The sequence below is a fragment of the Leuciscus leuciscus genome (assembly GCF_965113295.1).
Source record: "Leuciscus leuciscus genome assembly, chromosome: 3".
Lineage (NCBI taxonomy): Eukaryota > Metazoa > Chordata > Actinopteri > Cypriniformes > Leuciscidae > Leuciscus > Leuciscus leuciscus.
The window spans coordinates 43,014,706-43,155,909 of NC_138727.1; the positions used below are offsets into that span (position 1 = coordinate 43,014,706).

At 41.0% G+C, this 141,204-nt stretch overlaps 1 protein-coding gene across 3 annotated transcripts; it reads left to right on the forward strand.

Annotated features, from left to right (window-relative positions):
• Nucleotides 1–986: 986 nt before the first annotated feature.
• On the forward strand, nucleotides 987–81,800 carry gpm6ab (glycoprotein M6Ab). 3 transcript variants are annotated; one of them, XM_082163271.1, is made up of 7 exons: nucleotides 987–1,093; nucleotides 73,400–73,592; nucleotides 74,747–74,903; nucleotides 75,253–75,406; nucleotides 76,442–76,518; nucleotides 77,217–77,282; nucleotides 79,661–81,800. In XM_082163271.1, the coding sequence occupies exons 1-7, from the start codon at nucleotides 1,090–1,092 to the stop codon at nucleotides 79,811–79,813; spliced, it is 804 nt and encodes a 267-aa protein (XP_082019397.1). In that variant the 5' UTR covers nucleotides 987–1,089; the 3' UTR covers nucleotides 79,814–81,800. The 3 variants fall into 3 exon arrangements, with proteins under 3 accessions (XP_082019397.1, XP_082019398.1, XP_082019396.1); XM_082163272.1 differs by lacking the exon at nucleotides 987–1,093 and adding an exon at nucleotides 37,615–38,083 and having other exon boundaries at nucleotides 79,117–79,804; XM_082163270.1 differs by lacking the exon at nucleotides 987–1,093 and adding an exon at nucleotides 37,616–38,083.
• The last annotated feature ends 59,404 nt before the right edge of the window (nucleotides 81,801–141,204 follow it).

A 141,204-nucleotide genomic window follows, 5' to 3' on the forward strand; every position in this document is an offset into this window, starting at 1 on the left:
TTATATAGCCTATGCTTGTGACTGCGTATAAAAGGCGTATCATGTACTGCTAAAAAAGACAATAAAGAGTCCATTCAGTTATTCAAATTCAGAGTGCAACTCCTGTAATCTACCAGCAGAGGGAACTGCTAACCTTGTTCATATCATTTTGTGAGCCATACACATCACAGAAGGTGTGTTCGGAGCCGGAGTAAATACGATGCAATAAAAAAGAAGCGGATATTGTCGAATTAAACACACATACCACTGTATGTAGGCTAAGGCTTATAGGACACCGGCTTCCCACGGGCATGGAAAAACCGGAATTATAACCTGGAAAAATAATGAATTCAGCAATATCATGAAAATAGCGGGGTTTTTTGTTCAAGGTATGCTCAGCTTTAGGCCTGTATATTTAATCGATAAGAAAATGTCGTTACCACGACAAAATGATCCTGTTGCGATAGCAATCAATATAGCATGGCCAAAAAAAAAAAAAAAAAAAAAAAAAAACGCCAAACCGTTGCACTTGACTAGGCCTATCTAGACTAGCCTACAGTTAGTCGTGATGCCTGTGATGGCTGAATGGTTGACTACATGTTGCGGGAAGGAAAAATAAATATGGAACTTTAAATTGTTAAATAATTACAGAATTAATAATAGCCTATACACTTTCATAAAATGTGAGTTTGTTTATTTATTTATTTATTTAGTATTGTATACCATAGGCCTACAACAATAAAGCAGTACAATCAAATTTATTGTAACTTATTATAGGCTACATTATAATTGATTAGTTTATATCAATATATATTTATATAAATATGAGACTCGAGCAATCTCAGTTGTAAAATAGGCTAATAATATAGGCTATTTAAAATCTATTTAGGAATTATTATTTATTTATTTATGTATTGCTTTAAGGCCTTGCTAAAATGTATTTTATGTTCATGAAATGTATCAAACAATATGCCATTGATTGATAAGTTTCCCCGTCCGTTTGTGATCGTGACGTCACCGCATTAATATACGGACGAACGCGCTACCAGCTTCTAGTGTCAAACTCTTGAACTGGACTTTTCCAGCGGTGTCGAGCTCTTAGTCTTAAACATGGGTAAGTCATTGCTTTGTCGTTTTAACGGAGATCGAGAAGGCGACTTCAAAAAGTTGCTGAGGAGAACTCGGTGTGTGAAGTGCAAGTAGCCTACCACAACTCAGTAGGGGGAATGACAGAATGTTAAGGTTTAGCTAAGTTTGTTTCTATTGCATGTAAACATATTGTCATCCTGTCACAGCCGCTATGTGATACAACTGTTTTTATTCAACAAGTTTCTATTTACTAAGAAAAAGAGCTGAGACTGTTTCATTCACAAAGCAAGCTTAAATATACTAAAGTAATTGCTTACTGAAACATTGCAATATTTGTAATAATACTTATTTGCATATTGTTTCGAATCTGTATGACTCTTTATCACAAAAAATGACAGCCTCAGTCACTGTACACTTTCGTGCATATTTTCTTATTACATTGAAAGTGAATGGTGACTGCCATTCTGTAACATTTCTTCTTGTGCTCATTAGAAAACGTCATACATGGGATTTATTTCTTTTAAGAAGAGGAAACAGATGAGGCATATGCACTTTATTAATCATAGTAATTTATACAATCACATTAAAATATATTCCTTTTTCAGTCTGCTATGGTATATGCATTGTATGTGGTATAAGCAAACATGCCTTTCTCTATTGATACCGATTTAAGTAGGCTGGCAGGTTTCCTATAAGCTCATAATCAGATAATGGTGATTTTACTGTACCTGGTGCAGACATCTGTGCCTTTTAATGTCGTTCAGACATTGAGTTTGTAGCAACATATTACAAACTACTTCCAAATGGTCGACAGACTATAGTGTTCTCAACTTTTTATCAGTGAACAGACACAAATTGACCTAAACAAGATGTTTCCATAAATTCCTTTATTATTATTATTATTATTATTATCAAAGCTATGCAAACATGACAGAGGAAGAGACTTATTATTGTCAGGAAAGCTCTTCAAAAATACAGGAAACATCACAAAACAAGTGAAAATAGATGTGCAGAAAGTTTCCTCACTAATCAAATACAAGTACTACTACTGACCAACTGCTACAGAATCAATCACAGCTCCTTTAACACTTTTAGACCTGCTTCATTGCACAAATTGAATAGGCTAGAATTTTTTTCTAGGCACAAAACATTTTGTTCTTATTATGTGTGTGTTAGATCTGGGTCTTGACATTTGAAAAGCACTGCTGTTTTGGGGCTTTCACTTCATGCTCTGTTTACCGGTTATAGTTGGAATATGAAAAATGACAACACTCGTTTGTGCTGAAAAAAGCTCTCATTCATGGTGCTTGCTGATGGCCTGTCCCCTCTGTGTTCTCTCTAATATATGCATGGAGTCACATGAGGGATAAATAGCCACATTATGTCTCTCTGTTAGCCGCCTCCAAACATTCTCTTCTTGTGTGGGGGGCCTTTGATAATCCTGACAAGCGCCTCTGTTTTAGTGAGACTGCCCTCCCCTCCCACCACCCTGTTCTCACTCTCCTTTCACTGGTTGTCGGTCAGTCTAATGAGCAGAACATGGGTTTGGGTTTATGGGGTTCAGGGACTTAAAGCTGGAATGCTGTCTCCTAGGCTGCACCCATGTCCTGTTACAGATGTCCAGTTGAAAGGTCAGCCAGTGACTTTGGCGTGTGTATGTGTTTTTGTGTGAGGGTACAAGTGCAACGTGTGCCACTGCCACACCGACATCTTTTAAAATGAGGCAGTAGCAGAAACCAAGAGTCTGTATTTTTGCCCATGTGGTGATGAAGAGGAAGCTCAATATGTTTGTGAACGTATATCGTCTTCACGACGCAGCTGTTCCATTACTGTTTTGAATCACTGAAACAGTGCAGTGCTGGTAGGGGGGAAAATATTATTAAAAAAAATACTTCATTCATACAATTTATATACAATAACACATACATCTTTTGTATTTATTTTCAATTTTTATTTTTTTTACATTTTTGATTATTACTGACATCTTATGAAAATATGCATTATTTATGAATGAAACAAAAATCTTAAGTTTGTCTCATTCTTTTGATATTATTTCTTTGAGAAAAATACCAAAATCGCTTTACTGCTTGTACTTGGAAATAATTATTAAGATATATTTAAGGTGTAACGATAATATATTGTTTCTTTTTACTTGGTAATACCAAATTATGTTAAATTCGTTTTTTTCTTTAAAATGGTATTTAAGTTTTTCAAAACCAAATCAACATTAATACAAAAATACATGAGTATGTTTAAATATGAAAGAATGTTTTAAACTAGATTTTAATTAAACTATTTATTTTAGACACTCATATGTGCATTGACCCAATTAAAAGGAGCAAAGTTTTGCAGAAAACTAACAGAAATTGCTAATTTATGTGCATATTTTAACTTATTTGAATACATTCACTCAGCTGGTGAACTTTGTTCATCTTCGGAACACAAATGAAGATCTTTTTGATGAAATCTGAGAGTTTTCTGTACCTCCATTGACAGATACGCAACTGACACTTTGACGCTTCAAAAAGTTCATAAAGAGATCATAAAACTCATCACACAAAAAAAAAGTATATGAATTGAGCGGTTTAGTCCAAATTTTTCGTAGAGACTTGATCGCTTTATATGATGAACAGATTTAATTTAGGCTTTTGCTCGCATATAAACCTTGATCAGCGAACATAAACAGAAGCTCAACCGAACCTGCTTGACACATGAGAACAAACCTCATTGGTCCTTGCGGAAGCTCAAACGTGCTGCTTATCACGAGAATGAACCTCATTGGTTCTTGTGATGTTCAAACGTGCATGGGTTAGTTCACCCCAACATTTAAATTATGTCACCCTCATGTTGTTCCAAACTCATAAGGCTTTCATTCATCTTCGGAACACAAAACACAGATTTCTGTCCCTCCACACATTTGACACTTCAAAAGGCTCATTAAAGGGTTAGTTCACCCAAAAATGAAAATTCTGTCAGTAATTACTCACCCTCATGTTGTTCCAACCGCGTAAGATCTTCGTTCATCTTCGGAACACAAATTAAGATATTTTTGATGAAATCTGAGAGCTGATCACTCCTCCATAGACTGCTAGGTGGCCCAAACTTGCTGGCCCAGAAAAGTTATTAAAGAGATCGTTAATATAGTCCAAGTGACTACAGTGGCTCAATCTTAAGTATATCAAGCGACTAGAATGTCTTTTTGTGCGCAAAAACAAACAAAAATAACGACTTTATTCCACTATTCATTTCCTTCTCTCTGGGCCTCGTAGTGTTTTTGCGCAGCTCGTCTGTGTTACACGTCACCACGTAGGCTCACTATTGGCCGACGCTGGTCATGTGTGTGACGCGCAGCGCAAAAACACTACGTGAACCAACTAGTGGCCCAGAGAGAAGGAAATGAATAGTGGAATAAAGTCGTTATTTTTGTTTGTTTTTGCACACAAAAAGTATTCTCGTCGCTTGATATACTTAAGATTGAGCCACTGTAGTCACTTGGACTATATTAACAATCTCTTTAATAACTTTTCTGGGCCAGCAAGTTTGGGCCACCTAGCAGTCTATGGAGAAGTGATCAGCTCTCAGATTTCATCAAAAATATCTTAATTTGTGTTCCGAAGATGAACGAAGGTCTTACGCGGTTGGAACAACATGAGGGTGAGTAATTACTGACATAATTTTCATTTTTGGGTGAACTAACCCTTTAATGAGCCTTTTGAAGTGTCAAATGTGTGGAGGGACAGAAATCTGTGTTTTGTGTTCCGAAGATGAATGAAAGCCTTATGAGTTTGGAACAACATGAGGGTGACATAATTTAAATGTTGGGGTGAACTAACCCTTTAAAGATCCGTTCACACCAAGAACCATAACAAAAAAGTAAAAAAAAAAAAAAATTATAACTACAATGACATAGAGGAACAGTGTCATTAGATACAGAGCACTTTTTCAGCTAAATGTTAAAACAGTGAGAGCAAAATTAATCTTCCTTTAAAATGTGCTGTGAGAATGTAACTGCAGAAGTGTGCATTAAACATAATATTACTGTTCTAATATAGTTACGATAATATATAGTAGTTATCATTGTTATCTTTTTTGTTGTTAGTGTGAAAGGGCCTTAAGGCATGGAAAATCCATTGTTCCCTAATGGAAGAAGTGTCTGTGTGGATATGGTTGCCCTTTCTTCCACTATTTCCTGTATGGAATGACAAAGTGAGAATTTCAAAAACAGACAATATATCCTCAAAGCTGGCCAAATCTGCGAAAACTGGCTTGTATCCTACAAACCTGTATTTTCCTTTCTTTGTCCTCTTCTGAGACATGCAGTTTAATATTTTCCAAAGGAAAAATAAACAGTCTTCACTCTTCAGAAGAGATGGGAGTTCAGTTAGGTTTGAACCACCCTCACATTTCCCTGTTTTCATTCCCCCTTCTGAGACTGAGGTTTTGATTTATTCTGGTTGAAAACAAATCTGCTGGCTCATGCAATCACAGCAGTGGATCTTGAGGCTGTGAGTGATTTCTGTAGTGCAGTAAGAACCTTCCCTCTTGAAATCCACCCACAGGTAGTTTAAGAGGAAGCTCTGGAATTTCTGTGTCCCTGAGCAGCATTTAAACACCATGATCCCAGACCAGAATATAGCAAAATTGGGGAATGTGTTTGATACAATTGTATTAAATAGACAAGTGACTATAAGCTCAGACTTGCACATTAATGTAGTGTCCTAATAGCCATAGATCTTCTAAAACCATGCTCTTAAAAAGCATCACCTCTGAGGAGAACATAAGACAAAAATACATACATTTATTGATTAAACCCTGAGGGAAACTGTAGGGAACTTAAGTCATTTTAAGAACTTTAGACACTTACGCAACTCTAAACCTGTAAAATAATAGTAGACATATCATGGTCTGCAGTGGATTCCCACAGTCTGTCAGTCTAGTGATGCAAGCCTTTAGTGGAAACTAGACCCTGGAGCAGTATCATATGCTAATGGGAAATACAGACATCTGTGCTGGGATCGCATAAGTCTTTTGCTCAGTAGTATTACTGTTAGTCTACTTACTGGTTTTAGTGTATGGCCAAAATTAATCAAATTTCAATGAGATGAAGATTGTTTTAAAGGAAACTCCATGCCAAAATGCACAGTGTAGTCGGTTGTATGGTTTTCTTTTATTGTATCCTGTTGTTCCATGTACCTTCTAGTTTTGGTATTTCTGATCTTAAAGGCTTTGGGTGTAGCCAAGTCCACTGTATTGTGACCAGGGCTCTATTAAATCCCCTGTGGAATCCAAGCAATGTGACGCAACCGACTTGACCTTTCAGTACAATAGCTACTGTAGCAACGCTCAGGGTCAGTTAAGTAACAAACACAATGGCAAATGTCGAAATAAAAGCTTCACATCTTGGGTCAGTGTTTAAACCAGTCCACAGATGAACAGTTATTTCAGTTTAGTTTATGTTTGGGTCATATGTGCTTTTGAATTTCATTCTATCTACATACAGTATATAATCTACATTTCATTCTTTATCTCCACGTACTACATAGGGTAACAGAGCTAAAGGCGCAATGGGGTAAAAGGCACATTTTATTTAATATCCTTTAAACCACTAGATGGCACAATAACTTGCCACAGCACTTTCCAAAACATCCGCTTTTAAAGATGCAGGTGGAATTTTGGCTGATCCTTGACACAATCCCGGGCAGCAGTGCAACGTTGATTCTGTGCTTATTAGATCAAATATTTGATGTTTTTTTTAAATGTTGCAGATTTATGTAGCAAATGAGAATCGCTAAAATTATTGAATATATATATATATATATATATATATATATATATATATATACAGTATTATGTTTTGTTCTAGGTAATTAAAGCAACAGTTTTTTAATAATGGAAGAATATGTAAAAGTATGGTATTTGGGATAAAAGGTGCCCCTGCTGTTGGGGTGAAAGGCACAATAATTAACATGATAACAAACAGCTGGCTGACTTTTCCAGTTGTATATACTGTATAGAAAAAATGTATTACAAAAAGGCAATGTCTTTTGTTCATTTTTAGACAAGCTTGATTTATCAATTTAACTGTGACAGTCGACTTGAAAACAAGTAACACATTATTTTTCTCATTTAAATCTAATTTCAATTCTATTGGCCAGGTGACATAGGGATACATTTTATATATATATTCTTTTTTTTTTTTCTGCAGTCATACACTATGGGGTGAAAAGCATTTTTCTGTGTGCCTTTAGCCCTGTTGTACCCTATCATTTTCTACATTGAATGCTTTAAAGGGGTTGTTCACTAAAAAATTTGAATTCTGTCAATATTTACTGGCTCTCTTGTTTGTCATAGCCTATATGCTGTATTTTTTTCAAGGGAATGCAAAAGGAGAATTTAAAGAATCTTCAAAAGATAAAAAAGAAATAAAAAAAGAAATGCAATCTACATGACTACATTGACATATATGCACATAAAACTATCATATCGGTTCAGTAAACATAGAATATAATACAGTCAGTCATATATCAAATGGACTACTTTAATGGTTCCTTTAGTGTGTTTTTCTCAAATTTTTGGTAAAGATTCGTAATTGCTGACTTTGTGAATTAGAATGTCTGACTTACTGTGTTTTTTTTAGGACACACACACACACACACACACACACACACACACACACACACACACACACACACACACACACACACACACACACACACACACACACACACACACACACACACACACACACACACACACACACACACACACACACACACACTTTTCTGCTGTCTTAGCTCTAATAGACTTGCCTGTCTCAAGGTGTGTAGGTAGAATTCAGAACAAGCTAGGTTTATAGCATTTTGTCAAACTCCTTTTCTATTTGACAAGCCTTGTCAGCGAGTTACCATGAATTACAGTCTTTGCCCTTTCTTTCTGCCAGACAAAAATAGTATGTCTTTATTTATTTAAAATGTCATATATTACTACTTTTCAGCTTGCATTATATGTGATTGTTCACATTCACTCTGTGCACTATATAGGGAGTTGTATCACACAGCGTTAGAGAGTTTCTTTGTAGCTTCTTAATGGGATGATATCACACTAATATCTCTTAATATGTAGTTCAATCTGTTGCTTATGTTAAAGCAGAGGGGAGTCATAAGCACAGGCATGCTAATTATCTGTCTTTTCTGTTCCCAATATCTTGTGTTGATGCATATGATTCACTTGATTGCATTTGGAAAGGGATTATTTCCCCTGAGAACCGTGAATGTGGCATCTTGCAAGCAGGAGGAGGATAGATAAACAAAACATGTCTTAGTACAGAATTTTTCTGCATGTCACTTGTTGCAGTGTCTTATCCAAATACCAAACTGACCTTAGAACAAGACATAACTTGTGGAATAAAATAAATAAGTTATAAATAACATAAGTTGGTGGACCAAATATTGTGGTAGAGAATGGGGATTTTTAGTTTGAGAAACATTGACTTAGAGCAGTCAGAGGGGCAAAACAACTAAATAGTTTGTATTTTAATTCACCTCCTAAATAGTTTTTTGTTGTTGTTGTTTGTTTGTTGTCTTTGTCTTAAAAACCTGGATGTATGATGAGGCCTAATTTTAAAAGTGTGATTTCTAGATTTGGAAAATAATAAAGTCATATAATATTTTGTTTATAATGAATAGTTATGGCAATCTCTAAAAAAAAATGATTGGGTAGAAATTGTGATAAAATATTTCAAAAAAATTCTCTGTATCCAGTAAATAGTGAAAAAAAGTCATGGGGCCTTCGAAAATAGTTGTCGACAAAGAGGGGCCTTGGAGTAAAAAAAGTTGAGACCCAAGTTGCTTAGATGATACATTGGCAATCAGATGCTGTAAATAACATTTGTGCTCTGTTCTGTAAGAATCATTTTGACCCATACACTATGAAAGAAGGTGATTTTTAAACATTCAGCTATGTCAGCATTTTCTTAACCATTCATAACAATTGATGTGAAATATGAGTGCAAGTGCATTTTCATGTACTCATTGCGCTGTCAGTGAAGCATTATAGTCTTTTGACTGAGAGAAGCCATAGTTTATGTTGACATTATGAGAGTGCATGCGTGATTTATACATGACATGCCTTTTTGCAAAACATCACTCCGGTTGTTCAGATCGATGCAGTGTCAGCTGTAGATAACAACATGGTAAACATCAGAAACAAAATGGGATAATTTACTATCATCTCTAGGTAACTGGCTGATCTGGTCAAACATGATAAGTGAGAGAGAGCTGGAGGGGGCTAGCATCTTTTTGTTTACCCATTCCTATTTTTCCCCTTTACAGCTTACCTAGGACTGTATGGTTTGAACAAAATCCTAACGGTATGAGTAGGTTTACAACAGGGTCATGGTATACATCATGATAGTTATTTTTAGGGTAAAATTAACATTTACTTCTGCTTAAGTCAATACTTAGCTACTTAAATAATATACTTTTTTTCATTGAATGAAATGAAAGGTAATTGATCTTATTTGATTTTCTCTTTTTATTTTCAACATCAATATTTTGCTTGGCATAACTAGAGAAAAATGTAAGAATAATTTAAGTCATATTGTGGCCCCCTTGGAAGTTTTTAGGGCTCCTGGATGAGAACTGTTTTATATTAATGCAGATTCTTTATTTATTCTGTATTGTGAAAAGCGCTATATAAATAAACTTGACTTGACTTGACTATTTGCATTGCTGCTTGGCACCATAAACAACACAATGTTGCTTCATGTTGAACCTAAAACCATTAATTAATAACAAGTTCTTGACTTGTTTGGGAAATGTGATCTGAATTTTGCATTACTGTTTTTTCAGTGTTCTCAGGTGTTAATAGTGTAAAGTTGTCCTGGATAATAGCACAAATATATTTGTCTTGGTATAAACGGCATAGCACAATCTATACTGGTTGGCACAGTCTTGCCATGGTATGCAATCTGTGCATGATGCCGCCCAAAGCCCACCTATTCTTTATATAATTCATTTGTGCTGTGGTGGTATTTGGCAGTTTAATAAAATATAAATATAAATTTGAGAGAGTGTGTGATGCTAGGGCTAGAACATGTCATCACTCGGGCTGTTTATCATATTCTACATTGATTTTTATGTATACTAACAGCTAAAAAATGTGGGGTGGAATCAGATGCTCCATTGTTTGCATGCATTCTCTCTCTCTCTCTCTCTCTCTCTCTCTCTCTCTCTCTCTCTCTCTCTCTCTCTCTCTCTCTCTCTCTCTCTCTCTCTCTCTCTCTCTCTCTCTCTCAAGTGCAGATCTGTGAAGCAGTCTGTTGCCATGGTTACAGGCTAAAACTGGAGCAAGTGATAAGCAAGTGATACGCTAAGGCTAATTTATAGTGTTTAAAACATTTACATTTACAGGGGTTGGACAATGAAACTGAAACACTGGCCAATATAGTGTAGCAATAGCACAACTGGACATAAGAAATTGGAATCCACACAACATAATGGGAGACATATTGGGAGTTCACTAGAGGACAAATTGTTGGTGTGCATCTCACTGGCTCATCTGTGACCAGGACACCAAGTCTTTGTAGTGTTCCAAGAGCTATGGGTATCCAGGGTAATGTCGGCATACCACCACAAACCACATCCAACAGGAGTAAATATCGACGCTAGAAGAAACTGTCTGAAAGGGATGTCCGAGTACTACCCAGATTGTATCCAAAAACATAAAACCATAGCTGCCCAAATCACTGCAGAATTAAATGTGCACCTTGACTCTCTTGTTTCCACCAAAACTGTTCATCGGGAGCTCCACAGAGTCAATATTAATGGTCAGGCTGCTATAGCCAAACCTTTGGTCACTCGTGCCAATGACAAATGTCGGTTTCAACATCAGAAAACGTTTTCCTCCACCAGCGTCACATAGTGACCTGGCCACTGTTCAGGAAGAGGAATGGCTCAAAATCCCTCTGGCCACTGAAGGACTTCTGTGAGGCTGTATTGGCTGCAAGAGGAAGCCATACACCATACTAATAAATTATCGTGGTCTAAAACCAGGTGTTTCAGTTTTATTGTCCAACCGCTGTACATTTACATTTAATCATTTAGCAGACACTTTTATCCAAAGTGACTTACAAATGAGGAGAATAATATAGAAGCAGTTTTACTAACAAAAGAGCAACAAGTGATGTGACAAGTCCCAGTTAGTCTAACACATTACACAAAGTTTTTAAAAAGTATATATATATGTATATGTATATGTATATGTATATGTATATATATATATATATATATATGTATATATGTATATGTACTACTAATTCTGCTAATTCATAGTAGAAGCTACTAATTCACTCATTCAGTATAGTGGACTCCAATTTATTGACTATATGGGGAAGGAATGAATGAAAATTGGAGCTTTGTGGTTTCAGGGATGACATGATGATACGGTTAATCTACGTTCACAACTGTCTGTTTTTCATGTTTAATATATTTGTATATTTGCGTTCACAGTCTTATTACAATCTCCATGTACCTCCAGCTAGAACTAATCTAGGTAAAACAGCTTTTAAATACGCTGCAACTTCAGAATGGAACTCTCTTCAAATGAAATTGAGGCTAAATCATTTGGTGTCTTTCAGCAATTTCAAAACACATACAAATATTTAGTGTTTTGCAAACGCTTCTAAGGCTGTACTTTTAATGATATCTTATTGTGTGTTGTATTGTTGTTTTTTATACTGTATGTGTATTTGTATAACTGCTGCCTATATTGGCCAGTACACTATACTGTAAAATAGATATTAATCTCAGTGAGGTTCTCTCCTGGTTAAATAAAGGCAAAAAATTAATAAATATATATATAAATATATATATATATATATATATATATATATATATATTTTTTTATATATATATTTATATATATGTGTGTGTGTATATATGTATATATACAGTATATATGCCCAAAACAGCTGTCAACAAGAATAAATTAAACTGTCACCATGATATCAAAATTGATCATATATATATTTTTTTTAATCTCACCTTACCCTCCAAACAACATCTGTTCTCATGTCATGACATATGTCTCAGCAGAGGTTAGGACTAAATATCCTCCACAACTGACAGCCAAAGCAACGCCCAACTTCCTACAATTTAGTAAATTCCCATGGACAAAAAGAAATCCCACCATAATTTTAATTTTTTTTCTCCTTCCAGGATCACAATAGTGAAGAAAAGACTATTGCAACTTCCGTTTAATGACATCTTCAATGTACAATTTTTCTCAGTGTACAATGTTAATCATTTTAATTTCATGTATCTTTATAATTAGTCTATAATAGTTCACTATACTTCAGTACAAATTGTATTTGTTAATTACCTTAATTCTTATAATCAAAAAAGTGAGCTTTTTTTGTTGCAAACTCATGGATATGATGTGTAAACATTCACTTTATGCAAACACTTACTTATATGTACACCCAGTATTCAGGTCAGGGTGTGGTGCTTAGTGGAAGAAGCTCTCAGGTGATTTTTACAGTTTGTAGAAACTCCATTATTCAGGTAACAGTCTGGTTCCCTCTTGTCCAAGGTCAAAATCTCAATCATAATTACTCAAGACTTAATTTACTTTCCCTGTATTATAGACTTACATAGAGAATCATAAGCTGTCATAGGCAATATCACCTGGTGTGTCTCTGGGATTTTTACTGTGACATTAGACTGCAATGTTCATTCTCACAAAAAGCAGTCAGAGGTTTTGTACATAACCTGTAAGAATCACTGGCATCATATGTATATGCTGTGTATGCTGTCTTTCCCATAGAAATGATATTTCACATGTAGGGAAAGTCTCACACTGGACTCTCATTAACCTCTGCCAAAATCACCTCATTTGGTGATTTGTAATCAAGACAGACGTACATACAGTGGTAATCGAAATTATTCAACCCCCATTGCAAATCAGGTTTATTGGCAAAATTTCAGCTTTCAGCTGTTTGCTTAAAATCAAACAAACGTAACTGAAATAGCTCAACACAATATATGTTTCAAGTGGTTTCCCCAAATTCAACTGAAAATGCAACTTTTAATGACTTCTGCTGTCTCAATATTATTCAACCCCCTGAATAGAATCCCTCACAACAGCACAAATCTGCAAAAGAGGTGTTGTCTCAAGTACACCTGATGAAACTAATCAAGAGCTTCATTAATTGCACCAAGTGTTTGAACACTAAAACACATGAAATATCTGAACTGGCAAGGTTTGTTGAGTGTCACGTTTGACTGCATGTTCAGACTGATCTCATGAAATGGCGTATGTATGACACGCCAATTCGATTTCCATTTTTGGCGTGCTATCAACACGCATAATCGCTTTTCAGCGTGTTTATCAACGCCGTTGACTTAACGTTACATTACTTAGTCTGTATATATAGATATGACCTACCCCAACTCCCTAAAAGTCCCTAAACCTACCCGTCACTGGGGTTAATCTTCCCACACCTAAACATACCCATTTTATGGACAATATTAAAATGATAAAACGTAATGGACAGATATGTAGGAAAATGGCATTTTTATGAACAATATGGCATTAAAAGATAGTTTGAGCCACGAATCCTACCCCTAAACCTAACCATAACCATTTCTTAAAACTACCTAGGCAACAATTATAAAGAAAAACAACAGACAGGCGAGTATAATCACAATAATTTATTTATGGTTCCTATAGAACCATAATTATACTAACCTTACAACACAACATCGATTCACAAAATACACCAATTTTATTTGCTTGATGTAATCCAAACCTTCAGAATCCATTATTATTTGCAAGAAAAAGATCCAAACTCAGCCCTTTATCCAGTAATCGTCATCTTGACCGTAAACGTCAAACCCCGCGCTTGTTATGAATTCAAATTCAAAAATTGCGCCCTCAAGAAGCGACAGGTTACTATGGTTACGGCAGTAATATCAAACGCTCATTGGCTCTCGTCTCGCCTGCTTCGTCACAGATTGCGTCATGCACATTCACATTTGAAATGAAGTGCGCAGACTGCGCACTGCCGCGCAGCCCTCAGAGCGAACCGAACCGAAGACGGATTAACGTTTTCATGGATTTGAATTAATAACTTAAATTCTGCTCTGTCTGTTACCTCATACAAAACCACTGCCAGAGAGGACTGCGACACATCGTCACGTGAACAACTTTTGGTACCGATTTTGACATTTTCTCATTAAATAAATTATTGTGATTATACTTGTCTGTCTGTTGTTTTTCTTTATAATTGTAGCCTATAGTTTTAAGAAATGGTTATGATTAGATTTAGGGCTAGGATTATCAAACGTCCGGGGATAATGGTACGTGTAAGATTCACGTCTGAGGCTGTTAAACTGTGACATCTACACGTTTTCCAAAGGGGACCAACATGATTATTTCACGTACATTTTGCTCCGTTTCGCTCGGACATTTAACGGCGTAGACATACACGCGGAAGATGACGGTTCGTTTCGGCGTGAACATACACGCGGATAGCTCAAAATGCGTATAGATAATAGGGCTGTCAAAATTGCTCAAAAATGACGTTCGAATATTCCCTCTAAAAAACACACGAATATTCGAACTATTCGAACATCTGGTTGCGCATTTGGTCAATGCGCAACCAGTTATTGACGTATTCGCATTACGTCAATAACAGGACAAATTAATACAAAGAGACATACATACATTTGTATAGGTAGTTAATTTAAGTTTAAACATATTTGACAATGTATTACCAACACAAAACCAAGTAAATAAACTAATGGCCAAGACCGCAGACCTCAGTCTCGCTCACTCGCAGGCACTCTCTCTCTCTCTCTCGCGCGCCCTCGCGCTCACGCTCTCTCTGCTCATAACGGTTTAAATGAACAACAATAAGCACATGTTGAGTGCTGATCAAGAGTTTTGTGCAAGCAATTTAAGGTCGCGACTCTTGTCCCAAATATAGCAGTCTTCATTCAGTGATTGAAACAAATTTATTAACATTAAAAGTTTTACAGTATAGAACCGACATTGAACGATCCGAGCGAGCTGTGCTGTGGTAAACATGGAACATTTCTGTTTAACGTTAAATAAAATGAGGCACACAATTCCGAGAAATGTGACAACAAAGAACTTTTACCCTGAGCCTGAGGTTCATAAAAAATAAAGCGCTATTAAAAAAGAAAAAGGCTACTTACATTATTGGTGCTTGTATTAAAAAAAGGAAAAACTGACTGCAATTTATTCCATTGTCTTTTAGTGCACTGTCAACTTTCGTTGGCTAGACAGTGCGACTCGTGTGACCTGTCCCTCAGGCAGCGCGCGCGCCCACTCGCAGAGCAGACAGCCGCGCCTCTGCTTCCGCGGGCGAGTTTTTCCATATTCGAAATTCACATTCGAATATTAATTTTAACGTTCGAATTTCTGTTTTTTAAAACTATTCGAATATATATTCGAATTTAGAATATTCGTTGACAGCCCTAATAGATAACTATGTTTACGCAAAGTCATGATGTCATGTTGGCATGTTAGAAATGCAATAGGAAAAGTCAATAAAATGACTGCAAAAGACCTGCAGCAGGACTTGGTAGCAACAGGCAATGAGGTTTCAGCTTGCACAGTAAGGCGCGTAGCCTACTAAATGCATGCGGTTTCATGTTTCATGCATGCGGAACTCCAAGACGTATATCTGACCCAAAAGCACAAGAAAAGTGGCTAAGGCTTGGTTGCAGAAGAAGTCCTGGAAGATTCTACAGTGGCCATCACAGTCACCTGACTTGAACCCCATACAAAGTCTCTTGTGGGATTTGAAGAAGACGGTTGCAGCACACAAACCCAAGAATATTACTGAACTGGAGGCCATTGCTCATGAGGAATGGGCTGAGATTACTTAGAAACACTGCCAGAAGCTGGTGGCTGGTTATACATCTCGTTTCAGGTGATTTGCAATGGGGGTTGAACATTTTTTATAACAACCGTAGTCTGAGCCGTTAGTAGTGGAATTATTACTATGGACATCATTATAGCTTATAGCTGCTACCACAGAAACCGAAAATTCTCGGGCCAGCAGCATGTGTCCAAATTTCAATCTTAGCCGTTATATTTCATCAGAAACGATCTGAAAACGCCTCGGTTACGACTGTAACCTCGGTTCCCTGAAGAGGGAACGAGCGTTGCGTCGAAACTGACGCTATGGGGAACGCTTTGCGTGATGACGTCTTGAAGCACATGTAAAATCAGTCCAATGGTGTGGCGGAACGTCAGAGGCGGGTGACGTCGCGTACCAGGAAGCTATAAAAGCCGGCCCGAAACAGAAAACGAAAGCTTCGTAGAGTCTGAAGTCGTGCTGACAGGCATGAAGGAGATATGGCAAGGCGACGCAACGCTCGTTCCCTCTTCAGGGAACCGAGGTTACAGTCGTAACCGAGGCGTTCCCTTTCAAGGGAACTCGCGTTGCGTCGAAACTGACGCTATGGGGAACGTCAACGCCACCATAGCTACAAATGTCTGTCCTGTGTGTAATCAAGTGAGCAGCACTAGGAAGACAAAACCTGAGACCCTGGAGTAGAGTCTAGGTCTAAAGAGTAGAACCTGACGAAGGTGTGCGGTGAGGACCAGCCTGCCGCATCACAAACGTCCTGCAAAGATACTCCTGATATAAGGGCCTTAGAGGCCGCCATACTCCTAGTAGAGTGCGACCGGACAGCCAAAGGAGAAGGCTGCCCAGCCGCCTCATAAGCAAGTGAGATAGCCTCAACCACCCACTTGCTCATCCTTTGCTTAGACACTGGACCTCCCTTGTTAGCATACAAACAATTGATCGCTTTTTCGCCACAGGGCAGCTCTGTGGACATATGCGTCTAACAGGGCAAAGCAAATTATTCGCCTCCTGGGGCCTCATTTATAAAACTTTGCGTAGGATTTGCGTCAGAAGTGGCGTACGGATGAAACATAGGACGTGCGTACGCACAGAAATATTCGGATTTATAAAACCGTGCGCACGCACATCCTACGCAGTTTTCCCTTAATAAATCACAATCAATTCTAAATGTAGCGCAGCTTTTGCGGCTTCATGTCACGCCCGTAGATGCCCATAAATAGTCCGTGAAACGCCCACAAGTTAATATTCATTGATTGCGAAATCATGGCAAACACAAAGAGGAAATAAAAAAAAAACGTAACTTCACTCAATGTGAAGTAGAAGTTATCGTTGGCGAGGTGGAAAAGAGGAGTAAAATGTTGTTTGGAGGGCACAGTGTGGGCATAAGGCACTTGAGTGGCAAAAGGTTGCAGACGGCGTAAATGCTGCAGCCTCACAACCTCGACCGTGGCCGAAATAAAGAAGAAATGGTCGGACATCAAAGTTGAGGCAAAAAAGCGTCTAGTGCATCGCCAGAGTTGAGGCATACGTCATACGTTATTTTATCAAAAATAAAACAAACTAAAGGCATATGCATGAATACCATGATTCCGTAGCTGATGAAGAAATGTTTTACTATGAAAACAACTTTCCCCAGTGGACAATTAATACATCTATCTATTTATCTATCTATATATCTCCCTAATTATCTATCTATCTATCTATCTAATTGCATCTATCTGCTCCGCCAGATGGACACATTGACGAGAATATCAGTTTTGTACATTATTTCGTTCTGTTTACTATATTATTTATGAGGATGAATTGCACAACATGCCAATATTATTGCAGAACATATTTCACTTTTCTTTTTGCAAATATGTGTTAATTAGCATTTCTGTTATAATTTTCGTTTGATTTTGTTTGTTTTACACTTTGATCGATCAAACGGGTGTTCGTGTAGGCTGTTAATTGTAAGACTTGCTTTGTAAAGTCTTCATGTTATTTATGAGAGGCAGTATTGTCATTTTTTTTACACAACGGTCTAAAGTTTCACACACTTTCACACACTTTCACGTGTTTCTTCCGTCTGCCGACGGTGTCGCCATTTCTCATTTCACCCGTTTTTGTGCGTACGCCTGGGTCAGAGCTTGCGTGAAGGACCGCACATTTTCCCGTCAAGTTTGCTTTTTATAAATACCAATTATTGCGTAGAGAGCAGCGTACGCCTTCTTTTGTGCGTACGCAACGTTTATAAATGAGGCCCCTGGTCCGTATTTTGAAAAGGAGGAGGACAGAAGGCCTGCAGAACAATAGGTCTAGCCACATTAGTGGGGACCTTGGGGATATAGCCCGGTCTAGGATGAAGAAAAACTTTGACCATACCCGGAGCAAACTCCAAGCATGACGGAGCAACCGACAACGCTTGGAGATCCCCTATTCTCTTTAGAGAAGAAATGGCTAGAAGGAACAGAGCTTTCAAAGTCAAGAATTTCTCAGGAACCTCCTCAATAGGCTCAAAGGGGGCCAGGGAAAGGCCTTGCAGCGCAATGGACAAATCCCAAGGTGGCACCCTAGAGCGAACTGCAGGTCTCAGCCTCCAAGTGCCACGAAGGAAACGAGATACCAGAGGGTCTTTCCCCACAGACATTCCACCCAAAGGAATGTGGTAAGCACCTATAGCCGCCACATAAACCTTTAAAGTGGACGGGGTCAGACCTGCAGTGAACCGGTCCTGCAGGAACTCCAGAACTGTACCAATTGGGCAGTTGACTGGATCCAACCGACGGTCACTACACCAAGAAGTGAACACTCTCCACTTCAGGGCATAAAGTTTCCTCGTGGAGGGAGCTCTGGACTGTAGAATGGTCTCAACAACCTCAGTTGAGAGACCTGACTCTATGAGCTGGGCCCCCTCAGAGGCCAAGCCCACAGGTTCCACAGTTCTGGTCGGGGGTGAAAAATCGAGCCCCCTGCTTGGGACAGAAGGTCCCTCCTGACAGGAAGCTCCAGAGGATGCCCGTCGAGGAGGGACACAAGATCGGGAAACCATACTCTGCCCGGCCAGCGCGGGGCTATAAGAAGCAGGCAAACCCGGTCCCTGCGAACTCTCTCCAGAACTCCCGGGAGCAGAGCAACTGGGGGAAAGGCGTACAGACGTAGCCTCGGCCACGTCTGTACCATAGCATCCAGTCCCAGAGGAGCTGGATGCGTGAGGGAGAACCAAAGTGGACAGTGAGACGTCTCTCGAGACGCAAACAGATCCACTTGTGCTTGGCCAAACTCCCTCCATATCAGCTCCACCACCTCGGGGTGGAGCCTCCATTCCCCGGGCCTCGGCCCCTGTCTCGACAGAGTGTCTGCTCCTATATTCTGGACCCCGGGGATGTAGGCTGCCCTGAGTGACAGCAACTTCCCCTGGGATCACAAGAGGATATGGCGTGCCAGATTGGATAATGGGCGCGAGCGCAAACCCCCTTGGTGGTTGATATAGGCGACTACCGACGTGTTGTCCGTATGCACTAACACATGGTGTCCCCTGAGATCTGTGATAAAGCTCCTTAGAGCCCGGAAGACAGCTAACATCTCTAGGCGATTGATATGCCAGGAACGATGATGGTCTTCCCACAGACCTTGAGATGAGTGACCCTCTAGGATCGCTCCCCAACCCGTGAGGGAAGCATCCGTCGTTAGCAGTTTGCGACGACAAGGAGCTCCCAGCACTGGGCCCTGGGACAGGAAACAAGGTTTCTTCCACATAACCAAGGCACGTAGGCATCGCCGCGTGACCTTGATTGTGCGAAATGGGTTGCCCCTCGGGGAAAACCCTCTGGTCCTGAGCCACCACTGCAGGGGCCTCATGTGCAGTAGTCCAAAAGGTATCACGTTGGAAGCTGCTGCCATGAGACCCAACAGTCTCTGGAACTGTTTGACAGTGAGTAGCTGGCCTAGCTTTACACTTTTCACAGCTGCAAGGATGGAATCTACACGTGGCAGTGACAGGCGCGCCTGCATCGACACTGAATCCCAAACCACGCCTAAAAAAGTGGTCCTCTGAAGTGGAGAAAGCACACTCTTCTTGGCGTTCAGCCGTAACCCCAGCTCTTTCATATGGGCGAGGACGACATCTCGATGCCGAATCGCCTCCTGATGCGACTGAGCTAAAATCAACCAATCGTCGATGTAGTTCAATATGCGAATACCCTGAAGGCGCAAGGGCGCCAGAGCTGCATCCACGCATTTGGTGAAAGTGCGGGGTGATAAAGCCAGGCCGAATGGAAGAACTCGATATTGGTATGCTTTGCCCCCGAAAGCAAACCTCAGGAACTTCCAATGACACGGACGGATGGAAATATGGAAATATGCGTCCTTGAGGTCTATCGTGACAAACCAGTCCTCGGACCTGATCTGTGGCACGATTTGTCTCAATGTTAACATTTTGAACTTGAGCTGCATGACTGACTCGTTCAGAACTCGAAGATCTAAAATGGGACGCAATCCCCCGTCCTTCTTCGGAACTATGAAGTACCGGCTGTAAAACCCGGTTTCCCCGTTGGAGGGAGGTACATATTCTATGGCCCCTTTCTCTAACAGAGTGTTTACTTCCTGTTCCATAACCAGAACCTGCTCGGGGCCCACCACTGTGGGCAGGACCCCCATAAACCGAGGTGGGCGTTTCTTGAATTGTATCTGATACCCTTTTTCCACGGTCTGCAGGACCCAACGAGAAACATTTGACAGTAGCTTCCACGCTGTCAAAGATTCTACTAGAGGTACCAGCCTCTCGAGACTGGTTTCTGGATTTTGTTGCTGTTGAGTAGTCGGTTCGTCGCCCTGTAACGGCGCACCGGCAGGGAACAACTGAACAGACTGCTCTAACACCCTCCTCAGAGGGGGCGGGCATCCCGAGGCCACTACGTTTCCGGGTGGTCCTTGAGATATGTGCTCGCCGGAGACCGCTGCGCCCTGAAACACCGGAGGTGGCAGGGTGGCAGAACAGTCCCCTGAGGGCACCGAAGAGAGACGGGCACCGTAAAAAGAGGTGTTGACCGCTCTGCTTCGGGGGGGACTACCCTCATTTGTCCTGAGCCCACGGACATCAGGACTTTTTCCCAGCAGCCTTCTTGGCGGTAATAACGGTCCGCAGATCCGCTTTACCCCTCGAAGACTGCTGGGTTTGAGAGCGCCCTCCGTGTCCCCGAGATTTTTGTGGGGGAGCACGGGAGGAAACGCTCTGTTTCTGAGTGGCACGGTGCTCAGCGCTCTTTTTAGATGTGTGAGGCTGCTCCCGCTCAGCAGCCTCGATGAAAGAACGGCGGGGGAGTAGTTTCTGAAGTGCAGCTGCCTGTTTTGAAGCTTCTTGTGATTTAGCTACAGCACTATTAACTGCATCTCCAAACAACCCTTTAGTGGAAACCGGTGCATCCAAAAGAACATGTTTCTCTTTGTCCTTTATATTCAAGTCAAGTCAAGTCAAGTTTATTTGTATAGCGCTTTTCACAATACAGATTGTATCAAAGCAGCTTCACAGTATTAAATTTAAATAATACAACAAAGTTTGTTTCAAGAGGAATTTATTGATTGATAAAATTAAATTAAATATCCCCAAAATATCCCCAACTGAGCAAGCCAAAGGCAACAGTGGCAAGGAACCGAAAAACTCCATCAAGTGACCAAATGGTGTCCTAAAACTCCATCAGGTGACCTAATGGAGAAAAAAAACCTTGGGAGAACCCAGGCTCAGTCGGGGGCCAGTTCTCCTCTGGCATTTATGAGCTAGAGGCCGGATTGTAGTTTGAACTATGGGATTATATGAATGCCTGGCTGAAGAGATGCGACTTTAATCTAGTTTTAAACTGGGAGAGCGAGTCTGAGCAACGAACAGTATCAGGAAGACTATTCCAGAGTTTTGGAGCCAAATGTGAAAATGCTCTCCCTCCTTTGGTGGTTCTGAATATCCTAGGTATGACCAAAAGCCTTGAATTTAGTGATCTTAAAGAGCGCGATGGATTATAGGGCGATAGAAGATCTGTTAAATAGACTGGAGCTAAGCCGTTTAGGGCTTTATAAGTCAGTAGCAATACCTTGTAATTAATACGGAACTTTATAGGTAACCAATGCAGTGATGATAAAATCGGTGTTATATGATCATATTTTCTTGATCTCGTAAGAACTCTAGCGGCGGCATTTTGGACTAACTGTAGCTTGTTTATTGAGGATGCAGGACAACCAGCTAATAAGGCATTACAGTAATCCAGTCTCGAGGTCATGAATGCATGAACTAACTTTTCTGCATCAGAAACTGATAGCATATTACGTAGCTTAGCAATGTTTCTAAGGTGGAAAAAGGCTGTTTTTGTAACATATGAAATATGATTTTCAAAAGACAGGTTGCAATCGAGTATAACACCCAGGTCTTTTACTGTAGCGGATAAAGTAACAGGACATCCTATGATGTTAAAGTTGTATTGTGCGAGGTTTTGTGGGCGGTTTTTTTAACCGATAAGTATTACCTCTGTCTTGTCTGGATTTAATAAAAGAAAATTACGCGTCATCCAATCTTTTATATCTTTAACACACTCTGTCAATTTGGAAAATTTTGCGTTTTCATCCGGCCTTGATGAAATATATATTTGAGTGTCATCAGCATAACAATGGAAACTAATTCCATGTTTCCTTATAATATTTCCAAGTGGCATCATATATATTGAAAATAACAGAGGGCCTAACACAGATCCCTGCGGCACTCCATAGTTTACTGGAGTTATGATCGATTTTTCTCCATTTAAATAGACAAAATGGTAGCGGTCAGATAGGTATGATTTGAACCAGCTTAGTGCTTGTCCTTGAACACCAGTATAATTTTGTAGTCGATCTAAGAGTATTGTGTGATCTATAGTATCGAACGCAGCACTAAGATCAAGTAAAACTAGTATTGAGATACAGCCTTGGTCAGAAGCTAAAAGTAAATCATTTGTGATTTTAACGAGCGCAGTTTCAGTGCTATGATGCGGTCTGAATCCAGACTGAAACTTTTCATAGATATCATTTTGTTGCAAGAAAGATCCCAGTTGAGCGGACACCACTTTTTCTAATATTTTAGACATAAATGGAAGATTTGAAATGGGTCTATAATTTGCTAGATTATTATATCACTAAGATTGAGCCACAGATGCCTCTCAGTGGCCACCAGGGCTGCCATAGAGTGGCCGATGGATTTAGCCGTCTCCTTGGTGGCCCTGAGAGACAAATCTGTGGCTCTACGTAGTTCAGACACCGTATCAGAACTAATACCCCCGCCCTCCTCAGAATCACCCAATAATTCAGCCTGGTATGCTTGCATTAGAGACATTGTGTGCAAACACGCTGCAGCTTGGCCGGCGGCGGCATAAGCTTTATGAACCAGGGAAGATGTAAATTTTACTGGCTTGGATGGAAGTGCAGGAGCCTTCAGAGAAGATGCCGTTGCTGGAGAGAGATAGCTCGCGAGCGTCTCTTCCACCTTCGGCATCTCCCCATAACCATGCTCTTTATAATTGTGAATGGTGGAATAGTGAGATGTTTGTGCAGTATACACTCTATATGACACTGGTTTCCCCCCACGATCTCGACACCTCGGTGTGGAGATCGGGGAAAAACGGAAGGCTCCTGCGCTGAGGCTGTGCACGAGATGGCAGGAAACGCTCGTCGAGCTTGCTTTTCGAACGAGCGCCCTGCCTATCTTCTGGCCACTCAATAGATAATCGCTCGACAGCTCTAGTGATAACATCAAGCAATTCCTCAAACGCATGAGACTGAGGTGGCGAATCCTCAGACTCAGCGTCAATACTAACAACGTCCAACTCCTCAGAGCTGGACAATTGCAGTATTGGTGCCTCCATCGGGGGGGAAGAAACCGCAACGCGTGCTTCCACACCCTGATGAGAGGCACTGGATCTATCAGAAGGAGGCTGAGATAAGGCAGAGCCCGTCTCAACATCCACTGATAGATCCATTTGCGAACCCCAGGTCTGTGATCGACCAGAGCCCTTGGGAACGCGATCCTGAGCGCTCTGGAAGAACGCCAGGCGGGATCGGAGCGTACGCAAAGGCAGCGCGTCACAATGCTCACAGCCAGCACCCTCGAGTGCTGACTGGGCATGCTCCTCTCCCAAACAAACAACACAAAGGATGTGAGTGTCCCCACCCGTTAAATAACGCGGGCAGGGGTGCACACACAACCTATACTGCTGCTTGCTCGCCATACTGAATATATATATATATATATATAATATAGACAGACAACACCAAATATACAGAGACAGATTTCACACAGAGCGCAACTGAAGACTCAGAAAGCTTTCGTTTTCTGTTTCGGGCCGGCTTTTATAGCTTCCTGGTACGTGACGTCACCCGCCTCTGACGTTCCGCCACACCATTGGACTGATTTTACATGTGCTTCAAGACGTCATCACGCAAAGCGTTCCCCATAGCGTCAGTTTCGACGCAACGCTCGTTCCCTCTTCAGGGAACAGGGCTTTAAGTGTAAAATCCCGAACTTGTCCTTTAACTTCAAACCGCTACCCTGCGTTTCATTTATGCCTGCCCGTAAACAAACAGTGCACAGTTCTGAGAACATATTTTAACATTAGATTTAGTATCTTTAGAAATAAAATAATTTGTTTTATGTAAGGGATCAGGCGTTTCCATCACGCAAAAAAAGACAGATGCAACACTCGTTAGTTAGGTAACTGACATCGCGTCCTTGTATGTTGCCTTGCATAAAATAAAATGATTTACAGCACAGTAATGATTTTATAGATTAAATAAAACGTACACAAACCTGTATTTCGCCGAAGAAATACACCAAATCGGCGGCGCTGAGAACTCTCCAGAAGAGGATGCAAATGCTCTTGCATCACCAAATCACTGAAAAATGTAGGCTACTGCGATATTGCCGGAACTTGAATGATGCAAAAGAATTGTAATAATAATGTGTAATGTACATTATGATAAGTTTTGCTAATGAAATAAAAAGTTTGCTTGAATAGGCCTAATTATAATTTTACTTGAGTAATATTTTATTGGGGTATCTGTACTTTTACTCAAGTACTTGATTTGTGTCCTTCATCCACCATTCCAAAAAAAAAATTGTATTGTAGTGACTACTGTGTATGACTGTTCATAGTTATTTTTCTTGAACCTTAATTAGTAGATCATTAGTATTCAGCAGGTATGACATAATTCATTGTTATTATAACTGATACTGATACTGATATAAAATTCTATTACATACTGATTAGTTAACACATCTTCCTTAGTAGTTAACAGTAGTGACTTAAGTGTTAATGAAGAATTACCTACTAGTTCTTCAGTAATTTCTTATTAGTTATGCAGTAAGTAAGAAACAGTATTCTAAAGTGTTACCGTAATTACTTACTCCATAGGCTACTTATAGGTTTAGGGGTGGACCTTCAGGCTTACTTTTTTCTTAATTGTACATTTTCGTACAAATCACATCCTTCAAATTCATACGTCATTGCCACCTTGTAAAATACTTATGTTTTCTCATGAGATCGGGTGGGAAGTTCAGTAGTTCTGAAAAATCTATTTGGGGAAGAAAACAGCCCTTTTAGGAACTCATTAAAATAAATAAAATATAATGTTCAGACCCACTTAATATCATCAGTGTACAGTTATTAGAATTTGGTGTCAACTTGTGTGTTTGTGCCTGTGGTGGAATAGTACCTACCCGTCACTGGAATGCAGCATAATGGGAATGCCATGTGGCAAATACAGTCCTCTGGAGAGCTTGTTTAAAGCAAGTGTGCGGCTTAAGCAATTTGTGTATAGTGTGTTGAAATAGGTCATTAATAGAATTGGCTTCTTTCAGTCCATGTGACTATACACTATGTCACCACAGGCACATCAGTGATACCATTGTCCTCCATTCTAAGGCATTTAAAGAGAATTAACCATCTTTAGTCACATTAAGCCTTTAGCACATATTCAAACACCGAATCTGTGACATGATCAGTTATGTTTCAGTCAGCGAATCACTTGCATGATAACAAGTTTAATACTGGATTAACAGTTTTACTGTATGTGCGCTAAAGAGCAGTGGCATAATGTTAAATAATTACCGGTGTATCTATGAGCTCATCCAGGGGAAAATCAATATATGTCAGTTAGCATGAATGATCGACACATTTATTGCAGCATTAAAAATCCATTTAGTCCTCTCCTCTAGGCGATTGTGTTGGGAACAGGATCAACATTGTGACACGCATGCAGTTTTTATGGCTCCTCCCATCATACAATTCAATGAACTGTCATTTGTGTAAAGCCAGTCGGCATCTGCACCTCTGAAATTGGAGATGTAGTGAAGGTATTTAATAGAGAGAGATTGAAGGATGAGGGGGCTTTAAATGGGTATTCAATCCTGTTTTCTGCATGCTAGGTATCAAGGGAATCCTCGGCTTTAGAAACAAGTGTACAGAATATTGAAAAATGAGAGAGAGAGAGAGAGAGAGAGAGAGAGAGAGAGAGAGAGAGAGAGAGAGAGAGAGAGAGAGAGAGAGAGAGAGAGAGAGAGAGAGAGAGAGAGAGAGAGAGAGAGGGGGGGGTGGGGGGATTTTGGGCACCATCTTAAAGGAAAAATATTGAGAACTTAATTAGCCTACTGTGTTTAGAAATATGAAATGTGCATATACATTTTAAATAAGAAGGCAAGATCACATCCATATATTTCATTTAAATGTTTTCAATTATTCTTCCCTCATTGCAGCCTACATTCTTGGTCTTTCTGGAACTAATCAACACAATAATACATTTGGGAAACTTTGACATATTAAAACCAATTAGTGTCTTACATGATCCTCCTCTCCTCTTTCGTTCTCTCTCTCGCTTTCACTCAAAACAAAATCAGTCACAGCAGATTTTAAAGACTATTATGCATACTGGACTAATTGATTGAGTTATGGTCAAATTTGATTTGTGTTGCCAAATGAGAGTGATTGCAGTCTATCTTGTCCAGTTTGTAGTGAGACTAATGAATTGGATTCTGTGGTTTGAGTCATACATTCATGCTCTCTATATTAGTAGAGGTGAATTATAGGGGTCTAAAATAAAAGGAACACAAAAGTTAGTTGTAAATAAAACATATATAAATATAATATTCACCCCAAAATAGACAATTAATTATTTTATTATAAATTTTATATTACAAATTTGACATTTACTCAATATAGGCACCCAATTTCACATAGTTGGTTGAAAGCAGTGATTTTATTTGCTACTGTATAAGTGAAACAGGTAATAAAATTGCATTATAAAAGTAAAAGAATATCTATAGAAAGTTCAGAGAAGTCTTTCTTTGAGCTTTGGTTCGATTCATTTTGATCATTACCAGGCTGCAGCCCAGCAAGGTGGAAGCAGAAAGCACAGCTTTTCACTCACACGCCAAGATAGAGAAACAAACTTTTTGATTTAATTCTAGTTCCTGTTACCTTTGTTCTCATTTTCCCGCCACTAGTTTGTTCTGTGGTTGTTAATTGGTTCCCCACACCTGTTCTGTTTACATTGATTGCCCTGTTTGAATATAAGCCCTGAATTTTTCCTAGTTCTTTGTCCTGCAGTGTCTGCGTTTAACGTGGTTGTGTAACGTGGTTGTGTTTCTTGTTTTCTCTGAGTGTACCATGGTGAATTAAATTAGACTGTTTATTTTTGGATTCTCTATTGTCGTGTGCCTCTGTACAACCACACAGTGTGACATCTACTTCAGAAGAAAATAAACTATAGGGAGCAGGTAATCTCATACATTTTTTATCTATAATCATTCAAGCTATAATTACAAAGCATTTAGAAATAAGTGTATTGTATCAAGGATGTAAATCTTTTCTTCTCAGCCGGTACACAGTCCATTTGGCACAGCTCTTAATCAGTAATCCTGTGTTGATTTTTTAAATATATATATATATATATATATATATATATATATATATAAAAGTGAACAATGACTCTCTTATCAACATGTTGTCTGACAAAAGACCAGGCAGTAGGCATTCATAGTCCCCTTTCTCCATATCTTGGACCGGATCACACAATGACTGTTCTCCACTCTTTATAATAAATGTGCAGGCCCAATTCTGTCACTTCCTCACTCGCTCGAGGTGTTCTGATTGGATGCTGGCGCTGCTAGGAAGACCCAGGTTAACATTCCATAATTTTTGCTCTGCACTTAGTGTTGTACTAGTGAGCAGTCAGATAAAGATGTTGTGTGAAATCTATTTACATTACATTTCAACCAACTCTGTTGTGACGATGTAGCAGATACAGATGCTATGTTGTAGAAGTGTTGTGAAAATCACTGTTGATGTACATAGTGAACAGTATTTGTAATTTGAATATGCATACCATTAAAAACACTCCAGAAGCCACTTGTCCTTTTGATACTCGTCTTTCACACCTTTTGCAGTTTATTTGATTTAATTATTCAGCATATACTATAATTAACTAATATGTTATGTTCAAGTGTGTATATATATGTGACCCTGGATCACAACAAAACCAGTCATAAGTCGTACGGGTATATTTGTGGCAATAGCCAACAATACATTGTATGGATCAAAATGATCGATTTTTCTTTTATGCCAAAAATCATTAGGATATTAAGTAAAGATCATGTTCCATACTCTCAGAAAAAAAAGGTACAAAAGCTGTCACTGTGGCGGTACCTTTTCAAAAGGTACACTTTTGTACCTAAAGAGTACATATTAGTCCCTCAAAGGTAGGTACAAAAGTGTACCTTTTGAAAAGGTACCGCCACAGTGACAGCTTTTGTACCTTTTTTTCTGAGAGTGAGATATTTTGTTAACTTCCTACCGTAAATATATAAAACAGTTATTTTTGTGAGTGAATGCAGCAAAAGCTGTCACTGTGGCGGTACCTTTTCAAAAGGTACACTTTTGTACCTAAAGAGTACATATTAGTCCCTCAAAGGTACCTTTGAGGGACTAATATGTACTCTTTAGGTACAAAAGTGTACCTTTTGAAAAGGTACCGCCACAGTGACAGCTTTTGTACCTTTTTTTCTGAGAGTGAGATATTTTGTTAACTTCCTACCGTAAATATATAAAACAGTTATTTTTGTGAGTGAATGCAGCAAAATCACGAACATAAATGGACAACTTTAAAGGTGATTTTTCTCAATGTTTTTTTGCACCCTAAGATTCCAGATCTTCAAGTAGTTGTATCTCGCCCATATTTTGTCCTATCCTAATGTTACGAATTGCTCCGAGACACGAAGGTTTAGATCCAAATGCAGCTTTGAGGACTATCCAGAGGCGTAATCCAATGTACAGGCAAGGGTCATCCACAGATAGGCAGTCCAAACAAAGAAACAAACAAAACAGGCAGGGACCAGAGGCAAGAGAGTAATCCAGGGAACAGGGCAAGATATCCAAAAACCAAGAGACAAGAAAACCAAGAGAATGCTCAGAAATGCAGTGTAACACTAAAACAAGACTTCACGGTGAGTGAATGAACATGGTATAAATAGACAGACTAACAGGATGAGAGACGGTACAGGTGAATGTGATCAGTGATGAGTCCGGGCAGTGAGTTATGGGAAATGTAGTTTGTGAGTGAAACATGATAGTCTGGTGTGGAGTGCCCTCTGGTGGCTTTCAAGGGCACTCCAGCTGGTTATCGTTACATAGCCCCTCCCCAAAAAGCAGCTTCCAGACGCTCCAAAAATGTCCAGGTAGGAGGTGGCCCGGAGGCGGATCCGGGGGCGGGATGGAGGGCCAGGTCCGTGGAGCGGAAGAGGACCTTGAGACTGCGGTAATGCGGGAGGCCAGAATGGAGCAGGCAGAGCAGGCAACCAGGGCGGATGATGAAGGGAGGGTGATGAAGTGGCATTAGGGAGCTGATCGGCTCGGATAGTCCTCCACGGAAAAATATCATTAGGCATACTTCATCGAAAAATGCCAGCTCAATAAAGTCTCTCACGTACTCTTCTATGGGCCGGTCTCCCTGACGGAGACACATAATCTTTACTGCTGGATTCATGGTGGTCATCGCTGCTGGATCTTGGTATGGCGAAGTCTTCTGTTACGAACTGCTCCGAGACACGAAGGTTTAGATCCAAATGCAGCTTTATTTGAGGGCTATCCAGAGGCGTAATCCAATGTACAGGCAAGGGTCATACACAGATAGGCAGTCCAAACAAAGAAACAAACAAAACAGGCAGGGACCAGAGGCAAGAGAGTAATCCAGGGAACAGGGCAAGATATCCGAAAACCAAGAGAATGCTCAGAAATGCAGTGTAACACTAAAACAAGACTTCGCGGTGAGTGAATGAATGAACATGGTATAAACAGACAGACTAACAGGATGAGACAGGTGAATGCAATCAGTGAATGAGGTACAGGTGAATGTGATCAGTGATGAGTCCGGGCAGTGAGTTATGGGAAATGTAGTTTGTGAGTGAAACATGATAGTCTGGTGTGGAGTGCCCTCTGGAGGCTTTCAAGGGCACTCCAGCTGGTTATCGTTACACCTAACAAACCACACATCAATGGAAAGCTTATTTATTCAGCTTGCATATGATGTATACATCTCAATTTCAGAAAATTGATTGGTCCAGGGTCACATATGAACAATAACATGGTATTGAAAATAAATAGATAGCAATATTTGCATTTATAAGATGTTTTGTTTTGATTTGGTTAATTTTGCATCATTTGAGCTACAATGCATATCTTTGAATGTTTGCCACCTATCTCACTTATGACATTTATCTGGTTGGATTTTTTTTTTAAAGGCACACACCTGTCCATATAAAAGGCATGAAATGAAAATTTCCAAGAGTAAAAAGTGGCTTCAAATGCCAAACATTAGAAGTTTTGAAAACCCCAAGACTGTTCCCACAGCTTACTGGCTGTTCTCTTTTGTATTGATTCAAAACAGCAAGGTCTTGGTCATTGAGGAGACCATGAACCCAATTACTGTCAAAGATGGAGAGCTTTTAAACAACATCAAACTATAGCTACAGTGCACCTATTGCTGTGAAGATGCTGTTCAGCAGCAGAAGACCAAATTCAGATGTTCAAAGCTAGTTGAAATATACCCGGAGAAGAACTTGCCGCTGCAATGTTTGCAAAATTAATCCTGAAAATCGCTAAATAAGAAGTCTGAATACTAATTCCAGTTTCAAAGTTTAAGGCATTTTATTTCTAATAAATGTGCCTATTATAAAAACACACTTTCACACAGGACATATTTATAAGAAATCAACTAAATTAGTTGACCAAAATATGGAAATTTTAAATGTGTCTGGATGCATTTGGAAGACACTTTGTATATGCACATGTAATGCATTGGAGCTCAGAGAATAGAATAACTGTAGGATGGTCTCTCTACATCAATCTCATTGCATGCTGTGACATTTAGACATATCATAAGAAGCGGTCTTCCTGAAGAAAGTAAATCTCTACAGTCAGATCTAATCAATGTAGTAATTGCAGATGTGGTGCTGCATTATCAGTGATTACTACACCTCAACAAGATCATAAATGACATCAGTTGAATGGCTTTTTTTCAAATAATCCTAATCGTTATAGATTGCTTAGGCCTAATTTTTATTTAACAGAGATTTAAACAATTGTTTTATTTGCAGGCCAGTGTTGTAAGTTAACTGTAGATAATGAATCACTTTATTGAGCTTTGACAAAGAAGGAAAGCCCAATTAACTTCAGAAAACACACAGCACATCTATTTGATTTTCAGCACTGACTGCAGTTTGGAGAAATAATTTTATGATAACAAGGCATTTCAGCTAATCTACTTATAACTCAAGCCAGCTGGCAGCATGTACCACAGTCCATGTTAATGACTTGCCTAGCATCCATTTTTGACTCTCCTGTAACATCATGTGTTTGAACTGTTTTAATTTTTAAAAGATAAATATTACAATCACATTGCATATATGTATTTAAAAATACATTTTAAATAAATTGTGTTTTTTCAGATGCTTTGCATACATCAGTAAATTGAAGTTCTTATAAGCTAATTGCAAATAGCATTCAAAACAGTTTAATTCACAAACAATTACCACATCTGAAGCATTAGTGAGGCAAATTCTCACAGGAATATAATGTCACGCTTTGATATTGCAATGTATGACTCATACCTTGTGAGAATTTCAGCCAATCAGTAAGCAAATGGCTGGTTGTGTGGTAAAGTGGAATTACTGTACAACAGTGAGTAAGTGAACTATAAGGGAAGTACATTTATGTGTAAGTATAAGTGCTTGTAGAAAGACACATACACATTTGTGAGTCCTATCAAATGTGTTGGAAATTCAGCGCCACTTAAATAATTGTTAATGTGAAGGCTTATTCTATTCTTTAAATATATAATTGAGTGTCATTGCCTGAGAAGAGTCACAGTTATTTCCGTATCACTTTATGGAATGGCATTGCCATATAGCAACAATTAATTTCTACTAATTTCCTTGATATTCTGAAAAAAATACATTATATTGGACTATGGGAATTAAAAGGGCAGGCCTTAAGATAGCCGATGATGTGCTGTTTTTAAGTCAAATGACATTTGAATGTCCCTCCAAAACTCTCTTTCCCACTGTCACCCTCACACGGAAGACACCTGTTGAAGTGCTCCAGAAATTGCTCTATTAACCTCATTTCAGAACATCTCTTCTCAAGGGGGATTTTTATGCAGCATCTTTGATAAGTAAATTTGATATTTTTATTCACAAATCCACTTTGTCTAACATAGTTTTACTGTAAATTACGAAAATACAGCAACGCTGTACCACTATGGAAAAATAGGTATGTTGCCATATGGCAACTCTCAACTCTGTACCACAGTGGGATTGCAGTAATTTATTTCCCAATTAGGATTATTTTATAGATAGTAGCATCAACAATATGATTTCAGGAAAATAATACATATTCCTGATGAAGGTCGTTGCTAATAAAATGTTGATACTCGTTTGCAAGTATTGATAGTGTGCAGGAGTTCCTTGTTTTTTTCCAGGAAATTAATACAGAAATGTTTTTAGCAATAATATGTTAGCTCTTCCATGTGATAAGAGTGAGGATGAGTTAGCCAAATGATAGGGAATGATAGATTAAATGATAGAGATCTACTTATTTTTGGTTGCATGAGTTCCAATATACATCTATAAATGTCAAAGAAAAAAGTGTATATAAATAGAAAAGAAAAACATAATTTTATAGAATTTTTTTTTTATTTATTTTTTTTTTACCATTTTCCATTCTGGTACAGCGTTGCCATATAGCAACGTTTCCCTAACGTTCCCTAATATTTTAAAAAAATATATTTTTTTATTTGTATGATTTGTAAGCTATAAAAAAACAATAAAAAAACTAACATTTAATGGTTAAAACATAATGCATACCATAGAGGGTTATGCCCAGTTGCTTTATTTCCACCTTAGAGCTCTTTCGCTGTAGGTTCTATTGATGGTGTAGGGAACTAGTGCTGTGTGTCTAACCGCTGTAGGAACGCCCCTGCGTGATTGCATCGTGAGGCACTTATGGAACCAGTCCAATGGCGTGACGAAACGTCAAAGGCGGGTGACGTCATCGACCAGGAAACTAGAAAGCACACCTGAACCAAATAATGTCAGCTTCTGTGTCTTTAGCCAGCGCTCCGTGTCTGAATCTGTGTCTGTTTTTGTCTGTCTTTAGAAGTTGCTAGGCATGAATTTTCACCTACAGTATATATGTTTCAAGCTCTGAAAAACTTCCTCCCAGACCTGAGGGGCCATTATGTGTTTGTTCGTACCGACAACACATCGGTGGTCTCTTAGGGGCTGTTTACACCTGGCCACTTAATGTGTTTTCTCAGATCGGATAGCTATCTGATTTATCAAAACGATTCCATTTACACCTGGTCACATAAATGTGTTTTTGCGAAACGGATTTAAATCCGATCTTCAATTCCCGCGCTATATGCAGATTTAATGGAGTGTACGTCACCGAAAGCAAAAGATATGAGCTGCATTTTATTGATCATCAGCTAAAATTTCAAAGACCGCAATAAAAGAGAGCGGCAACAGCCCTGGTAAGATCATTTCGTTTCTTAAGAATTTACTTTTAACCCTTTCACACGTAAGTTTAAAATATTCTGACTGACCCCCCAGCGTGAGTTTTTCAAGGCGACCGTTATTTAGAATGTGTCACTTTATGGTTTCCGTGGTGACGCGTCATTGATTGTCACGTGACACACCGCAGCAACAACAGAGCTGAATGAATGATGATCTGCTTTTATGTCATTTTTCCTTTTTTATTCAAAATATTCACAAATTTGTTAGATATGGCATGAAATATCTGATATTCCGGTTGTCAAATATATGCAAGTGGAAGTGTTTTGTTGTTTAAACACATTTATAACGATCGCGTTAGTTCAGCTGTATTCGCGATGGGCGCCGCCATCTTAGTTTGTGCCGCAGACGCGCAGTTCAGAGAATCGGATCTGTTGGATTTACAACACGTTAATTCATCCACTTCTCCCGAAATACATACAAGTAAGTGGCAGATCAACTGGGAGAAGAATAGAGTAAACTTTAAAGTTACTTACACAATGTGTATCTGATATGAATAAAACGAATTATAATGGAAAGGATTATTATTGCCTCTTCCTTTGACATCAGTGTGTATTTTACGAACTGTAATGTATTGTTTTTTTAGTACTTATATGTCTGGAACCTAAAATAAACATTATGTGGTTGAAAACACTGAAAAGTTGTGATATATGACAGCTCTGAGCGCGCCTGTCTCTGGCTCAGCGCCAGCCAACGCGCGAAAGCACATTTGAATTTAGCAGTTGATCACGTCATGCACTGACCGTTCTAATCACACCGGTGTGATCGTACGCTCCAGGGACCAGCCTAGACTGATCACACCGGTGTGATCGTACGTGCGAAAGGGTTAATGATGATGATTGTGTGTTAAGCGTCTACGACTTACTTTCACTTTGATTTGCGATAGTTTGCACGTTGGCTTAATGAATAGATGCTCAGCTTCTCATCTGAGGTGATGCGTGTTCCAGTAGCATCGTCATATCTGGCTATAACATTACATATAGCCTATAACACGCTCTCACACGTTTATTTTTTTTAGCATTTTTGGGAGGAGTACAATTTACATATGTGGTTTCAACAACCAGATGCATTTACACTTGTCCAGTTTCGTCAGGAATGCGGCCCAGACCACCTCCTGAAGTGGTTTGAGCGATCGGATTCAAATCCGTCTCGAATGCGTTTCGGAGGGCATTTACACCTGGTCTTTTCACGATCGGATAGCTATCCGATCTGAGAAAACGCATGAAGTGGCCAGGTGTAAACAGCCCCTTACATAAACCATATGGTACAGAGGTGGCAGAAGCTGTGTCTGTACGCCTTTCCCCCAATTTCTCTGCTCCCAGGAGTTCTGGAGAGAGTTTGCCGGGATTTGGCCCTTCTGCTGTTAGTAGCCCCTCTCTGGCCTGCCCGAGTATGGTTCTCGGACCTAGTGTCTCTCCTCGACAGCTCTCCTTTGGAGATTCTGCTCAAGAGGGACCTTCCCTTCAGGCGAGCAGGTTGATCCTTCACCCCTGCCCAGAATTGTGGAAACTGTGGGCTTGGCCTCTGAGGGGGCACAGCTGATGAGTTCAGGTCTTTCAACCGAGGTTGTTGAGTCCATTCTCCACTCCAGAGCTCCCTCCACGAGGAAACTCTACACCTTGAAGTGGATATTATTCACTTCCTGGTGCGGAGAACACCATCTGGACCCAGTTAACTGGTGCAGTGCAGGAGTTCCTGCAGGAGCACTTCTCCACAAGGTTATCCCCCTCCACACTAAAGGTGTACGTGGCGGCCTTAGCTGCTTACCACGTCCGTTTACGTGTTGTGTCTTTGAGGAGACACCCTCTAGTAACCCGTTTCCTAAATCTGCTCTGCCCAGTTAGGGCCTTAGATGCTTATGTCCACAGAGCTGTCCTGTGGAGGAAATCTGAACAGTTGTTCGTTTGCCTTGGGTCACCCAGAAAGGGATGCCCAGCATCTAAGGAGAGGATGAGCAAGTGGGTGGTCGAGGCCATTTCACTTGCTTATGTGTCGGCCGGTCAGTCTTCACTTTTGACTGTACGGGCCCACTCTACTAGCAGTATGGCTGCTCCAAAGCATTATTGTCATGAGTTTTTCTCCAAGATATTTGTGATGCGGCAGGCTGGTCCTCACCGCACACATTCTTGAGATTCTACGACCTTGACCTCGGCTCACGACGCAATCACACAGGCAGGGTTTCGACGCAGCGTCTCGTTCCCTCTTCAGGGGACTAAGGTTACATACGTAACCGAGACGTTCTTAGAGCTGTTGGCAGCATTGTGACAACAGTTGTTCGGTTCTTGGTTTCAAACTTCTAGTGTGAGTGTCATTGACACTGATCAGAACAGCTGGAGGTGACATCGAAAACCCACTGCTGTGCCATGATACATCATGACTTGTCTACTGTATTGTGTAATTCAGTACATTTGGAATATTTTTTTACATTTTCACCATTGTGATTAACATAACATGTATTTCCTATAGACAATCAAATTTTAATCTTTGCCAGTTAGGTTCATGTTATCTATATAAATCCACATACACACACACAAATTGACTAACAAGGTATGGTCTGAAGAAAGTTGGGTTTAGGGGTAGTAGTGAGTGAGTGAGTGATAAAGCAGTGTTTTTGTTAATGCATTTAAAAAATAAATAAATAAATAAAACCCTGGTCCATTTGTGTCAAGATCCTAATAGCTTATTAATGCTGCTGCTATTAATGGTAGGCTACAATTAAAAATAAATAAATGTGAGATAAAGTTGTCTCATGCTGTAACACAACATAATTGTAACAATGGGCATTATCAGTGATGATATTAAGGTCCCGTTTGCACGTACATGGCTATTTTGAAAAACGGAGACATTTCCCTTCGTTTGTGCCCTTCGTTTACACGCAAACGGAGAATTCGCCTCTGAAAACGATTATTTCTAAAAACTCCGGCCAGAGTGGAGATTTTGGAAAACTTTGTTTGCACGTTTACATGTAAACTGAGAAAAACAGAACTTTAGGCAGCGACGTCATAGAATGTGACTATTTTCGGGATTCTGATTGGCTAACGTGGGCTTGAGCTTCTCGTTACACTGCCACCTACAGGTTTGGCATGCTCTTGACAGCATATACACGGGTTTGTGTGCACGATGTTATTTTTGAAAACGAAGAGGGGTGAAATGTCCGTTTATGAAAATAGCCATCCACGTGTAAACGTAGCCTAAGTATAGAAAAAAAAAACACGTTTCTGATTTAGTATCAATGAAGGCATGAGCTTTCTTTATGTCGTGGGCTACAAAGACAAAACACTTGCCTGCCTGCGTTGGAAAGCGGCAATCTTTCCAATAGTTTGAACCCATCAAGTCAAAAATATACTAATTTAATTTCAGGATAGATTAAATGTATATCAAGCCACGCAGTCCAATAAACACACACTTCTGTCCTTAGACAGAAGACATAGAACACCGAACACGGTATGGTGTGTGCGTGTGTGTGCGTGCGCGCGTGTATGTTGGAGTGTTCATGACGAAGGGAGGGGGGCCCTGCTGGTTTCTAGGATACACCCATCCATCTGTTAGTGCGGGGAGTTGTTTTCAATGCGGTTTCATCCGCGCTATAGAATAGAGCTCAGTTGTTCAAAACACCTGCATTGCCAATGTTTAAAGTGTCTCAAATATCTCATGATCAAAATCAACAATCCTAATCACGCGTCTCTAATGTGAAGCCAGCGAAAGGAAAATTTGGAAATTATATCCCGATTTGAAAACCCGCATGTTTTCTTTGGAAATGGACAGCGTTTGAGAGAAACAGCTGAAGATCGTGTTGAGTGATATCTGCGTTGGAGAAGAGGAGTCCCTTACAAAGCCACCGCACGCACGCACGCACACACACACACGCGCTCAATCTCGCCACCGCTCGCACAGTCGCTCATCCACTTGACCGCTATAGGTATTGTTACATTTCACCACTTCTATAATCGCGCTTTGAACCACCATGGAAGAGAACATGGAAGAGGGACAGACACAGAAAGGTATTGTGTTATATTGCTTTCCCTTCCATCTCCCCATTTTATCATGCGCGCTTGTCTTTGTGTTAATGCATAGAATATACGTGTTAAAACTATTGATGGTTACTGCCACTGATTACTTTTATGACGTTTTATTACTTGTGTTTTTAAAGGCTACAGCACAATTTGCAGTGATTTTGATAACGATCAGTGGTTCTGTTAATTGGGGCTGGTGGGGTTTCAAATGCACTGCTCGGTCTATGGAAATGACCATTGTCAGTGCGCTCGTTTGTCTCATGCGTTTTGTGCTTGTCTTAATGGATAATGAGGATTTGTCACCGCTCTCTTTTCTTTCTCCCGCTCTTTCTTTCTTTCTACCATTGGGCTGCTCTGGTTATCACCACAATGCAGCCATTACAAAACAGTACTCGGGTCAGATTAGATTAGTGTGGCTGTTCACCGCCTTTGTCTCTTAAACTGTTTACTTTACGATTGTCACTCATCTGATTTAAAGCTGCAGCTTTTGTGATGTGTTTGGGTTGGGAGGCTTGTGAGAGAGGGTGCCTTGCTGCATGTATTATAATGAGTTATGAGAACATGCTAAATGCAGGAATGTTGATTTGGATTTATAAAAAATGCACTGAATTTATTTATAGGTGAGGAGGTTTCAGATTTTTCTGATGAAGATGCCCCCCCCCCCCCCACAATAACTCTCCCACTCACACGCCCACTCTCTTGCTTTCATTTTTATATTATTGCAGTAGTTGGATGTGCTGGAAGAAAAATGGGTGGAAAATATAAGGTGGGGCTGTGGGGAGTTAAAAGAATAAGGCCGGTTGCTATGGCATGAGTGGATATGTGTCATCAAAATGGTGCTATATGAGCAACCGCAGCTCTTCTTTAAGTAACGGCACGGCCATAACTGACCCACTTCTGATTGAGAGAGAGAGAGAGAAAGAGGCTGGGGCAAGAGAGAAAAGAAATCAGGGCGTCACTGAGCATGCAGAATGATCTCTTTTTAACCCATGCTGCATACCTCTGCCTTGTAACTCGCCTCAGAAAACAAACTATGACCTGTTGATCAAAATGCCATGTGTCTGAACAATCTAGGTTGCGTAAGGCTTGATATGAGAGAGTTTGAATTCAATTCACATAGACTTTAAATAGAATGTGCGTTGGTTTCTGCTGGTGCTGGTCTTGGCTGTCAATGTGAACACCCACAATGAAATGCTTTACACATACAGCCTACAGAAGCTGCTCAACAGATGTGCAGTCCTTCAGCGTTTCCTTTGAAAATCAATTATTTCCACTTCACTCATGTGAGGAACCACTTCGCAATAACAGTGTTTAAAGACTACCCATGGGGACGGACAGTGAGGGATTCTCTCAGACCCAGTCCATCCCTCTCTCTCTCTCTCTCTCTCTCTCTCTCTCTCTCTCTCTCTCTCTCTCTCTCTCTCTCTCTCTCTCTCTCTCTCTCTCTGAATGAATTTCCAGTCCTCATTGCTGATGGTCTCTTCCTCCTTAATGTCTTGTTCTCACTGGGAATAAAGATATCATTTAATAATTAGTGTGTTGAAGTAGTTATGGGGTGGCAAGAGAGAAGGAACATGCAAATCAATTAAGAGGAGTACACCTGGCTGTGGATATAAAGATTTCATTAGACAAAATATCAAAGCTGATGTGAACAGTTTGATTATAACACAGGCACATGAAAACTGGCTGGTTTTGGGGGTTAAGATATATAAATCATTCATCTTCAGCAGATGGCAGAGGGCTCTGGATTAATTCTCATCTTTAGTGTCCATAAGTGGATCAGCAGGAAGATAAGCTACCGTCACCACCGAGCCATGCACTTCCATTGGATACATTTTTTTGTGTCTTTACTGTAGCCTATGTGTGTGCATGGCTTTTTGAGACTGAAACCATGGCCATATTATGATTTTCATTGAAATGTAGAATTGTACCACTGTAGCATATCATTAGAACCATAGCATCATTGGTATTGGATACAAAACTTCTTGAAGTCATAAATCAAAAAAGTAATTACATTCCTATGAGTGCATAGATTAAGCCTCTGCTTGACCTGCAGGCAGTTTTTAGATGGAAACCGTGCTGATCTTGCTCTTGGGACATGCTACAGTGCATAGCAAAATTAAATACTCTGGGTTGCCTCGTTTTTTCTCCGCAGCCATCATTCAAACTCTCTCATTAACTGCAAAGACTCTAATGTAGAAGGGAAATCGATTCTCTGCGCTTTGATTTGTGGATTCATATGCTTACTAACATTATTTAGGCATTGTTGTGAAGCAGCATATTGGATAAATCATGTTTCATAAGGTCTTAGTGAATAGGTCACAGTGTCAGTCAGAACAGGATCTCCAATAACTCTCTGTTATGATATAAATATGGCCTTTGAATGCAGTTTTGAGAGAATTTAAGTCTTAAATTTCATTTTATGTTCTCCTAAGGAAAATAATTTTGGTATAGATCATATAGATAAATAATCATAGATGGCCCAAGGTTCATTGCTTTAAATAATCTAGGGTGTATTTAAACCAGAGTGTATGTTCATGTTCCAACAGATTCTGAGGATTTTATTATTTTTTTAAAGACATGATGTCATAGAACTGAAGTTTTGTTTTCACTTTCAGAAAGATAATCAGTCAGTGACAGAAAAATAAGGACTTTGAAGTAGGATTCAGAGTGAGATTCTCTGTGTACTATTGATCTTTTGCTTCTTGTGTTGCTTTTTTCTTTGCCACTTCAAAAATATGATAGCTCTGTGTGCTCATTCGAAATATGTCGCTTCTACCTGCCTCTTGATAAATGATGTCCTCTGGGCTAGAAACTCTTTGAATGATGTCCTGGGCTGTTTCAGTTTAAACATTTCATGTTTCATTATATTGTGCGCCTGTTGGATGCTTCAGTCAAACCTGTTTGCTTTTTAGCCTTTTAGATTATTATTGCATATGCATACTACATTTATTTTTCAGGGCACTCAAACAACTGTAACAAGAATGACTTAATAATGCCTTGTGACATACTATTCTCTTCTTGAAACAACCCAGCAGTGCATCTATAGTGCCTTAAAGCTATTAAACTGACACTACATCCATTTCAGTATGTGTGAAATACAATTAAATGATTTTGATGAACACTAGTGTTATCAAGCCAATAAGCTTTGTCAGAGTATCTGTTTTCAACAAGCATGGCAGCCACTGCTTACAACATAATAGAGGCCAATTATCTGATCAAAGCTTTTGTTCGGCTTTATTGATTTTACAGGTTTAGTTAGAAAGGTGAAATTCATGAATTAATCTGCTAAATATGTGCAGGGATCCTACAGTCATGGGGAATTCCAAATAGATTTCCAACCCTGGACAAGACATGGAAATTAATAAATTCTCAGTTCAATCATTTTAAAATATGTTTAAAATGTTTAATAATAAAATGCTTGGAAAATTAATAAAAAAATGTCCTTGCCTTTATTTTTCAGTTTTGTGGTCACTTATGAGATGCTTTACGTTTAAAGTCGCCCTGTGGTGAAAATCAAGTTTTTAGTGTTGTTTATATGTCTATGTGGTGTTTTTAATATGGTTTAAGACAAACCATGTGGAAATGCATAAGTCAACTACACCATTGCTGAGTATTTTCTCCTTAAAACTGCAGTGAACCAAACAGTCTCAAAAACACAGATTGAAATCGCTGGTGTTTCTGACGTCACAAACTACCATGTAACCAACCACGTCAATGTGTGATCGTCAACGAGTGGATCTCTGAGCTGGTGGAGTGAGTGGAGGTGGGGCTAATTTGCATATTCGTCGAACCGCGTATACTAAATGAGGCTGTGTGTTACAGTACATTCAAGCTATTTTAAGATTTTTTTAAAAGGAAAAAACGCTTAAATGTGTCTTTTTGGTGATCAAAGATGAGTTTTAAGGGATACAATTATTGACTACAAGGGGACTTTAAATGTTTAGATGTCAGCAAGGACACTTTTATGGGATTTATAGGCTATAAACACGCTCTCTCTCCATCAGAGGCTAATGTTGTGACTGCTCTAGAGAAGTACTTGACCTGTGGGGTTTAAGTCAGTACCATCAAACAACACCAGCACACTTTTTTTTTTTTTTTAACAAGGAAAACCTTGCTCATGAATAATGCAAGTGATGTAAAAGGGTTCTGGGATTGTTCACAGAAGATTCAGAGAAAATGTGGTCTCAGCCTGCTGGGCAATTTTATGCCATCTGTCTCTACTCTATTTTTATACTGTCAAACCTCTTTTTTGCATGAAGTCATGCTAATGGTATTGTGATTTCAGGTACTTCATAAAGCTGTCAATCATTATATATATATATATATATATTACAGCTATATGTGTCTACATACTTTCATTGTAGCTCAGTGTGTAAGATAGAGAGCAATGTGAGGTCATAAAGAAGAAGGGGTTAGTAAAAAAGCATCTAGTTTCTAGCAGATAATATTGTCTTAAAAAAAACATATTTCTTAAATGTTTCACTGATTCATTCACTGCTGCAGGGAGTTCCCTTTCGAGGGAACTCGAACTGCGTCGAATGACACTTTGGGGGTACGCCCCTCAGTGTAGCGCCTCTGAAGTATGAATGAAACTAAGCCAATCCTGATTGGTGTTGCGTCATGACGTAACGTGTGACGGCATAAGCGGAAACTACAAAAGGATGCCGGTACGCAACAGAGTTAGCTTTCTGTTCTTCAGCAAGTGCTCTCTGTCTCTTGTCTGTCTTATTTGGTGTTGTCCGTCACACAAGCAAACTATACATGTATATATAATGGCGAGTTCCAGCTACAGGAGGTGTGTGCATCCCTGCCCCCATTATATAACGGGTGGGGACACACACCAAATGTGCGTGCACTGTTTGGGAGCGCAGTACGCGCAGGCAGCTCTCGAGGGGGCTGCTTGCGCGTATTGTGAAGCACTATCAATCCGTGTGCTGCGCTCCCGCCTGGCCATTTTCAGTGAGGATGGCCAGGCTCGCGAGCCCAATGGTGCGGGACCCACGTTCGCTGAGGCTGCGCGGCAACGCTCTTCATGGGGCTCGCAGATGGATCTGACAGAGGATCTCGAGACTGCTGGGGCACGTTCTCGGGATTCCTCTGCCAGTTCCGATGTTCTCCCTCCTCGCGCGGAAGCATGCAGAACCCGATGCTCGAGCTGTCTGCTTCCGAGGAAGAAGACGTGCTCTGCATCGAAGGCGGGGATTTTGGGGATGACTCACCACCCCATGTCCCCGCATATGAGGAGCTGGTGGAGGTTGTCTCTCGTGCAGTGGCCGTCTTAACATCAGTTGGCCACATGAGAGGCAGGAAGCACTCACTAAAAGCAAGTTGGACGAGCGCTTCCTGCAGCACAGAGAGCCACCTTATCACCGTTGTTTGCCGTTCTTTCCCGATTTACACAACTCGTTCAAACCACACTCTTCTCACGTGTTCTCACGGGCTGGTGCTAGTCTGCACACTATGGCAGTACTACAAGCGTACCAGGCAGACCTTCTCAAAGACATTGATGAGGGCGAGCATTGCGGTGTTAAGGAAGGCTGCAGACTTGTCTCTCCGAGTCACCATGGAAACGGCCCGTGCTATCGGCCGTTCCATGGCGCAATGGTGGTCTCGGAGAGACACCTATGGTTAAATCTGTCGGGCATCAAGGAGAAGGACAGGGCTTTCCTCCTTGATGCCCCGATTTCGCCTTCTGGCCTGTTCGGCGACGCCGTAAACACAGTCGTCGAAGGGTTTCAGGAGGCGAAGAAACAGTCTGCAGCCTTCAGACAATACCTCCCTCGCCGCTCCAAGTCGAAGAAGTCTGCTCCCAGTGGGCAGCTGCAGCCATCCACCAGCTCCCCCGGCTATAGACAGGCGCAAAAGGAAAGCGTCGGGTCAAGAGCCCCCACTCAAGGAGCCTGGGGGCATAGACGGCGCTCTCAGGCGAAGCCTCAACAGAAGCAGGGTGACCTGAGGGCCGTCCTGCAAGCAAAGAAGGCTTCGTCTAAGAGATCCTAGCCAGCCTAGGTTCTCTGTGGGCGGCCCCACCCGTGGCGGAGCGATCAAGGTCGCCTCCTCCACGGAGCCCGCAGGAAATCGATGTCGACTTCCTGCCACCAAGTGTGCTTCGGGACGCATTGATTTCCAGCGAACGCACACTGCACTGTCCGTCCCACAGGCAGCAATCGCGTCCGCCCATCGAGAATCGTTTTCGGTCGAACCCTGCCGGATATCCGCTTCAGGGGGCCGAGAACGAATCCCGATTGATACCCGAAGCCAGCCTAGAGAGGTTCCCTTAGTAGAATATTTCGATGCATGGAAAAATCTCACGGATATTTGTCCTTGGGCCCTGCGCACCATTCAAAAGGGGGTACAAACTGCAGTTCAACGGGGTGGTCTGGACTGTAGTCGACCCAGAGCAGGGTTGGGTATTGGAACAAGAAGTTAACTCCCTGCTGGTAAAGGAGGCTATAGAACGTATTCCTCCGCCGGACAGGGAATCCGGGTTTTACAGCCGCTACTTCATAGTTCCCAAGAAGGATGGGGGGTTGCGTCCAATAATAGATCTCAGGCACTTGAATCGGTCTCTGAGGAGGTTCAGGTTCAAGATGCTCACTAATTCCCATTATCGTGAATCAAATTCAATCCGAGGATTGGTTTGTCACGATAGATCTGAAGGACGCATACTTCCACATTTCCATCCTTCCATCTCACTGGAAGTTCCTGAAGTTCGCTTTCGGGGGCGAAGCGTACCAATATCGGGTTATTCCGTTCGGCCTAGCTCTCTCCCCTCGCACATTTACCAAATGTATGGATGCGACGACTGGCTGATTCTGGCCCAGTCACAAGAGCTGGCAGTTCGGCATCGAGATATCGTCCTTGCCCACATCCAGAGCCTGGGGCTGAGACTCAACACGAAAAAAAGTGTGTTGGCACCAGCCCAGAGAACCACGTTCCTGGGAGTGGTGTGGGACTCGGTCACGATGCAGGCACAATTGTCTCCTGCACGGATCGAATCCATCCTGGCACCGGTGACCAAGATAAAGGTAGGCCAAGCCATCACTGTAAAACACAAAAAACATTCCGCATGATCAGGGTTATGTGCAGAGGCCTTCTTTCTCTATCTATGTGGAAGAAAACTTGGTTTCTGTCCCAAGGTCCCGTGGTAGTAGCATCATGTCGCCGGAAAGCCGTTTCGACAGACGCCTCCCTCACAGGCTGGGGTGCGGTCAAATGGACAGCTGCTTTATGAGAGGCCTATGGCAGGACCATCATTCCTCCTGGCATATAAATGGCACCACCCCGAGGTGGTGGAGTCAATATGTCAGAGGTTCAGCCCAGTAGAAGTGGATCTATTCGCATCTCGAGAGATGACCCACTGTCCACTGTGGTTCTCCCTCACACATCCAGCCCCGCTGGATGCCATGGTGCAGACGTGGCCGAGGCTGCGTCTGTACGCATTTCCCCCGATAGCTCTGCTCCCGGGAGTTCTAGAGAGGGTCTGTCGCAACGGGATCAGCCTACTGTTGGTAGCTGCGTTGTGGCCGGCCCGAGTATGGTTCTAAGACATAATATCGCTCCTGGACGGCCCTCCATGGGAGATTCCCATCAGGAGGGACCTGCTGACACAGGCAAAGGGCTCGATATTTCACCCTATGGAAACTGTGGGTCTGGCCCCTGAGGGGGCACAGTACCAAGAGGATGGCCTGTCAGCAGGAGTAGTGGAGACCATACTCAGCTCTAGAGCTCCCTCCACGAGGAAATTGTACGGCCTAAAATGGAATGTTTTCACCGTATGGTGTGGAAAGCGTGAGGTGGACCCAGTTAACTGCCCAGTGGCTTCAGTGCTGGAGTTCCTCCAAGAACGCTTCTCGGCTGGTCTTACCCCGTCCACACTCAATGTGTACGTGGCTGCCATTGTGGCTTTCCACGCTCCTCTGGGTGATGGGCCTCTGGGGAGACAGCAGTTGGTCGTACGTTTCCTCCGTGGGGCTTGGAGGATGAGAGCTGCGGCTCGTACCAGGGTTCCCACTTGGGACCTGGCGGTGGTTCTCGCAGGGTTGTTTGAGGCCCCCTTCGAACCGCTTGGAGTCGGCTGAGGCCAAGAACCATTCCCTAAAGGTGGCTTTTTTGTTGGCCATTACTTCTCTGAGGAGGGTAGGAGAACTCCAGGCACTCTCTATATCCAATGGGTGCCTGGAGTTTGCTCCAGGCGACATTAAAGCCATCCTACATCCCAGGCCAGGCTATTTGCCCAAGGTGCCATCGAATGTGGCATGACCTACGGTTCTGCAGGCTTTTCATCCTCCACCTCACGTGATGGCGGATGAGGAGAGACTTCATCTGCTCTGCCCTGTCAGAGCTCTTAAATTATATATTCAGAGGTCCTCTTCATGGCGGAAGTCAGACTAGTTGCTAGTGTGTTTCGGGTCGCCCAAGAAGGGGCTTCCCGCTTCCAAACAGACCATTAGCAACTGGATAGTCCAAGCTATATCTATGGCCTACCAGGTGCGCAATTTGCCTTCACCTTTGGCCGTGAGGGCTCATTCGACCAGAGGCATGGTGTCCTCCAGAGCCCTCCTCTCAGGGGCCCCGATCCAGGAAGTCTGCGATGCAGCAGGATGGGCCACCCCTCACACTTTCAATAGATTTTATAGCCTGGACATTACATCTACACCTGGCACCCTATTGCTCTCATCCTAAGTGTGCCTGTGCGCAGCTTCACACTGGGACAGGCAGGGCTCGTTGTGGCATTGTGGTTACTTGTTCCCCCAAAGTGTCATTCAACGCAGTTCGAGCTCCCTCGAAAGGGAACGTCTCGGGTTACGACTGTAACCCTTGTTCCCTGAGAAAGGGAACGAGAACTGCGTCCCTTCGCCACACCTTCCCCTGCCTGGGAGCGCTTGCTTCATCACAGAAGCTAACTCTGTTGTGTGCCGGCGTCCTTTTGTAGCTTCCGCTTATGCCATCACACGTTACGTCATGACGCAATACCAATCAGGTATTAGTTTCATTCATACTTCAGTGGCGCTACGCTGAGGGGCGTTCCCCCAAAGTGTCATTCGATGCAGTTCTCGTTCCCTTTCTCAGGGAACAAGGGTTACAGTCGTAACCCGAGACGTTTTGACAATACATAAATACATGTACATAATTTGTTTGTTATTTTTTTACATTTCAAATTTTTTAAATATTGCATTATGCTATTGTCACTCTCTGTCATATAGGTTATAAATCAGAATTGTGGCTCCATACAGCATAGAGTTATTTTTGTTGTTGTTCTTGAGTTCTGCATTAATATTTTACCTTAGTAATATTTTGCCTTTTTGTGGCCAGTGGTCAACCGACAAGCCTGTGCATCAGGAATATAACCGAATGGCAGCTTCCATATAACCACAGCTAGAATATTGACCATATAGCAGTCTAATCCTAGTTGATACAGCAAACAGGGAGACTTGTACTTATGGTATTTTGATTGTAGAAACATTGATAGATGTTGGGGTTGATACGACCTTCGACCATTAAAGTTCAGGTTTACTGATTTATCCGCACAGATAATCATTCCAATCCACACAGTCTAACTGTCACTTGTAGAGTTTCTGCAAACATGATCTAACATTGCCACATTGTAGTACCACTCACTCACAATATATCACCTTTGACAAGAAAGAAAAGCTGTTTAATACTATCCTCAACCTCAGTGTAAAACAGGCATATGCTAAAACAGAGTACTACTTCGTCCTTACTGCACACAGCATTTCTCTCCTTCTCTCTCTAGTTCCATTGATTTCAATTATTTACTTTTTTAATTAGTTTTTTTTTATTTTATATGCATTTTATATCATATACATGTACAGCTGTATCACTCTCTCATTTTATTGCATTTGGTCAACTTTATACTATAAACCATTTTTTTTTAATGATCTATGGTGAGCATTGACATTCTACCTGACAACATAATTGTCAATTTTGTGAGACTGTAACTGCCAAACAACAATATAAATACAAGTCAGCACATGATTGCATGATATACGCAAAATATCTTGTGCTTTACACACTCCAAAGTGAATAAATGCCCCCATATGCTGCATCTACCAAAAAACAATTTCAGGTCCTTCTGGAATGAAACATGACAGGCATGACACACTCGCTCATTATCATATCAACAGTTTATAACTTTCACTCTTATTGAAGTAGATACAGTCTGTCTAGACATTATTCTGATCATCATGGCATCGCAAAGCCACAGATCTTGCACTTCCTGTAGAGATCCAGCCTGAATTTTTATAGGTCTGTGCATCCCAGATCATGGTTGCTGTATAGAGCTTCAAAGGGCTTGGCAGATGTACTGTCAGCTGTAATCACCCGCTCTTAAACCAATGCTGACACCCAATTAGAATCACTGAGCAGTCACACAGCAGGCTCAGCCCTCAGAAGATCCTCAACAGCATTAAAGAAATGAATACAAACAAGTTGGGGGGAAACACGCACACACACACACACACACACACACACACACACACACACACACACACACACACACACACACACACACACACACACACACACACACACACACACACACACACACACACACACACACACACACACACACACACACACACACACACACACACACACACACACAGAGCAGACTGGATGGCAAATATATTTTCAGAATTTGGTAGTTTTTGGTAATCCATTATACAGTGTATTACAGATAATTCCTGTCTCAATGTCTCACTATCTTCAAACTTCTTCTGTAAACAGACAGATCAGGGAATAAAAGTATAGGATGGGCAATTGAAGGATCTGCAGGGTCTAAGGGCAGAAAATGGACATTTATAGAAAGCGGTAGAACCAGGGACAGTGTTGTTTATTGCTTGAGGGAACATTGATTACTATGATTTCATTGACGGCCAATGTTACATGCAATAAAAAGTGGAGCTATCCACAGTACATGGTTGAATCCTCTTTCATAGTGAACAGATAATTTTATGTACTTAACAGTTACATTTAATATAAATATACATTTATTAAATTAACTGCAGGATAATACTCACAATGTACTGTTTTGAATTGACAAAGAAAATGAGTAGGCTATTTAGATTTGAAATGCATCAATGTAATTCTTAAAGGGAGGGTATGCAATTTGTTTTATAAACACTTTTTGTTATACTGGTTGACACTCTCTTCACATTCTGATAGCAATCAATAAATAGAAGTGGTCTAAATATTAAAACGTGTATATTAAAACGTGTTCTTATTTCTTTTAATTATTTTAATTTCTCCTATGTCAGCAGGGCATTTAGCCCGTAACTGTAAATGCCCACTCAGAAGGTGATAATGTGAAAGTGACGTGTATTAATGTGGGTTTGAAAGTAGAACAGTATTTAAATGACGATATTAAAGTTTTCGTCTGAGAAAGAATGTGAACGCAGTGCTAAAGAAAGTGAAAAGAACGTGTGAGTAAATGAGGGAGAAAAGAAAGTTAAAGGAAAGTTGATAGATGGAAGTCGTAAGAAGATTGAAGGTTAAAAGAAGGTTGAAAGATTTAAGTCTTAAGGGAATCCTTTGAAGGAAAGATCTATAATAATATTCTTTTTTTTTATTTTTTAGAAGTACTGTATTTTATTTTATTTTTCTAAACCGTTTTAATTATTCTTATTTCTTTTCATTATTTTAATTTCTTCTATGTAAAGCACTTTGAATTGCCATTGTGTATGAAATGTGCTATATAAATAAACTTGCCTTGCCTTGCCTATATATACAGTATATTATGTGGAAGTCACAGGACCAAACAAAATTTCATCCAATCATTGCATTCGGTCCGAATGCGCCTTGAAGGGAGGGTGGGATCTTATGCTTTCCAAGCTAGCTTTCTATTGCTAGCCTCTCTGAAATTGTCTACCCTTCCTTTAAAATATGTCTCCTAATGCATATGGAGGAAAAAGAAAGGCAAAATACTTCAGACTGCTTATTGAACCAAGAGCTTTCTGCATGCCAGGTTTCCAACTAGCTTAACTATATTAAGCGCTTTGAGTGCTGAGAAAAAAGTATATTTAACATTTGTTAAATGTAACGAATTAACTAAACAATGATACCTGTAATATACTGTTTTATCTGTTGTATGTAACACTACTTTAACAAAGCAGTAATTTAAGCGTTTTAAAATGTTTGACCTATTCCATTGATTTACTAATATTTAATGTAACTTCAAAGTAAGATTTGAATGTTTAAACTCGTAAAGTTATAGATTTTTAAAAAGTGCATCAAGAACACAAGTGAATTTACACCCCTACCAAAATTAATGTCTGATTTTACATTTACCTGCATTCATGAGTGAAACAAAAACCATTAGCAAGACATCAAAAGAGTTGGTCCCAAGAGCAAGTATTTTAAAAGATAAAAACAATATTCATTTAATGTAATGATTCAAATAGATTTTGCCAATAGAGTGTTCAAATTTAAAAGGAACTGGGGCTACAGTCCCTGATAAACGCAGTGTTACCAGGCCTTTTCTTCTATTTTAACAATCCACCTCCAGCAATAATAATTACATCATAATGATAGCGTGATGATCTACTGAATTGGTTTGTAAAAATGTTAATAAAAAAAAAGCAACAAACGTTTACCTATTACTGTGGATAAGAATGAATGATTCCCTATTAATTAAAGCAGCACTCAGTAGCTTCGGGACTTCTTCGCTGTATTCTCGCTTTTTGCTCGCAGGTTTCTCTCTAGAGCTCCCCCCACAGCTTCGGAATAGATATTTGACAACACTGTTGTAAAAACTCGTTGTTGATTCTCAGACACCAGAGGCTATAGATCAACGACATCAAAGCAGATGGGACGTTCTTTAACACTAGAACGGCCATGGCGGTCATTTTGACCGTTTTGAATTTTATATCTGCAATAACTTTGTTGAAAAAATAAATACAATCCTGCTGGTACCTGACTTTTCCTAAAAGTGTCTGTATTTTCATTTAAAATGTTTTTCATATAAATTACACATAAGGCAAAAAAACAAATGAACATATTTACCTATTTCGGCCATAGACGGTCATATTGACCGCACGGAATTTCGCGGTATTATTATAGGCTATACCAATATACACAACAATAAAATGTGGTTAAAAATACACTAAACATATTCAACAACAAATCATTTAAATGTAATGATATTCAGAACAGAACAAGAATGAAAAAATAACTATAAACAAGCCAAAATGAAATGCGTTATAAGCGAAAGTGAAAGTAAGCGACGTTAGGCTCACGTAACTTTCTAATTAGAATCAAAATGTTTCAACATTTGCGATGTATTTGGATGGTAAACTATTTCTTTATTATAGGCTTTGTACTTCACTCACGTTCCAATATCGACGGAAAAAATCATCCTCTTCACATGCGCAAAATGGTACGAATTGTAGGCTAGCCTACTAGGCTACAAACAGAGCAGTGGAATTTTTATGTTAGGTTGACTATTTTATTATTATATGTTATTGTGGCTATAATGAACAGGCTGCAATGTCAAGATTGCAATACTGGAATATGGTCGGGGGGTGTGTGTGTGTGTGTGTGTGTGTCGGCGGGCGCGACGCGATCGAACTGTGTAAACAAATATGGGCTACTCCATCATTTTGTTCAGGACATCTACGGATATTATTTATTTATAAATGTATAATTAAACTTGTTTAAATGTACAGTTTGGTGTTGTTTTGTTTTTTAAAGACATATTAATACAATAAATGCATTAATCTCTCAATTGGGTATCATTAAAGATATAGAGTTTGGAATAGCGGTCAAAATGACCGCTTGCGGCAGTTCTAGTAGTTATGGAATTCTGGCACTTCTAGTGTTAAAACGTCTTCTTCATTCGGGTTCGGACAGCGTGAGGGAGCGCAATAATGACAGCATTTTAGCAGATTTATTTTGGCCGTAAAGCAATTGTTTACATCGCGAGACCTGATATCACGCGAGACTTCCTGACGCAGCGGTCGGCGGCCCGCCGGCTCAAAGTTGCAAGTGCGTATTTTCCGCTCACGGGCACCAGGGGGGTGCGAAACGACCACCATTCAACCCGAAATAAGTAATATAACCATTCCAATGACTCCGAAGCTGTTCAGTTAAGGTAAAAAAAGTTACTTAGTTCACCTTTAATAGACAGTTTAAAAAATGTGTCAGTCCATTCAGCACATTTCTTTCTTCTTTTTCCTTCTTTTTCCTCCACTTCCAACTATGGCTGCATGACAGATTTCTCCAGAATCAGGAGATGGGCCATGCTGATCTCTCTTTTGGCCCAGATAGACAATTCATTAATCCTCATTGTTTCTACCAGACAAGCTATTTAATAGTCTTCCAGGAGCACTTACACATACACAAACAATCCGATTTCAAGTGTGTTAGAATGTAGCCATTTTGTAGGTTGCTGTTTCTTATAATTAAACTTATTTGTTTAGAGCAAACACAGTTACGCAAATAGCCAAGAGATGGGATGATTGTTTACCTCAGAATCTGATCTGAGATGTTGTTTTGACTCTCTCTAATTAGTTAGTGATAAGCCAGTGTGAACACACTGCATACACGTGATGTTATCAGGCTGCGCTCATCACTAACACAAAGCCATGTTGTATAAGGGCGGTGTTATGATGAGATGGGTGTCCCAGGCCTATTGTATGGTAATGCGAGAGGGAGTGTGTGCCACTTTCTCCTCTTGGGCACCCCTCCCCCACCATACACCCACCATAAAACCCCTCCTTTCTGTCTGGCCTGAGCGGCTCAGCTGAGGGTTGATCCGATTGCCTCAGACCCTCTGGGATGATGGGACCGCACACACACACACACAATTTAATCATAATTTTCTGCTTGATGTTGAAAGTTCTGGAATTTATGAAGATGATTATGAATAAGCACACTGAGAAAGAGTGCAGCACAATAAAACTGTTTAGCTTTTAGATAGGATCACATTCTAGTCTTTCACCAAATTCCCAGGATGTCAGTATCTGTGATGTTCTTCTTGAAGGTAACACGTTCATTTCAGCCAGTCAGCAAGCTGGTTGATGGTAGAATTCACTTGTGGATGTTCAACATCCTGAAGCCCTTTTGCAGCAAGACCAAACATAATTTTGATCCCTGCCCACTCAAACAAATGTAGACACTCTTACAAAAATGGTTGCCAGGTCTTGGATAACTGTTCACCACTGAAAATGCATGACTGGATGAGGGTGCTCTGCCAAATCAAAGAAACCTTGGCCTCAGATCCACTCTGTGAATGGTTGAGACTGTATTCAGCTGATGCCAAACAAACCAAGCTATGGTAATTGATGCCAATGGGCTTATTGTTAACATACCGTAGAAGTAGCCTGAGATTATATTTATTTAAGAGGTCACGCTGAACTGAATATGTGCACACTGTGGCAGAAACTGAATTATAGCTTGTTTAAAGGGTGGGGGGCTACTGGTTAAATGCTCCCGCCAGGCCGTATTACAGTGTAAGTGTCTTTGTGTATTACTGTGTGAATCTCCAAGAGTCGCCCTTAAAACCGTATTAACCGCATTACAGAGCTTCTGAGCAGGTCAAAAAACACATTAACAGCAAAAAACATTCAGTCACGTTTGCCCCTCTATTCATACCACTTCTAATTTTCTTTGTTTTTCAGTTTGTTTGTTTTTCACCAATTTACACTTATTTCACTTTCTTTTTCTCTTCATCCCATTCTCCAGTAACACATTATGTATGATAATGCTTTTTTAAAAGAGTTTAACAAGTCCAGGCACTTGTTATTTCAATGTTCGTGCTGATCTGACACTGCTTTTGTAGAAGTTTATCATCATGGAATACATTATGATTAGTCTAACCCTAAAACCCAGAGCCGGAGCTTCATTTCCTGAGTTTCCTTCCTTTTATTCTCTACTAACCCTTGAGCTCTCGAGCTCTCTCTCTTTCTCTTTGTGTGTGATGTGTCAGATTCTCCATTGACCCAGTGATTTTGTTGACGTACAGTAAGTGGGTCATTGCACTGAAGCAGAATTTGCTTGGGTTGGCATGGTAACGTCACGGGTCGATTAAACCCGCACGCACGAGTCAGTTCAGAAATCTGCGGGATGCTAAATGCTAACATGCACTACATGGCCCAACTTATATGGATGTCCACTTTTAATTAACATGTTGAGCTATTTCGGTTGCACTTACTACTTTTTCCCTCATACCTGTGAACAAAGCAAGTCCCATAAAGAAATGACTTACTGACAGCAAGCCAGACCATCACCCATTGACTTCACTGATTGTCTTGTGTTGTAATGAGAGCAAATCCCTGCAGCCATGTTCCAACATCAAGTGGAAAGCCTTCTCAGAGCAGTGAACGCTGTTGTAGTAGGAATGGATGGACTAACTGCCTATTAAAGCCCATGGTTTTTAAATTGAATATTTAATAAGCACTTCTGGCCATTTAGTTTAAAATTGTAATTAAATGTGGTAGGTAAAAATAAAACTCCAGTCAGTAAATAAGATAATATATTGTAATCACACACTAATCTACTCATCTATTCCATTTCTGTTTGATGCTAGAATATAGTAGTTTTATTTTATTTATATTCCTATGGAGACTGAGACGTTTTCTATGCTTTGTTATTTAACTCCCTCCATAAGTGCCTCATGCTTTCACATGTGTTGGATTGGAGTCCTAATGGTGTTTATGGGAGAAGCTGCTTTGTATTTTAATTAGCCACCTGCTCAGCACTTTACGCTTACTCCTGCTCTTTTCTGTCCCTCCTAGAGCTAACCATTAGACAATTTTAACCCTTTGACCTCATTGGGCAGTGGGCTGGAGGGCGTAATCCTCTCACTACTGTTTGACAAGAGTCTGGCAGATGGAGCAAATGAATGAGAGGGATATGGATCAGGGGGTTGTGTCGATAGGGAGTCCCTTTCTTGTTGTACAGTGGAAGTGGGACATTTCTCTTTAAGCCATTTTTGGAAATTGGTCAGTCACTTAAGTTCAGGCCTGTTTTGGGTAACACTTCATTTCGATAGTCCACTTTAGACATTCTACTAACTATAAGTAACTGTTCAACTACATGTCAACTAACTCTCATTAATTTGCAACTTCTTGTTAACTAGCAGTTGTTAGAGTATTAGTAGACGTCTGCTTAATATCTGCTAACTCTTTGTTGTGATGGTCCCCTAACAGACATTATACTGACTGTAAGTAACTTTGCAACTACATGTCAACTGTATGTTGACTACATGTCAACTACTTATAGTCAGTATATTCTCTGTTGGGGTACCATAAAGTGACAGTCTAAAGACAGTCTACTAATACTCTAATGAAAGTTAATTGACATGTAGTTGCAAAGTTACTTAGTAGAATGTCTAAACTTGACTATTGAAATAAAGTGTTACCCTGTTGGTTTTTTAGTCTGTGTTTACCTACATTACTAATATTATAACAATTTAAAATGACTTTTCTATTTTAATATATATTTTTAAAAAATTAATTTATTTCTGTGATGGCTAAGTTGAATATTTAAGCAGTCTTTATCCCAGTCTTCAGTGCCACATTATTCTTTAGAAATAATGTTGTGCTCAAGTAACATTTCTTGTTATTATCAATTTTGAAAACAGCTGCTTAATATTTTTTGTGGAAACCATTATATATATTTTAAAGGGTTATTTGATGAATAGAAAGTTCAAAATAACATTTATTTAAAATAGAAGTATTTTGCAACATTATAAATAAATTGATAACATTTGATCAATTTAATACATCATTGCTGAATAAAATGATACATTTATTCAAAAACTTTTTAATGGTAGTGTATGTATATTTTAAATTATATTAATCACATTTTGATTTATATTTAGTATATATACTGTAAACACATTATATGGCACAAAAACAGTAAGGTTTTCGATTAAGGTAAAAATATTAAACTTTAAAAGATTAATTTACTCTAAATAAAACTAATAAAACAAGAAACACCTAGTAAAAAAAAATATACAAAAAAATAAAGAAAATAACTTATATTTCACTACAACAAAGGAGCATCAAATATATGTGTTTTAGCTGCCTGAATTACACGAACTCTCTGAACAGATTCACTAAGTGAATCTGACTTCTCAACATACTTGTTGGGAAAAAGTGGTTTGCTAATAGATTATTTTGAGATATTGTCAAGCTATTAGAAAATGTAGTTTTTTTAAAGGCCAGTAGCATCACTGTTATTAGTTGGTTTCCCCTCCCAATACAAATGCATCCAGAAAAAAGAAATGTTTATTTTTATTCAGTGGAAATCCACTTTGTACACTGAAAGAATAAATCAGTGTCCTTAGAATGCATCAATGTCCTATGCCAGCTGAAATGGACACACAGTCCAGTGATGCTCCAATGTCTACAAGATCTTCTTGATTCTCTCTTCATCACTGTCTGTCTGTCACCCTTCTGTCTGATGTGCCCTTTTCTTTTTGGGATGTCAGGAGTCCTAATAGACAGCTCTTGCACGGTGTGCATCAATAGACACTCTTCATTTACAGAAGACAAGTAAGAAACAGACAAAGAGAAAAAAGGGAAATACAGAGAGAAATGGAGGGGGCTTGTAGTGGGAGAGTTAAATTATTGATAGTGATGGCAGGCCCCTCTCTGCTTCGCGCTGCACTGCTTCTGAATAATGGATGAAGCCTTCTGCATGTGCACGGGCTCACTAACCCATTTGTCTTGCCACTGTAACGTATGCTTATCTGAGCCCATTGGTGGGAAAACGAAATGCTGAACACTAAACAATCAACATATGGTCACTGTATGACAGAAACAGGCCAGTGATTAAAGTGCATCCGAGGGACTGCTGACAGTTCTAAACAATGGGGCTCACCTTTCGGCGATATTCTAAGTTTAGTCTTTGGGAATTTGCAAGCAATTAGGAGCAGATTGTTTGGTTTATAGCATACAATTAATGGGCAGAACAGATGAGTCTGCTAATAGAATATTCATCTGTCCAAAAATTGGCAAATAAAAGCAATCAGGAAATTATAACAATAACACATTTTCATCCAAAATAAGGCATTGCAGACAGTAATACAGTAGCTCTATAATCTAACATAGAGACAGGCCAATTATTTAACAAGTGTTTATTGTTGGAGCGTTTATCTTTGGATTGTTGGAGATTATTGGAGATGTTTTGGAAAGAAGTCTCTTATGAACACCATGAAGACTGCATTTATTTCCATATAAAATACTTCATACTGTACCTATGTATCCTGTGCAAAAAAAGAGGAATTATGTTAATTATTAATTAATTGCAGAGGTGGGTGATATCATGATATGAGTAATTTTATTTAACGATAACGATATATATCACGATATAGTTATTTTTGCTTTAAATAAGGTTTTTAAAATATCAAAAAAATGTATACCATTGAAATTTCATAAATCTTGTCACCATTTTCAATATCACAAAAAATTATAATAGCATAAGTAAAAAATAAAAATAAAATAAAGAACTCTCAAGCTTACTGAAGACAGGTAAACTGTGATGAAGAAAGAACAAAGAAACTAATTAAGCATATAGGAAAACAAACTACAATAGAACAAAGAGACAAATTAAATAAACCTGTAAACTTAAGAATATAAGAAATACTACATAAATTGTATAAAAGTAATCAAATTTATAAAAAATAAATAAAAAAACACTGCATAGTCTTCACTGTGTAAATTAAATAAACCATTATTCTTCTTAAACTTACAAATGTGATTCAGTCAAGAGCAGTGAGAGATTTTCTCTTTTTTGTTGTTTGATTAGCATTAATAACGGCAGCTGGTAAATTTGAATGCTGTCACTTTAAGACCAACTTCATGGATCCAATATACTCGTATGTTTTCTTTCTCAACTGTTTACGTTCACTTAAGGCATAAATGACTGTGTTTACTTGCAAATACATGGTCATTTTGACACATAAGTATGTGTATTTAACCGTTCAAGCCCAATTAGTTGGCAAAAAGCACTCAGTTCAGTCCTCACGCGCTTTCATGTGCGCACATCTCTCAGACAGCGCTGAGAAAAAGTATCTCTGACAGCAGGCGCATATAGTTAAAAACATTAGTCTTTCGCTGCTTACCGCACTTCAACAGCTTAAAATAACTTTTTTTAAAACCGCAATGCTTGAAAACGCATGCAAAAGATAAGCTTTCGTGACCGATTAGCACAACAACTGCGTAACTGTGAGCGTAACTGCGAAAGAGACGAAAGTCCTCTACCGGTTGAAAAATGTATAGGCCTACAGGTTAATCGTGTCTACCAGTTTATCGCCCACCCCTAATTGCAGTGATCAACTCTGCATGGGTTTTAAGTTTATTATTTTTATGTCAAAAATAAGAACACTCTACCGCACACTGTTGACTTTACTCTTTTATTTTATTCAAAGCGAACAACGCGTTTCGCATATAGCGTCCTCAGGTTCGTCTCATCTTCAGGAACCTGAGGACGCTATATGCGAAACGCGTTGTTCACTTTGAATAAAATAAAAGAGTAAAATTAACAGTATGCGGTAGAGTGTTCTTATTTTTGTCATTTAAATCCGTTCCTGCACCTACCAGGCTGTGCATGGACATTGGTTTGAATTGGAATATTTATTATTTTTATTTTTATTTCAGCTGGGAATTTATATTTTTGGGGTGAATAAAGTATGAGGAGTAAAATAAAAGAATTTTGTCCATGACACACTGAATCATGCAGAACTGTGTCTCTTGAGGCCGAGTTTAGTGCAGCCCCTTATGACCCGATGCTGCCTGAGTCGCACTGATGCCTGTGACGTCTGACAGCTGGCAGTATTGCGTTGCCTCAACGACTGATTATCTGGAGTGAATGAGAGGAAAGAAGGGCAGAGAGGAAAGAGGGGGTAATAAAGCAAACGTTCATACATTATGAAGCTCATTGACCCCCAAAGCATGTAGCCACCAATTTACTTAGCACTCAATTTGGAAATTGGTAGAGTCTTGTCTTAGTTTGAGGTTTGGTTCTGGTTTATGGCTTTATATATTTGAGCACTCAGTCTCTGTAAAATGTTGTCTACTGTTTGTCAAGTACTCCTTTGAAACTCATTTACAGGTCATAAAATTCAGTATCTGTCATAATGTCTGTAATAAATGCAATTATAGTAAGTCCATCGAGGCACAGACCGTTCATACATTTTGCAAGAGCTGCTCTTATACAAGGCAGTTCAGTCAGTGATACAACAGCAGCTTGTTAAATATATTTCACTAATTCATTTAATCTCAGAGGGTGGCTCTATTCAAACTTCCCTTCTGGAGCCGTCCAATTAACGACCTTGGTGTGAGAATAAGAAGTGCACAAAGCAATCAACACAAAGACTGCTTGCTAATTCGCAGGTTTTAATGAAGGCCTGCCACTTTCAGATGCAATGCCTGTCAATCCCAGGAGAATTATGGAGCATGCTCTTGGTCTGCCCACGGGCGTCACTGTAGTGCCTTCATCCTCTTTAGTGAAGCTTTCACATTGTATCAATAACAGATTTCTTTTTTATATGAAGGTCACGTTATAATATATATATATATATATATATATGTATATGGTTTTTTTTTTTGCGTTAAATGCTAGTTGCAAAAAGTGATAGATGCTATTTATACTTCGTGCAAATAGTGTCAGATACTATTAGCACCTCAGTGAATTGTAGTACATTATAAATCAGTATCCAATAATGACAACATATTGAGTTAAATTATTATATTAATTAAAATCATTAAATGCCATACATATCCATGCCACAGCTCTTGTTATTAGTGGGATTCCTTTTGTAATTTTTCTCTGGCTCAATCAGACAGTGGTGGGCGGAGTTAGTGTAAATAGTGTAAAAAGTCAACAAAGAAGGGTGATTTGCACTTAGTGTAAATAGACAGTCTGAAATATTAATTATTACAATTTTAATGCAAGGCAGTTATAATTTAAATGTTAATTTAATGCAATGTAATGTAAATTAATATAAACAGAGTGCAACAAACAAAAAAAACAAAAAAAAGTATATCATTTTATTATTTTAGAGTTGTGATGTCATACTTGAATTAAAAGGTATGATTTGATGAAAAGAAAAAAAAAAGGTGAATATCTTGTGAACAGATTATTTTTCTTGTCATTCCCAACCAAGCTGTGCAATTTGTAATTCTAAAAATATGAATGTATTGACTAAAATGTTGGTACAATTGGTACACAATTTAAAACAATGTTAGCTATGAATTTGTGCCTAAACACCCATGTACAATACCGTATGTTTACTAAAGATTACCACTATATATCTCTAGAATTAAACTCTCATAGGTTTAGCATTACATTTACATCGAATTGTAACTATAGCACCAATATATTGGAACAAAATATAGACAATTCTCTTCTGTTTATTTATTCTCTAGTTCGGTGCCTGGTTACACAGCATTAGTTACATTTGCATTTTATATCTTATTATTCATTGACAAAGTTTCTCCATAAATCATTTAAGAAGTGGCGATTAAAAATAAGCCTGTGGGCTATAAGCACAAATCATATCACACATGTGCAGCCTTCTTTTTTTTTTCTTTTTTTTTTGTAAATGGGAAATTAATTCATATGAATCCAATTTACAAATATTACCTAAACATGAAGAGTCTGTATTCTGATTCATGACCCACGAGAGCTCTGGGTAATTGGAAAGAGGTTCAATGTAACATGCCCTGTTATTTTTCAGTCAATTTTTCAGTCATTTACATTTACATTTACGCATTTACCAACACTTTTATCCAAAGCGACTTACATCGCATTTCAAGGTACACTTTTACATTCTTATCAGTTCTTGCTTTCCCTGGGAATCAAACACATGACCTTAGCGTGTTAATAATGCTAAAATAAGAGTGACTAGATGGATAAATGAAAGCAAGTGGCATCAGGTTCCTTTACGTAGAGAGCAGCACAGCCTAACTGCTAAAGGAATATCCTTTATAGTCTTTTAAGCATTCATAGAGGCCTCTATAGATTTAACTGTCAGCTGATACAATCCAAATCTTAAGCTTTTTGAACACCAACAGTAGTGATTAATATTTCACCCATGTGCATATTAATCAAACACATTAAACATTATATGGTACCTGATTGCATCGTTAGCCATTTACATAGAATTAATAGTGTTTACTAGTAGATACTCGTTCAAGTCAAAGGAGTCATGCCCCTTGTCCATGACATCATACTGTAAATGCCTCCCCCTGGGTCGCCCTGTGTGCTTGATTTAATAGTAATGGAGCAATGGAGAGACTTAACAGGGGATAAACACTGCCTGGTCCCTGATGTCTTTTGAGTGGGGTTTCATATTTCAGATATTTGTGGTTGGCAAAGAGCTCACTATCTATCGGACATGCACACACAGCAGTGGAGTGAAATTTGAGGGTTATAGGAACACCCCTCACACCAAGCAAGGATTGCTGCAAGAGCAAATGCATTTTAATTGCTGATTGGTCAATAAAGTGACGGTGTATTTTATTTAATTTTTTCTACCCATTTATTTATATAGTTCATACATAGAAAACCTTAGTTAGATTGGATGGATCAACATGTCCGAAATATTTGATACTACTCTGAATTCCGGATCCTGTCAGAATACATCAGTTTTTGATATATGTTGTACCTAAAACCTGTCAACAGCAAGCCTTGTCTGGTATCCAAAAACTGTAAGAATTCTATCAGCCTAAGAGATTGACTGAGAAATGCCAAGAGCAGAAAGCGGGAGACAAAGTTATAATGTGCCCAGCTGGTTTGTGGAATAATCTAACAAATCCAAGGAGTGTTATTATACCAAAGCAAAAGCAATGGAAAATTTCTGTTTCTAACTACATAATGAATGATTATAAAATTAATTTGAATTAAAAAAAAAGAAAGAAAATAAAATAAAATGCAATATGGATGTATGGTTGCTCTCTTAAAGTAGCACACACAGTTTGCTATTGAGAATCCTTAGATACTTTGATTTGGCATATTTTATGATTTTTTTAACAAAAAAATATTTTAACAAAAAAATCTTCACTGCTTATTTAAAAAGTACTTAAAAAAAAAATGGCATTGAAGTTTTTCCAAAACCATATGTACCCAGAAGAGTACTACATTATTGTTGTGGAGTTGTAATCTCTTACCAAACTGGTGTTTCAGTTCTGTGTGGCTGATTAAATAGTTATTGTTGTCTATTCATCACTTGTAATGCATCTCCAAAAGAGCAAATTGTTTGAAAAATTTATATTGAACACAATGCAGTCTGTCAAACACATACACACAGCTTGAAGTTAAAAAAAATCATGATTATGGGATATAAAATCCATGTTCTTTGTTGAGTGGCTCATATGAACAAAATAGATCTGCATGATGATCCTGGAGTTCCCATTTATACAGATGTGATGCATCAGCTCCTCCCTCTCTCTCTCTCTCTCTCTCTCTCTCTCTCTCTCTCTCTCTCTCTCTCTCTCTCTCTCTCTCTCTCTCTCTCTCTCTCTCTCTCTCTCTCTCTCTCTCTCTCTCTCTCTCTGGTTGGTCTGCGGTCGTTCAACATGCCATTAGCTGCATGCTGGGGAGCTGCTTCACATTCTGGTCAGGCTGGCAGCTGGCTGCGGCGAACGGAGCCTTTCAGAGTCCTGCATCTGCAGAGCTGTTTTGTGCAATATTTGAGTGAGGGAGAGGGTGTTGTAATACACTACTACATATACAACATTAGAAGCAACTGTTTATTTAAACCTGGTTAAAGAAGGGGAGAGGTGGATTATGATCTGTGCTGTGCATCAGTGGCAGGAGTTGGAGCGGCTCAAGACAATTTGTTATACTATATTGTGGTGTTCCAAGATAATTATTTTATAAATAGTATGCAAACTCTTCAAAATACATAAAATGCTAATTTTAACGATTCACATTTAAAAAAAAATTGCAATACTAAGGAATGCTCATTTAAATAGCATGATTCAGGTGATTTTGAGGTATTTAATGACCAAAAATAAATAAAAAAAATAAATTGTTTTTACTTAAGACCACATGAAATAGTTGAATTGTGTGGCTTTTTAGTCAGTGTCTATTAGTTTTCTATATGCTAGTGTAGTTCTAAAAGATGACACAATTATTGTCCCTGACGATCCCTTCAGTATGAACCAACAAATCATCTGGAATGAAAATGTAGTGTATTATGGTTCCATAATTTTTCCTCGTCATCTTTGATGGCCTTTCTTATGTGCTTTTGATGTTTGAGCTGCTCTTCCATTACATTCCATTTCCATGTAAAAATAATGTAATTTGTATAAGGAAAGGGTTTAGTCTAGACATTTTTGTTGTGCATAGTATTTTTTTCCAATGAATAACAATGTTTTCGCCTCAGAAGATTTGGTGTGTTCAATTCCTACTCCCACATTGGGAATATAAGGAGCAAGCATTCCAAAATGACTTCTCTCCATTTAGAAGGTTGGCTGAAGGTACAGGATGCTTTTCTAAGTCCAGTGTGACCATGTAAGATGTAGAAAGAAGCGACTCTAAATAATCTTTCACATCCACCCTGTTGTTATCCTGATAGATGTGGCGCATTCATTGCTCTGCAGTGAATTAAAGACATTGGCCAAAGAGGAAATGAGACGAGTGATCCAGTTGTAAACCTACATTACTCCAGCAGTGCTGCACAAGGATTTGTCATCTGAAATGGAAGTGTGGTGTCTATTTTTGGGTTACATAATTTTTCCTCATCAGCTTTGATAGCCTTATAATGTGCTTTTGAGGTTTGGGCTGCTCCTCTGTTTCATTCCGTATAAAAAAGGAATTGAATTTGTTTGTATATCAAATTAAATGTTTTTGGATATTACATTTCATTTTTAGTCTAAATATATTACTCCATTTTAAATATGAAATCAGTTTGAGATAATATTTGAAACCAACTGAAATCTCATGTATGCAAAAAATATATTTTATATATATATATATATATATATATATATATATATTTTTTTTTTTTTTATTAAATATTTAATAACTAAGTGATGTTATATGATGATGATACACAAATAAAATAAAATAAAATAATTGAACTGTCAGCTGGTTGAAATCCATGTGCAGTTGGTCTAAACATAAGAAAGTCTATATGAGGAAAGAAAGGAGATTACCATTGTAATGGTCTTTGATTCTGATCTTCTGGACCAGTGGACAAGGAGACAGATAGTTGTATTTGCTGATATACTACCAAGCAGGAAGCAATTCATCTGTGTGAGAGATGCTCACCACCTCTCTCAGCCTTAATGTAGTCAATATAGGGTGCTTGTCTTCTTCCATTAGTGTTTCTGTGAAAGTGCCTGCCAATTATACCACATCTGTTTTAGAGCTTCATTTATTATTTGTGATGTAGTTGTAATGAGTTTTTTTTCTGTCAGCAGTGTTACAAAGAGTGACTCGCTCAAACACAATTTAGTTAAAATCAACCCATTTAGTCTTTTTTTAACCAATTTATCAGGATCATAGTTTTATTACTTTTATGATTTCACTAGTCAGAAAAGTAATTTATATTACAGAAAAAGAGAGACATAAATTAAGCTTAAAATAACCACAGGCCTATGTTTCCCACCAGTTTACTATGGTTGCAAACCATTTTACAATCTATTATTTGGTAACGCACACTGAGCAGCAAACCTTGGTTCACGGTGAGGCACAATCACATTGTTTCATTCTTATAACTGAGTGCACTTTTAATTGCAGAGAATAGCTGCACAGTCTTCCCTCCTGAGAGCATCTATTACGATGAAAACACTCTCCACTGATTTGAATGTGAAAGAACAATGAAAGAGTCAAACATCCACCGTGAGGGTTTTTAATAAAGAGGCAGATTCAAGGACAGAGAGATGGATTTAGACTTTTTTGAATGATCATTTCTAAAAAGCAGTTTTCTTACCTAAGCAAACATTATAGTTCTCTTACGAGAGGTCTCTCGTACTGCGTAAGATATCTTACGCTAGGGGAAAATCCTTTTTCCGCGAGATATTGAAGCCAAAAATTATCCTTAATTTTGTAATAATGAAAAACGCGTTGCGGCAGCATGCAGACATAGGCGAGGCAGCTCGCGCGCCTATTGGCTGCTCTGCGGCAACTGCAGCAGCCTATCGAGCGAGGCCTGGCGTGACGCCAGACCCAATGAGGGTGCTTCGCGCCCGCTGCGTCACATCCCGCCGAAACGGGCGTGGTCTAGGCCTATAAATACCGCTCGCAGGCAGCTATTATCTGATTTTTCATCCTTCAAGCGAAGCACACGCATCGCTGGAGCTGGAGAAGAAGCCGCACCGTCTGAGAGAGAGCACCTTCAGCGGGACGAGTCACTGAAGTCGCTGGCCGCGCCGCCTTCCTTGCCTTCCTGCTGCGCTATCCGGCGTTATATCCTTTCTCTGCTACTGTGTTTATGTATGTGTGTGTGCTCGCCGCCGCGACACACACTCTCATTGCACTAAAAGAGCTAAAAGATCCTTTTCCTGAGGATCACGCAGCTCTCGCGCTCGCTGACGGCGACTGCCCTCATTGCGAGCTAGTTACTGCCTATGGTGACTCTTAGGACTCACCTGGCATCCTGTTTTAATACAAGCGCGCCTGTAAGCAAACGCCGAAGAAAACATGTTGACGCTCTCTTATATGCTCGTGCATCTGAAAGCCTTTGTGTTCCCCCCTGTGGCTCAGTGGCGGAATCTTGGGTTTTCCGCATGAGAGACCGGTGTTCGAATCCCGGTCTAGCGGCAGATAAATTATGCCGCCAATGCTTCGCTCTGTCAGTTCCCTGAAAGGCGACTGCAGATGTGCATTTTGCAGCCAACGAGCGCGTTGTACAACCCGCTCGCCTGCACCCAAACACCGTTTCTATGGTTTCCGTGCATCACTGGCGTAAGGAGAAAAGAGAGTGTTTCTAGTCCCGCTGCGGACGGACCGACCTCCATTTTCTCGTACATTTCTCATTCCCCTCTGAAGTTCGGGCGACTGGAAATGTCAGTATTGCAGTGAGCAAGCCTGTTGTAATACACGCATGCCTGCAAACAAACGCCAGCACGTTGACGCTCTCTGTTTCTATGGCAACTTCTCGCTCGTTCAGTTCCAGTAAATGTGACTGTTCCAGTGTATTCTGCAGTAAACAAGTCGGCGACGCAGCACGCTTGCCTGCACACAAACGCCGCTTTTACGGCTACCCAGATAACTCCCATAAGAGTGAATTTTCTGGTGTCCCGGCCACGGCCGATGGTGTTTTATGTGTAGAAAGAATGCCCACTGCCCAGTGCCCATCTCTACACACAAGCACAGCCCGTCACACAGGGCTCGCGCACATAAATCGACTCAGATCGATTGCGCATCAAACGTGGTAAATGTGCCCACTACCCAGTGCCCACAAACACTACGTTATGTATGTCTTACGTTTTCTGTAAAAACGAAACCAACGTGCATTCGCTTCACTCAAGCGATCAATGTTTTCGGTGTGGTAAATGTGCCCGCTATCCCGCGCCCACATCCACGCACAGACATGACAGTTCCTACGGGACTCGCCCAGCCCTCCCCCTCTCGGTTGACCGCCGCAGAGGAGTCGAGCGCGGGTAATCTGCCCGCTGTTATCAGCGCGCCCCTGCCTCAAATGTCACGAGCGCGACGCTTGTGTTACAGCACACCGAAGCCTCTCCATCGCTGAGCGAACGGAGCACGCTTTGTATTCAACCCCTAGCTATTCATGCAGATGCATGGGCAAAGCTGCCTGGGGTTTCGAAGTGGGTGCTAAACATTATAAAAAGAGGCTATTCGCTGCAGTTTCGCCGACGCCCTCGCCTCTATACGGCGCGTGTCGAGACCACGGTAAAACAGAAAGTAGCACATTTACTTCGAGCCCAAGTGGTGAAACTATTGAGCAAAGGGGCCATAGAGCCTCTCTCTCAAGTTCAGAGCGAAGGAGGGCTATACAGCAGATACTTCCTGGTACCGAAAAAAGACGGGGGTCTCAGACCCATACTAGATCTAAGGCAACTGAACAGAGTGCTTGTGAAGCGACAGTTCAGGATGCTCACGACCAGAAAAATCCTCGCGCAGATTCGCAGAGGAGACTGGTTCGTGTCAATAGATCTGAAAGACGCGTATTTTCAAATACAGATAGCGTTATGTCACAGGCGATTTTTGAGATTCGCCTTCGAGGGCCAGGCATATCAGTACACAGTCCTGCCGTTCGGTTTATCCCTGGCACCCCGTACATTTACGAAGTGCATGGATGCGGCGCTCGCACCCCTCAGAATGAGGAGCGTGCAAGTACTGAACTATTTGGACAATTGGCTGATTCTAGCGCAATCTCGCTCAGTGCTCATAGAGCACACGACCATTTTACTCGATCACCTCGAGAATTTGGGTCTCAGAGTCAATTGGGCGAAGAGCTCTCTGTCCCCCAGTCAGATGATATCTTTCCTGGGCACAGAGTTGGACTCGCTGTCCATGATAGCGCGACTATCACCACAGCGCGCCGTAGACATTCAGCGCACAGCGAGCTCGTTCCGCTGCGGCGCGTCTGTCCCGCTCAAGAAATTTCAGAAGATGCTGGGTCTCATGGCCTCAGTATCATCAGTGCTCCAGCTGGGCCTGCTCCGCATGCGCCCGCTGCAGTTTTGGCTGAAAGCGCGAGTCCCACGCCAAGCGTGGGCATCCGGTCTGCTTCGCCTCAAGGTCAATCAGAAGTGCGTCACAGCTCTGAAACCTTGGAGAGCGGACGACTGGTACCAATCAGGTGTAAGCCAGGGGACTTCCTCGAGGGTGAGAGTGGTGTCCACGGACGCATCCACCTCGGGATGGGGAGCGCTGCTCGAGGGCAGACCGTTCTTCGGCCAGTGGTCAGAACGGGAGAAGTTCCTGCACATAAACTGCCTCGAAATGCTGGCAGTAGACAACGCGCGGACGCGTTTTTGTCCCCAGATAAAAGGACGCCACGTCCTGGTCCGCTCGGACAACATGTCTGTGGTGTCCTACATAAATCGCCAGGGCGGCCTCAGGTCCAGGAGCCTGTACAGGCTAGCAGAACGCCTCCTGGTATGGGCTCAGCGCAACCTGCGCTCGCTCAGAGCAGCGCACGTGCCAGGGCTCCTAAATATAGGACCAGACAGACTGTTCAGGAACAATGTTCCGGCAGGCGAATGGTCTCTACACCCACAGACAGTCCAACTGCTGTGGAAGAAATTCGGCAGAGCGGAAGTAGACCTGTTCGCGTCTCAAGAAACGCTCACTGTCCGGAATTTTTCTCCAAGAGCAGGGACGCTCTGGCTCATGTATGGCCCCGCCGCCCGCTCTATGCTTTTCCCCCCGTCTCTCTCCTGCCTCAGGTGATAGAGCGGATCAGGGAAGAAGGATGCTCAGTACTGCTTGTAGCACCGTTCTGGGAAAACCAACCTTGGTTCCCAGTTGTGATGCAGTTAGCGAGCACTGCCCCGTGGCCAGTGCCAGTGAGGAGAGACCTCCTCTCTCAGGCCCACGGCTCGATCTGGCATCCTCACCCGGAATTGTGGTCCCTTCATGTCTGGGCCCTCAACGGGTGCATGTTGAACTCCCTAAGGGAGTATTAAACACGATCACGCAGGCTAGAGCTCCGTCTACGAGACGGCTCTACTCCTCGAAATGGTCAGTGTTTTCGGGCTGGTGCACAGCCCGTGGTGTGTCACCCACAGACTGTGGAGTGACGGAGGTGCTTTCCTTCCTACAAGAGCTGTTGGATAAGGGCAGGACCCCTTCCACGCTCAAAGTTTATGTGGCGGCTATAGCAGCGTGGTCAGTCAATAGGAAGGAACGATTTAGTCATCCGCTTCCTTAGAGGGGCTAAGAGACTGAATCCTCCCAGACCTCCCTCAGTCCCCGTATGGGACCTTTCTACGGTACTGGAAGCCATGAAAGGTGGACCATTCGAGCCTTTACAGACGATTGATCTGAAACATCTGTCTTTCAAGACTGTGTTTCTGCTGGCTCTCGCTTCAGTGAAGAGCATAGGGGACTTACACGCGCTCTCTGTGAGCGCGACGTGCACGGAGTTTGGGCCTAATGACTCAAAAGTTATACTCGAACCTAAGCACGGTTATGTTCCGAAATCCCTCAACACACCGTTTAGGGCGCAGGTTATCTCCCTGTCAGCCCTACCGGTCCCTGATGAGGAAAGAGACGCGGGCCTCCTTTGCCCAGTCAGGGCATTACGAGCTTATGTGTCTCGCTCGTCTGTTTTCAGACAGACAGAGCAGCTCTTTGTTTTGTTTAGCGGGCGTTCTAAGGGACTAGCCGCGTCGAAACAGAGCCTATCCAGATGGATAGTTGATGCTATAGCGCTGGCATACGCCTCCAAGGGCATGCAGTGCCCGTGGGGTGTCAGAGCGCACTCCACGAGAGGCATGGCCTCTTCGTGGGCCTGGTCGAGTGGGATTGCCTTGCAAGATATTTGTACGGCGGCGGGCTGGGCCTCCCCGTCTACATTTATAAGGTTTTACAACCTAGAGGTTCCCGCCCTGCAGGCCAGGCTGCTGTCGGTCTAGTTAACCAGTATTATCTGACCTGATGCTGTCAGCTCAGAATGCTGCGTCTACTGAGCACAGCTCGATGATCGACAGTGAAAAGCAGTAGCACAAGATGTGCCTGGGCAAACTGTGTAAGACCCACATTTCCCCATCAGTTCAGGCCGTACCCCGCCCTGTCTGTATGATGAAATTCGCGTCTAAGCGACACTGCCATATGTGGAAGAGTGCGGCTTCGCCCCTCCCTCTTCCTGGACTCCCTGTGAGTTCCCTGGGTGATTGTGCACTATATGAACCCCGGGCTTTCGCCCTTGGGTCTTTGGTGTCAGATCTCAGCATGCACGGCGTTTTGCATTGGGTCCCCTAGCGTAAGATATCTTACGCAGTACGAGAGAAGCAACGCACGCTCTGGTTGCTTCGATGATGAAAAACCAGATAATAGCTGCCTGCAAGTGGTATTTATAGGCCTAGACCACGCCCGTTTCGGCGGGACGTGACGCAGCGGGCGCGAAGCACCCTCATTGGGTCTGGCGTCACGCCAGGCCTCGCTCGATAGGCTGCTGCAGTTGCCGCAGAGCAGCCAATAGGCGCGCGAGCTGCCTCGCCTATGTCTGCATGCTGCCGCAACGCGTTTTGCATTATTACAAAATTAAGGATAATTTTTGGCTTCAATATCTCGCGGAAAAAGGATTTTCCCCTAGCGTAAGATATCTTATGCAGTACTCGTTCCCTCTTCTAGAGAGAACCGAGGTTACGTTAGTAACCGAGTACGATTTCTTACCGGCACATATGGCATGATAGGGGTGCACTTGATGAGGCAGGTTTAGGCTTGAGTTTTCCACTGACAGTCTGAGTATTGATCTCATGTCTCATCCCACTGAGATCAAAGAACAGACTTTGGCTCCCTCATTAATCTGTTTCAGCTCTCTCAAGACTGACTGCATCTTAAGGACACCACAGGGATGTCAGTTTGGTGCTGTTTATTGGCATGATAAATAAGTAATGTGTCATTCTACTTCACTCCCAGATATCACAGTCAATCTCCCTAAAATGAGGGGCATTCAAATTTACACACACCTGGAATTAGGGATCCAAGCATTAGCGAAAATGCGAAGACATTAAGTCTTAATGGCATGTAGACTTTTCTGCTGACTCTACACTGAAAAAAAATATGTGGCACTACATCAGGGATGCTGATGATTTTGTGTAGATTACTGTAGGTATATTATAAATATAGTTTGTACTTATATAGTTCGCATAGTTGTTCTACCCAAAACGATTATATATTCAGAAAAGTATAATCGCTAATATATGGTATTTCATTTAGCTAGTTTAGACCACAAAGGTGTTCAAATAATTCAAACTTGCAATATAGGGACACATCAAATGTTTTCCTGCTCAAAATGTATTTAATTAAAGGTACTCTACCTTCAAAGGTTTGGGGTTGGTAATAATTTTGAATGATTTTGAAAGAAGTATCTTATCTTGCCAAGGCTATACTGTGAAAACAGTAATGTTATGAAATATTATTACAGTTTAAAATAACTTTTTTCCATTTGAGTATTTTAAAATGTAATTTATTCCCGTGATGACAGGAGTCTTTATTGTCTTTATGAGTCTTTAGTGTCACATGATCCTTCAGAAATAATTCGGATATGCAGATTTTTTATTATTATTATTATTATCAATGATGAAAACTGTTGTGCTGTTTAATATTTTTGTGTAAACTCACTGTGTTACGTTTTTTTCAGGATTATTTGATGAACAGATTTTTCAAAAGAACAGTATTTATTTTAAATATTTTTTGTAAAATTTTTTGTAAATGTCTTTTACTGTCTCATTTGATCAGTTTAAAGTCTAATTACCGAATTAAATAATTTATTTATTTCATAAAAAAAATATTACTGATCTATTCACAGACTGCAGACTTTAGTGTTCTTAAAACATTTAATCATTAATATCAGTAATAATAATAATGATTTGTTACATTTATATAGCGCTTTTCTCTGCACTAATAGTGTTTTAAGTTAAAATTGTATTTATTTTAATTCTGCTGATCTGATTGAATTCATGTTTAAACAGAAAACAAAAGTCAGACTATACAATAATCAACACATCCAAAAAGTTTGAGCACTGATTGAAATTCCAGTATACTGTACTAATGCATAGTGTGATTAATACATAAACATTGTTATATTTTCTTAATCTGTGCATAACTCAGGTCAGTATACAGGATTACATAAAGAATGTTTGATGCAGTAACGCTTGCCTGCTCTCCAGAGCATTTAGAGCTGCAGGCTCTTCTCAAGGTGTAATGGAGGTGCAAGTCTGTTTCCCCTGTAACAGCTGGGTCAATGCTGCAAAAAACACATTCTCCACACTCCTGTAAACGACAGGTTCTGGAGCACAGCTACAAGGAGTGAGGAGAATGCAGAGACAATGCTATTGCACCAATAGCTACTTGGCTACAAGGCGCTCAGTGAGAAGATGGGATGCAAGCTCAAAAACCGTGAGCATTCAGCTTCAGGGCTTAAGAGGTTGTGCTGTGAAACATTTAGCCTGCTTGACTTACTGAGTTCAACAATAAGGACTCTTATTTTTCTTCTAAGGTATACTGTACATGATAGTGAACATCCTGATCTACTAAGACCTGATCTACTATGCTTTCCGGTACTGGTGGGTTTTGTTTAAGATGACCCTTTAATTCATTGCTGTGTCGCGCTGTGGAATAGCCGCCACTGGTGCCATTCTCGACTTGCAATATTGCAATAAATAGTGGTTGCGTGCTGTTGAATTGTGTCCATGAATCTTTCTGCTGTGGCAGTTATGATTGGTTAGAAAGTGACAGTAGACTTCCTGCCCTGTGACATGTGTGGGAATGGATGTTCTCTTTGACTGAAAATAGAATTTGCTTTGCACTTTCATCTGGTGAAACTGTTACCCCTCTGAGATGGGCAATGGACTGATGGGACTCTAATTTATCATTTTCATTTGTTGTACATAAACCGTCCTGCTTTGAATTGATGTAGTCTTTGCCGTTTATAACTCTGAAGAATTTATGCTTTTTAACTGACATTCAAGCTATTTCAGGTTAGTTATATAATGATTAGGGGCGTTAAGATTTTTTTTTAATGTTTTTTTAAATAAGTCTCTTATGCTCACCAAGTTTGCATTTAAAAATACAGTAAAAGCAATAATATTGTGAAATGTTTTTACAATTTAAAATAATTGTTTTCTATTATGTTATGATATTTAAAATGAATTGTTTATCTGTGATGGAAAAGCTGAATTAAAATATAATAATGTAATATTTTTGTAGAAACACAGTGATAGTTTTTTTTTTTAATGAATAGAAAGTTCAAAAGAACAGCATTTATTTGAAATTATATTTTTTTTCGTAAAAGTCTTTGCTGTCACTTTTGATCAATTTAAAGCATTCTTGTTTTAATGTATTCATTTCTTTAAAAACAACAGTCTCTTGATTTATTAAAAAAAGAACATTTAAAATGACTTTTTTACACTGTCATTTCAACTTAAATCACATTAAACTGACTTAAAAAATGTGTTAACATTTTGATGAGTTAAAGCATGATTTTTTACAGTGTACATTTCACTCAACAAGATACATTGTTGAATACATTTTTGACACATTCCCTGTACTTGATTCGAATTTCTCTTGCACTTCTACATATTTATCAACAGCATTGCCCTATATGGGTGGTAAAGCATCGCTATTGGTTGTCATACACTACTGCTCTTATAGCAGTTATGGACTGACATTCCCTCTTGTTCCCAGGGTGTTCTGAATGCTGCCTCAAATGTCTGAGTGGGATACCCTACGCCTCTCTGATCGCGACCATCCTGCTGTATGCTGGGGTGGCGCTCTTCTGTGGCTGTGGTCATGAGGCTCTCTCTGGGACCGTCACCATCCTGCAGACATACTTTGATGTTGTCCGGTCGCCTGTTGATGCCCTGGACGTCTTCACCATGTGAGTGCCACAGTACCAAAGCCGTAATAAAAAAGAACATTGCTGCCTGTTGAGCCCAATTTTGGTGACATTTTTTAGTTGCACCCTACTTTTCAAATGCACATGAATTCAATTCAGTTTCTTTCACCAGTGCTCCTCAATAATGTAGTGGTAACTGACCTTTTTGCTTGTCTATTTCAAATAACCCAAGCTCATGAATTAACATTTTACTTCATATGACATATTACTTCATGCACATCCTGATTTTGCAGAGTTTGACATGTACATATTCTACAACGTATATACAACATATTTTGTTGGTCCTGGAACAACATTCTGGTCTGAAAATTTAGTCCTAACCATATCCTTACCCCTTAACCTAACCCTACCCATAAATTATCCCTAAAATCAGAGGCAAATTATATGTGAATAACACTGATGTAGAAGCACATAACCATGGTTGTAAGCCTAAACTTGACATAAACTCTAAACTTGTCCCTCAAATATGATTGGTTGATTGGAATGTTGTTCCAGGATCAACAAAGATGTTGATCCAGGAACATGTTGTACTTGGTGAAATCAGGTTGTGCTGACTTCATTCATTGTCTATTTGTGGTTTATTGGTTAACTCTACCATTAAAAAAACACCTTATTCAAGTTTGTTCAACAGCAACAATACAGAATAATTAAATCTAGAGCGAGTAAAGAAAATTGCTTCCCACACTCATATTTCTAAAGAACAGTGACACACGCACAAACTTTTGCCAAGCCTGATTTTTCTGAGCTACCATGTTAGGTTTTGGCATCTGTCCCAGTCAGAGAATTAGGCGTTCTGAAATCACACCAGATCAACCGAGCACACCTGCTCACCGGAACTCCACTGGTGGGAAGGAGAGCAGGATGGAAGAAGAGAACAAGAGAAAGGAGTGGGTGGAGGAAGGAATAATGGTGTGAAGCAGCATTTCTTCAGCCACTTTATTTAATTTTTCTGAGTAATGCTTTGGAATAAGTAAATCAGACAGTTATAGGTTTGTTTTTAATTGAGTTTAATGTATATAGACGTATTCTGCCACCATTATGCCCTCTATTGTGATTGAATTACCGTTGTATGCTAGATAAGCACTAACACTCTTTTCATAAAAAGTCCCTAATTATTTATCATTTTGATTCCTCAGGATTGACATCTTTAAATATGTGATCTATGGAGTGGCAGGAGCCTTTTTCGTCTATGGTATTCTACTGATGGTGGAGGGATTTTTCACCACTGGGGCCATCCGGGACCTTTATGGGGACTTTAAGATCACCACCTGCGGGCGCTGTGTCAGTGCTTGGGTAAGATCAACCACCCAAACAACTACTGTAATGTATGATGAGCAAAACATTGATCTTGAAACTCTGATTTTCTAAATTCTAAGTTTTGCTTTAAAAAAAAACACAAAAACATTCTCACTAAAAGAAAGCACATGCTTCAAGTTAAATGAGGCATCAAAGCATATTATTGCATAGTAGAAAAGAAGGGTTGCTACTGAATTAGAAAAAATAAATCTGATATAAATCTGATTCGAATAACAGAAAACTTTCAGATGGCTCATGAGGTCACCGCTATTTTATGCATAGTTACAAATATGGTGTGAAAATGGTGTAATCAAGGAGCATATATATCTCTTTCTTTCTTCTTCAGTTCATCATGCTTACTTATATCTTCATGTTGGCTTGGCTGGGAGTTACAGCCTTCACCTCTCTGCCAGTCTTCATGTATTTCAACATCTGGAACACCTGTCAGAACAACACTGTGGTGTACAATACTAATCTTTGCTTCGACCTGCGTCAGTTTGGTGCGTAGCTCATTTCAACACTATTAGATGAGACATGTTTCCTGTAAGTTCCTGTAATATGGTGGTGTCAACTAAATACTTAGCCAGCAAAATAAAATATGGATCTATGGATTGCTGATATTTTCTAGTCACATTCAAGTACTTCTGGATCACTATGTGAATTAGTTAGCAGTGAATGCCAAGTCTAGCTGGCTATAGGGCTGTAACTGTCTGAGATGACTTCAAACAACCTTTATCAATCAGGTTTATGTTTTTGTGTTGCAGTTTATTTATGTTTTAGTGCAGAAGCTACTGAATGTGGCAGGCTACATGCATTATCCAGAATTCCAAGGGCAGAAAATATTGGAAAATAACTCACAACAGCTAAACAACAGAATGCATAATATAAACAGTATTATGATATCATTAAACACTCTTTTTACACATTACAGAAATCCATTGTGTACCAATACTGCTGGGAGCACCATTATGACATTTAATTGTATTACAGCCATTCATTAACAGGATTGCAACATCAACGGCAGTTATTTTCTAGTTAAATCACCACTATATATAGCAGTGGTGTATCGGTCATCATGATTTTGCCAAGACATGTTCCTGCAACAACATTCCAGTCCGAAAATTTAGTCCTGACCCTATCCTTACCTTAAACCTAACCCTATCCATAACTTATCCCTAAAATCAGAGGAAACTGATTGGTGAATTACACCAATGTAGAAGCACCTGACCCTGGTTTGTAAGCCTAAACTTGACATAAGCCTAAACTTGTCCCTCAAATCTGATTGGTTGATTGGAATGTTGTTCCAGGATTAACAAAGATGTTGATCCAGTAACATGTTGTACTTGGTGAAATCACATTCACCTACACGTTCATGACATAATGAAACCCATTATGGAAAAGTAAAAAATGACCTAACCATGACTTAGCACAATTTAGCCAAATCTAATCGTCATTTATGTGTGTTTTTTTTAAGAAGCACATATCAACTCCCTAATAGTCTGATGTTAACACAACTCACTTAATTTGAATTGCAGGAATTGTTTCCATTGGTGAGGAGAAAAAACTGTGCACTGCTTCTGAGAACTTCATCAAGATGTGTGAATCTAATGAGGTCAGTTGGCAGTTCTTTATCCTGACTGATGGCCTTCAGCTTCATATAAATTCAATCCGCCATTACAGTCAGTGACCTATGGCATGAAAGAAGGGTGGGGAGTGAGAGAGAGAGAATATGAATAAATTGTAAACCTTTCCGTGCTTTTAAGTCTGAAGACACACAGTGCAGCGGGGATTCCTCCATATAAATATATAATTGTTAAATAATATTAAAATGTATTAGCAAGATTGCGCAGCTCCTTTTATGGACTGTGCCACAAGTTATATGGGAGTGGATGTAATGTTTTCACAATATTATTAGAGATTACAGGCATTTATCAGATCTTTTTAAAGGTCAGTGTTGACATGTGCTGCTCTGGAAAAATGAAGTTGAAAATAAAATGAATGTGCATAGTAAAGATGTCAAGATAGATTGAGGTTATCATTTTAAATAGTTTTAGAGATCTAGATTTATCTGCACTTTGCTGGTGTATTTTTTTACAGTTAATTACAGTTAAAGAAACGGCAAGTAACACATTGAATTAAACATTACATTTTGACAGAAAGACTGAATTAGTATTTTCCTGTAAAATGCATTCCAATAAACTTTTTATTTACAACTTCGAATTTTTTTTTTTTACAGTGTTCATGGTAATTGTTCAGAAAACCATCCACATTTCCTCCTCTTCTGAGTCTTTTTTTTGTCTCTTTCTTCAGCTGGATCTGACGTTCCACTTGTTCGTCTGCGCACTTGCGGGGGCTGGAGCAGCCGTTATTGCCATGGTGAGCTTTTCCACTGCTTTCTTTCTCGCTAGCTTTTTATCTTTCTTTGTTACTCCGTTTCTGCATTGTATAAATTCCCATTGAATCTACATTTTCTTTCAGGGGCAATAAAATTCAATATAGATTGATTCATGAGTTTCATTAATTTGTTGACTCCAGTGACACCTGTGAGACGGGTAATATGAAATCTAAGCAAGTATGTTATAGAAACCAGGCACTTGTTTAGAATCATGAAAGAATGTGTGGGTCTGTCTAAATGCAATAGACATTCAAGGCCTCTTGTAAAATAGTGAGTGAGCAAAGAGAGAAGGAGACAGAAAGAGAGGGAGAGAAACGCATCATTGAAAATGCGGGAGGTGTTGTTGCCATGGAAACAGAAGAGGAGAGGGAAGGAAGGAGAGAAGCTTGTTTGGAACAGCGATAAGTGATTGTGAGACACCATTTTCTGCCCATTGGTTTGAATCTTAGAAAGCCATTTTCATTAGTTAATATTATAAGGGCTTATGTAGAAGGTAAATAGAATAGCATCAAATGTATTTGAGGCAGACTGTCAATGCACTGTCTACCTTAGTTTTTTGCCAAGTACTGTGCTTTTGTCTTCTGCCTAAGCTTATCTGAAAAGCACAATGCATTTGTTTTCTGGAAAGGCAACAGTCTGGCCTCATTTATATGAGTTAATTGCATTCCACATGGTTTGCAAATGAGAAAACAGCTTGGACATTAAGTACTTAGAAACAAAGAGTCTACAGAATTGGATCATAATTTGTGCTCTTTTGATTATATAATTACATCATACCTTTCAGAGAATATTGCTGCATACTCGCAGCTTGCTGATTTGTGCAGCAATAATGCCACCCACTGGTGTATAGAGGAACTTCAGCAAAATTATATTCGGAGTGGCATTGCATTTGTGGCATTGCAACGCAACTGCAGGAGCCATTTTTGTTCTGAAAATGCATCAATTATACCACAATTTTCGGAACCATCCACATTTAAAGGAATTCTGGCATCATTTATTCACTCTGTTCCCATTTTTTTTTTCACATCTGAGATGTTTGGCAGCTCTATTCTTCCATACAATGAAGGTAAATGGTGACTAAAGGCTCGCAAATTGACAAAAATGCACCCTAAAAGGCATCATAAGTATTTTTCCTCTGACATAGCGCTCAAATCTCATGAGGTTTAACTCATTTAACTCACTTTACAAATGCACATATTCAAAATTGGTTACAAGACACACAAGAACCAATGATGTTTGCCATCATTGATGTGCATATTTGAATATAAAATAATGTGAATTCTTGTGAAAGGCTCAAGATTTGAGTGTCGCAGGCAAGATTATCACTCAATAATAGCCCCTTTCACACAGAGCATTGAAAATTGCCATAGAATTGCTAGAGTGCCTTCTGTGTGAACACAAGCCTAGTAGTAACATTACTGGGATCAGTTCCGGAAAACGCCCTGTGTGAACCAAAGGCAGGACCAATGCCGTAAGGGGTGTGTCATGTCTTAATGGGATGTGTGTGAACGCATGCACAGATTCCAGAAAATCTCTGGAAGTGTGAATGAACCAAAATCAAACAATCCCGGGACACATTATCAGTGCATTTTCCTGAATCTCTGAGTGAAAGGGGCTAATGTCATAATAATGGCTTCAGAAGATATAACTTGACAGCCCTTGCTCACCATTCACTTTCACTGCACTTTCAGTGTAAATTAAACATCTCCTCTTTTCCACAGAAGAAATAATATCATACAGGTTTGGAATGACATGAGGGTGAAAAGGAGTAACCTTCTTCCTTTCTCTTTTTTAATGATCTGGCTACTGTCATAGGTGGTGGCAGTGTCTGTCCTCATCCGTAACAATGTCATTCTGACGTCTAAGAACACGGGGAGGTACTGCACGCGTTTCTGAAGCCAGCTCTGGTCTGGGGTGTCCCTTCCCACCTCCCGACACACTCTCTGTCCACCAAAGGCCCCACCACCATCGCCTACGGCAGCGACTTTCATAATGACGTCCCATAATTGGCTTGATTAAAATGACACCCAGACCCTTCCATTTTGCAAAATCGTTTCAGTTCCTGTCCTCCTCCCACCTCCCCACCATAACCAGCTGCGTAGCCCCAAGTTAACCCAACAGTTACAAGTGATAACATGTGTAAGCAAACAAACTAACTTGGCTTATATTCAGCTGGAACTGGTTGCCGCTTTGCCTGACATGGGAAATAACTGATCTGGTTGATCTCCAGTCTAAACTGGGGCACTAAACGCCATCCCTGTCTTCTCTAGAGTAATTCTTTGACCTTTTTTGGGGGGGTGCACGGAGTGGTCATCAGCACTAACACTAACCCTCCCTTCTAACCACTGTGTTGCTGTAGGTGCATTACCTGATGGTGCTGTCGGCTAACTGGGCTTACGTGAAGGACGCCTGCCGGATGCAGAAATACGAGGATATCAAGTCCAAGGAGGAGCAGGAGCTTCATGATATCCACTCTACTCGCTCTAAAGAGCGTTTGAATGCATACACATAAAGCACGCGGTCATGCGCACACATATAAATATGTATACACACACACACACATACACAAGCATGACGTTCCCTTCCCTGAAGACACATATATAAACTAAACTTAACTAAGTCTAATTTCCATGGTTTCCAGGGGAGAGGAGTGTGATGGGATTGGGGAGGCAAATAACTGTAACACTTGCTATGTACGGGTGTGACCCAGAATGTTGGTCTAAGGGCGTGCTTATCGTCTCAATGGCAACGTCTCTGACTACCCAGGATATAGATTTAGTTTCTTTGTCCTTTCATTTCTCCTCTACCTCCCTTTTCTGTTGACGTGCACATCCTGATAAACACACCAAGCTGAGTGACTTCTCTTTTGTACCACATACTTTTATGTCTCATTGGGTCTTGTTAGGGGTTTTGGGTTTAGCCAAAGGGATTACAAGCACACTTTTCACATTTTTGTATTACACACCGTTGATTTACGGTCTTCAAGCTCACCCTATAAATGGCTAGTCATGATTTAGATTCACCGACTTTTTAAAAACCAAAATGTGACCAAACTTGTAACTTATGATTTACAGGTTAAATCGCTCAAGCTGCCACACTTACAGCAGCAATAGCATAAAAAATGTACAGATTCTTTTTCCAACAAATTCAGTTTTGGAGTGCCAGGGATTTCAAAAAGTACCTTAAAGTGACTTTTACTGCTATATTGTAGCTTGGCCTAACTGTATATGCTAGCTGTGCGTAGTATTAATGGAAGGTGTGACACTGGTGCTTAGTAAACGCTTGTTAAGCTTTGACAAAGATGGCTGCTGATGGGGAAAGAAGGACCTTGAAAGAACGTCTCAAATCAGCTAGAGCGGTCATGTAGGATTTGCCTTGGGAGACTCTATGGATATGTGTTTTCTTTCATTCATTGCGAGCCATACTCTCACATGCGAATAACATTTTCAGGTGTTTTATTGCTTAGTTTTAGCTTTAACTTTTAAATGCAAGTAATCAAATGAAAACAGTTTTTTGGTCATTCCTCTGAACTGTATATATCTCTTTAAGTGTGAACACATTTCATGTCAATTTCTAAAACACATCTCGCCAGTCAGTGTTACAGTAGGTGATATTCTTGAGATTATCGTTCATATCAGAGAAGTATAAATCTAAATGGAAAAGTTGATTGCAAGGACTCTGCCAAACACTGTGGAAGGCTGAATAAACAAGGTAACATTCAAATATGTTTTGAATAAATAAGAAAGATATGGGTGTACTGTACAGGCATGTATAACGCCAAATTCAGTGTTTTGGCTCGGTCTTGCCGACTTCAGTTGCCCTACTTTTGCAGTAAAATACTTTTGTCAGTGTCTCAAAAAAACAAAACAAAACAAAAAAAGCTAGTTTTTGTGCACTTATGGACCATTGTGAATTTTTGGGTGTAAGTGCATTTGGAATCAGCGCAGAGTCCCTGTACTCTTACTAGTCATGCAGCTTTTTTTTTAAACCACAAAAGAAACTTGTAGTAGAAAAAAATTAATAAAAAAACGTAAATCTAGTTGTTATTTGTGGCATGGTTATGCATCTAATGGTAATCGTTTTAACTAACTCCAAAAAAAAAAAAAAAATCCTTTATTTTGATTTTTACACTTATGACTGACTGTCTTGCTGGGGTCAACTATATTTTTTCTAAATGTGCAGTATTACAGTTGCTACGCTAACAATATTAAGCTAAATATCTTATTAGGTTGTAGTGTTTGAGTTTTGTCCTTTCAAGTTCGTGATGATTTTCCAAACCATGTCTTAAACCTATACTTGTTATGATGTTGCGTATCCAGTATTACCCTGACATTGCTTTCAGCTTTATCCACATACTGTACTAGTTTTTTGTACTTTCACTGAGAATGCTTTGTAGCAGGCAGTAAAATTAACTGGTTTTGTACATAAATGTGCCAACAGCTTGACAGTGGCTTTTTTCTTTTTCTTGCTTGCGTAAATAAAGACACTTGTGTACTTGTTTTAATTGTTCATGTGTATCGTGCTTGTTTGAGATTTGCTTTATTTGGAGGTCATGTGAGTGACCTTTTAAAGCCTGTTAATCATGCATCTATACTTCAATACAACCTATAGTTTTAAATGCATTTCTTTAAAAACACAAGGAAATGCTGACCTATAGCATCCTTACAGGGAACAAAGTTTGAGAACAAGCTTGACAACAGGCAAGTGAATTTTAACCCAACCTAAATTGTTAGTCAATTTAGTACATTATCCCCAGACAAGGGACAAGGCTTAAAGGGATTCACAGACAAAAATGAAAATTAGGCCGTTATTTACTCACCCTGAAGCCATCCTATAGGTTTATAAGAAATTATTCTTTCAGAGGAATACAATCTGAGTTATATAAAAAAAATTCCTGGCTCTTCAAAGCTTTATAATGGGAGTGAATGGGTGTATGTCTTTGGAAGTCCATCAAAGCACATCCATTCATGATTAAAGTGCTCCACGCATATCTGGGGGTTAATAAAGGCCTCTGAAGTGAAGCGATGTTTCCATGTAAGAAAATTATCCATATTTAAAACTTAATCGACTAAAATAACTAGCTTCCGGCAGACGGCCGTACGCATCAATTTACGCCAAAAGAGTAACCCTTGAAATTGACGCACAACATAATGACGAACGCAGAACCGGACCTATGACTGAGATGCTAGTAATTAATTTAAGGTTAATTTGTAAAGTATATGCAATTCTTTAAATGTAATATTCAGTGATTGCTTCAAAGCAGTAAATAGGGCCTCAATATCTCCAGTCAACAGGAAAAAGGCTAATATGAGATGGAAAAATTAAGTAGGATGACAGGAACCAAGAATCAGCTGGGGGAGCACCTTCTCGGTACTTATCTAAAGCCAAATTCCTTATGCCAAATATTCAAAACATATTTGGTTTTATTATGCTATTATTAATCCTTACACTTTATGTATATATGTCTGGATTACACCTATTTTTATAAATGATCATTCATTAACTACAATTATGAAAATTAACTCATGGGTGCAAGGATAGTCCTAGCCTGTTAAGGTGGAACTGAAAGTTCATGCCATCCAAATCTATACAGATACTCCGTTTCAGCTATTATATGGGACATTCGTATGAGCGTTCTTCTTACTATTGATATTTCAAATTAATAATGAGGGGAAAGAGATATGGCATTCTTATTTTAAAATCGGTTGTTCACGTCTCTTTGTAAAGACTGCAGTGCAATTGCTTGCCAGTAGCTGGCAGTAAAGTTCTAAAACAAAACCAATTCTTGTGACCTATGGTCTGCAGTAGATGACATTCTATTTCTCTGTTCATGACTGACGTACACAGAAAAGCAACATACAAAAATCGAATTAAAAAATCTGTTCCTTTAGTCTTGAACAATAACGTTAAATATATTAAGATGTGACATACATTGTGTTGTTTAAATTACAAATTAGCCAAAGTGGTATGAATGAAATAGAAAATTGTCATCCACATTGCCTCAAACAAGCAAGGTTATGGTTTTTGCATTGACTGACCAAGGTTTTGCATACTTGCTTTTCAAGTCTCAGATCAAATATAGGCTACATTTACAATAATGTGTCAGTGATGTTCTCACCAAGGAATAGGCTATACTTAAGCTTTGCCACTTTTTAACATTTTAAATGTTTATTCTGTTAATGACATTTGCACACAATTTGTACTTGGCCATACAGCATTACACATACGCCAGAAAACATAAATTGAATGTCTCAGAAACTGCCCCCTGCCCCCTCCCATTGCTAATACAATCTGTAATGCATACCAATTGACTTTCAACTGGAATAGAAGGCAAAAGTAATGAAGGCTTTTGTGTCTAAACTGCAGGGTCTTATATATGCAAGTTCCCAAACTCCACAGTGCCCAATTTAACAGGTGTGAAATCTAATTTTGCACCAATCTAAAAAGGAAAAAGGTATGGAACATTGCCTACTGCAGCAGATTCACAAATGTGCTCTCACTCTACAGTATCTAGCCTACATTTCTATGTGATTAGCTTGGACACATGGCAGATTTATTAGCATATACAAACATGCATATCAGGACCACTGAGCCCACAAAGCAATGTTAGCCATCATAAATGTCTAAAAAAGAGGCTCATAATTCATGATGGTGTACAGTAACTTGAAAATACTGTTCCGTCAGCTTAATAAAGTCAATAGGCCTCACCTATTTTATCAGAGTGGTTAACCGTATTGTTGTGGGGTCATTTTGACCCAGTTTAAACTTTAAAAGATTTTCTGCAACTTAACATCAACCTTTTAGCCTGAAACTTCATGACACCCGCCGCAGACGTGATTTGTCAAGATAAAATGCTTTCACTGTCACACCATGACTCTATGAACAGAAAATTGTGACTCTTGAACTATGATTTGCCATATCGGGCCAAATTGACCCAGTAACAACTATGCTGGATTAACAGTAGTAACAGCAGCACTTACAGGTTATACTGCCACTCTGAGCACTTTAGGAAATTAAAGATGTCAACAATGTGCATTTGCTTGTCAAACCACCTGACTTCTCATGCACTGAAACTAAAAGCAATGGTTCTCTAACAGAGGCCACACATGTTCTTGAGCAGTGCCATTTCACTTGAATCCTGCATGTAATATCTGACATGGCGAAAAACAACAGCATGTTGCGTTGTGTAAGGGCCATAAACATGTCACTTTTTGCTTTGGTGCACGGTTTCCCACTTTGTAACAATAGCCTTCACTTCTATAGCAGTCATTTTATGGCAATTATGACAACAAGAGCAACAGCAGAAAAATCACTTTCACTGCAGTACATGTCATCCTTTCCTTAAACAAATCTCAATAAACGTTATAATTGCATATGAAATCGCTGACTAAGTACTACATTTTAATAAGAATTTCCGATAAAGAAAAATGTTCGAGTTCGAATGTGCGTTTTTTTGTGTGTGTGTGTGTGTGTGTGGTTAATATGGCAGTAGACTTGTACTTATTCCGACACCTAGTGGTGAGGATGCCGCATAAAACGAATGCAATCATTTTTGTTTACCAGAGCCAATGTAGACATGTTCTATTCTTGGTAAGCCAAGCTATGATTAATTTATTCAGTCGCCAGAAAGTGTCAGATAGGGGGATTATGAGATTTATTCGTCTGATCATGTGATCTTAAAGAGCACCTATTATGCAACATTCACTTTTACATGGTGTTTGAACATAATTGTGTGTTGGCAGTGTGTGTACACAACCTCCCTATAATGATAAAAATCCACCCAGTGTGTTGTTTAAAATCCCCATAAATCCGTTCTCAGATTCGGGGCAATGTGATGTACTTTTGCACAAGCCCCTCCCACGACTGTTGATGGACACTGCAGTTTTAGCGTAGACCCGACCTGAGTGAACTGTACACAGAACGCCATTGTTTCAATGCCGGAGCAGCTGTAGTGACAATAATGTCTCCTAAGCGATTGAGGTGCTTTATACAAATGCGGTAAATAGGCAGGTTACTTCCGTGTACGCACAAATTACTTCCTTTTACACTGAAATGCCTTCCGGTTACACTGAAATGCCTTCGGTTTGCACTGAAAAGTTCACGCACATCCACATATGAAAACACTCGCATATACATATATACACAACTAAAGCATGGATCCACGTTTTATTTTGTATGTATGCACGTGTTTTATGGATGTGTATGCGCGCATCGAGTTTATATGTATGTGCGAGTGTTTATAGGTGTGTCTGCGTGCAGCGAGTGTATATGTATGTGCGAGTGTTTATAGGTGTATATGCATGGAAGTTTATATGTATATGCGAGTATTTATAGGTGTATGCGTGCGTCAAGTTTTTATGTATATGCAAGTTATTCACAAGTGTATATGCATTACTAACATAATATGTATTAGTATGGATTTCATATTAGTGTGCACATGTATTTCATATATGTATTTTGAACATCCAATAGTATACATGTATATGCGAGTAATTTATAGGTGTATATGCACGTGTGGTATGTATGTATTGATAAGCGAAGTTTGATTTAAATCCTACGTGGCACCTCATAGTTTTCTAATAAGATGTAAGAATGATCATAGCAGTCTTCATTTACTCTCGTTGTTACTCGAGGATGGATCTGTACCAACGGTTCGTGATCCAGCTGACAGTCTTCAGAGCGATAGGCCTAACGTTACTAATCATGGCAGTAATGAAAGGGAGAGCGCAAACTTTATTACAGTTCATCTGAGTCGCTTTACCAGTTTTTAAGCACCCCCTGACAAGCTGTGTATATATTTGTTTACTGTTAGTTGTAACGAGTGTTTCTGTTTCATTCGCTGTGTATGTTAATGGTAATAAATTGAGAGAGAGAGTTTATGGATATGACTTTAAAGCGCACTTCTTATTACTGTGTTTATTCAGCTCTTGCACCCTCGGGAGCAGCAGCTCATTTACTTTTAAATGGATACATACTAAAACGGCGAGTTTTTCTCAGCCCCAAAAAGTGACAATTTAAACATGCTGTAAAAAAATTATCTGTTGGGTATTTTGAGCTAAAACTTCACATACACACTCTGGGGACATCAGAGTATCATTTTACATCTTGTGAAAAGGCGCATAATAGGTTCCCTATGGTGGCCCCCATGAGGCTGCCCAGTATGTATTATAAAGCAGCTTTTATTAGACTACTGAGTCTTCATCTACTGTACATCTGCTGTAAACAATTCTAACTTTTTCATTTATTGTACTTTATTTAGGGCTAAAACTTACAAACAAATGCAGTATACCTCTGTGGGATGGCAATGAGCCATTTGAATTCAACTGAGAGCACCCTCTGTTGTCTAGTGGAGGGACTTACAACCATTTTTCTAACATCTCTTAAGTGTACAAGCAAACACTTTGCTGCTGGCACTTAATCCATGGGTATTTGTCAGATCAATGGAGAGATTCTCTTGGACATGCCTTATGTATATGTCAGAACCAGAAAACCAGCCTGCTCTGTGATGTTAACAGTGTCAGATACTCATCCTCTCATCTCTTTCCTTTTTATTTTTCACTGCTGTGTGATGAATAATGCAAACACAGGAACATTTTATACTTTTATTAGAACACCTTATAAACAGTCCTTGAATTCATCTCAGCACTGTCTCTCACTTTCCCAATGCCTTTTCCTCTGAAAACTCCCTTTTCCACTTGCGTTATATATTGTAAAGGAGCATAGACACAGTGACAGTATATTACTTTTTTTTTATATCACAAAAGAAAGAAAATCATATAGGTTTGGAAAAACATGAGGGTGGGTTGGCTAAATACTGACAGAATTTTTTGTTTTGGGGGAACTGTTCCCTACAATAATAAAAATCATGTGCATGATCATTTAAGTCTTTTTTAAAAGCATGACATATGATGTGAATTTCAAAGAATATACTGTTGATATCTATATATACAGTTGTGGTCAGAATTAATGGCACCCCTGGTAAATATGATCAAAAATGGCTGTAAAAAATAAATTGCATTGTTTATCCTTTTGATCTTTCATTCAAAAAAATTGAAAAAATCTAACCTTTCATTGAAGTTAAAGAATTGAAAGTACAGGGGAAATCACATTATGAAATACATGTTTTTCTCCAAAACACGTTGGCCACAAATATTGACACCCTTTTATTAAATATTTATTGCAATCTCCTTTTGCCAAAATAACAGCTCTGAGTCTCATCCTATAACGCCTGATGAGTTTGGAGAACACCTGACAAGAGATCAGCGATCATTCCTTCATACAGAATCTCTCCAGATCCTTCAGATTCCCAGCTCCATGTTGGTGCTTCTTCTCTTCAGTTCACTCCACTAATCAGGTCAGGGAACTGGGACAGTCATGGCAGAAGCTTCATTTTGTGCTCCGTAATACATTTTTGTGTTGATTTGGATGTTTTTGGATCGTTGTCCTGATGGAAGATCCAACCACGGCCCATTATAAGATTTCTAGCAGAAGCCGTCAAGTTTTGATTTTTCTGTTGGTATTTGCTGATACCATGTATCTGAACAAGAAGTCCAGGACCTCCAGCAAAAAAATAGGCCAGAAACATTAAAGATCCAGCGGTATATTTAACCGTGGGTATGGGGTACTTGTTATCCCTGTTTGCACCAAACCCATCTGGTGGCTTTGCAGCCAAAAAGCTCTTTTTTTTTAAGTTTCATCTGACCATAGAATAGAATCAGCTGGGGAACCCCTTTGAAGATCCAGTCGTGTCTGACAACTGAATATGCTGGAGTTTATTTTTAGATAAGGGAGGAGGATTTTTCTTGAAACCCTCCTAAACAACATGTGGTGATGTAGGGGTTGTCTGGTTTTTGTTTTATAGGCTCTCTGACCCCAAGACTCAACAAATCTCTGCAAATCTCCATCTGTGATCCTTGGAGAGTCTTTGGCCACTCAATCTTTCCTCCTCATTAAGACAATATAGACACACGTCCTCTTCCTGTCAGATTCGTAACATCTTTAGTTGATTGAAACTTCTTAATTATTGCCCTGATGGTCAAAATGGGGATTTTCAATTATTTAGCTATTTTCTTACAGCCACTTTCTATTTTGTAATGCTTAACAATCTTTTGATGCATATCAGAACTATATTATTTGGTTTTACTCATTGTGATGGATGATTAAGTGAATTTGGCACTTTCAATTCTTTTACTTCAATGAAAGGTTAGAGTATTTCCGGAAAAAACCGAGCAGCTGGAGGCGTGTCTTGTGGGCGGAGCTAAAGAATCACGAGCGCGAATCACACACACACATACATCGCATGCTTCATAGATACATTAACTATACGTGATCATGTTGTTTACTTGCTGTGCTTACGCGCTGATAGCTAACAACACACAGACATTTGAAGCAGTTTTACTCACCGCCTGCGGTTCCAACGCACGACCGTGAACCTTTATCGTTGGGACTGCTCCATAAGCATTAGACGATCTGCAAATCCGGCGTCGAACTGGGCCTTGTTTATAAAACAATCATCGTCGAAATGCAGGGAACAACCAAGAACACTTGCACAACTCAGTTGATGACTTCCCTAAAGCCGAGCACAGCACTTTGATGGGCTTTCGCTCTCTCTCTCTGGTCTACGGGTGCGCGCGCGCCCTTCCGGGAGAAGTGCCCTTAGGACCCGTATAAGGAAATTCCGCCCCATCTGACGTCACACACGCCCATACTCGAAAAAAACTTTCCGAAACTTGTGACAAACCGGAAGGAGTATTTTTGCCACAGAAATACTCCATCAAACGTACAACTTAATTTTTTTAACTTTGTCCATGTTTAGCATGGGAATCCAACTCTTTAACAGTGTAAAAAACTCAGTATGCATGAAATAGCATTTCACCCCCCCTTTAAAGATATTAGAAGACATGTTTGTCGTGAGAGTTTTATAGTAAAAATATAGCATATCAACAGTGATCAGCAATAATGATAAGCCTAATACTCACAATAAAAATAATAAGGTCATATAGATCATAACACAGTCTCGGAGGTAAGAAGTGGATTATCCTTCACCTGAAATGTTTGTCTTTTCATCCTGAAATGCGAGGCAAATGTTGGATCACAATAATTAGAAACTACAGTTTCCACAAATCCCTTAACTAGATTGGGATGTTATCTTTTATTCTGGACGGCAAGGCAGTGACTGTAACATTGAGCGTATTTTGCAGTATTAAACATGTAGCCTTGAACGTAGGCTGAACGCAGCCCTGAACACACTTCACAATCGCATCGTCATCATTCACCCTCATCAGCTCCACTCCATTTAAGCAGTCAAACTCCACATCACAGTTGTCTGGTCTCACCACCTTCGGAAACCCACATTCGGAAACTCCCCTTCGGATAGGACTGTCTCGTCTGCCAGCCTTCAGTCCTCTGGTCATCTCTCACCTCAACCTACAACAGATAAGACTCATCACCATCTTGCCAGTCTCACTATTAATGATCTGCTATTCAGAGATCCGCCAGCTATCTACCTGGGTGTTATTCAATAAACTGTTGAGACGTTACCTGTGTTCATTCTTCTGTTCCATGACTATGTACACTGACATATTATAGATACATTATTTACTCGTATGCTAATTAGGGATGTAAAAATTGGCAATTTGACTGTGCAGACAAAAATGGTTAATCTGTATAGATCATTGGTTTTTAAAATGCCCCAGTGTTACTGACTAATCACTTAGAATTTCTTCACATTTCAATGAATAATCAGACATTGAGCGTTGGAACTGGTAGAGTAATCAGACCATTGTAATTTGTCTAGGTAGAATGGTGTTAGGTGTAAGTACAACATAAATCTTGCAGCTCTTCCGGGCATTTTTCTTCATTAGTGCTTTCATTTGTGTATTCATTCAACAGCCAGAAGACACGTACTGAGCCAGAAGAGAAGATATGTGCAGTGTTCCAATAGATCACCTGTGAGCAGCAGGACAGAGAATAATATGTGTTGGAATTCCTAATTAACACTTCCAATTGCAATTGAGTCTCTGTTGGTTTTGTAGAACTAACCTGGGATCCACTTCACCAATCCAAGTGATTTTCTAATGGAATGACTTATGAAATGTTGAAGTCCTCTGCATAGGCTTGTTTAGAGTCTATAAAGCAAACCAGCATGTTTTCCAAGCTCCCTTATGAAATGTACATGGGAGTTCAAGGACCTGATATAAAATTGATCATGTATGAGAGGCCTTGGTTCTTAATTAGACAACATGTCATGTATAGGAGTGCTGATGTCTGTGCAGCTGCAGTCAACATATTATATCGATACCCATGGCTTTGTAGGATATGCTCGGTAGGAAGATAGTTCTCTTGTTGTAGTCCAGCAGTGTGGCCATGTGCCTCTGGTGTTCTCTGAATAGCCGAGATATCAGTAGTTTGCTGCCTGCCATGTGGCTGGCACAGATGGAGCTGAGCCATTCGTCCCATCAGGGAAAGCAAAGGATAAGAATGTCCACCTTGCACCACAACCCTGGGGTGAAGCTTGAGCAATGGGCACCTGGAGGCCATGACTCTCAAGCTTAAACTTTAATGAAGCCATTTCCATTCACGAATGTGTTACAGAACTCTCATGTACTATACTTATAAACAAGGTTGTTGCTAAATGGGGGTCCTGGGATGAGATTTGTATGGCTGCCACCCCCCTTTATCTGGGCCCAGTGGATAGATACAGGACCTTAAAGGACCCACTCATCAAAGGTCCTTGCGCTATGTTCTTGATGATGGCCCTACTTATAAATCAGGAAACAAAATGTCTGTTGATTCATTCTCAAATACATTATTCATAATCTGATGTCCACATTTAAAATCTCTCATAAAACATTGTGTGCGCATTTATAAATATGTATCTATGATAAGCACAATTGCTGTGAGGCAAGCAATATAAAAATTGTGGCTTTGTATTTTACATTTCTGCCTCAGGTTTGTCATGCATAAAACATAACAGAATATGAATCCGTTTTTTCATTTTGAACAATAATTGCCTTTCTGAGGGGAGAGACCTCTCATGGCACACTGCAGCCCACTTCTGAGCCCAAGACTTCACTGTAATTGAGGCCAGTTTCCTGTCTTATTGAGGCTTAATGTTGAACCACCACCAAGCTTCACACATCTTTTCCCTGTCTCCACTTTTATTTTAGTACATTTCAAAGCACGGCCCTTCTTTTTGACAGTGCATGGATTAACACTGGTTTATGGAAAGGAGACTTTTAATTTTAATACCCTTCCTGTTGCTAGGCAGGCCTGTATGCATTGATACAATGTTCTGCTTGAGTTGCAGCATGGTTAATTGAGGAGAAAGTGGCCACTTTACTGATAAATAGAGAGAGGGAGTGAGACAGACAGTTAGTCATTGAAGAAAACAACGAGAGGAGGGAAAGAACTAGTTGAAATGGGGGATGCAATCATACTGATTATGCATTAGAGCCCAGTTCCAATTAAGAATTACTTCATCACATTTATTTTTGCTTGTCACTTAAAAAACTGACATTCAGATTATATGATTGGCTTGATAAATCCTATAATCTCAAAGCTGCAGGCTGAATACACTTCACAGAATGTAAAAATGAGCCTCCTCCCTTTGAGAAAAATGAAATCTCTTAAGGATTCTAAAAGCATTTTCAATTCTTCAATTCTTCAAACATTTATTCATATTATAAATATTAATAAAAGATGAGAAATCAAAGTGCTCCTCATAAATTTAGAATGTATGTATACTGCAATGTCTTCTAATAGCTGAAAACGATTATCCCTGAAGCACTTTATCAGTCTCATAGCCTTTCATCAGTATATGATAAAAAAGTCAAGTGCAAAATTATCATTGCTCGTTACCTTATTGTTTGGCTGGGGTTTTGTATATTTTAAAATCACACATTGCACAAATGATAAGACCAGCAGAAAACTGTTTTAATTGTTTTAACAAAACTGCCAAACATGGTTTCAAATGTCCAAATGGTTATATTGGCAAATGTGGCTAATAAAGAAATAGTCATAAATATATGAAAAAAATAGTAACTATATTAATAAATAAATGAATAAATAGTAAATAAACATGTAATGCACAATATTGTGATTTTACAAAATATCAAATATCTGCTAAATTGTAATAATGTAAAAAGAAATGCAAAATAATTGCAAATTACTTTAAGCTTGCTTTTCAAAAATAAAAATATCAGTCATACAACTTTTAAGGCTCATTGATTTGTCACTTTACAGTCTTACAATAAAGATGCATCACAATTTATGAGCAGTAAAGAAATTAATACATGTATTCAGCAAATGTATACCAGGCAAAAGTGACAGTAAAGACTTTTTACAATGTTAATTTTTTGTTGTAAAAATCAGTCCTGTTCTTCTGAAATTGACATTGATAATTGACAGACATTGATAATATTAAGAAATGTTTCTTGGGCCCCAAATCAAATAACAATATTACTGTTTTAACTTTCTTTCTTTTTTTTTTTTTTTTTTCTTAAATAAATGCAGCCTTAGTGAGCATAAAACACTTTTTCCGAACTGTATTTTTTACACGTTTGTATGACTTGTGATGAAATGTCCATCCATTAGCAGCATTCATTTTCAAACTGATTGCATAGGCATAATAGGTATTTTATAACAAGAGATTACAGTCTTCCTTTAAGTTCCCTCAGACATGCCCTGAGTGTTGTAAGAGGTGTGCTGATGCCAGAGTTAGTGAGAGCCAATGTGTTCTGACAGGATGGAACACAGACACTCTGCAGGTAACTGCCACAGGCCACATGGCCGGACAAATGCCACATCAGAGAACGGGAATGAGAGGAAGTAATGCAGAAGAGAGCCAGAAGAAAGAGGGAGAATAAGAGAGAACCTAGACTCTTCTACTCTCTTGCTGTGGTGAGCATCACCATTTATTACATGTGACAGGACACTTTTGTGTGTGTATGTAAACCATAGGCTGTGTGTGTCGCCCCAAAGCAAAATTAAGAAGAATCGACTGATTCATGTCACCTCATCATGAAGATTTACCACTAGACGCCACAAGCTAAAGGAAGGAAGTGCTAATTGCTCTGTCTGAGGAAGATTCGATATAGTAAATATAAATGAAGGTCAAGAAATGTGGATTCATCTTATGTGGATAGTATGAAAGTTAATCAATTCATGAAGAGTCCATCTCATCACTTTGATCAGAACAATTTAAAAATCCAATTACACTGGTTGTTAATGAACTGTAATTGCTTTGTACTTTATGCTCGTGATGTATAAAAATATACTTTTAAAATAAAATAAGATGAACGACATGTACATAATAACAATGGTTTTGATGTGAGCTGATCATCTAAATTGCCCAGCATGTCACACACACACACACACACACACACACACACACACACACACACACACACACACACACACACACACACGCAGTAATACATTTTTTTCCTCTCTACTTTTTCTTAAACATACTTTTGAAGAACAGATTTTAATTATGACCTGTATCACCAATATTGATTCAATTACTGAGTGAGAAAGTTGTTATTCTCTCTTTAACTCTCTTCCAACTCTGTCGGCAGCTGAATACACTGTCCCATAAAAAGCCACTATGTTGTCCTGGCTGGGAATCATGCCAAGAACATCAGGCTAAACCGTGGCCACATCTCAACAACTGGGATCTTTCCTTAGATGACCAAAACATTCCCTGAGGAAATGCAAGATCAAATGTAGTTTCACAGAGATAGGTTACAAACTACCTCAGCAGTTAGCCTTCAAGTGTGGGAGGTTACATGAGGCTAGGTGAAGACTAGAGGAGTGACATAAATGCAAATGAAGGGCTCAGGCCAGAGTGTGTGTGCGATTGTGTGATTATCATGCAGGCTGACAGAGTGGATGGGCACACACCTCAGCACAGCAATCAGCTGCCAGGCCTCACCACATTTCAAACTGAATTCTGCTCACAAAGCCCAGAGAGAGAACGAGAGAAAGGAGGGGGAGAATAAGAAAGAAAGAAACGGGGAAAAGAGAGAAAATGTTTGAATCAGCTCTAAGTATGTTTAAAGGAAAGCAAGCCAGCTGGGCGGAAATAGCTAATGTAAAACATCTGTTGCAATTAATGTTCAATCCATGATTTCAGATGAGGAGGTTATATAAGGCTGTTAAGAAAAGGTTACGGCGAGAAGGCTTGTACACCGCGAGCGTAACATTACGCAAACAATCTTTAGTGACCCTGAGCCGATGAGCAACTATGACACACTGTTTATTGGCTTCTTTAGACGTATTTACAATCTGCTCCCAGTCATGTCAACTCGCAGACATCAAAGTTTTATGATGTTCATTACTTTCCACAAATTCCCAGTGGTTATGAATAGTCATGATGCTTAAGAATAAGTGGGTATAAGAAATAGCTGGAACACACGTGGCTTGAGGTTCAGGCGTTCATTATAGAATGTCTTTGGTTTGTATAATATTACATAATTTTTTCCAGCGGTATTCAAAGTTGCGTGCATGGGATCGTTTGGAGGCCTTAATGAGGGTGAATGACAAAATGCTGGGAGCTGGAAAGACATATCACCCCTGCATGCGCACCTAGTTTATGTTTAGATTAAGTCAACTTCATTAAAGTGTGGTTGCCGGCTCGAGGGAAATTAGGAGAAGGACACGCATGTATACTTTGCATGTATACTTTGAATGTAAACTTTGAATGTATATTTGCCTAACGTGATTTTAACGTGCGTTTCAGTGAGCTCTTGCGTATACTTCAAAAAATTATTGTAAGTAAAAATAACCTTAAAAACAATTATATTTACTTATTACATGGCTCTGTGGAATACTTGATTCTGATTGGTCAATCGCTCCATCCAGCGGTAAGTTATTCCCAGATAACAACCGCTCAAAACAGATAATGCAGGCTCATCCACGTTACGGAAGTCAGCAGTGCTATACGCCTGCTAGGAACGTTTTTTCTTTGTGGAAGTTTTGCGTTTGGTGAGCTAATAAAATTTTAAAACTCAGTTGAATCAATATTTTGTGTAGTTATTTAATTATGCCATCCAGTATCGTGGACTCACTCTTTCGTTTCTATTGTTTTGTACACTGTTGGATTATGAGATACAAACAGGAACGATTTGTGAACGATTTCGAATCTGAAATCAATATAGGCCTATCTTATCCCCATTATTATTTATGTGGCAAAATGCTGTGTAATAAGTGATTTGAATGACATACCATATCTCTTAAATGTCAGTTTAGTTTGAACTTTCCGCACTGCAATGGTTCTCTCCGCGGAAGCTTTGCGTTTAAAGACCTAATAAAATATTTCAATTCAGATCAATATTTCATGTCTAATTATTTACTTATGTGGCAAGTAGCCATGTAATAAGCGGGATAATGTACATTCAGCCAGTGGTTCTCTCAAAATAACCCACGACAGGATGATGAGGACCCCGACGCGAAGCGTCTTAATTGGGTAGGAGATTAGGATGTTTTTAGAGAATTATCTTGAATTAAGTATATTTTTCTTACCCCTTAAGCATTTTTTTTCTTCTTGTTTTAATCATGAACCTCACTAAATTTAGTTTCCAAATTTAGATCCCAATTTGCAAATGGGATCAGACATCTTGTGGTCCAAATAAAATGGATGACACACATGCTAACACATCAATGGATGATAAGCATCCCAAGTTGTTCGGTATATCTTTACGTGTTCTTGAAAAAAATGAGGCCACGTTGACATGAGCAGATGCAGTGAATTGATGAAGGTTTATGATGTTTGCGATGCCAGCACTCACTGTTTTGTCCTGAGGGTAAATCTAATGAACACGCTACACAATCAACCACACTGTGCAGAATGTAAAAGAAATGAATGTGACTCAGGCTTTCAAGAACAGATGCCAACTAGTGCACCTTTCAAATGAGCAGTTCAAACTTCGACATATGGATGGATAAAGACGCATAATATACACTGAACAAAATTATAAACACAACACTTTTGTTTTTGCCCCCATTTTTCATGAGCTGAACTCAAAGATCTAAGACTTTTTCTATGTACACAAAAGGCCTATTTCTCTCAAATATTGTTCACAAATCTGTCTAAATCTGTGTTAGTGAGCACTTCTCCTTTGCCGTGATAATCCATCCACCTCACAGGTGTGGCATATCAAGATGCTTGATTTTGAGCATGATTATTGCACAGGTGTGCCTTAGGCTGGCCACAATAAAAGGCCACAAAAAAAATGGGCAAAAACAAAAGTGTTGCGTTTATAATTTTGTTCATTGTAATATAACAATATAATATAATATAATATAATATAATATAATATAATATAATATGTCACATATGCTCTCCATCTGCCATCTTCAACAGTCCATTCATCTTGTCAGAAAGGACATTTCCCAGCATCCCTCTTGTGTCCCTCAGCTGGACTCACTCCACCATCACCCGCACCAGTTTCCCATCAGCACTCCAATCTGCACCATAAAAGCACACACCTCACAGTCACTCTTTATCTGGTCTCCAATATGAATTATAAACTATATGCCTGTGAATTCTCCTTGATTCTCCAGTGATCTCCTTTTGAATTTCCAGTGTTCTGCTTGTGGTCTCCTGTAAGCTATTGTTTGGAACATTTCTTCACGCTCCAGTCACCACTAGTCCTCTGTTACCTTGGTAAAAAGGAAAGAGACTCTGTTATTCATCTGCTCATTATGCTGACTGCTTCATTACTCGCCTGCTTAACTGTGCATATCATCTGTCAAATACCTGTTTGGGTTGAACTAACAGAGTCTGGTATTCCCTGACTAGAATAGACTAGACTAGACTATAATATGAGACATGCAAACAGCTCTAATTTAGAATCAATATGGGGAATTTGACACATTTCAAATTTGCCTGTGTTTCCATAAACCTGGTGCACCGTATTTCAAAACCATTGTCTTTGCAGTAGAACAGACTTTGTTCTTATAATTTAGGTTCAGCTGGGCAAATAATATAATAATAAGTATACACAGTATTATATATATATATATATATATATATATATATATATATATATATATATATATATATATATATATATATATATATATATGTGACCCTGGATCACAAAACCAGTCTTATGTTGCACGGGTATATTTGTGGCAATAGCCAACAAAACATTGTATGGGTCAAAATTATAGATTTTTCTTTTATGCCAAAAATCATTAGGATATTCAGTAAAGATCATGTTCCATGAAGATATTTTGTAAATTTCCCACCTTAAATATATAAAACATTTATTTTTGTGAATGGATGCAGCACTATCGCCAATAGAAATGGAGAACTTTAAAGGCGATTTTCTCAATATTTCGATTTTTCTGTACCCTCAGATTCCAGATTTTCAAATAGTTGTATCTTGGCCAAATATTGTCCTATCCTAACAAACCATACATCAATGGAAAGATTACTTAATTACTTTGAGGTAATAGATTTACTTAATTTTTCTGAGTGAATTTGTGTGGCTTTATAGTGTGCAGAGAACTGAGCACATTGCCACTGAATGACAGGAGCATTGACCCTTATGTTATGTTACATTTACCATTTGCTACAATCAAGTGACTGATGGAATCATGTCATTAGAGATGACTATGCAATGTGTCTACCAGGACTAAAATGTCCAACTCCCATAGGCTGACAAGAGAAATAAGAAAATGTCAATGAACGTACAATATAAGAATTTACTTTATCAAAATGTTAGGGCAGTTTTCCAACTCAAGAGGAGGCCAGGAGCCAGGGCATATTACTTCCAGTCATATGAATGGCTAAAAGTAGTGGGTTTGACATTATTCTAACCTCTTCCTCTCAGGGGCATTGAGCAGATTTACATATTCAAAGTCTGTGTTGAGTGTTCAGAAAAACTGATTAAAATATGTTTATTTATTATTAAATTATTTTGTAGGAAATGCAACTCAGAAAGACAATTCTCAAAAAAAAAAAAATCAGGTTTACGTGTATGTGTGAATATGTGAATTTTATGAAAGATGCGAAGAAAGAATGATGACAGGTTAGACCGAAAACGTACCAGAACCAAAACTGGATTCCCCCCCCCCCCCAGAAACATAAGGGAAGACAAAAGTAACAAAGGCAGACAAACAAAATATGCTCGTTCATTGCTGCTGAGGAGCAGTCATGCAAGAGGATGATGTAACAAGCTTCATCTGGATTATATGAAAACAATGTTCTCATATGTATTCACAGAGCTGCCATACTGGGGATATACAGTACATAATGGCAGAGTGGAGTCCCTGCATGAGTGTGGAGACAGACGTTGCATGTAGGGCATTTAGAGGCTTGCATGCTAAATACAGCTGAGGCATACTTGGACATTAGCCTTTTATGTTGCCTTGTTTCTTTGTACTTAAACCTGAATGGGATTGGCCATACTGGCACGGAAAGAAAAAGTACAGCTCGGATGGGCCGATAGGATAGGCCTCTTAGACTGGACCATATGTTATAACAGTAATATTTAATTCCTCAGTGACTCCATGGATTTATTTTTTTTATGTTCAAAAATGATTTATACATTTTTATATATTTTTAATTTTTATCATCATTTATTTTATCACTTGATTGGCCTCTATCATAAATTCCCAACTTACCTTTTGTTGTTTCCAGGTGGCATGAAAATAAATCTCACAATCACAATTTTAGGGGAACTGAGATAAAAGATGGTCTAGAATCAATTAAACATGATGCTTTGGTGGACTTAGGCTGAAGTGAAATAAGAGGATTTTTTTTTTCCAAATGTTAATGGAACATTTGCTTTGTTTTCTCTTTGAAAGCATACTCCTGTTTTTCTACACTTAATGCAAGCCACCTGGATTTAATAAGCAGAATCATTTACACCACAATGTTTCCCAAGAAAAAAACAAAAATTTCCAATTTTCAAGTAGCCAAGTAATTGTTAATCAAAGACTCGGGCTACGTATTACAATATGCAAATCATGAAATTAAAACATTGAAACAGATGAGTATGTGCAATGCATAAAATCCTTGCCTGTAATCTTGCATGAGATTGCAGTAAGGATTTATGTTAATGAAAAGCAGTGTGAGCCACAACTGGTTTCTTTTACGTTATTAATTTCTGCTCTGACATAAACATTTTAATTTGTTTGATTTTTTTTCTTTTTTTCTGTGTTTTATTCAGCCAAAATTACAATGTGTTATTAAATTGCGATTTTACTTCTCATCAGGCATAAAAAAAATCGCTTACCTCTTTTTAAGTAAGTGATGATCTACACAGTCATTATCACAAAATATACTCCAACAGGATGATTAGGGGATTTTGCATCATCCTGAAGGGGTTTTTGGTGGGTAATGAACAGAGCCGATCCTGACCTCTCTGGGGCCCTCCTACCTGACCCATGTAAAACATTTGCCATTGCCACACAACAGTCACACCTGACACCCCAGTAACTAGTACTAATGAAAATGTAATTCCTGATATCAAAAATAGACATTGTTACTAGAAAAAGTACATTCTTAATATCAAGAATTCACATTTTAAATGTAATTATTGATATAAAAAATGCATCCTGTGAATGAATAAAAGCTAAAATGGCTTGTCATAGCACGTCACTGTGTTTTAAATGATAAAAGCAATACTTTATACTTGATGGTTATTATTTACTGAGGGATGTGCATCCATATTGACCAGTATGTCCAGCCAATCAACATTTTAAATGCAATATAGCCTATAAATCAATAGTCAATGTCAATATATTGCTTTCCATCTTGCTTTATTGCAGAGTTGTAACTAAACTGACTTGGAGTCTAGATAATCCTTGTCTTGTTTGAAAAGTATGTGTGCCTATAATGAGGAGTGCCATCACGCCCATATTGTAGCCTACTGGTCCCCACAGATGTTTTGCTGGAAAGTGCGCGTTTCATTTCGTGCATGCGCATATGAACGCATGTTAACACGCGACACGGTTATCTTTTCCGAGCTGCAGTTTATAAACAAACACCGTTGCCCTTAGTCGTTTATCAAACGTAAAAGTTTCACTCGCACTATTTTTTGTGTCAGGCACAAAGTCACAGAACACAGCCCTGGAAGTGTAAGCAAGACGCAGAAAGACCAAAATATGCACTGCCCAGAAAGACTAGAGATAGATGCACATCAACTTAACTTTACTGTTCTTTGCTGACATTAAACTTGGAGAGGAGAGAAGAGAACACAAGTCTACCTGATTGCTGTTTCCGCAATTCACTCTCATGGTGGTTTTTTCTCTCTCTCTTTTCATGACCAGAAGGATAGTTCCGCTTAATTTTCTCATCGATATTGTAAACTTTGATTGACGCGCTTTGACACGAGGGGGAGGCGGGGCCTTGAGTAATTTGCGGGGCCCTACGCAACTTGCGTAGTGTGCGTATTGGGCTGATCGGCTCTGGTAATGAATGACTTGCTGTAGGTTATCCTGTCTTGGCAATTTACCAGATAAATAATTGACATAATTCTCAGCCTCCCCGGGAAAGTCTATTCCAGGGTACTGGAGAGGAGAATCCGGCCGATAGTAGAACCTCGGATTCAGGAGGAACAGTGTGGTTTTCGTTCCGGTCGTGGAACACTGGACCAGCTCTATACCCTCTACAGGGTGCTGGAGGGTTCATGGGAGTTTGCCCAACCAATCCACATGTGCTTTGTGGATTTGGAGAAGGCATTCGACTGTGTCCCTCGCGGCATCTTGTGGAGGTTGCTCTGGGAGTATGGGGTTCGGGGCCCTTTGCTAAGGGCTAACCGGTCCCTGTACGACCGGAGCAGGAGCTTGGTTCGCATTGCCGGCAGTAAGTCAGACATGTTCCCGGTGCATGTTGGACTCTGGCAGGGCTGCCCTTTGTCACCGGTTCTGTTCATAACTTTTATGGACAGAATTTCTAGGCGCAGCCAGGGGCCGGATGGTGTCAGGTTTGAGGACCACACAATTTCATCTCTGCTCTTTGCGGATGATGTTGTCGTGTTGGCCCCATCAGACCAGGACCTTCAGCATGCACTAGGACGGTTTGCAGCCGAGTGTGAAGCGGCTGGGATGAGAATCAGCACCTCCAAATCCGAGACCATGGTTCTCAGTCGGAAACGTCTCGGTTACATATGGTAACCCTCGTTCCCTGAGGGAGGGAACGGAGACGTACGTCGTGGTGAACGACGAATAGGAATCTCGCTAGAGAGGCCAATCTACTTCGAGTGAAACTAAAACAAGCCAATACACATTGGCGTGCAATCATTTGCATCAGCTGCGCAGCCTCGCAGCGCGGGTATTTAACGAGCAGCTGGTGTGATTGCACTTCAGTTTTTTGCTGAGGAGCCAAGCCTGAAAAGCTGATCGCCCCGGCGGGTAGCAGCAGATGTGGTGACGGGACGTTCGTCTCCGTTCCCTCCCTCAGGGAACGAGGGTTACCATATGTAACCGAGACGTTCCCTATCGTCCGGTCACTACGACGTACGTCGTGGTGAACGACGAATAGGAATCCCTACCAAAGCGCCACAGCTGCTGCACCCCATCCAGCGCCCCGTGTAAGCATCCACACCTTCTTGCCTGGAAGGACGATAGGAGAGGGCTTACGTCGAGAGTATCCGCCACTGTTGTTCCATGATAACCCATACGGCGAGATATTGGATAACACTGGGAAAGCGTGCCCGAACTGAGGGAGGGGAACGCTGCGGGAGCCACATTCTTAAGGAGATTTATGTGGGAATGGACATATGGACTAACCCGAGGGTTGTACTGCATATGAGTAATGGGTGACTTAGCCCAAGGGAAAGACACGGGCTTCCATTTAGGAGCAGCCGTGGAGAATATACACATATGGGATCCCCGTAGGGTCACACATATGGGACCCAGCCTAGACCCGGTTCTCAAGGATTCAGCAGGACAAGGCCTGGCACCGGACACTCCGCCATGTCCGGGCCAAGGGTGTTTGGAGGACTCAACAGGTTTTGACTCTGGAGTAATAAGGGTGCACAGTAGGATGCAGCAAGCCGACAGAGCCGGTACTCACAGTGCTTCTACCCGTTTAGGGTGAGAACACGGGAGGACACGGGCTCTACACGTAGGCTATAGAATCTAGCGAACATGTTAGGTGTCGCCCAGCCCGCAGCTCTACAGATATCTGTTAGCGAGGAGCCACGTGCCAACGCCCAGGAGGATGCAACGCCTCTCGTGGAGTGTGCATGCAACCTGAGCGGGCAGGGCACGCCTTGAGCTTGGTAAGCCAAGGCGATGGCATCCACTATCCAGTGGGCCATCCTCTGCTTGGAGACAGCCTTTCCCTTCTGCTGGCCTCCGAAACAGACAAAGAGCTGGTCTGAGGTCCTGATGCTTTGAGTTCTGTCCACGTACATACGCAGAGCGCGAACGGGACAGAGCAAAGCCAGGGCTGGGTCTGCCTCCTCCAGGGAAAGGTCACAAGAGGGTATGGAGGGAGGACGAGGGGGATTTAATCGTCTCGCCCCCCTAAGGAACCTGACGACCAGGTCGTGCTTTCCTACTGTTTTGCCATCTATGTGGTCATGATATGCTGAAATAGCAGCAGCATGTACTTTAAGGGTGGAGGGAGACAGCCTTCGCTCCAACCCTTGCTGCAAGAAGGAAAGCACTGACCCTATCGAACATCTTCGGGGGTCCTCTCTACGGGAGGAACACCAATCGACGAACAGGTTCCACTTCAAGGCGTACACACGTCTCGTAGACGGCTCTCGCGCAGAAGCGATGGTGTTAAGTACCTCTGGGGGTAAGTCACCTAGAACCTCCGCGTCCCGTCCAGGGACCAGACATGGAGTTTCCAGAGGTCCAGACGCGGGTGCCATAGGGTGCCCCGTCTCTGAGTCAGAAGATCCTTCCTCAGAGGAATGGGCCAGGGAGGGACTGTCACGAGGAGCATGAGTTCTGGGAACCAAGTCCGGGTGGGCCAATAGGGAGCCACCAGAAGGACCTGCTCCTCGTCCTCCCTGACTTTGCTCAGGGTCTGTGCAAGTAGGCTCACTGGGGGAAATGCATATTTGCGGAGGCCCCGGGGCCAGCTGTGTGCCAGTGCATCCGTGCCGAGTGTTCCCTCGGTCAGGGAGTAAAACAACTGGCAGTGGGAGGTCTCTGAGGAGGCAAACAGGTCTACCTGAGCCTCTCCGAACTCTCTCCAAATCAGCTGAACCGCCTGGGGGTGGAGTCGCCATTCTCCCGGGAGCACAGCTCGTGATAGCTCGTCAGCCACACGGTTGAGCACACCGGGGACATACATGGCTCGAAGCGACCTCAGATGCTTCTGACTCCAAAGGAGGAGATGGCGGGCGAGTTGCGACATGCGACGGGAGCGTAGACCACCTTGACGGTTGATGTACGCAACGGTCGTAGTGTTGTCCGTACGGACCAGCACGTCTCTGCCCTGAAGCGGCCTTTTTAAGCGGCTCAGAGCGAGACGTACTGCAAGCAACTCGAGGCAGTTGATGTGCCGATGCGTCCACACCCCTGATGCTGCATGCCCGTTGTACGTGGCACCCCAGCCGGTGGCAGAGGCATCTGTGAACACCACAGCATGCCTGGACACCTGTTCCAAGGGGACTCCTGCCCGAAGGAACGAGGGGTCTGACCACGGCCGTGAAGCGGTCTCATATGAAGCAGCCCGAGCGGAGTTACTGCTGCTGCCGCTGCCATATGCCCCAGGAGCCTCTGAAAGAATTTCAGTGGGACCGCCGTCCTGCCTTTGAACGTGTTCAAGCAGTTCAGCACCGACTGAGCGCGTTGCTCTGTGAGGCGCGCTGTCTGTGCGACCGAATCCAACTCCATACCGAGAAAATCGACTCACTTATTTTGTATTGCATTTTCTTAATATAATTTTGTTTCTTGCTGTTTTTGACTGTTTTTATGTTCAGTGTTTTTACCTGTGCACCTGCAGCACTTTGAGATGTGTTCTTCACGTGTAAAGTGCAATACAAATAAAACGTATTATTATTATTATTAAAAGAGACCCTCTGCACGGGGGCGAGTTTGCTCTTTTCCCAGTTGACCTGGAGGCCCAGCTGGCTGAGGTGCCTGAGCACGAGGTCCCTGTGTTCGCATAACTGATCTCGAGAGTGTGCTAGTATGAGCCAGTCGTCGAAATAGTTGAGAATGCGAACGCCCTGTTCTCTCTTGGGAACAAGGGCCCCCTCCGTGACTTTCGTGAAGACACGGGGAGACAGGGCCAGCCCGAAGGGCAGGACCTTGTACTGATATGCTCGACCCTCGAACGCAAAGCGCAGAAACGGCCTGTGTCGAGGAAGAATCGAGACATGAAAGTACGCGTCCTTCAGGTCGATCGCTGCAAACCAATCTTGGGGACGGATGCATTCGAAAATGCGTTTCTGCGTGAGCATTTTGAATGGTAGCTTGTGAAGGCTCCGATTCAAAACTCGCAGGTCCAAGATCGGTCGTAACCCAGCACCTTTCTTGGGTACAATGAAGTAGGGACTGTAGTGCCCTGACCTCATATCGGCTGGAGGGACCGGCTCCATCGCGTCCTTCGCCAGTAGGACTGCGATCTCCGCGCGCAAGACATGGGCATCGGCTGCTCTCACTGTAGTGGAGTGGATGGCCAGAAACTTGGGGGGACGCCGGGCGAACTGAATCGCATAGCTGAGCCTGATGGTCCGAATGAGCCAGCGAGACGGACTGGGGAGCGCTAGCCAGGCTCGCAGAGACCGTACAAGCGGGACCAAAGGGACCGTAGGCGTACCCGGAGTGGGGCAGCGAGGTGGAACACAGGGGCTCGGCTCGGGAGGCTCTCTCTGGGAGGCGGCCCGTAGTGGAGTCTGAGTGTGCTGTGCAACACTTACCTGGTTCCACGAGGCCGGAGGTGCAGGAGGCGGCTTGGTTGCGTTCTAGAACTGCACACTGCTGCCTGCTGGCGACAGAAGAGGCGGATGAGAGTGGTGAGGATTCTCTCACCTCACCGCTCTCCGGGCCCTCTTCGGACCCAGAGACGGAAGAAACTGCTCTTTTATTGAAAATTTGGGTACCGCTGGTTTTGAGGCCAGCGGCGGAACAAAAACAAAAGGACACCAAGGATTTTCCACCCGGCCCTCTTCCGGGGGATGGAGCGATGCGGTCATCGTCTCCTGGAGAGCAGTCCCTGTCTTGCTCCTGGCTTTGCCGCCCTTCTTAGCGGGGTCCTGGACGGGCGGGGCGGCCCGCCTGCGACTGGCTCCACGGCGCCGTTCAGATGGAGGCTGCTGCGGCGGCGCGGGAGCAGGGGCAGACGCAGGAGGCCGCCCTCGGCGACGAGCAGACTGAGGGGCCGCAGGCGGTGGGGTGGGGGCAGCAGCTGGCCGCCGCGGCAGGATGTGCTTGATGGCCTCAGTCTGCTTTTGTACAGCCGAGAACTGCTGGGCGAAGTTCTCGACCGCGTCGCCGAAGAGGCCTGTCTGGGACACGGGGGAGTTAAGGAACCGGAGCTTGTCGGTCTCCCTCATGTCGGCCAGACACAGCCAGAGATGGCGTTCCTGGACCACCAAGGTGGACATCGCACGACCCACTGACCGCGCGGTCACCTTCGTCGCACGAAGCGCGAGGTCCGTCGCGATGCGAAGTTCCTGAAGAACTTGGGGATCGTGACCACCCTCGTGCAGGTCCTTCAGTGCCTTGGCCTGATGGACCTGCAGCAACGCCATAGCGTGCATGGCAGAGGCAGCTTCCCCACAGGCCTTGTAAGCCTTGCCGGTTAAATCCGACGAGTACTTACAGGCCCGGGAAGGAAGACACGGTTCTCCACGCCAAGTGGAGTTAGGGCACAGTTGCATCGCAACGGCCCGTTCCACTGGCGGGATACGCGTGTATACAGCTTCTGCAGTTATGCGGTCGCTGTACCAGTCTGTTGTGGTGAAGAAGGAGCTGAGCCGTAAGGCGAAGCTCTCGATTTACCGGTCAATCTACGTTCCTACTCTCACCTATGGTCATGAGCTGTGGGCCATGACCGAAAGGACAAGATCCCGGATACAGACGGCCGAAATGAGCTTTCTCCGCAGGGTGGCTGGGCGATCCCTTACAGATAGGGTGAGAAGCTCAGTCACTCGGGAGGAGCTCAGAGTAGAGCCGCTGCTCCTCCACATCGGGGACTATGTCTCCCGGATGGCCTGGGAACGCCTCGGTGTCCCCCCGGAAGAGCTGGAGAAAGTGTCTAGGGAGAGGGAAGTCTGGGCATCCCTGCTTAGACTGCTGCCCCCGCGACCCGGCCCCGGATAAGCGGAAGAAGATGGATGGATGGATGGATAATGATTTGAGTTGAAATTATAATTAATTCAATAAAAATATTTGCAACGATTGACTGATCATAATTGAGTATTTCAGTAAACCTTAAAAGCATCAAATATTGACACACAAATAGACTACCAGTTTTATAGTGTTTGCTTGACTTCTAGATGAAAACCGCTGAACATTTTCCCAGATGTGATTTCTGAGCTGCAGACGTTCCCTGATTTGATTTCAGAAATACCATTTATTATATTAGCATTGTGCAAATGAAACTCCTACTCTAATTTCAACAGGAGGAGAAAGACAGGGTTTGCTAAAAGCTAAAATAAGCATTGACAGTGCAGTCAGGCACATGTGTCCCATATAGTGCCAGAAAATACTGCTAATGGCTTAACTCAGTCTGCACTTTTACAGTGTCTCTGGATAATTTCACATTGAGCTTTATTAGCAAAGCTCAATGTGAAATTATCCAGAGACAATGTAAATGTAAAGCAAACTCCAGCACTTTGTTATAAGATTGTTTGCCTGTTAGATATTAAGATTGTGAAGGGAATTGCTTTAATGCGAAAGAAAATGGAATAAAATATAATGACCAATACTGATGAATCACAACAATGACATACACATATCACAGCGTGTTAACATTAAGAGGTCAAGGGGTCGTAATTACAGAGGCTTGCTTCGTCTTTTCATCGCATTTATCTTGTCAGGATGGCTGCCAACTTCAGCCAGGGAAAATAAGGGACACTCTCAATTGTTTTATAGCAAATTTCAGATTCAAATTTCAAATCTCAGTAACCCATTGATGTTAAGTGACAACTGAGCACAACAAACAAACATGAAATACTATGCAGTCATGCTGTGTAAATATGTATGTGTATATAAAAAATAAAAAAAACGGCATAATTGTTGTGATTCATAATAATGTTACTATAAAAAGTCAGAGGTTAAGGTATAGAAATTTAAATGACAAGTACAAATATAGAAGCAACAAATTCAGGTAAATATGTGCAACAATAAAATGCACAAAAAATTCTTTGCAATGAAATGTACATCCAAAAGTTCCCAAAGTTCTAATCCTAATTCTTTGAAATGTGGTGCGTTGCTATATTATATGGTATGTTCAAATGTCTTTAATTTGAAGTTTTGCTCCATGTTCATGAGAAACCAATTTTATCCATTGGGATGGCTAGACGATACGCATGCTGTGCTAGGAAATATACTGTAGTGCTCTGAAACACAAACTGTGGTGAAAAATAAATGGAAAATACAATTGCAAGTCACGCCGAGCAGTAGTGGAACTAGACGCACCATGGTGTGTATTAAAAAAAAAAAAAAATGAATGGAACATGGTACATTGAGAATGAGAATGATATAATAGCCAAGTCACCGCATCTGTGAGCTAGCAAGCTCTATTTGGCCTGACCTCCTTGTGTTTTATGGGTTGAACAGGAGAGCTTTGAATCATTGAAGCTTCTTAGACCTATTCACTGTCACAGAGAGACTATCTTACAAGTGCCTTCCCTAATCTTGCAATGAGTTTCAGCCGTTCCTAAAGTGCTAATGGGATTGAAAAAAAGTATTACTACAGCCTACATGGTGATCAGAATGAAATTTTGTGAGGCTGTTGTATTTTACACCCTTTTTCTCTTCACAGATTTTTCTGTTGCCTCACATCTAAGCAGAGCTGCTCAATGAGAGAAGGGCCGTGAAAAGAGGTTCAAAAGAGACAACATCCTCCAAATCTTTACAACTCTACTCAAGACATCATTCCAGGAAGCTATCCCAGCAGTCCCTGATGGATTCACAGAAAAGAACAGACTAAATAGACATATAAAAAAAAAAAATTTTTCTTTCTTTTTTTTCAATAGTTTAGGAATGTTTGTGTTTCTGGGTTTAGAAATGCTTGAGAAACAATAAATCAAAACATATTTATGTACAACATAACTGTTGAACAGTGTTATGGGTCAATGCATATGTAAATGTTAGTGCAAACATTGATATTTGACTCTGGTATACACGTGTACAGGAGAATAGATAACAGTAGCATTGAACCATTGCATCACACACAGATCCCTGAGGAAAGAGAATTAATTCGGAATTAAAACACCATGCACTGTTTGGCACTGTGTGCAGAGTGGATTGGACAGATAGACAGGGAAGGACAGATGGAGAGGGGGGACTCACATTTCAATGTTTTTAAATCACAATGTTCAAGTTCAAACCATCATTATAAATGCAGTTTTATTTAGTAGTACCCCATTTTTTTAATACATATATTTCTTTCCAATTTTAGAGCCACTGATGATCTAATTCAGTCAGTTCTGCTATGCCATTTCTCTTTCCTGTCAAAGCAAATTGGATCAAATAAGGATGCTGGGCATAGGCCTAACCTTTATAACAGCTGTTAAATCATTAGTGCTCAAATTCACAATCCACAAAATACTCCTTACTCCTTCCCATATATAGGGTGAATTCAGGCAAATAAATATACAATAATTAAAGCTTATAGAAACATATTTATATAAAGATATTTTAATCTATATTAGCAAAAAAAAAATATTTTTGAATATCATAATTCTTTTTAAAAAGTACATCTGAATTTCTTTGCAATATAGGTTACAGGCATTGTATTATGGAAGCTCTGAACTGCAACGCGAAAAAGGGTTACCCTGATGAAAGGCTTATTGGCCGCAACGAATAGGTATGCCATTGCTTGTCACCTGTTTTTCAAATCTAAGCCATGAAAAAATAAAGGCTTTTTATATTTTTCTAAAACTAATTAATCGAGTGCCTTGGATTGTTTTTTCTTATGAGTGGAACCATCCCTACATCCAAGAGCACCGAGATACTGACGTTACACCCCGTGCAGCACTTTTTGCATTTCTTTTTGTCATTTATGAATGACATCTTTATGTCGTGACCACATGATGTGAAGTCTTGGCCTCGAGATCAATATCTCTTTCTTGTGGTCACGAGTTTAATGCGTAAAAAGTATATGTTTAAAGTCGAAATGAAATCAAAATTGACCCTATTTACTTTGTTAGCGCATATTACTAGTCTTGTGGTGAACAATTAATCCGTGCAAGTTAATACACAGAAAAAAATTGTTTGCCGTGGTAATCTTTAATCAAAATCTGAAAAGTTACTTCCGGTCTGGAATGGCGTTCCTTTTCTGATGACGTCAGTTTGACGGCTTGGGTTGAAAACGCTTAACCACTCCCCTCAAACCGTTAGTCTGCTATGTGCAGAGATGGAGAGGAGGAGCGCTAAAGTAAAACCCTGCCCTCTGTTCAATATTCCGTTTCACTTGGAAATACGTCACAAGTACTATTAGTGTAACAGTTGTAAACTTTAAAGGGATACTTCAGGATTTAGCATTAAGCTTTGTATTAGTAGAAAACCTGTAGTATTTTCGAATTACCATGCTTTCCACCCTCATATCCCCCTGAGACAAGAGATTTATGTCTTTTTTGTCTGGAAAAAATCCTCCGATGACGCAAAAATCGTCATTTTGCGTCATCGGAGGATTTTCTGGCCAGAGTCTAAAGACTACAGTCAGTAGGAGGAGCTGTTCCGCATGTTTTCAACCCACCCATAGAGGGATCTCACTCACAGAATGTACACAGTGTCAGACGTCTTTCTTTGGAAGCTAAGCTAGCAGGCTCTTGTTCTGTGAAGAAAGCTGAATAGTAGGAGAAAGCTGAGTAAGTAGGGATTACCATCCTCCTTTTCCCGGACTTGTCCGGCGGGCGAGATCGTTCAGAATGCACGGGATTCAGCTTTTGCTTTCTGCAGTCGCCATTCATTGATTACATGCACACCTTTTGTTTCAATCTAACTGAATTCATTCCGATTGGTGAATCTGAATGTAGTGTTTACATGAACGCTCGGTTGATGTGCGTTTTACCATTGCTAAGAAAATTCCCGCTCCTCCGTGAGAGATGCGAGACCCTTATATATTGTCTATGGCGAGACCCGGCGCGTCTCAGGAATGACGCCACCGGCCTCGCGCCGTTCTCCCGCGGCCGTCAGCCTCGTCCTGCTCGCCACAGTAAACATAATGAATGAATGGCGACTGTAGAACGCAAAAGCCGAATCCCGGACATCTCTAAATCCCTGGCAAACTCATCACGGAGACTAGCCTTGTTGTTTTCAACTGCGCACTCTTACCGGTAGGCGTGGCCTCCTAAGGCAGCGAAGCAAGTGCATTCTGGGAGTTGTTGTCTTTCATCCACATAAGCCAAAAATACATTTTCTGGCTTTTCTCAGTGTAGAAAGCTCCAAATTAAAAAATTTCTTCACATTTCTTCTACTTAAATGACCTATTTTAAATACACATTCATCTTCCCAGAGGTGAAGTATCCCTTTAAGTGCAGAAGTATTTCACAACTACGTATCTCATTTGTACTGCATCTGTACTACAAGTGAACTTATAAGTATACTAGTAGTTTATATTTTTATACTAGTAGTACTTTTTTAGTTTATTAAAGTACATTTTGAAGTATACTCTCAGTAAACAACTAGTTTAGTAGTAGTTTGATACTGCAAGTATACTTGTAAGTTTTCTTTAAGTGAACATAACATCATACTTATAGTTTGCTATTTATTTATTATTTTTTATACTTGACATATACCTTTAACTGCACTTTAACACATTTTTAAAACATTTTATTCTATCTTCATGCATGCTTTTTTTTAATCAACACTTGAATGTGGGTAAGTTTAATAAAAAATTTAAAAAATATGTAAAAAAAAAAAAAAGAACATCAAATAAAAACCTGAGAAAATTGCATTTTTGTCAAAGACTTCGTCCGGATGGGATTCAGAACGATGATCAAAATAGATGCTGTATATCAAGTCCATCAACACCTCCAAAGCTTCACAGTCCTATAGCTTGTCCTGGGTCGACATTTCATTCAGTAACATTAGGCAGTTTTGATTTACATGCTGTTTAAAGGAGAACTTGGTAACTTTTTTAACTTAATAAAACTGTCTAGAAATCATTTGGATGGTTAAACAACCTGTTCTGGTGATATTGGTGACTTTCCCCGCTCCCCCCAGCGTTCCCAGGCGGAAAACCAACCTTGCAACTTGCAACACTACCGTCCCGGCAAGTTAGAAATTGGAAGTCTCGTGATAAGCGAGAACTAGAACGAGAACGAGCGCGAAACACAAATTGCTTTACGGCAATTCGACATAAACACACACGCATGTATGATGTATTACCAGATTACCCACCTCGGTAGACATAGCTCCACGCGATACAGTTGGCTTGCTCCGATCAAAACAAACGCACATGAGCAGCGGTAGAGAGGGGGAGGAGGCCGCCGCAAGTGAGTTTTTTACGACTGTGTTGTGAAATATACCCCCCCCCCCCACAGCTGTAGGGGGAGCTCGTGGGGAAAACATGCGACAACAAAAGGGAAAATCAGCGAAGAAGTTACAAGAGTTCGCTAGAGTTACCGAGTTCTCCTTTAATGTTGATGATCACATTATTTTACATTTGCGTGAGCAATCTTCTTTCACTTGTTTCAGCTTCTTCTTCTCCTGTGTTTTGATCTGGAGATTCTGTACTCTTTCAGAAGATGTGTAATAGTGCCCCCTACAATACCGTATAACAGTGAAAACAGTAGATTTGGAAGTTCCTAAGTACACTACCAGTGGACTAGCCTTAAAATCCAGACCTAAATCTGAAAGATTAATGGTCTGGCATCGACTAATCAAAATCGGCCAGCTCGAGGGGTGGCACCATGCATGCATTTGAAAATATCACTGCACACAATTGGATAACACTACGACCAATCACAACAAGCCCCATACATTAATGGCTCGTTTCCACTGAGCGGTACGGTACGGTACGGAACGGTACGCATTTATTTGCGTTTCCACTATCAAAAGTTGTGAATGGTACCAAAATGCCGAACCGTACCGTACCACTTTTTAGGTACCCTTCCATTGGGGTACCTAGCACAGTGGTACGGTACTAAAAGGTGGAGCTAGACTCACTGCAGGACGTTGATTGGTTGACAGAGAATCGTCACTTGCGCGTGCTACAAGGGGAATGACAACATAAGAAGCGCCATTTTTTAATATACAGTTTAATATAATACTACTGTTACTGTGTCACGAAATGTAATTTTAAGAGTTTTTCAGGCGAGAATGTAGTTGTTTAAAGCTCAAATCTGTGGTTTATTTATAAAGATGATTTTTTTTCCCCCGGTTGTGAGATCCATGCGATCAGCGGGCGCTCGGCGCTTATGTTTCCGGGCTGGATGAGCCTTTCCTCGGCTAGTTCTTCTGACGTTCGCCGCTGACTCCGACGGTAGTGGTTAAACATGAGATATAATTCGTCTTGTGTAGACCTAACGGGCGATCTTTTTTTCTCGTGAATATATAACGTAATTCGTTCCCTGTCAATCGTTTCGGCTGAGGGCTAAGTTTAGTTTCATATTATAGGCTATTTGTATTTAACTTTACTGTTGTAATGTTAGACTAGAGCGCTGCATTTGGATATTTGACTGTTTGCTTTATTTCTTATTGTATAGCTTCTTGTACCTTTTACTTAAACTTTTATATTGGCTATTATTGATAACACGGAAATTTTACAAAAAGAAATATGGTTTCTTGTCATTTTTCTATTACAAGATTATCACTGATGTTTATTGCAACATTTGTACAAATGCATATATTGCCTGGAATATGTTTAATTTGTTTGGTTTTTTTTTACGAAAAGAGGTAACGTTAGGGTTGCGTTTTAAATTTCATTTTGTTATAAATAGAATAACGTATAACGTGCAGTGAATAATCAATATGTGTTGCGCATGAACCACATTTGTGTCCCTATAATGTTTAATTTATTTAAATGAAAATGAAAAGAGGCAGAGTGGTGTTTTATAACATATTTCGTTTTATTGTTGCTTAAAATGTACATACAGAGTAACAGAGATAACCGGAGTAGCAGAGTGAGCTGAGTGACGCTTTTAAGAACGCGCTGTACCATTTGCAGCAGATCTTGTTCTTGCTCCTCGACATTTTTGTCACAATAAGACAAGCGCCGACATTAGGCTTTTCTCAATATCAAGTACGCAAAGTTTGTACTTGCCATGTGCGACTCCATGGCAAGTACAAACTTTGCGTACTTGATATTGAGAAAAGCCTAATATCGGCGCTTGTCTTCTTGTGACAAACATGTCGAGGAGCAAGAACAAGATCTGCTGTATGTCATCCATTGTAGTTTACTATGTTCTTCTTCGCGTCGAAAATGACGTCGATCGAAACACCACGCCTATCAAGTAAGGGTACTGTTGGCAGTGGAAACGCTAGCCAGATCATGGTTAAAAGACCCGAACCGTACTGTACCATACCGTACTGTACTGCTCAGTGGAAACGAGCCATTAGCTACCAGCGGAGCTAACTGGTAGATTAGACTCTTGCCGTATCCGGTCGGCAAAACAGCAAAAACGCCCTTCTTGCAAAGGAACGATTCGAGCGCCGTCTTCTGTTCCTCTTTTAGATAAAAAGCCAAGTCTAACTCGTTCATTGTAGCGGTTTAAAAAAAAAGTTGTTTCAAACAACTGGTGTTCATCCATAGCCATCTTGCAATGTTTACTAATGACTTCGATGTCACAGCGGGCGCTCGGCGCTCATGTTTATCAAACACAAACAAACATATCTCTGTATTCCTGACTTGCAAAATTATAGTTTGTGGTGTCCTTGTAATCGTAAAAACCCGACTGTGTCGAATCTCGACGACAAATTACCAAAAGATACATTATTTCAGAAGTACCATCTTTCTGAGTATAAATGCTCAATTTTGTCACCACCGTAAATCAGACCAGTGGGTTGTACTAATCAGACAAAGAAAGTTTTTCCCGCCTCAGTTCTCACAAGTGATTGGTTCATTCACGTGAGACAGGTGTGATCTATCTTGTCCATAAAGACCAGGAAAGACCCTTGCTCTTTGCATTCCGCCAGAGAGAGAGGTTCCCCATATTCACGACAAGACTCCGCAAGAAGTCTCTCCGTTTGTTCTTCTTTAATTTCGTTTTCATCTTAGTCTTTTCTTTATTCCCGTTTGATATTTGACTTCGTTCAGTTGTCTTCACGAGTTAAACGAACTTAAGTCTAATCATCTTTTGGCAAAGTTTACATTCGTGTTAACCGTCGAGTCTCGCATCACCTGCTCCTGAAGGGACTCCGGGAGCTGCGCCAATGGACAATTTGAACTCAGCTATACACAAGAGCCAGACCAAAAGGAAGAACTATCTCATATCGCAATCTAAAAATGCTGTTTACGGTTGTCTAGGCTATTCCTTTTTGCGGAATTATCCAACGACTTGGGGTCTCTTGCAAAGTTAACTGTTTGAAAATTGTCACCCTGAGATTTGCTTTCTCTCTCTCTCTCTCTCGCTCTCTCTCTCTCTCTCTCTCTCACTCTCATTCATTATTTGTTTGTCTTGTATTGTTTTACTGTTTGTATTGATATATACGCATATTTACTCTGTGTGAATCGTAGTTATGTATTCCTTAGTTTGTTTTTATTAAACCCAATAATCTTCTTGAATTGAATCTGCTTTATTGATCACCAATTCGAAGTCCCTGAAAACGTATGATCTAAGCTACGAAGCTTTACCTTCTGTTACTATTTCAGTAACCTAAATTGTATAAACACAGGAAAGATTGTTTTTTTTAATGGCCAGAAGATTAATCTTCCTTTAAGTTTATAAACAGGGTGAGTTTATTGAGTTTTGATAAGGAAGTCTTGCATACAGTTCGCGGGACGAACAGATTGTTTAGATAACTGAAATTAATTCTGATAAAAGTTACCCTGACAATTGACCAAATATTCCCTCTTTGGGTAATTTCATCTTTGTAGATGATAAGCAAATCATATTCATAGACTCATGAATATTCCTTTCATTGAGCTAATTATTCCCCAGAAGTGATTGTCGTTACACGTCTGACGGCATACACGAAAGCTACAAAGGGCACACAACAGCTTTAGATTCGCGATGAAGCAAGCCGCTCCCAGGCAGGAGGAGGCGTGGCAAAGGGACGCAGTGTCTCGTTCCCTTCTCAGGATAATGAAGCCTAACGCAAGTTTTGCCAGGAAGACTCAACCGTCCACGTCACTTATTACCTTCTCATCTATCCAATCATATCCTAATAGCCCAGTATAAAAGGGTCGTACTTACACATGTCTGAGTTCGCAGATGCTGTCGCTTCAACCACCTCCATCCTCCCCATCCACCACCAGGACTGGACCTTTCCTCCATCCCCCCCAACACCACTATGTTGGGTCCTCCCCTCCATCCTCCCCAACACCTCCAGACGGGCTCTCCCCTCCATCCTGAAGACTGCCAGGATGTCCTCTTCCTCCTTCCACCCCACCACCACCAGATGGCCCCCTTCCTTACTTCGCAGGGGGTTGGCTGCGCCCCTGCCTTCGCCTTCAGGCAGGATATGCAGATTCCGTACCCTCGGAATGCGAGTTACGGACGGGGCCTACGCCAAAGTACTTGATTGTTTGCTGAGCTCTTAAATAAATGTTCATCATCACAGTATTAATTCTCCCGAGTCTTTCTGGTAGAACAAAGGTTACAAAGGAGACATTCCATTTCGAGGGAACTCGCACTGCGTTGATGACGACACTATGGGGAACAAAAAACCCACTATGCCACAACGAAACCTGCCTGTCCCAGTGTGAAGCTGTCTCAGGCCGAGAACACTCGTGCGCCGGGTGTAGAGGGGAGGTCCAGACTATAAAATCTCATGAATGTGTGCGGAGTGGCCCAGCTAGCTGCATCACATATCTCATGAATAGGTGCCCCTGAAAGGAGGGCTCTAGAGGACGCCATGCCTCTGGTTGAGTGAGCCCTCACGGCCAAAGGTGAAGGCAAACTGCGCACCTGATAGGCCAGGGACATAGTCTGAACTATCCAGCTGCTGATGGTCTGTTTAGGAGGAGCCTTGGAACAAGGAGACCCTTCTTGGGTGACCCAAACACACCAGCAACTGGTCCACCTTCCTTTACTGAGAGGACCTCTGAATATAAATGTTAAGTGCTCTGACAGGGCAGAGCAGATGAAGTCTCTCATCTTCTGCCTTCACATGAGGTGGGGATGAAAACCCTGCAGAACCGTCAACCTCACCACATTCGAAGGCACCTTAGGGACATAGCCTGGCCTGGGGTACAAGATGGCCCTAATTCTCCCGGGATCAAACTCCAGACAATGCGGAGATATGGAGAGTGCCTGGAGATCTCCTACTCTCTTAAATGAAGTAATGGCGAGGAGAAAGGCCACCTTAAGTGACAGGTTATTGACCTCAGACAATTCTAGAGGTTCGAAGGGGGCCTCAACCAGGAGTAAACTGACCCCGTCGTGACGGAGTCTCTCCAGAACTCTCGGGAGCAGAGCGATCAGGGGACAGGCGTACAGGCGTACAAGCTCTGTCTCGGCCACACCTGCACCATGGCATCCAACTCTAGAGGGACTGGAGGCATGAGAGAAAACCACAGTGGACAGTGTGCAAACAGGGCGCAAACAGGCGAAAACAGATCCACTTCCACTGGGCCGAACCTCTCGCATATTAACTCCCTGGGGTCAGCGGTCGCGTCGGCGCGATCACCTCACTTTTGTTCTTATCAGTGCAAAAAAGACTCAAATAATTCTGTGTATTTTTGTCATACAGACAAGTGTTATACATAATTCAAATCTGTTAAATGTCTACTTTTATTTGTGCACACTCATAATAAAAACAAAATGTTCTGATTTTCGTAAAATAAAGAAAATAAACATGATGCACATTCTGCCGTGATGTAAATGATGTAAATCATACTGTATCAAAAACAAATGTTCTCTGTTTAAGTAATCCATATGAAGGCAACGAGATGTACAGTTTCTAAAGCGCATCCTCATTATCTCTAGTGTGACCACACCCACACGCGCATGAGCGATTCACATGCAAATAGTCCATGTGAAGGAATGTGAACCTGTAAACGCCCTCATTACCTCAATACAAAGAATCAAACTTCATCAGTCCTCTGCTTTTCATCGAGTTTGGCAGACATGCTGTGAGCTTAAATTGGATTTACCTCAGAAGAAGAAGAATGTGATTTGAAGATAAAAAGGATTTTTAAGGTAATAAATTAATTTTTCACCTTATAATAGGCAGTTTGTTATTGTTGCATAAACTTCACATTGTAATTGCTGAACTGGTGCCAGACTAAAATGTATGAAATTGACAGAAACATGTTGAAATATGAACTATAGATAGGTAGGCAACCTTTCAATGCTAAATAAATAATATGAAACACACAAGGATGTTTTAAGCTTGATAATTATAAAACACTGAATGATATGTAGTAGGCTAGTATGAGTGTTTACACTATCATGATGAATATTATAATGTTTAGACCCATGTTTACTGTTAAATACTGTGTTCATATATATCTGTTCAAACGTACTTTATAATGTGGTAACAATAATGTAAAGCATTGTATGTTTGGGTCACTCACGCTGTGCATTTGAAGCAAAACACGCCAAACAAGGCTACATGTTCATCTACATCTCATTTCATAACTTCATAGCGAATGATAACATTTGAAGTAACATGATAATCCATAATGTTTCTCTAGTGTAGTACTGAATTGTTCCTTTTTATTTATTTATTGTTATAGGCCGCCTGCATTTCTGTAAATTAAAAAGTATTATTGTTATTGTCATTTTATGCAGCCCTACAAGTATATGCCTACAAGGCACAACAAACCTGCTGTTCATTATATATATACTGTATATATTTTTGTGGATTTTAAATCACAATTTTAACAAGAAAAATCACAATTAGATTTTCTCCCCCAAATCATGCAGCCCTATATTTTCTCCTGATATCAGCATGTTCACAGTTGTATTTTTTATATATATATATATTTTTTATATACAGGGACCAGATGACACTGAAGAGTCCTACTGACTTAATTCCTCAGAATTAAATGCAACCATAATAACTAGACAAGTAAAACATGATCTGAATGGTAGGCTGAAATATTTAGCTCAAAGTCAGATATTGCACCATTTTAATTTATCAGAATTAAATGCAGCCATAATAAACAGACAAGTGAAACATGGTCTGAATGGTAGGCTGAATTAAAAAGAAGTGTGCAGGGAAGTGTGCAGCCTGTTGTGCACTGTCTCTCTCACGGCGGTCTTACCAGCTGTAAGAATGGCTTTTCAGCGCTCTTGGCGCACCGTACCAGCTGCAAAAACAGCTTTTTTGTTTTGCTCAGTGAAAAAACAAAGATAGAAAGAGAGAGAGAGAGAGAAAGAGAATCAACCATGCTGTATCACCCACGCCAGTCACGAGAGGTCCTCTTGAAGAGCTCGCTCGTCTTGATTTTCACACTCAGTAGAATTAACAGCATCGAAACGCTTGGCTCCGAAGCAATAAGCTGAAGTGCAATCGCACCTTCTACTCATTATATACCCGCGCTGCATGGCTGAACAGCTGATGAGCAGCTGTTGCAAATGATTGCTCGCCAATGTGTATTGGCTCGTTTAGTTTCACTCGAAGTAGATTGGCCTCTCTTGCGAGATTCCTATTCGTCGGTCTTGACGTGGCGTCGACTAACCGACTGAAGAGGAACTAGGCTATATAACTTCACATTCATACCCACCTAAAAACCCATATTTTCTGTTGTTTCATTTAATTTATGGCATAATGCACACCTTGTGTAATAATCTAAAATAGGGGACATTTATGGTAATGAGCTATGATGCGGTTCGGCAACAACCAATCGGAATGTAGAAGTCCTCCGCTTGAGAGGATTCCAGAGAACGCAGTCAAGTAATTCGATCTACGTCAAAGCGTCCCTGAATCTTTCTACGCCGTCGTTGGCAGGGCGGCGAGAGCGAATTTTGATGATAATCTAAATATGTTAATGTTAAATATTAATCATTATCAACATTTTTCATGATTTGTTCATCTGGACAGCTGTAATAGTAAAAACATAATAAGTATTTGAGAGGGTTCCACATGTAATACTTATTTCATATGCAAAGATGTCAGCCAACCACAGCATTGAGCGTTTACACTGAAGTCTCACAGCAGACATGCCCCTTCAAACAGATTGTTCAAATCAGAGGGCAAAAATCAGGGTAGGAAATAGAAATTTGACCATTTTTAATGTAAAAATCCTATTAACATTATAAGTGCGACTCAGGAAAGATTATAAAACAATTTTAAAAAATCCAGTTCATGACCCCTTTAAAAACATTTAATTCATATTTATCCAATAACTATCACACCTATTTTGTCCTGTCAGACAAATTTGTGTAGTCACATTTTGAAACAATACAATCACTATAGTTGCTTGAAAAAGAAATTGATTTACTTTGACCACACCACCATCAGACATTATTCGTCTTGACTTATTTTCAAAGTGACATTTATTAAACTTGAAAGATGAGGCTTTGTTTGGTTATTATGGTAATCAATTGCCTCCTGGTTTGATCTGATACCTGTCTATGTCAGAGCATTGTCCTTCAAGATGAGTTGAACAGGGATGCCTCTGGAAAATGGAATTAAATTCATGACAAATGTGTAGTGAAGTATTATGTCTAGTTTCTATTGCTAACAAGCTCTCCATATGACCTCATGTAACTCAGGATAACAACACACACATACATTTGCAGGTAATACTGTAGTTAAAATACATAACTCAGATTTCAAACCATAACAGGGTTTATAATATCAGGCATTTTTGCAGTCACGAGGCTTCCTGGATTAATACAGAAGGAAATAAGCATTGAGGCAGTTAAGTGTGTATCTAATGTCTTTGTTATGTATGAGATTTTGTTAATCATTCTAGGATGGCAGTTTATAATGTTCATGGGTGGCGCCATCCATCAGGGTCATGTCAACATGGATGTTGGGATGTTGTGAAAACATTCAAAATGGCTGATAGCTCAAAAAATGGAATTCACCAGCCATTAAAATAGTCTGACAATAGTCTATTTTTGAGTACACTCAAAAATAGAGCAAATGGGATGTGTGATTATTCAATTGAGCCTCCTTAACCAGCAACTTTTACCACCTGCTGCTGTGTAAGTTTATGCAATACTGAATATGCTAAATTTGAATGTTTTTATTTATAGGCCTAAGATCATTTACATTATCCAATTCCACACATGCTGTATTTGGTGTCTTCTTTTTCATCTCTAACACATATAATTGTTATTCATCTAAAAAGGAAATGCCTTCAAATGTATGAATCGTCATTCTATATGAGGGAGAAAATTCATTAATTTTATCCATATGACTGTGTTACTGCCTCATACTGCGTAAAGCTTGTCGAATTGGTGTAGGACATGACACTGCTTCATTCATCATGTTCTTGCATCTCAGAATTTTGTGAATAAAAGTGCATGCTGTTTGTATTCCCACTGCAAATGCAAGACCTATGTTACCAAGCCACTGCTATAAATTACTAATGGACAAGAGTACTTTAAACAGACTTGTAGAGAAATGTAATATGAAAGTCAAGTATGTCTGTGATCATGCTGAGAAAGTGGTGAAAACTGAAAACTTTGCACCACAATATACAGTATATAGTACAGAGAGATTTTATTAATTGTATTATCATTTATCTGGCATCATCATTACTGCTGGTTTTCACTCTGCTCTCACAGCCTTATACAATTCTTCACCTGTTCTGTATGAAATCCAAAGTATAAGTTTCCACCTGCTGAGGGATGTATCTGGAATTGGGAATGAAGGGGGTTAGGTAATAAGAATAAGTGAACCGTAGAAGTCTGGAAACGCAAAAAAAAAAAAAAATATTCATGAGTCTTTTTTTTTCGTTCTATTGCCGTATTGAAGAGAACATGCTATGAACAATAGGTAATTGGAGTTCTTTGAGGTTATCTTCCTTTTCTTTTCTTTTCTTTTCTTCGTTACCTAGAGAGAGTGGGAATTTTTACCTTGATTTTGGGTAATTTTGGCATATGCATGATGGGAACGTCCTGGTTGCGTATGCAACCCACCGTTCCCTGAAGGAGGGAACGGAGGACGAAGTCGACGTCGACTGAATGGGATCACGCTAGGGAGCCAATTGTCTTCGAGCATGCGAGCACGAGCAAATAAAATTTTGCGTGAATGATTTGCATCACACACTCCGGTATAAATACGGAAGTGGATGCATGCACTAGTTGCTTTACGCGGAGGAGCCGTGAGAACTCGGTCAGCAGTGGTCCAGCTATAGTGGCAAAGGGAACGGTGGGTTGCATACGCAAACAGGACGTTCCCTTTCAGTCGAGAACGTCAGACGTAGTCGACGACGACTGAATGGGATATCAAGGTCAAGCTTTATTAAGATCCCTTTTGGGCAATTGGGTTGCAGCGCAGGCAAACAGACAACAAACTGACACATACAGTACATCATGATAATAAATAACCACACATATTATAAATTACAAAGAATACAAAGAGTACCTAAAAAATATAAAAAACCTTAATAAATACCTTTAAGACTTATTTAATAGTCTGATTGCACGCGGTACAAAAGAGAATTTGAATCTATTATTTTTAATCTTAGGTAATCTATAGCGGTGACCTGAGGGCAACATAAAGAACTCTGAATATAAGAAGTGTTCACTGTCTAAAAGCACAGAATGGGCTCGACTCAAGACATTTCTGTTAAACAAAGCTGTCAAGCTTCTTTGCTCTTTACCTATAATCTTCCCACTGTTATTGACTAATTTATTTAGTGCATTTTTGTGTTTCACACTAAGATTTCCAAACCAGCAGCTAATGGAAAAGGACAACACTGACTCTATATACGACTTGTAGAACAATTCCATCAGTGTTTTGTCAATGTTAAATTATCTTAATTTTCTAAGACAGTAAAGGCGCTGCTGTCCCTTTTTACACAGGGCCTCTGTGTCCAAATCAAACCGCAATCTTTTATCAATAATTGTCCCCAGATATTTGTAACTGTCCACACATTCCACCTTATTGAACTTAACAAATGTGTCTTGGGAAGGATATGTTTGTATTCTGAAGTCAATACTCATGCGACGATCATTCGCAGCTGAAACAGGAATGGGATATTTAACCCTGGAAAACGCCACTAGAGCTGCCACCTTCCAGTGCCTGGGTAAAAGCCTCAAGTCCCCCTGCAACTCTGAGGCGGAGAAGGGCGAGGCTTAGGCCATGGAAGTCGACTGCTGTTCCACAGGACCACTGGGAAAGCGTACCCTGACAAGGAAAGAAGGGATGCTGCGGAAACCACATCCTGCCGAAGGGAGGTAACATGTGGGGAATACACATATGGACTGGGCGGATGACCAGGCAGTACAACATATGGAGTGTCACTGGGATGACTCCAGCCAATAACAGGGGGGAGTTTGATCGACCAACAGCGATGGCAGAGGAAGCTCTGCCGAGGGAAGACACGGGAGCACCGTAGGGAGCCGTACCGTGGAATAATACACATATGGGATCGCCGTAGGGATCACAACATATGGACCCAGCCTAACACAGGTTCCACCAGTGCATACGAGTGATAGGCCTGGATTCAGACGCTCCACCACGTCCGAGGCAGAAGGGTATGGAGGAACTCAACAGGGTTCAGTTTAAGAGGGAACTCAACTGGAGCAAAATTGCGCACGTATCCAGTCTATAGGAGGGGAATGGTGCAGCAAGCCGACACTTCAAACTGTGCTTACAGTGAAACTAGCTTCATGTGAAGGGAGCCCACGGGAAGCAACAGTTCAACACATGCTAGTTCTCTAGCGAATGTGTATAGGTGTCACCCAGCCCCCAACTCTATTCAACATCTGTTCAGTGAGGCTCTGTATGCCAATGCCTAGGAGGGAGCAGTACTCTCACTTAGGAGGACCTCCCCGCCCAGGTGGGGACAAAGGCAACCACTTTGAAGTGGGCCAACCTCTGCTTGGAAACAGCCTTCCCTTCTGCTATCCCATAACAGATAGAGCTGGTCTAAGGTCTAGGCTTTGCATTCTGATCACGTATAACCGCACTGAGGTGGATGGACGGAGAAAAGCCAGGGCTGGGTCTGCCTCCTCTGGGGCAGCGCTTGCAGGCTCACCACCTGGTCCCGTAGGAGAGGTAGGAACCTTGGGCACACATTCAGACTGGGGTCTCAACTTGTGAGAGTTAGCCGACCTGAATTCCAGGCACAACTCGTTGACCGAAAGCTAGCAAGTCCCTACCCTCTAGTGGAGACCATGCGAGCAGGAGAACTGTTTCTTAAAAAACAGATTTTTTTTAACTAGTAGCACCAGAGAAGAAGACCCAAGAGGGTAAGGAGGGGACACAAGGCGGATATATCTCCTTGCTTGCCTCAGGGACCTGACGATCAAATCGCACTCCGCTTGGATTTGAATCCACTGCCTCATGATGTGCGCCAAATGTAGAAGCCACAACATTTTGAGGTGGAGGGGACAGCCCTCATTCCAACCATAAGCAGTCTTTAAAGTGAGCACTGAAGTGATCGAACACCTTCGGGATCTCCTCACGGAGAGAAGACTCGGTTCAACAAACAGGTTCGACTTCTATTAGAGGAGCAAGCGTCTTTCTAGAGGGTGCTCACAGAAGTGATGGTCTCTACTGCATAAGTAGAGTGCCATCGTGCCCCATCCCTGAGAATGTGCTCAGAGGAAGGTGTCAGGAAGGCTGTCGAGAGGAGGTTGGTTGGCCAATGAGGGGCAACTAACAAAACCTGTTCCATCTCTTCCTGATTTTAGCACCATAGTGCAAGAAGGCTCACTGGGGAACGCATTTCTGCGGGCCCAGGGCCAGCTGTGGCCAGAGTCTTTGTCGAGGGACACTCAGGCAGAGAAGAAACAACTGGCGTAGGACGAGTCCGGAGGGGCAACAGACGTGGCTGTGCGGCCCTGAAGTGGTCCGAAACAGCTGGCCAGCTGGGGATGGAGTTTCCACTTTATCTGGACCGGAGGCTGTCGTGAGGCTTGTGAGCGGCACGATTGAGCAGGCCAGAAAAAATAGGTGGAATGAAGCGACCTTAGAAGCTTCTGACTCCAAGGAGGAGGTGGCTGGCGAGTTGCAACATGCAAGGGGAGCGCAGCTCGACGGTCGCAATGTTGTCAGAACAGTACAAGCTCGCTGAGCAGCGGTGTCTCGAAGCGAGGGACTGTAAGCAACTCGAGGCAACGAATGCCAATGCAGTCAGAGAGCGCCCAGAGCTCTGTTACTGCATGCCCTTTATACGTGGCCCCTCAGCCAACATTTGGAGGACACTTGTTCCAGGAGCCACTAGCCCGTGGAAACAAAGGTCTGCTTATGGGCTGAGGGTTTGGCGACAGGCCAGGGTGTTTGTTTTCTTACACGGAGCTTGTCGCTCTGCCACGGCCAACTCGGGACTCGGTTGTCAAGCCAGTGCTGAAGCGGTCTCCATATGGAGGAAGCCGTGTGGCTGTGTCTGCCATATGCCCCAGGAGCCTCTGAAAGTTTCAGTGGAACCCTTTCTCACTTCTGAATAGCACTGAGCTGGCACACCTCACTTGAGAGTTGCGCTAGACCGAGGCCACCTCCATACTAGAAAAGAGATACTCGGCATTTGGGCGAGATTACTCTTTCCCAGTTGATCTGAAAACCCAACTGGCTATGGAGCACTCGAAGGTTAGGATCATGTACTGATATTTTGTATCTTCGAACGCAGGGGATGCGTGAGAAGGCGGATGACCGGGTCCTCGAACGCACTTAGCTGCCAGCTGGCGAACAAGAGGGGGCTGAAGGGTGTAAGGCTTTACAGGGTCACACACCATCAGACTAGCCCTCTTGGAGCCCAGGAATAGAGAAATTGCTCTTTCTTTGAAAGCCAGCGGAAGAAAGCATTGCTCTTTCTTCCACTTTTTTGGGAGCCAGCGGCGGAACAGACACACACATAAAACAAAAAAGCTTCACCCGGCCCTCCACCGGATGAAGGGAGTGGATCGGTGACCATCTCCCAGAGCAACCCTCCATCCCGCTCAGGTCAGCGTTTCCGCTGTCGCTTGCCACCTGGCTTGGTAGCGCCTGAAGCGGACGGGGCGCCCCTTCTGCGGCCGGCTCCACGCTGAGACCTGGGTGGAGGCTGCTGCGGTGGTCCAGCGGGAGAGGTGGCGGCTGCAGACGGACGCCCTCAGCGACGAGCAGGCGGAGGATCTGCCTCCAACGACCGGGTGGAGGCAGCAGCAGGCCGTCGTGGCAGGATGTGCCGGATGGCCTCCGTCTGCTTCTGGGCGGCAGAGAACTGCTGGGCAAAGCTCTCTAGCGCGTCACCGAACAACCCAACCTGCGATATGGGAGAGTCCAGGAACCGAACCTTGTCTGCTTCTCAGGCGGTTTCTGGCAGAGAAAGGTGGCATCCATGCTTTCGAAAACTCCTCATGCACTTCAGGAAAGAATGGCACCGGAGCGGCGGGCTGAGAACCAGACCGGCCTGCTCCGATGAACCAATAATCCAACCGAGATGACTCGGGACACGGTGGTTCGTTCCACACAAGCCCTACCACCTCGGCTGCCTTTTTCAGCATAGCTGACATCTCTGGATCTGGCTCAGTCTGGTCTCCCAGAGGGAGGTAGCGCAGCTGAGTCGTCATCTCCAGAGCACAGCTCCCCTTCCGATGCTGCGACAGACATCCTGTCCTCTGGAGGGGCACTGAAAGAGACGGCTGGTCGGTCCACTACAGAGGGACCAGCACGCTCATCGGAGGCCTCCACCGGCTGCGGCGTGATAGAGGAGGTAGGGATCCACGGGACTTTGCCGGGCGGATTACCCCTCACCATAATCCTCAGGTCACCCAATCCAGACGGCACTCGAGGCTTCCTCTGGGAAGGTAACCCAGAAGCAACACTGGAGCGGGGTCTGGGGATGGGGACTGCACCTTCGCAAATGCAGGCGAGTCTCGACCTCAACGCCGAGATGGTCATTTTCCCGCAATGGGAACATGAATCATCCACAAAAGCTGCCTCAGCGTGCTGTAAGCCCAGACACGTGATGCAGCTTTCATGGCCGTCAGAGGGGGAAAGAGCCTTACCACACCCAGAAACGCACGGATGGAATGGCATCTTGAAAAAGACGCACTCACACCCGTGTTGCTCTTTTAGAAAATGGGACCCGTCACCAGTGCCGGAGCACACAGGGAATGACCGCGGCAACACAGTTTCAGTGAACTGAAACAGTGTAGCACTCACTTTTTCGCCCTCAACCAACCGACAACACAAACCAACAATAACTTTGTTGCTGTTAGAACAGCAGTTGAGAGCTCAAAGCTCGCGACCACCGCTGCACCGCGCTGTAGAAACCACCAGCACTTGGAGAGTCTTTTCCAGAAGAACACCGACACACTCGCTTGTTGAAACACTCAACACACTCTTCAGACACCATCGAACGGCTCCGAAGCAAAAAGCAACTAGTGCGTGCATCCACTTCCGTATTTATACTCCGCGGGTATTTATACCCGCTCCGCGTGCTCGCATGCTCGAAGACAATTGGCTTCCTAGCGTGATCCCATTCAGTCGACGTCGACTACGTTTGACGTTCTCAACTGAAAGGGAACAAAATGTATCTGTTAAAAGAAAAAAAGAGAACAGAAATTGAAATTGCAAATGTTTCCAAACTTATTTTCGTACATATAACGTTTTGAGGTTATGATGTATTTGCACAAATTGTCTTTTAATGTGACCTACTTTTGCTGGCAAAAAGAGCTTGAGTCAAGCGTAAAAATATGAGTGTCAAAGTATCAGTTTTCATCACCACCAACTTGGGCTACATTTTGTAAAAGTGTTATTGCTTGTCATCTGTTGACATAACGTTTCTGTTAATGTGGGATATAAAAGATACAGATGAACTAAGATATATTCAAACAGTATTCAAAAATCCCTCAGACATAAACTACAAAAAGTCAATGAAAAAAGAAGAAGAAAAAAACGGGATCACTCAGATTTCAAAAAGTACAACACCCACCACAGTCAAGGGGTATAAAGATTCATAAGGAGGTTGATTGACACATTTTTCTTTTCTGGATCCTCCACCATGGAGAAAGAAGCCTGTGGTAATTTTGTTTATTTGTTAAACAAATGACAGCTGAATATGAGAGTGTAACACTCCCGAGAGTGTTTATTGTGTATATAACAAATTCCTCTGTTAATGTAAAACAGGAAAAGGGATGTATTGATGAAAATGTATTTGCAGAAAGTCTTATAAATGAAGGAATACTTTAAAAATGTCACAGTAAAGTATGTCCCTGAGGTATAATAAAGAGTTAATATGTGTCTGGATTTTGGATGTAAATTGTTTTTCTCCAATCATAAATCAACAAATATCCCCTGGAGGATAGTAAAAACTGATTAAACAAATTAGGAAAAAAGGTGGGAAATAACAACATTTACAGCCTTTTGCTGGTAGGTTGACACAATCCCATTAATGAGCACATCAAAGGATGCATGGGCTTCATTTGGTCTTCTGTCCAATATGCAGTGAAGAATTGAATAAACTCTCCTAAATCTGTAGAACCAATGGGATCACTTATGGGCCAACGTACAGCGCAGATTACCAGGTTGTGAGACTCGCTCGTTCTTCAGTTTTATTTTCCTTCTGCTGTGCTGAAATTGGATCCTGCCAATATGCTCATTCTTTTTAAGACCCTCTATTTCTGGCGTATTGTGTGGGATTAGAGTGGCTCCTAGAACAGGAGAAGAAAAATAAAAAGAGGTGAAACGGCGCTTCTTGAGGAAAAGGGCCCCTTAGCGATGCTTTTACTGCTCCAAAAAGCCTCTCACATTTTCTTTCCTTGCTAACAACCTCTCTCTCAGGAACGAAGAAAGGTGCTCAGGCACACTTCTGCAACTTCCAGAATCAACGAGGAAATACACAAACATAAGTGAACCAGCAGTTTATTTTTAAGAAATCTGTTTACTTCTTTGAGCATTCACTGGTTGCAGCTTCATCTTATACTAAAGGAAAAAAAAAAAAATCTGTCATCATTTCCTCACTGTTGAACAAAAGAATATATTTTGAAGATATTTTGTTTCAACTGGTTTTGTTCATATGAAAGTCCAAGGGATCCAAAACAATATTTGGACCCTCACTGACTTTCATTTTATAATAAATCTAAATATATACCAGATAATGCAGGTTTGAACCGACATGAGGGGTGAGTAAACAATGACAGATTTTCCCTTTAAAGCCAAATAAAATAACTCCTGAATATTTTTTTTGTCAATTTCTTACAATTAAATGGAACCTATATAGCCTACTTTGCAATCATAGGGAATGGTGGACAGGAAGGCCAGTTTGGATGATAAACTGGGGTGTACACTCCATTTGTTGCTCTCTAAAATGGAACACAATATATGCCGAATAAACCCACCTACATTGATTAACTTTTATACGCTCTCCATGCCAGCTGTGGCACTTCAGTAATTAACAGAGTAACCTGTTTCTCCCTCTCACATCCCACTGGTTAAGCTTCGTCATACCGGCCAGTCTCTACACACTTCTAGGATAGCAATACTGAATGAGAACCATTAAGATTCATAGCAGTGTGAGCAGACATTAAAGTTCAATAGCTCACAGGAGATTGAAAGCTAGAAATGTGAAATGGTGGGAAACATGTATGCTAACTCAGAGCTGATTTTCTCTACATTCAGCCTGAGGCACCAGTGGCAAACTTGAACTGAAACTATAATGATTCTACTTTGAGAGGGTGTCTTTGATGTCAGTTTGCATAGGTCGACAAAGAAAGTTCAGTAAAGGTTCTTTCCAAAAACCTCTATAAAAAGTCTATCTTACATGCTTGCAAAATTATCTGAAGCTGCTCAGGTGGCTCTATCGGATGACCATGAGGTGAGAGGATCTGCAAGATACCTGTGACAATGGTGTGTTATCTAAGAATATAGAAACCTTTTCTGCTATTGAATGTGTGTAAATGAAAACAGTTGAGAGCATCTAGAGAGGTTGTCAACATTTACTTTTTTTTTTTAAGAATATAAAATACTTTAAAAAAAACTTAAATTTTTATATTATATTATATTAGATAATATGTTTATTAAAATATTATTAAAATAATGTTTTTATATGCATAACATATGAATTACTTGAGGATATCACCACATTTATTTGTCTAAGTGAGTCCAAGTGACAAAAAAATTGAGAATGGTAACAGCAACCATTAGACAATAGAGTTTATCTGCAACAACAGAACAGGCAGCTTCACAACAGTGAAAAAGTAACATTTTTGGATGGAACATATAGAATTTGTACCCAGTAATGCCTAAAGTGACAGTAAAAAGCAGAGCATAGCTGCACATCTGTTGTATTTGCACTAAATCACATGTGGTTTTGGAGATGGAACACATCTTACACTGAAAATGTAAATATTTCAAAAGATCAAGATGAGGCGTTTATTATGCAAGCACATCAGTTAACCTAAGATGGAGACGAAGGTTTTGAATATGTGGCATCATATATTATAAATAGCACTTTGGTTGTGAGTGCTAAAGTAAAAATTGGGAAGTTTGGAACATTCAAAACAACTGAAGCCATCTTACTAGATATAAAGCCACCTACTGTATATATCTAGTTCAGTTCAGAATGTATTAATATTTAGTAAAATATAATATTCACAATAGAATAGATTAATAACTCTCATAATTGCCATTTGACATTGCATTAAGTCTTTTATAATATAATTTTTATATATTTTCTTATTTTTCAATGCACAAACTACCATTTGTCAATATATTCCATTTTATAAGTGTGTTTGTGCAAAAGCAAGTGCAGTCATTTAATAAGTTGATACTGAATCTCTAAGATTGTCTTTGTTTGCCAGATTTGGTGCATATGACAAAAGTTAAGATTCCTGTTAAACATTTACAAGGGCAAGATCATTGAATCCCCGCTTGTCCCCATAATTTAAAATTAAAATGAAAAAGGAAACTTGGGTCTAAAACATACTGAATATGGTAAATAAACTTGCTAAACCTAACTAAATGTAATTGCTAAAACCTATGCTAAATGTTGATGTCATATGTTTTCTCAGAAACAAGTTTTTACAAATGTGGTATGAACAGGAAATATATTTAGGCTATGCTGTTGCATGTGATTATTCTCTACATTAAAAACACTCTGCATATTTCTTTCTGCTGACATTCACACTACAGGTATATAACTTTCCCACATGGATGCATAATTTCAGCAGATGCTACACTGTAATCCTCTCTAGAGGAATCCAGATATCTGCCGTGGTTGTTCTGTATTGTATATCAGATCCTTCTGTCACTGTCAACATTGCAGGATTTATTACAGACTAAGCTCATTTGGGCTCCAATGCAGAGACCAATATGCTCTAACCTTCTATAAACCTGGTAAAATTGGCCAGCTAGAAATGGGAAGAGAATCATCTGTAAAATATGAATAAATAGGGTAAAAATGTTAAAGGGGTCATATAATGCCATTTTTGTACAAGCTAATATGATTCTTTAGGGTCTAAATCAAAAGTTTGTAATATACTTTAATTAAAAATTCTCATTAGTATTGTAAGAAAACTCTCATTTTACTTGGTCAAAAACAGCTCTGTTTTCAGCACTCCGTTCAAGTGCATGTGTCTTTAAATGATAATGAGCTTTGCTCACCCCACCCCTCTGTTCTGTGCGTACACCGTTTGTAACACAATAACCATAACGCGTTGTTCATTATAAACGTGGGATTATGAATTATATTGAGAACGTCGTACATAGAAAACATGCTGTAATGTACCTGAGTGTAAAAATAGCTGCATTCATCGTGAAGCGTGCAAGCGATTTGCAAAGATTAATATAAAGCTTAATAAAACGTTACACTCACTTCAGTTCTTCTGGAGGTGCAGCAGGAACACGAAGTTGGTACCGATCCTTTTTTCAGGAACAGCTTTTAGCAAAACCAGCTTTATACTGACCTCGTTTGTAAAGCGTCTGGTGAAATGATTCGCGCAATGAAAGCATTGACGTTGATCGTGGAGAATATTCCCTTCGAAAACAAACTCAGCCACTGTGTCTTCAGCTGTACGGATTTAGGAACATCAATATGACTGCTGTGTTCCTTATTACACCCAAGAACAGAACACCACAATCGCTTAGATGCCATTCTGCTCAGTGCTCCAGCTATCAACAATGACGCGCCGGTCCGTGCGGACTATGATTGACAGCTCGCTCACGAGCGAGGGCGGGGCTGTGTTGAAACGCTACTGTCAATCAACAATCGTGGGAGGGGCGTCGTTTTTGTGACGTCACAAAATCGAACAGCTTGATTTGAGTTGGGGGGAAACATAAAAGAAGAAAAAAAAAAAAAAAAAACACTGGATGGATTTTTATCATTTTATGATGGTTGTGTACAGGCACTGCCAACACACATTTCAGTACAATCAACTTGTAAAAGTGCATGTACCATTTTATGACCCCTTTAACTAATAGATATCACCATACTGTCACCAGATGAAGAAGAAGACTGAAGAAGGCAGATTCAAAATATATACAAGGTTTAAAACATAAAGATATTCCAAGGCACTCGAATCGTGTTGAAAAAAGTTAAAAAGCCTTTATTTCATCATGGCTTTATCATTTAAAAACTGGTGACAAGTACACACATATACAAGGTTTAATCCAAAAGCAGGCGCAAATACGTACCAGTATGTCCAACAGAAACACATATAACAACCGACCAACAAAGACTGAAAACAGAGGAACTAAATACACAGAGATAATGAAATGACAGCGAACAAGTATGATGATTAGATGAGTGTCCATGACAACTGATGACTGGCGGGAAACTAAGACAAAGAAATACATGTGACTAATGGAAAACAAACAGAAAGACCATGAAAACAGAAACTAAGAACAAACAAAACTAAGTGTGACGTAATGCGCCCTCCCGGAAGGCGCGACCTCGCAGCTAGGTGAGGAGAAGGAGGAGGGCGTGCAGATGGTGCAGTGATTGCAACAGGAAATGGTGAAGGGATGGTGATGGGTGGCGACGTAGAAATTATGCCATCCGGATGAGAACGAGACCCCGGCGGCGATGATGGTGGACGTCCGACAGTACAGACCCAGAGCCCAGAGCCCAGAGACGACAGCCCACGGTGGAGCCAAGGTGGAGTAGAGGCTGATGTCAACTGGGGGACAACCGACGAGCTGATGGATCCCAGGGTGGCCTAGTCGATGCCATGGCGACGAGTGTCTGAGATGAAGACAGAGTGCCCAAGGACTGAGGCAATGGCGCTGTGATGGAGGACCGAGGTGTACCCAAAGGGAAGGAAGAATCCGCTGCAGCCATAGGGGCGGAGGAGCAAAGCGTAGTGGAAGGTCCGCAAGTCCGTGGCGAAGGTGAAGTGACGACTGACCAAGGGGGAGCTGGTGGAACAAGGAAACCCAGTGGAGCCGTAAGGCCGAGGGTGTCTGGTGGAACTGGAAACTTCCTTGTTAGTCCAAAAACAGTTTTTATTGTAAATAAGCCCAGCAAACGACTCGTTGTGGAATGTGCCTATTTATGACAGGTGAAAGACCTCTTCTGCAGAAGAAAATCAATGCCTACTTCATCGTTGCAACTTTGGCCCCGCCCACTGGCGTGTTAGTGAGAAGAGCACAGGATCACTCACTGGACTAAAAATAACAGTACCTTCCAAAGAATCCTAATGCTAGGAATTTGGTTATTTATTTTCAACAATGTGAATGTCTCAGTTGAGCATTATTTATTTGTATTCGGTACATTTTACAGTGGAATTCACAGTTGCAATTTTGGCGCAGGCTTTGCAAACAGACTTTTACAATATGGACTCAACAGTAATGCAACAGCATGTAAGTAACTGTGCTAATTATAATGCCTAATCTGTGAACAGTGATTTCTGATATGTAATGATTCATGGACAGTCAGATGTTCTTTGTCTATGTGATGTTTGATGTCAGTAAATCAAACCAGTGACTAAACGGTAAATTGAATGTTGGCATTAGCATCTGCGAACTCAGACATGTGTAAGTACCGATCTTTTGTACTATGAGTATAAGAACACGATTGGTTACATGAGAAGGTGAGAAGTGACGTAACAATTGAGTCTTCCAGGCAGAACTTGCGCTAAAGCTTTCATTTATGATGAAAGCATTTGTTAGTGTGCTGAAATCGAGTTGCAAAGACGAGATCATTGCATTCATATGCTCAACATGTCTGTGATCGACTACAATGCTCATCACTGCAACCTTTCATGCCACAATCTAAATATAATGCTATAGATATAAATATAATGCTACAGACATAAATATAATGCTATAATCAACACTTTCCATGATTAGTTAACCTTGAGAGCTGTAATAGTAGAAACGTGCAAAAAGTTTTTGAGAGAGTTCCACATGTAATACTAGCTATTTCATATGCAAAGATGTTAGCCAATCATAGCAGTGGGCATTTACACTGAAGTCTCACAGCAGACACATCCCTTAAAACAAAGCGCTAAAATCAGAGGGCTAAAATCAGGGTAGCAAAAATGCCTTTTATTTCTAAATTATGACAATTTTTTAATGTAAAAATCATACTAACATTATAAGTGCACCCCAGGAAATATTATAAAACAATAAAACAATGCAGTTCATGGCCACTTTAAGAATCAGCATTTTTTTATTTTATTTTTTTTAAACAAATAGTAGTGCTTCTGTTTTTCAGAAACAATAGCTCAAATAGTGCTTCTGTTTATGCTCCCAGGACCAAGGAAGGACCTTAGACGTCTGGCACTGTACAAGAACGGAGACACCAGAGGATGTCTCCCAACAGATATTCCATCTAAAGGTAAATGGCTAGCTGAAATGGAGGCCACATAGAGCTTTAGCATAGATGAGGACAACCATGTTGACAGACATTTTTGAAGTAACTACAGCACTAAACCAACAGGGTAGTTGACTGCATCCAAGTGGCACTGCTCACACCATAAAAAGAGTTGCCATTTCAGGACATACAGCTTTTTGGTGGAATGGGCTCTAGAACTCAAAATTGTCTCAACAACCTCAGATAAGAGACCAAAATCCCCGGCTTGGGATGGTAGATTATTCCTTGCACTTGTAGGGTTTGAGGGCAAACCAAACACAAATTAATCTTCCAGGTGATTTGTTCAAACATAATTCCACACGGAACTTAACATTCCAGACCCCAAATCACCAATCCAGAACCATAAAATCCAGGCTCCAGCCAGTCTACGCTAACCAACGAAAAACCCCAGCAAAGAACTTTATGGCCATGCAAGCTTCAAAGAGATGAGTCCAACTAAAGGAAGAACGTTGTCAATGTTAGACAGTTTGGAAAAGACTGATTGGTTCAGAGATGGCAAAGCTCAGGGCCCGACCAAGATAACGACAGAGGTTGTTTGATCCCACGACAGATATAAGGACCTCTGAATGACCCCAGGGTTGAAATCTCTTAAAACCACAGAGACTGAGACTTTACCTATAACAATACATAAAATCATCCCAAAACAATTCTTGATGGACTTATAATCAAACATCATTCAACTACATAATTCTATATTGTGTCTACAACCTATATGTGTGTCTATTATGCTTAGATCCCATATAAGTCATGCAATTGTTATAACTATTAGATGTTTGAATGAAAGTGTGTCTCGTTTCCTATCAGTGCGATCGTATGTTCACAATTATGAAGATGGCTTGATTGAAATCTGTGTAAAATGTTTTGTATTCTTATAATAGGAATGATGTCTAAGCTGTGGCCTCTGTACTCTCTGCTAGAGCTGGAGAGTAAGATCACAGATAACACATGATTTACGATGAGAAGTGAAGAAAATGCCACCTCTCAAATAAAGACAGTGTCTAATTGGTCAGTACTCATCCAGGAGGCTGGACAAACATTTGAGTTTAAATTCTTAGGACCCGAACAAAGTTTTGGGAGAAAAGGAAGAAAAGTAGATTAAAAAAACAATCATGGAGAAGCCATGATGGAGTAACCATGTAGACGAGCAGACGAAATAACCCAAATCAAGATCAGAAGAACATGGGTTAAACAGCTTCATTCAAGCCATCTAACAACTCTCGTCTCAATTTTCTTTCTTTTCTTAGTTTTCTTTTCTTTTCCGTTGTGAGTCTCGGTTCTAAGTTAAGTTTTTGTGGCAACGTTTTGTGGCAAAGTTTTGTGGCAAAGTTTCGGTCCACGATTCGACTGCAAAGCCCGCTTCCAACTTCAAAGACTTTCCAACCATCCGCCAGCACACCACGTGATTGGCCGCCCCAGACATCTATCCAGGCACGAGGAGATGCCAGCCAATGAACCTGGGAAACCCCTTATACGCCGACGAAGGGAACGCAAAGACAAGCAAGTAGCCTCCAGACTCTTAAGCTGAACTGGTGCATTGATATAGATTTAATAACCCGCCTAAGAAACGATAGAAGGGTTAAATTAATGATTGATGGTTCGTTCAGGTCATGTCTTATAAGTGCATATAGAAACGTCTCAGGTTACGTATGTAACCCTGGTTCCCTGAGAGGGAACGAGACGCTGCGTCGAGACGTGGTGGGAACGCCCTGCGTGATAGCGTCGTGAAGCACGTGTATAATCAGTCCAATGGAAAGACGAGACGTCATAGGCGGGTGACGTCATCGACCAGGAAGCTATAAAGCACCCCTGCGACAGACCACGGCAGCTTCTGAAAGCCGAAGCAAGTCGATCACAGGCATGCAGGGAGTATGGCAAGGCGACGCAGGGTCTCGTTCCCTCTCAGGGAACCAGGGTTACATACGTAACCTGAGACGTTCCCTTTCAAGGGAACTCGAGCTGCGTCGAGACGCGGTGGGAACCCTATACCCACTACGCCATATGACAAATGCCTGTTCTGTATGAAGACCATGCGCACACTAGGAAACAAGCACCCTAGGCCCTGGAGTGGAGCCTAGGTCCAAGTCATAAATCTAACAGCACAAATGACCCACAAATTAGTAGGAATACAACCCGGCAAGGGGTGAGGAAAGACTATCACCATACCAGGTGCAAATCCAAGTACGTGCAGGCCTCAGCCTCAAGTACCACGGAGAAGATGAAATAAGGATCTCTCCTCAGAGATAACCCAGCAAAGAAACATTCATTGCAGAAATCAAGTACTGTACCATAGGGCAGATAGCAAGATTCAGAAGGCATTCTCCGCACCAGGCAGAGAACAGTTTCCATTTCAATGCATATTCAGTCTTCTCGTGGAGGGAGCTCTAGACTGGAGTATGGTCTCCACGACCTCAGTCGAGAGACCTGAATCTATGAGCTGGGCCCCCTCAGAGACTGAGCCCACAGTATCCATAACTCTAGATGAGAGTAACTCCCGGGAGCAAAGATATCGGGAAATGCGTACAGGTGTAGCCTCAACCACACCTAATACGTTGCATCCAGTTCAAGCAGAGCTGGATGTATCAGGGAGAACCAAATGGGGCAATGCGTTGTATAAACGATGCGAAGTTCTCCTAAAGGAGCTCCACCACCTTGGGGTGAAGTCCCCATTCCCCGGGCCTCAGCCCCTGCCTCAACAGGATATCTGCTCTGATATACGAGATCATCAGTGTGTTGTCCGGAAGGACAAGCACATGGTGACCTCTCAGGTCTGGCAGGAAGTATTTGAGAGCTCGAAATACCGCCATCATTTCTAACCGATTTATGTGCCAAGAACGTTGATGGTCCTGTAAAAGACCTTTCGCCGAGCGGCCACTCATGACCGCCCCCCATCCCATGAGGGAAGCATCCGTCGAAAGCGTTACGCGTCGACAAGAAGCCCCCAGCACTGGGCCCTGGGCGAGGAACCAAGGTTTCTTCCACATGACCAAGGCACGAAGGCATCGCCGCGTGACCTTGATCGTGCGAAATGGATTTCCCCTCGGAGAAAACCCCTTGATCCTGAGCCACCACTGCAAAGGTCTCATGTACAAAAGGCCAAAAGTGATTACGTTGGACGCAGCTGCCATGAGCCCCAACAGTCTCTGAAACTGTTTCACAGTGAGTGACTGGCCTAGTTTTACCCCCTTTACGGCTGTGAGAATCGCAGAAATACGTGCAGGAGACAGACGTGCTTGCATTATTGTCGAATCCCATAAAACACCCAGAAAAGTGGTCCTCTGAGCTGGGAGGAGCACACTCTTCTTGGCGTTGAGCCACAACCCCAACCTCTTTATGTGAGACAGAACGACATCTCGATGCCGAACTGCCAACTGCTCGGACTGAGCTAAAATCAACCAATTGTCGATAAAGTATAATACGCGAATGCCCTGGAGTCTCAGAGGAGCCAGAGCTGCATCCACACATTTTGTAAAGATGCGGGGTGATAAACCTAGGCCGAAGGGAAGAACCCAATACTGGTATGCTTCGCCCCCGAAAGCAAACCTCAGGAACCTCCTGTGATGAGGATGGATAGATAAGTAAGCGTCCTTCAAGTCTATTGTGACAAACCAGTCCTCGGACTGAATCTGTGACAATCATTTTAGCGTAAGCATACTTTGAACTTGAGATTCTGAAACCTGCTGTTTAATTGACGCAGGTCTAGAATAGGACGCAACCCCTCATCCTCTTTCGGAACAATGAAGTAACGGCTGTAAAACCCTGACTGTCTGCCGGGAGGAGAAACCCCTTCTATAGCTCCTTTTCCTTTGTCAGTACTTCCTGCTCCATAACCAGAGCCTGCTCGGGGTCCACCACTGTGGGTGGGGAGGACCTCTAGAAATCTGTGCGGACGAGAACCGCTGAATTCTGAAACCCTTTTCTAAAGTGTGCAGGACCCACTGAGAAATATATGGCAGTAGTTTCCACGCTGCCAGAAATTCTACTAGGAGAACCAGTCTCTCGAGACTGGCCTCTGGATTTGGTTGAACAGTCACTTTGGTGCCCTGAAGCGGCGAACCGGCAGGGAACAACCAAACTGACCGTTCTACGCCCCTCCTCGGAGGATCGTATGGGGACGCTGACACCTCGGTGCCCTGAACGGAGAACCGGCAGGGAACAACCGAACTGGCAGCGCTGCGACCCTCCTCAGAGAGTTGCACCCCAGAGGGTGCCGAGAAGAAACGATTTCTCAAAAATGTCCCTGCCCCGGGGGAACCTTCAGAAGCCTGATAGCCTCAGCATCAGGACTTCTTGTCTAAGTTTTAATAGAGATAACAACAGTCCTCAGATCTTGCCTACCTCTAACTAGCTTTGTTCCTACGACCCTCCTCGGAGGATCGCTGGAAAAAAGCAGGCACCTCGGCGCCCTGAAACGGCGAACCGGCAGGGAAACCGAATTGACTGCTCTACGTCCCTCCTCGGAGGATCGTTTGGGGACGCTGGCACCTCGGTGTCCTGAAACGGCGAACCGGCAGGAAAACCGAACAGCCAGCGTTGCGACCCTCCTCAGAGAGTCGCACCCCAGAGGGCGCCGAGGAGAAACGATTTCTCAAAACCGTCCCTACCCCGGAGGGGACCACCCTCAGAAGCCTGCAGCCTCGGCGTCAGGGCTTCTTCCATTTTTAGCTATTTTAGAGATAAAACAGTCCTCAGATCTTGCATATCTCTAACTGGCTAGACTGTGACCGCCACCCAGGTCCCCATCGATTGTGGATGAGCCTGAATGGCGAATCTTTGTTTTGCCGCACTCTATGCTGCGAGGAGCTTAAGTATGCTGAGACTGCTCCTGCCCAGCAGTCTCAGGAACGTTAGATCGGTGAGGAAGAAACCTTTGGAACGCCGCTGAAGAGTTTATTTCTTCGTTTTCTTTAATGCGGAGCGTCCAGAAGAAAAGACATATTTTATCTTAATTTTTCATTACATCAGAAAAACTATATATATATATATATATATATATATATAAATATAACACTCCGTGGCCACCAGCAGGAAACAACCGAACTGGCAGCGCTGCGACCCTCCTCAGAGAGTCGCCACCCAGAGGACGCCGAGGAGAAACGATTTCTCGAAACCGTCCCTCCCCCGTATAGTTTATCTGTTGCGCGACGCAATTCTCGAATAGCGTCAGTGCTGTTACATCCTCACATTCATCCATGCTTATATACTTTACCTACCAGTGCTGCCTAATAATATTTATCTATTATTTATGGTGGCTGGTGGGTAACGTCGGGGTTATGATGACGCCAACACGGGAGAGAGATAGCTCGCAAGCGTCTCTTTAACCCGAGGCACTGTCATACCATGATACTTAATACCCATAACATTACTATAGTAGAAGTTTAGGGATAAAACACATAAACAGAAAACGGTTTATTCCACAATCTCGACAGACCATTTGGGATCCATTTCCTAGAACCATTTGCGATCCCCAAGATGCGCGTCGACGCCGTGCCTCGGCAGCAGCGGGACCCGCGCCTCGGGGCGCGCGCACCGAACCGTCCTCCTCGAAGAACGGCCGGCGGGAGCGGAGCGTCCTCACGGACAGCTTCTCGCAATGCCCACAGTCAGCCCCCTCGAGAACTGACTGTTGGCATGCTCCACTCCCAAACAAGCAACACAAAGCTGAAGTGTGTGTCCCCACCCGTGATATAACGTGGGGAGGGAACAACACAATGCTTGCTTGCTCTCTTTTGCCATAATATATATATATATTGCAACTTGACAGACAACAATAAATATGACAAGGACAGAATACACAGATCGCTTGCTGAAGGCACAGAAGCTGCCGCGGTCTGTCGCAGGGGTGCTTTATAGTTTCCTGGTCGATGACGTCACCCGCCTATGATGTCTCGTCTTTCCATTGGACTGATTATACACGTGCTTCACGACGCTATCACGCAGGGCGTTCCCACCGCGTCTCGACGCAGCTCGAGTTCCCTTGAAAGGGAACTTGGGATTTCATCACCTCACTCTTAACCCTCTGAGGTCGAGAAACGTGCCGACGCGTTTTGCTGGATTTTTTTCACATAGCAGCAACATAAACTTAAATTACTCCGTCATTTATGGTTATACAGAAAAAAGAAATATAAAAAAAATAATCTGTGATATTTCTACTTTTGTATGTGTCCACTTACAATCAAATCAAAACATTGTGCTTTTGTAAAATAAAGAAAATAAACAGGGTGTGCGTTCTGCCTCTCCGTCGCTGTGAACTTTTTTTTCTTGAGCACGTCTATAAACTGGAACAAAACTCAGCGAATACTTCTCACACATTTATGAGCCATACACCTTTATACACATTTAAGTGTGTACTTTTAAATGATCGGATTCAAACTGAAAACAGATATTCTCTGTTTAAGTCATTTGTATAAAACCAACAGGATGTCCAGTATCTCAAACGCTTGCTAATTACTTTTTAATTTGACACGCCCACTCGTGCAAAAGAGATTCACATGCAAATCTCCACATGGGACGCGAACGCCCTTGTTACCTCAAACACAAAACGTACTCGGTTACTAACGTAACCTCGGTTCTCTCTAGAAGAGGGAACGAGTACTGCGTTTTGTAAAAACGCTACGGGAAAAGTCTCTTTTCACGAAATACTGAAGCAAAAAATTATCCTTAATTTTCATACATGTAAAGCGCGTTGCTGCAGTGCTTAGCTATGGCGAGACGGCTCGCTCGCTCATTGGCTGCTCTGCAGCAACTGCATAAGCCTATCGAGCGAGGCCTGAGGTGACGTC

Coding starts and splice junctions, on each gene's coding strand:
- gpm6ab (XM_082163270.1), top strand. CDS start 38,047: ATGGAAGAGAACATGGAAGAGGGACAGACACAGAAAG. Junction 38,084..73,399: donor AGAGGGACAGACACAGAAAG/GTATTGTGTTAT, acceptor TCTTGTTCCCAG/GGTGTTCTGAATGCTGCCTC. Junction 74,904..75,252: donor GGCGCTGTGTCAGTGCTTGG/GTAAGATCAACC, acceptor TTTCTTCTTCAG/TTCATCATGCTTACTTATAT.